General features: G+C 37.8%; 2 protein-coding genes across 4 annotated transcripts; both read left to right on the top strand.

The window, feature by feature from the left end:
- Positions 1 to 19,927: 19,927 nt before the first annotated feature.
- GJE1 (gap junction protein epsilon 1) lies at positions 19,928 to 21,751 on the top strand. The gene is made up of 3 exons (XM_027972723.1): positions 19,928 to 19,966; positions 20,628 to 20,810; positions 21,356 to 21,751. The coding sequence occupies exons 1-3, from the start codon at positions 19,928 to 19,930 to the stop codon at positions 21,749 to 21,751; spliced, it is 618 nt and encodes a 205-aa protein (XP_027828524.1).
- A 12,245-nt stretch (positions 21,752 to 33,996) lies between these two features.
- Positions 33,997 to 106,470, top strand: VTA1 (vesicle trafficking 1). Of its 3 annotated transcripts, none has more exons than XM_004011383.5 (8): positions 33,997 to 34,134; positions 55,361 to 55,455; positions 58,195 to 58,322; positions 58,994 to 59,069; positions 85,845 to 85,953; positions 90,723 to 90,899; positions 98,339 to 98,419; positions 105,379 to 106,470. In XM_004011383.5, the coding sequence occupies exons 1-8, from the start codon at positions 34,023 to 34,025 to the stop codon at positions 105,522 to 105,524; spliced, it is 924 nt and encodes a 307-aa protein (XP_004011432.1). In that variant the 5' UTR covers positions 33,997 to 34,022; the 3' UTR covers positions 105,525 to 106,470. The 3 variants fall into 3 exon arrangements, with proteins under 3 accessions (XP_004011432.1, XP_012038380.1, XP_042109468.1); XM_012182990.4 differs by having other exon boundaries at positions 90,726 to 90,899; XM_042253534.1 differs by lacking the exon at positions 90,723 to 90,899.
- The last annotated feature ends 37,709 nt before the right edge of the window (positions 106,471 to 144,179 follow it).

Consider the following 144,179-nt stretch of genomic DNA (forward strand, 5'->3'; position numbering starts at 1 on the left):
GATCCCCTGGAGAAGGAAATGGTGACCCACTCCAGTATTCTTGCCTGGAGAATCCCATGGACGGAGGAGCTTGGTGGGCTACAGTCCACGGGGTCGCAAAGAGTCGGACACGACTGACAACTTCACTTTCACTTTCATGTTTGTGCACACTCAGCCATTCAGTCGTGCCCAACTCTGCGACCCCATGGACTTGTACCCTGAACTTACGATGTATGTTCTTTGATTTACATCAATATATGCAACAAAATCTGCTACTTGGGAAGAGGTTATTTCTGTCGGAAAGGAGCAATAAATACAACTGTTACAATTTCTGATTTGTTGATTAAAAACAAAACAAAAAGTCATTTTCTTAACGAGCAAAAGTTTGTTTGGTTTTAAAATAATGTGATTTCTGTGAGTTTTCCAGTTAATAATGTTACTTGTAAAAAAATTAACTAGACTGCCACTTAGTCAAAGTGGTCCCTATAGTCTAAGCTATGGTTTTTCCGATAGTCATGTATGGATGTGAAAGTTGGACTATAAAGGAAGCTGAGAGTCCCTTGGACTGCAAGATCAAACCAGTCAATCCTAAAGGAAATCAACCCTGAATATTCATTGGAAGGACAGATGCTGAAGCTGAAGCTTCAATACTCTGGCCACCTGATGCGAAGAGCTGACTCACTGGAAAAGACTCTGAGGCTGGGAAAGATTGAAGGCAGGAGAAGGGGATGACAGAGGATGAGTTAGTTGGATGGCATCACCAACTCGATGGACATGGGTTTGAGTTGGTGGACAGAGAAGCCTGACATGCTACAGTCCATGGGGTCACAAAGAGTCAGACACTACTGAGAGACTGAACTTAACTGAGACTGCCATTTATCTAGCAGTGTCTTCACCTTATTCAGAAGAAACTTCAGTGAAATAGTTTTATCCACCTTCTGGTTTCAAATGGGATTCACAAAAATTTCATTTTATGCAAATTAGGACATAAAATTGGAATGGGATTGGATATGAAGGGAAAAAATGAAGACTGAAAAACCTAGGGTACCAGAAAATCTCAGGAACCTTTTAATCTGTGTAGAAATATGACTTCAAAGAATATGCATTAGTATGTTCCTAGTAAACTCTACTGAAAGATAAAGCTCTTTGTCTCTTGGTGGGATATCTCTGAAATAATTTGCTCAGAAATCACCAAGGCACTACCTAACATACAAGGAATTTGTGCAAAATTATTATTTTGACAGAGCAAATAAATATTTCAATTCCTGGTAGTTAAATAGCATTTCTTATTCTACAAAGATAATTGAATTACTAGAGTATATTAGGTTTTCATTCTAAATGTTTGGTAGAACCACAAAAGAAAACAAAATAATCCCAAATTGGAACGCTTGACCTGAATATGAAACTGATAAATAATCTGCCAGATATCTATCAAAAATAAGTAGGATTATAATTTCTTAGGAGTTAGTAGCTCCCAAGCATTTCACTTGAATTCATATTTTGTGCTTAAAGGAATAACCACAGTGTGATTTGATGTTTTCCTGCTTACGGCATATAAATGGGAAGTAGTTTATACAGGCAAACTATCTGGCTTAGTTTTCAGTAGAAGAAGGTGCTTTCTTTTTTTCAAATGTTATGAAGTAAACAAAAAAATATTATCTTCAAACTCAACATCAAGTAGGGATTGAATAAATCTCTAAAATCATTTGATGTGGCATCAGTTCAGTTCAATTCAGTTCAGTCGCTCAGTTGTGTCCGACTCTTTGCGACCCCATGAATTGCAGCATGCCAGGCCTCCCTGTCCATCACCAACTCCCGGAGTTCACTCTGACTCATGTCCATTGAGTCAGTGATGCCATCCCGCCATCTCATCCTCAGTCGTCCCCTTCTCCTCCTGCCTCCAATCCCTCCCAGCATCAGTCTTTTCCAATGAGTCAACTCTTCTCATGAGGTGGCCAAAGTACTGGAGTTTCAGCTTGAGCATCATTCCCTCCAAAGAAATCCCAGGGCTGACCTCCTTCAGAATGGACTGGTTGGATCTCCTTGCAGTCCAAGGCACTCTCAAGAGTCTTCTCCAACACCACAGTTCAAAAGCATCAATTCTTTGGCACTCAGCCTTCTTCACAGTCCAACTCTCACATCCATACATGACCACTGGAAAAACCATAGCCTTGACTAGACAGACCTTTGTTGGCAAAGTAATGTCTCTGCTTTTCAATATGCTATCTAGGTTGGTCATAATTTTTCTTCCAAGGAGTAAGCGTCTTTTAATTTCATGGCTGCAGTCACCATCTGCAGTGATTTTGGAGCCCAAAAAAATAAAGTCTGACACTGTTTCCACTGTTTCCCCATCTATTTCCCATAAAGTGATGGGACCGGATGCCACGATCTTCGTTTTCTGAATGTTGAGCTTTAAGCCAACTTTTTCACTCTCCTCTTTCACTTTTATCAAGAGGCTTTTTAGTTCCTCTTCACTTTCTGCCATAAGGGTGGTGTCTTCTGCGTATCTGAGGTTATTGATATTTCTCCAGGCAATCTTGACTCCAGCTTGTGCTTCTTCCAGCCCAGAGTTTCAGCACTCCTCAAATAAGACTCAAGACTACTAGCATGTCTTTATGCCCTAAATACTCATCACTAACCTACAATATCCCTTGTGGGGCAGCTGGTAAGGAATCTGCCCGCGATGCGTGAGACCTGGGCTGGATCCCTGGGTTGGGAAGATCCCCTGGAGAAGGGAATGGCTACCCACTCCAGTATTCTAGCCTGGAGAGTTCCACGGACTCTGTAGCCCATGGTGTCGCAAAGAGTCGGACACAACTGAGCGACTTTGGGATCTTCCATGTAGCTCAGATGGTAAAGAATCTGCCTGCAATGCAGGAGACCCGGGTTCAATCGCTGGGTGGGGAAGATCCCCTGGAGAAGGAAACGGCAACCCACTCCAGCATTCTTGCCTGGAGAATCCCAGGGACAGAGGAGCCAGGCGGGCCACAGTCCATGGGGTCTCAAATAGTCAGACATGACTGAGCAACTAACACAACAGAAAAAAAAAAAAAAAAAAAAAAAAAACCACTATAACCTACAATGTATCTTAACTGGCAATTCAGTCAGTTCGGTTCATCCCAGTCACTCAGTTATGTCTGACTGTTTGCGACCCCATTGACTGCAGCACACCAGGCTTCCCTTTCCATTACCAATTCATATCCGTCCAGCCGGTGATACCATCCAACCATCTCATGTCATCCCCTTCTCCTACTGCCTTCAATCTTTCCTAGCATCAGAGTCTTTTCCAGTGAGTCAGTTCTTCGCATCAGGTGGCCAAAGTATGGGAGTTTCAGCTTCGGGATCAGTCCTTCCAGTGAATATTCAGGACTGATTTCCTTTAGGATGGACTGGTTTGAGTTGACAATTCAATATTTTATGTCTCATTAGCGCCACCTACTGAGTTCTGGTCACATTTCAGAAATCTCAGCTACAAGCAAATGTAAACGAAACCAAAGTAACAAAAGGATGATAATAGAAGGATCACATCTCCAGCATTTTCTTTTTATTAACGCTATTAGAATAGAGGTGAGGTAACCAGAGCAGTGGATGTCAAGTTAAAAAAATAATTAGCTTTAGATTTCATTTATATAACTGTGATACTTGATTAAGATATTTCACAAAAGCAAATAAGCCATGCCTATCATTAGACTTATAGCAAAAATTATATAAAATAATGCATGTGAAAAATCCTCCCAAAGCACAAAACAGTAAAAAAAATTTTTAATTCTATACAAGTTAACCCATAATGGAATGCCATTTTCAGTTTAACTTTTTTCAAAAAATTTCAAAATGCCACAATTAAGCATATGATCTAAGCTAGTCTACTACTTTAACTTGATTAATCAAAGCATTTAGGAAAGCTCAAATATTTCATTTTACTGGAAAGATATTTCTATACTTGACATTTAAATCTTTTTATTGGTATTTTCTCGTTCCTAAAAATAAAGGGCCTAAAGTCACATTTTATTTTTCAGTTCTGAAAATGTTTTGAATCATATACACTGAACAAGGCGTATAGAGACGCAAATGAAAAAAAATGAGGGTAATTCAAACTTCTGACCTTGCTGAAATTACTGAAATGAAGAACTGAATGTGGTTAAGTATCAAGTTTATAGTATTCACTGTTAGTAAGCTTTATAAAAACAGAATGATTCTGTTTAGAAAAAGTTCTCCTCACAAACTTTAGCTCTTTCACTACCTTCCTGTAGAGCTTGTCTGAAGTAATAAAATAACAATAAATAATTTAAAAATAAAAATTAAGTTAAACAACTTCATAGATCTGATTAAGTACATTTATCACACTTATTTTTTTCTGCCATGTACAGAATGCAGGTACAACACCAGGATTGAGGAATCAAACAGTGCTCCTATTACAGGTTTTCTCATCCACAGTCACCAATCATATAATAAGCAGCTAACTAAATTTGGAAGCATCTAAATATCTGTAAACATTTCAATATTTGCCACTTTTTCCTGGACTTTCAGTTTTGTCTGAATGCTTCCTTTTCACATAGAGTCTTTGATGTTTTGAAAATATAAACATAGCCAAAATATTGAAGTCACTCATACTGTCCAAATGCAAACATGAATGTTTAGCAGAAATCTTCCTGTGGCCCAATTCCTTCCTATATTCACATTTTCCTGGCTGTAAATCTCTGGTGATGCCCCTGAGGTTTCTCAGCATGAAGAGCCCAATTATAAAATAAGAAAAGCTCCACCCAAAGCCAATGCATGCAGTTACAAAGTGCTCTGGAGAGGTTAAAAGAGTGACATGAATTCGGTCCACTGAATATAACCTGCAGCGATATTGCCAGAGAAGACAAGAATTTGAATGAGAGTAGGTTGGAAAATAAATTACCTTGTCGCCTTGAAGGCCATCTCCTTGGGTCAAGGCTAAGGGTCTTTTCTTTGGTGTTATGTGGAGATATCATCTCTATCATTATTTTTTTTCCCACACAACTAGTCTGTGGTCAGTAATCTGCTATTTTTTTGCACAAATTGTCTTTCAGAGAAGGGAAAGTGTTTTCATTCATTGAATGGGAATGATTAATCATGCTAACAACCATCTTTCTCAAAATCCATCATAACTTTAAATCAAGGTGAGGGTATTAATAAGACTTTGTATTTATTTTCTCTTTCTAGGTTTGTACATCAGTATGTGTCTAGCTAATGTCAACAGCAGAAGAAAATAACATCATGCTTCAAAAAATGCAGTCTTGTTAATATTTAGTTAAGATCTACTGACCTGATAAGGACCATCAGTAAACATTTCAGTCAAAACAAAACAAAATGCACTTACATCTACAAATACTTTTAATTTCCATAGCAGAAACTTTAATTCAAGGCTAAATAGACTAATCCTGAGACTAAGGATGGTGGCATAAAATATAATTATCATAAAGGTCAATACTTACTGATTAGGGTTTCTATGCCAAATATCCAGCTAGACGATTTACATTTATCATCTCATGTCATATTCTTACCAACGCTATGAACATACTATTATGACTGTTTCACAAGGAAGAAAACTAAATCTAGAGCGGTAAACTAATATATGTATATATATTAGTATAATATATATATCTATCTCCCAGGTCATTCAGCTAGACGGTGACAGAAAAGAGAACTGAAAACTAGTGCATCTCCAATCACTAGGAAAAATGTGTCCTGGCAAGGAGCTACATAGGCTAGGATTAAGAGGCACTCTTTTCTAACTCACTTAGAATCAGAGTTGGATCACCAGGCTGTGTGCCTGTGGGGCTGTCTACCCAAATTCAGTGTGTTCTTCCCATTCATACAAAGATGTCAAGTAATCTACTTGACTTGACATCCTGTGTATTGCCAAATGTTCTAAAAATTCAGGGAGAGAAGTCTGCTGTTAGCTCAGTTGACCAGAAATGGGATCATAACACATATATTAAAATTTAGCCAGAAGAAAGTACAGAATTTGAACTAGGAATATGAAAAGGAGAAGGGCAAACTAAGACATTCTTGGAAAATGCAAAGGATTCAGATGTAGGAAAAAATAAGGCATGGGCGAGGTACAGGAGCCAGTCTGAGTAACAAAAACATAGATTTTTTTCAGAAGGATGGGAGATCAGACTGGAAAAAAACCAACTTGTGGAATTCTCAAAATGTTAAAATAAGATGTGGGATCTGTGGTCATAAAAATCTGGGGAACAGTAGAGGATTTAGGGGAGACACAACAAAGACGTACAAAAATGATTTTTCTAGCATGGGGTATGGAGCAGTGGCTGTGTGGTGCTGGAACAACTGTGAGGATATACCCCACATCCAAAGGCAAAGAAGAAGCCCCAGCAAGACAATAGGAAGGGAGAAATCACATTTAGAATCAAACCCCATACCCACCAGAGACGCTCAGAGGGCTCAAACAAACCTTGTGTGCACCAGGACCTAGAGACCCCACAGAGACTGAGACAGAACTGTGTTTGGTGTCTCCTGAGGAGGTGCGGGCAGCAGTGGACTGCTGTGAGGACAGGGGCTCTGGGTGCAGTAGGCCTGGGTGCCAGGGTCCAGCCCCGGTGGATCCAGGGTGATTCGAAGGTGGAGACGGAGTTGGCGTCCTGGAAAAAACTTATTTAATTACAGATATAGAGGGAGATTAGAAACAGATAGTGTAGTAGGAGAATTAGTGGAGAAAAGAGGCTGAACAACTGGTTTACAAGAATACCAATCACCACCTCCATAGGCCACAGGCGTCTTTCCATTCTCCCAAAGGAGAGGAGGCACTGAGGCCTCCCCGGTCCGATCTCAGAAGCCCAGGCAGAATTAGCAGGCTTGGTGAGTACCCACATTTCAGATGGGAATTCAGCCAGGAAAGTGGATAGCGAGAACGAAACGACACGGGGGAATCAGTCTTTCCAGAAACTGATCCGATTTCTTTATTTTTCAGGTTTGTTTATATACTTTTTTGTTATACATAGGGATGAATACAGAGTCACGTAGGGGTCAGCAGACCTGACCCTTGTCACAATCAGGTGCTTCATATAAAATTATACAAAGGTCTTATGAGTTTCATCATCTTTTGGCCATGAGGTCTGCTAACATTTTATGGCCCTTTCTGATACCGGTCAGTTAACCAGAAAACTTATTTTTTCCAGGGGTGATTTTTTCTTAAATCAGGAGCCACCCTCCAAATAAAGTTGCATTCCTATAGGGTGAGGGTGTAGTGAGTTACAATCAAGAAAGGAATTTACTTAACCTAAGGTTTAACATGATTAATCTTAAAGGTTAATACTTATTTCTCCTATACGCTAGTTATATTCATTATAAGGACAGGAATATGGCGATTTAGCAAGTATTGGCTCAAAAAATGTAAACCCTTCATCAATGTTCCCCTTAAGATCTATTTTGTTTTAAGATAAAGATAAAGTTACATTTTTGCATAGCAAGGACACAGTGATTTATAGTGATTTATAACAAAGTACAGTGATCTATAACAAAAGAGAAGATTCATTAACTCAAAAAGTCTAGTGTTGCTAACATCAAAAACTACTATATTTCCTTTTCTATATTCCAAATACACTGATTAATATATTCCCAGGTGCCTAAGGATATGGAGGCCTGATGGCAATCATTGACTCATCAATGAAAAAAGCCCTATGCTAATACTCCAAACTCTCTGTGCTGTTTATGGCTGAGAGGCTGTCACACAAGCTAGTCTGTCAGCAGAGAGGTTTGACCTGAGACATCCTTGTCACACCCAGGGCAGGAAATCAGCAGTAATTATTAGCAGGATAAATGAAAAAACCCTTCACCAATATAATTCCTAATCATTTTACTAATACTATACTAATGATCTTCTAACTTCTCAAAAGAGTCTGTTTTTAGAAAGTTTTAAAACATCCCATGCCTCTCACAGTTGGGAGGCTGTAAACAATCACATGTGGCCAGATGAGCCTGATCAGGCAGGCCAGAGAACCTCCAGAGTTCGTAAGTTGAAACACTCTTATCACGCCCAGGAATTTTTATTAACTGGAGCTGCAAGTTAACTCCTTCTCTGAGAGAAATGGTTATGGGGAGAGCTCCCCATAAAGTACTCTGGTTTTGGGGGTAGATGCTCGGGAACAGGGGGTTTCCTGAGGCTTGATCATGCCTTTGCGTATGCCAAGCTTCCTTCCTCATGACCTTTGCCATGGGCGGAGTTCCTCCTGCTGGCTCCCAACACCTGGGTATGGCACAAGCCTTCGTGGAGGAGGCTGCCATTAACCCCCCATAGAGCCACCAGAGCTTACACAAGATGGGGAAACAGACTCTGCGAGGGCTCAAACAGAAACGTGAGCACACCAGGACACAGGGGAAAGGAGCAATGACCCCACGAGAGACTGACCCAGACTTGCCCGTGAGTGTCCAGGAGTCTCTGGCAGAGGCGTGGGTCAGGGGTGGCATACTGCAGAATTGGGGGCCCTGAGTGTAGCAGTGCGTGCATGTGACCTTTTGAAGGAGGTCGCCATTATCTTCATTGCCTCCACCATAGTTTGGCTTCAGGTCAAACACAGCCCCACCCTTCAACAGATAATTGGATTAAAGATTTACTGAGCATGGCCCCACTCATCAGAACAAGACCCAGTTTCCCCCTCAGTCAGTCTCCCCCATCAGGAAGCTTCCATAAGCCTCTTATCCTTCTCCATCAGAGGGCAGACAGACTGAAAACCACAATCACAAAAAACTAACCAATCTGATCACATGGACCACAGCCTTGTCTAACTCAATGAGACTTTGAGCCATGCCATGTAGGGACACCCAAGACAGGTCATGATGAAGAGTTCTAACAAAAAGTGGTCCACTGGAGAAGGGAATGGCAAACCACTTCAGTATTCTTGCCTTGAGAACCTACGAATAGTATGAAAAGGCAAAAGATAGGACACTGAAAGATGAACTCCCCAGGTCAGTAGGTGCCCAATATGCTACTTTCTGGAGAACTAACTCCAGAAAGAATGAAGAGATGGAGCCAAAGCAAAAACAGCACCCAGTTGTGTATGTGATAGATGATGGATGTTAAGTCCGATGCTGTAAAGAGTAATACTGCATAAGAACCTAGAATGCTGGGTCCATGAATCAAGGCAAATTGGAAGTGGTCAAACAGGAGATGGCAAGAATGAACATCGGCATTTTAGGAATCAGTGAACTAAAATGGACTGGAATAGGTGAATTTAACTCAGATGACCATTATATCTACTACTGTGGGCAAGAATCCCTTAGAAGAAATGGAGTAGCCATCATAGTCAACAAGAGTCCAAAATGCAGTACTTGGATGCAGTCTCAAAAACAGCACAATGATCTCTGTTCATTTCCAAGGCAAACCATTCAATATCACAGTAATCCAAGTCTATGCCCTGACCAATAATGCTGAAGAAGCTGAAGTTAAATGGTTCTATGAAGACCTACAAGACTTTTTAGGACTAACACCCAAAAAAGACATCCTTTTCATTATAGGGGACTGGAATGCAAAAGTAGGAAGTTAAGAAATACCTGGAGTAACAGGCAAATTTGGCCTTGGAGTACAGAATGAAGCAGGGCAAAGGCTAACAGAGTTTTGCCAGGAGAACACACTGGTCATAGCAAACATTCTCTTCCAACAACACAAGAGAAGACTCCACACATGGACGTCACCAGATGGTCAACACCGAAATCAGACTGATTATATTCTTTGCAGCCAAAGATGGAGCAGCTCTATACAGTCAGCAAAAACAGGACCAGGAGATGACTGTGGCTCAGATCATAAATTCCTTATCACCAAATTCAGACTTAGATTGAAGAAAGTGGGGAAAACCGCTAGACCATTCAGGTATGACCTAAATCAAATCCCTTATGACTATAAAGTGGAAGTGACAAATAGATTCAAGGGATTAGATCTGATAGAGTGCCTAAAGAACTACGGATGGAGGTTCATGACATTCTACAGGAGGCAGTGATCAAGACCATCTCCAAGAAAAAGTAATCCAAAAAGGCAAAATGATTGTCTGAGGAGTCCTTACAAATAGCTATGAAAGGAAGAGAAGCAAAAGGCAAAGGAGAAAAGGAAAGATATACCCATTTGAATGCAGAGTTCCAAAGAATAGCAAGGGGAGATAAGAAAGACTTCCTCAGTGATCAATGTAAAGAGAGGAAAACAATAGAATGGGAAAGACTAGAGATCTCTTTAAGAAAATTAAAGATACCAAGGGAACATTTCATGCAAAGATGGGCTCAATAAAGAACAGAAATGGTATGGACCTAACAGAAGCAGAAGATATTAAGAAGAGGTGGCAAGAATACACAGAACTATACAAAAAAGATCTTCATGACCCAGATAACCACGATGGTGTGATCACTCACCTAGACTAGACATCCTAGAATGCCAAGTCAAGTGGGCCTTACGAAGCATTACTACGAACAAAGCTAGTGAAGGTGACTGAATTCCAGTTGAATTATTTCAAATCCTAAATTCTAGATGATGCTGTGAAAGTGCTGAACTCAATATGCCAGCAAATTTGGAAAATTCAGCAGTGGAGAAGGAAATGGCAACCCACTCCAGTGTTTTTGCCTGGAGAATCCCAGGCACGGGGAGCCTGGTGGGCTACCATCTATGGGGTCGCACAGAGTCAGATACGACTGAAGTGACTTAGCAGCAGCAGTAGCAGTGGCCACAGCACTGGAAAAGGTCAGTTTTCATTGCAACCCCAAAGAAAGGCAATGCCAAATTATGCTCAAACTACCATACTATTGCACTCATCTCACATGCTAGTAAAGTAATGCTCAATATTCTCCAAGCCAGGCTTCAACAGTATATGAACCATGAACTTCCGGATGTTCAAGTTGGATTTAGAAAAGGCAGGGGAATCAGAAAACAAATCGCCAACATCTGTTGGATCATTGAAAAGGCAAGAGAGTTCCAGGAAAACATCTACTTCTACTTTATTGACTATGCCAAGCCTTTGACTGTGTGGATCACAACAAACTATGGAAAATTCTGAGAGAGATGGGAGTACCAGACCACCTTACCTGCCTCCTGAGAAATCTGTATGCAGGTCAGGAAGCAACAGCTAGAACTGGATATGGAAAGACAGACTGGGTCCAAATCAGGAAAGGAGTACCTTAAGGCTGTATATTGTCACCCTGCTTATTTAAGTTATATGCAGAGTACATCATGAGAAATGCTGGGCTAGATGAAGCACAAGCTGGAATTAATATTGCCTACAGAAATATCAATAACCTAAGATATGCAGATGACACCACCCTTATGGCAGAAAGTGAAGAACTAAAGAGCCTCTTAATGAAAGTGAAAGAAGAGAGTGAAAAAGTTGGCTTAAAACTCAACATTCAAAAAGCTAAGATCATGGCATCTTGTTTCATCACTTCATGGTGAATAGATAGGGAAACAGTAGAAACAGTGACAGACTTTATTTTGGGGGGCTCCCAAATCACTGCAGATGGTGACTGCAGCCATGAAATTCAAAGATGCTTGCTCCTTGGAAAAAAAGTTATGACCAACCTAGATAGCATATCCAAAAGCAGAGATATTACTTTGCCAACAAAGGTCCATCTAGTCAAAGCTATGGTTTTTCCAGTGGTCATGTATGGATGTGAGAGTTGAACTATAAAGAAAGCTGAGTGCCAAAGAATTGATGCTTTTGAACCTGTGGTGTTGGAGACAACTCTTGAGAGTCCCTTCAATGGCAAGGAAGTCCAACCAGTCCATCCTAATGGAAATCAGTCCTGAATATTCATTGGAAGGACTGATGCTGAAGCTGAAACTCCAATACTTTGGCCACCTGATGTGAAGAACTGACTCATAAGAAAAAACCGTGATGCTGGGAAACATTGAAGGCGGGAGGAGAAAGGGACGACAGAGGATAAGATGGTTGGATGGCATCACCGACTCAATGGAGTTGGTGATGGACAGGGAGGCCTGGCATGCTACAGTCCATGGGGTCACAAAGAATCAGACATGACTGAGCGACTGAACTGAACTAAATATGGCAACAAGAAGACAATTGAGAAACTATTAACATCAGAACTGAACTACAGTAGAAACAGAGAGGAGGGATAATCTGTCACTAGAAATGGCAACACTGATTCTTCCTCACTATGAATGGTAGTTTTAAAAAATTCCTAGATGTAATATTTGTCCATGTGGGCAAGTTAAAACACCAAGATCTTTTGGAATTGGACATAGGGATAATGGTCAAGAAAGACTGTACAGTTATTAAGATATCAAATAGTGATTTCATAGAAATACTAAATCAAAGAAAGAACTCCAACATTCATTGCTCTGCATATTCTTTAACTCACAAAAACTTACACCAACCCAAACACATACTCCCACACCTACACAAAAAGATATCTTCAGCCTGTAATTACCACAGGAAGTTGTGCATAGAATAGTTGGCTCGAAGGGAGTGTGTAGCATTATTAAAGTTCTGCTTGAACACAGATAAGGTCTCCCAGGGGATCTATTTTTAGAATCTTTTATGAAGGACTTGTGCTCAAACCGTACTTCCACTGTCTTGAAATCTGAGCAGCTTGCTCTTGTTTTGAGTTGTGACATACCCAGAATCGGGGAACAGTCTCTATATCATATGTGATATCACTCGATTCCAATTGCTCCACCAACTTTGAGGTTTTGTTTTTTCACAGATCTCATTGTGTCATTTGACAATAGATAAGCAATTTGCAGCCAGGTAGTACTTAGGCATTCTTCTATTTTCTTATCCATCAAATGTCTATTCATAACTGTTACATAATTTTAACAGATCTTTTGACATAAAGTCATCTTTTAGATTATCATTATTATAAATTTTATCCAGTTAGCCAAAGAACCCCATAATTATCTTTGCTATTAATATAATTGCTTCTAACAAATTGACTTCTGATATCATCATTAGAAACCTGCCATCTCACCCAAAGTAAGTCCTATATACATTTTAGAGATAAAAAGTGTTATTAGGAACTTGCAGCCCACAGACTCACCTTAAATTGTTTTATCTCAGTAACATAAATGCTGGGACTGGTTTCCATTTGCTGCCATGTACAAGCATGCTTGTGATGATAAGGACAGTAAAGGTCACTACACATTCAAAAACCTTTCACTGCATCTTGAAAAGTATGTACCCTGAACATATATAGGTGGAAGAATCATTCCTTCTAAAACTATCTGTGTGATGGTTTTAGTTCATCTGACTCATAAAACTTGAGTAATTATAGTCAGTAGCACATTTATATAATCATCTCACATATGGTTTCATATTTTACCAGCTCTGGTACATTTGCATCCTGAGATATATATTAACATTTTAAAGATAAATTAACATTTCCTAATACTTAATAAGTAGGAATTCATAGAAAAATGGATATTAAAATTTGTTTCTAAAGGGGAGCAAAAGTGGTTTATGTATCAGGTGTTCACAACAGGGAAAGACATTAATCAGCTTTCAAAAGCTAAATTTGTCTCAAGCTCATTATTATTCAAAGCAATGAATTTTCCCTGGTAACATGTCACAAAGGGAATAAAGAAAGGAAGTTCTAATGATAGCCCAGCAATTTAACACAGGATTTTAATTCAGTAATCTGGAGTTTATGCACATAAGACTGATTACATGCATAAAAGTTTGATTCTACAAGCACTTCATAAATTAAAGGAAAGCCATGTATTTCAATAATACAAAATATGTTTCAACATATACTGGAATTAAGAAGCATTTGGAATATACTGCTTCACCAAACATAAAACAATTGTTAATTTTCTTCACACTAAAGCATGCAACAAAAGCATTTACAATTTCTCATTATGTCCAACATTAAAAAATTACAAAGAACTGATCACTTGTAGAACCTATATTGATGAACATTAGGGTACAATAGGGATAAGCATTAACAAAGGAATATTAAGATTGGGCTCCTGAGTTTGACTTTGTAGCAAATAATTTCACAAAAATCATTGATTGTCAGATGCTTGCATGCATGCTCAGTCACTTCAGTCATCTCCAACTCTTTGCTACAGTATGGATTGTAGCCCACCAGACTCCTCTGTTCATGGGATTCTCCAGGCAAGAACACTGGAATGGGCTGCATGCCCTCCTCCAGGGGAATCTTCCCGACCCAGGGATCGAACTCGCCTCCACCTTCATCTTCTGCATTGCAGGCAGATTCTTTACCCACTAAGCCACCTGGAAAGCCTGTCAGCTGCTTAATTCCCTGCAGATACTTGGTACTCAGTTGACTTCTTAATTTTAAATATAAAGTTAGAACCACTGTGCTGCAAAGATTGCAAAATTGACATTATACTTATTCAAAGGTCATATGATCTTAACTCTTTGGAACATTGTCAGCCAAGAAACAGTGTGAAGGGGTTTTATGTTCAGAAAGAGTTGGATACGACTGAGCGATTGAACTGAACTGAGGCGTCCTTTTCTGCTTTCTGCTTAACAACAACTAGAAAATTGGATTAAAAAAAGTTAGCCATCATTGTAAAAGAAGAGACAGACAATGGAAAACAAGCAGCTCAAGACTGTAATCCCAGAGAGAGAAGTGATCCATTGGAAGCTCGATTGTTAGAACTCATTACCCTACAGGCAGTTTTCAGGCCACCGGTCAGAAAGTGAAAACCTTAACAGAGCAGTGAATTGAGGAACCAGAGTCAGTGTTTGAGGAGGCAAAGATGACTAGAATTTGGAGGACAGAGTATTATCAAGGCAGGAGCTAAATAGAGAGAACTCCAGAGATCTGCAGGGGGGCTCCCCTTAAGGCTTTGACCAAGTTGTTCAGTCGCTCAGTTGTGTCCAACTCTTTGTGACCTCATGGAATGCAGCACACCAGGCTTCCCTGTCCTTTATCATCTCCTGGAGTTTGTTCAAACTCATGTCCATTAAGCCAATGATGCCATCCAGCCATCTCATCCTCTGTAATCCCCTTCTCCTCCTGTCTTCAATCTTTCCCAACAACAGGTTCTTTTCCAATGAATTGGCTCTTCACATTAGGTGGCCAAAGTATTGGAGCTTCAAGTTTAGCATCTGTCCTTCCAATGAATATTCATGGTTGATTTCCTTTAGGATTGACTGATTTGATGTCTTTGCTGCCCAAGGGACTCTCAGGAGTCTTCTCCAGCACCACAATTCGAAGGCATCAATTCTTCGGCACTCAGCCTCTTTTATTGTCCAGCTCTCACATCAGTACATGACTACTGGAAAAACCATAGCTTTGTCTATACAGACCTTTACCTGCTCATACATAAGAATAAACTTCCCGTTGCCAGAGAAAAGAAATACAAACCAGGCTGAAAGTACCTTGTGTCTCCATAGCCAGACCCAAATTAAATTTCCTGAGCAGGGTTGGCTCCACAAAGATTGGCAATTTTCTTCTTAAAGGCCTGGATAGTAAATATTTTAGGCTTACAGGCCATATGATGTTTGTTGCAAACATTCAATTCTCACAAAAGCAACCACAGACAGTACATAAGTGAATAAGTATGACTATGCTGCAATAAAACCTTATTTCACAAAAGGAGTGGCTGATCCATGGACAATAAATAGTTCACTGACCACTGTCCTAGAGATAAAAAATATTGGAAATGAAAAGTGCTCTTAACAGGCTTAACTTCAGATGAGATTCTGTACAAGATCATTGTTAGCATAGTGACTATTCATGATGAAACACAATGAGAAAAAGGATTTATAGAGTGAATCAGGTATGTTTGGCAACCTTTCAAGCATAAAGCATAATAATATCAAACATATTCCACATAAATTAATATGTATTTATTCTTAGTCCCAGAACAAGAGGTGAAGGAGAAGCCAAAAATACTTGAAGAAATAATGGCTTAATTTTTTCCAAATGTGTTGAAAACAAATCCATAGATTCAAAGCATTCAACAAATTTCAAGGAAATGAGGAAACCAAGGTTTAGACTTGTTAGGTGAAACTCAGCGTTAACATGGAATGTTTAAACAGCCAGTAATGGAAGAAAAAGATAGGAACTCAGATCTTCTGGATTTACAGGCTGTGTTCTCCTACAGAGCTTGGTTATATGGATGGAGTAGCTGAAGAAGAAATAAGGGATGTGTATTATATAACTAGAAACCATGCAGTTTAGGAATATTTAAAATATAAACTTGTTGATAAACAAGGAGAGCAATACCTTTGATCTAACCATTAGGTCAAACAATTACTGGCATCACACAAATTATTGACAGTAAATCTCAGAGTTAGTACAATAACTCCGAGCGGTCATAAAACTTAAAATCAAAAAGTCATACATAGAAATTATTTCCAAATCATAGAATTCACTCTTTTCATTTTGTCGAAATGGGAACATACCCCAGAAAGTTAAATAACTTGCCTAAAATCACGCCATTGGTTATAGACCCTTTCTTTTAAGCTATCCCCAACATCATTCCAGAAAATATAAATTATTCATACAGAAAGACAAACCCAATTTTGGCAGGTCAGAGATTTCAGTGAGATGTGAATTGGTTAAGGATTGTGATTTATGAATTGAGGCATCTATCCAGATTGCCTTCTCTCAGCTGTCCTGTGAAGCACACTGTTGCAAGCACCTAAATTGACCTCTATTTCATCCCATTCAACAGTCATTCCATAGCTCCTGCGGAGGAGGGTAAATTACTGTAACAGTTCAAAACTTATATAGAGATCATTTCTCTTTGTTTGCCAGATATAAAATAAGCCAAGATAGATTGTGACTCTACTCTGAAGGATTTAACAACATAAGTCATGCCTCATTTTAAGCAAGTTCTCTGCAGTGTCCAGTATACGGTTTCCTAGGTGGCGCTAGTGGTAAAGAACCTGCCTGCCAAAGCAGCTTAGACGTAAGAAACGTGGGCTCAGTCCCAGGACCGGGAAGATCCCCTGGAGGAGGGCGTGGCAATACACTCCAGTATTTTTTCCAGGGGGGCTGCAACACACAGGGTCACACAGAGTCTGACACGATGCACACGTGCTGCAGTATACATGTCTACATACATATGTACAAATGTATACATATACATACAACACAAGCACACGTGCTCTTATCTAACCTTCATGAAGGCAGGGGTCACATCGTTCTCACACATTCCCAGTACCTTACCTTACACAGAAGTTGATACTGTAGGTGTTCAATATTTACTGAATGAATGAAAAAAGGGTAAATAAGCACAAACACATAGAAAAGCATACCTCTAGAGCAATACATATAATTTGATTTTTAAGTACTAATTTAGAACAGATTATTAAATAATAATAATAAATAATACCCAGGGATTAATTTCCATGCATAAGTTGCCATGAATAGTGCTTTTCAGCACTTTTATTTTAGCCAGTCTTGTCTTGAGATCTGCACAAAATTAGAGGTTTATCCCCTTTCTGAGTTAGACCACAAAGGTCTTAAATGTTTTTAGTATCAGAAATTTTTAGGACACCAAGAATATCTGTCAAAAGATTGTCCATGACTTCTAGGGCTTAGATTAGTACTGGAACATAGCAGTGATCGATTAATGCCAGAAATTTCTGTATATGTGTATGTGTGTGTAATAGCGACAGTAGTAGTGGTAGCAGCAGTGCTAAATCTGGGCTTGCCTTCCATCCGAAGTTGAAAGCTTTAAGCAAGATTGAGCAAGCAAGTTGATATAGTTGTCTCAAATTTTAGGCCATTTACTCAGGAAATCCATTGAGGTGCCCTAATCACTTGTAAAGTCTTTGAGGCTGGGAGACCAGAGAGAGATCTTAATAATTAAATTTACTCAAAGCCCACTGGGGTTCAATCCCACTAATCCTTGGTGAGCAAAAGTCCATGTCTCGGCATCTGCGTAACAGACTCTGATGGAAAAGACATTCCTCCCACATAGATTAAATGGACATGAACAGGAAGAGAGATGCTGAAAATAGACACGTATATATTTGGGCTTCCCAGGTGGGTCAGGTGGTAAAGAATCTGCCTGCAATGCAGGAGACTCAGGTTTGATCCCCAAGTCGGGAACATCCCCTGGAAAAGGGAATGGCAACCCACTCCAGTATTCTTGCCTGGGAAATCCCATGGACAGAGGAGCCTGGTGGGCCACAATCCACGGAGTCACAAAAGAGTCAGACATGACTTAGCAACTAAACAGTAACAAACAATAGCTATCATAACCTGCTTTACAATTGCTTAAATTTCCCAGAAGTCAGGTTTTTTTTCAGACTTTCAACTTTTTATTTTGTATTGAGGTATCAGTTCAGTTCAGTCACTCAGTCGTGTCCAACTCTTTGCAACCTCATGAATCACAGCACGCCAGGCCTCCATGTTCATCACCAACTCCCAGAGTTTACCCAAACTCATGTCCATTGAGTCGGTGATGCCATCCAGCCATCTCATCTTCTGTCATCCCCTTTTCCTCCTGTCCCCAATCCCTCCCAGCATCAGGATATTTTCCAATGAGTCAACTCTTCACATTAGGTGGCCAAAGTATTGGAGTTTCAGCTTCAGCATCAGTCCTTCCAGTGAACACCAAGGACTGGTCTCCTTTAGGATGGATTGGTGGGATCTCCTTGCAGTCCAAGGGACGTTCAAGAGTCTTCTCCAACATCACAGTTCAAAAGCATCAATTCTTCAGCTCTCAGCTTTTTCACAGTCCAACTCTCACATCCATACATGACCACTAGAAAATGTATTGAGGTATAACTGATTATTAAAAGACGCTTACTCCTTGGAAGGAAAGTTATGACCAACCTAGACAGCATATTAAAAAGCACACACATTACTTTGTCGACAAAGGTCTGTCTAGTCAAGGCTATGGTTTTTCCAGGAGTCATGTATGGTTGTGAGAGTTGGACTCTCAAGAAAGCTGAGCACAGAAGAACTGATGCTTTTGATCTGTGGAATTGGAAGGACTGATGTTGAAACTGAAACTCCAATACTTTGGCTACCTGATGCAAAGAACTGGCTCATTTGAAAAGACCCTGATGCTGGGAAAGATTGAAAGCAGGAGGAGAAGGGGATGACACAGGATGAGATGGTTGGATGACATCACAGACTCAATGGGCATGAGTTTGGGTAAACTCCGGTAGTTGGTGATGGACAGGGAGGCCTGGCGTGGTGCAGTTCATGGGATCTCAAAGAGTTGGACACGACTGAGCGACTAAACTGAACTGAACTGATAGCTGATTAACAATCTTGTGGCAGTTTCAGGTGAACAGTGAAGGAACTCAGCCATATATATATATACATTCTCCCCCAAACCCCTCTCCCAACCAGGCTGCCACATAACATTGAATAGAGTTCCATGTACTATACAGTAGGTCCTTGTTGGTTATCCATCATTTTGAATATAGCAGTATGTATATGACCTTCCCTAACTCCCTAACTATCCCTCCCAGAAATCAGTTTTATTCTGTACAAGTAAACAAGAAAACATGGAACTAAACAAGAAAGGATGAATACATGGGAAGTTTCCCATGTACTTACCTTTTCAGACTTACCTAACAGGAAGACCCCACCCCCCAAAAAAAGATCACTCAATATTTCAGAGAAAGCTCTAGACTGGAATCCACTGATTTACACACAGGCAATTCTTAGGTAACTGAGAGGCAGTGTGTGTCAGAGCCCTTACTGGGCTGGCCTCCTGCTTTGCTGGCATGCCTGGGTGAGTGTTGGCTGTGCTGACAGTGTAGGTCAGGGGATTATTAGGTCGACTACATACCCCAGGCTCTTTGTTTTTGTTTTGTTTTGTTTTGGGAGGGAGAGAGGAAAGTTGACTGGGGCCCCAGAGATCTATGAAAAAAAAAGAAAAGGAGGAGGGGAGAGAAATGTGCAGTGATAAGTGCTTTCTGTTGTAAAAGTCACGACAGGAAATAAGAGTTTGATTCTGGCAGAAGCAAACTGGCAATGTGAGTCAAGGATTAACCCTCAGAGATGCCAGGATAACATCTCCTGAGACATGTCTCTAAATTACATCAAAAACTTCTATGAAGGATGTGTGAGTATTAAACAGCAATGATTGTATGAGTCCTCTCTGTGTATTTTAACCTGATTCGCATGAGTGCTGATAAATAGGGTTCTCTACGTACATGGACAGTCATACAGATATCAACCATTTACTTCAAAATATTCTGAATCTAAATAACTGTAGCTAGAATAATTCAGGAAGTACTTCTAGCTGTTGGTGCTTTAAAGCAGCTTGCTCTCTCAATTTGATAGTTGAAGAAGTAGGAAAGAAGACGTAATGACAACCAGATAGACACTATTTGGTTGTTAAGAAAGTGCATATACTAATGAGTCTAATGTTGGATTTGTTACCCAATTATTTTAATAGGTACTAGATATACTAAGATTATCTTGATTGTATTGCAAAAGGGATATTGATTGAATTCAAAGCTTTCTGCAAATTTCCAAAATTAGTTATTTCATTAGCAACAAGGTCCCAGTTGACTGTTGCACTTCATATTTTCAGAGTGAAAAGCATTAAGAAATCTCATAACACATGATTTAAAGAGGACTTGATGATCTTTAAGGTTCTTTCTTCAAAATTTCATAAATCTTAAATTTTTAAAAAATGTGATGGTGAATACATACTTTAAAATGTCCTCCTTTAATTTTTGTTTTCAAAAGATTTTTTTTTTCTCCTAAAACTGTAACAGATGAAGCCTCCCACCGTGATTGGCCAATTTCACACCCTTTTCTTTGGATCGGTTCGAATGTTCTTCCTCGGGGTCTTAGGCTTTGCAGTCTATGGGAACGAGGCTCTGCACTTCAGTTGTGATCCGGACAAGAGAGAAATAAACCTCTTCTGTTATAATCAGTTCAGACCAATCACTCCACAAGTAAGTTTTCCTGTGTGTACGTACATAAACCTTACTCTACACCCGATAAAACTGTTTCCTTTTTAAATGTAAATAATATGTAGACTATGCTAATGAGTATTATTTCTAGAATAATGTTTTTAAAAATTAATCATATATTTCAGGTAAATCAATTTAAGTAGATCAAGAGTTTCTTCCAAGTCCAGCATTCTATTATCTATTGATGTTAGAATTATACTCCAGGCTTGTGATTAGAAAATGCAGATAGGGTAGCTACTAAAATAAAGTATATCATCATTGTTAGTAATTGGTAAGTGATGACAGTAAAATGCAACTACTTTTTCACAATTATTAAGACATCTAAAGTTTTAAACTTTAAACATCTTGAAAATTAAATGAGATATGTCCAGCATTGCTACTTTCATTATATTATTTTTTATTCCTCATAAGACTTACAAAACTTAGAATTTTTAAGTTAGCCTCTATTGAGGGTCAGTACCTTTTGAAAGTGTATATTTTCATAACATGCTGATGGATTTTACTAAGATATTTCTGACACACTTTAGGTGTTCTGGGCATTACAACTAGTGATTGTCCTGGTTCCTGGAGCTATTTTCCATCTATATGCTGCATGTAAAAGCATCAATCAAGAATGCATTCTTCAAAAACCCATCTACACTGTGATCTACATCCTCTCTGTTTTGTTAAGAATTAGCCTAGAAGTGGTAGCATTTTGGCTTCAGATTCACCTTTTTGGTTTCCAAGTAAAACCTCTCTACCTGTGTGATGCTGTGTCTCTCGGGAAAAAATTTACTATTATAAAATGCATGGTGCCAGAACACTTTGAGAAGACCATTTTTCTCATTGCAATGTATACATTTACTGTCATTACAATAGTATTATGTGTTGCTGAAATTTGTGAGATAATATTTAGAAGATTATGCTTTCTAATTAGTCAATGACCAAAAGGATGATTAACTACTGTCATGCCACTATTATTTATCAACCATTTTTACTTAGTTTTATCAGTGAGTACCTCAACTTCAAACATAAATATTTGTTTTTTAAACTTACCTCACTGTGTCTGAAATTTATGTCTAGTATAAAATATAAGACTAAGTTCTAAGGCAGGGATTATTGAACAAACCTTTCATTCCATTTTGGGGTTTTTTTCCCACACATTAAGAAATATACATGGAACTAATGATAACTCATTTTTTAAATAGTACTTTTACAGAGCTCTTTCATACACAACAACTTAATCAATCACAGTATTTTGGCCAGAGAAATTTTTATCAGCTCTTTTACACTGGTGGAAAAGGTAGGCTCACGGAAGTTAATGTATGCATCCAAAGTCACACAACCAGACCAGGATTCAGCTTTCTTAACTAGAAAGTCATTTCCCTCCCCGTTTAAGTAAGCAGCATACATTTTGAGGATGTAATTATTGTTGCACTCATATAAAATATGACTTACTGAAGTACAGCAGTTTTCAGTTAATTATTAAAAGAGTCATTTTATAATTTGATCACTAACTTGAAGAAACGGAGCACTTACATTTTTAATATTCTATTCATACAGTTTTCTTGAAATTTTTAATATTAAAGTATATGGTAATATGGCCACTAAATAAATAAAAAATGCTATGTAAAATAATGTGCATGGTCTCTTTGCTTCTTGTTGGAGGAAAAAAAAATCCCTCTGTGCTCATAGATATTCTATAACTGTAGTTTCTATATACAAGATTACTGAGACAGAAAATTATATTTATATTGTTAGACTTCCTAAATCACTATGAAATGATTTCTAAGGTATTTTCATATTAATTCAGTGCATTTCTTTTAACTGCCTGTTTTACCAATAATCATGTCCATATAATATCATTTAAAAACTTTATGTACGACTGCCTTATACTAGCAGTTTATTAAGGAAATAAGTAGAGTCAGTAAAAAACAGGTTTTCAATTTTTTTCTTAAGCATTATTCAACCCATAGTTGATATCATGAATTTTTGCATTTAAGGATTTTTAAATCATTGATGCTTTCTCCACATGACAGCTCAAGAGACATCTGACAAATAGCTGCTTAGTATCTATTATTAAACACATACCACATTAAAAGTTCAAACACAAAGATAAATAAGGCTTAGCACCTTTATAAGCCCAAGAATCCACCTGCTAATGCAGGAGACAGAAGTTCAATCCCTGGGTCACGAAGATCCCCTGGAGAAGGAAATGACAATCTATTCCAGTATTCTTGCCTAGAAAACCCCATGGGTAGAGGAGCCTGGTGGGCTACAGTCCATGGGATCACAAAGAGTCAGACACGACTGACTGACTAACACGCACGCGCGCACGCACACACACACACACACACACACACACACACACAAATTATTGGTGTGTTAGTTGCTCAGTCATGTCCAATTCTTCAAAACCCCACAGACTGTAGCCTAACAAGCTCCTCTTCCATGGGATTCTCCAGGCAAGAATACTAGAGTGGCTTGCCATTCCCTTCTCCAAAGGATCTTCCTGAGCTAGGGATCAAACCCTGATCTCCTGCATTACAGGCAGGTTCTTTATCATTTGAGCTACCGGGAAGTCCTTACATAAATAATTCTTAAGTTCTATTCTGGGGCACAGTGAAATGACTTGAAAACAGTTGTTCCTTGGTGCTTCCTTTTAAGCTCTGTGAGATGGGAGCAGGGTAACCCTCACCAAAGGCCCAATTTTGCTCCATTACTAAGGCAAAACCTTTCTGAGTACCCTATGAGATACCCTTTTGATGCTTTGAAAACATTATTTTTTCACCGTTCTCAAATTCTTGAATTCCCTTCTCAGGCTGGTTGACTCACTGTCTTAGTCCAATTGGACTACTATTACAAAATATCTCAGCTGGATAGGTTATAAACAAAGGAAATTTATTTCTCATAGTTCTGGAAGATGGAAGTCTCAGATCAGGATGCAGGCATGTTCAGGTTCTGATGAGAGTCCTCCTCTGCATTATAGTCTTGTCATCACAGCCTCACATGGCGGAAAGACCAGAGGCCTCCCTAGGGTTCCTTTTACAAGCACACTAACCCCATTCATGAGGGTTCAATTCCCAAGACCTACTTACTTGACAAAGGTCCCACCTGCTAAAATCATCACACTGGAGGTTAGGATTTCCAAAATATGAATTTTGGGGGGAACACCAACATCTGGCCCATTGCACTCACAGTTGCCACAGAAATTACTGTAGCTACATGAAGCAGGTCTCTGCTGTGCCCAAGGAAAGAAGGGAGAGGGGTAAAAAGACTTTCTTCTTGATGGCCTCTTACAAATTTTCTAAGGGAAGATCATTTTAAAAAAAAACAAAATAGAATTCCATTTAATATCATTGCCCATTCAAAGATGAACGCTTTGATTTATTCTTATTCTGATTCATCCTAGGACATTTTCAAAGTAATGCCCCTTTTAAAGAGAATTTCTACCCTAGCTGTTGGGAAAAGTAACTATTCTCACTTCTATGTGACTCTTGGATATCGTTCCTTTTAATCCTTTCAGGTAGTTCTTTTCCTGCAAAGATGTTACATTGATCAGGACTCAGTCAAAGACCCTTTACAGATCTCTGGGCTCTCATGCTTTGCAACTTCTCCCCCTGGGGCAGTCTGTCCTGTCAATCTAGCCTCCTCAGCCCTGGACTCTCTCTCCTCAACTGAAAAGGAAGAAAGATAGCATTTCTAAGCCACTAGAGGAACTCTGGTCACCTCTGCTTCATTTAAGTAAATAGTGCATATGTGTAAAGATGCAGATTCTGTGTGAGTTTGTTTGGACAGTCTTTTTAATTCCTTAATGATATATATTATTCTATGATTTCATTTTGTTAGTAAGTATATCAGGATTGTTAGCACACAGCTATATGTTCCTGGATAATAAATGCTACAAGAAATATAGCATTTATAACATATAAATATCAGATATTTAATTATATAAAATATAAAAACTGATTTTTCTAACAACAGCAAATGTCGCCAAAATGAATAAGAATGTCAAAGCTAAACAAATAACTAACTAACCACTTGAAAATATATTTAAAGATATATTTAAAGTTATTGCATAAAAAGTTATTGGGTCAAATAAGATAATTTAAATTGAAGTTTTTCAGTCTGTTTATAAATGAAAAATGTTCAGGATACTACATATTAAATCCTATAAGATGTTGCCAAAATTGTAGTGCATGGCAAACTGACAGCAGAAAATACACTTCATATTTTAAAAAGAAACAATAAATGTAATTCAAGCAGCAAATATAAGAACTTCAAAATAAAACTAAGGAAAACAAAAACAATTTAATAAGGATAAAGACAGAAAGTAACAAATTATAAAATGAACAATATACAATAGATAGATCCAAAATTTGTCTTGAAAATAACAATTAGAAAAATGTAGCATATCAAATCATGTGTGCAAGTATATCCTTGTAAGATTTTATAATATATATGGAGTTATACATTGTCACTTGAAATACACTGTGATAATTTAAAGATGTATACTATGAAATACAAGACAACTAGGAAAACAAAAACAACAAAATTTTGTCTACTAAGCCTAAAAAGGAAATCAAAACATTCAACGAATCCAAAAGATGGCCAAAAAGACAAAAAGGAACGAAAACAGAAGGGACAAATTGAGCACAATGACAAGGTAGTAGAATTAGACCTAAAAATATCAAATTATAATAAATATAAAGGTCTACGCATTCCAAAGCAAAATGGGGATTGCTAACTACATTTTTTAAAATATACAGATCAAATTATTAACAGGAAGCTCACTTTAAAGATTTAAAGATTTAATATTTTAAAAATATTTTAATGAATATTAAATAGACAATAAAAAGTAGAAAAAGATATATCATGCAAACAGTAAGGATCAGAAAGCTGAATTGGCTGTATTAATATATGAGAAAACACAAGCAGATTTCAGGGTAAGGAATAGTGACAAGGATAAAACAGACATTTCATAATGATTAAAGTATAATTTCATTAGGAAGCATAACAGTTATAAATGTGTATGCCTCCAATTAGAAAGTGCCAAAATATAAGAAGCAAAGCCTGCTAGAGCTTAAAAGAGAAACAAATCCAATTATAATTAGATATTTCAACATCAGTAATCAACTGACAAAGTAGAATATCAGGAAGGAAATAGAACACACCAATAAATAACTGGAACTAATTAATATTTAGAGAACACTCTGCCAAGCAAAGCACAGAGTATATATATTTTGTCAAGTGCATGTGTACCATTCTTCAAGAGAGTACATTTTCTGAGTCATGATAGAGTCTCAAGAATTGAAATCACAATGGAATTGAACTAGAAATAAATATAAATAAGATATCTGAAATATGCTCAAATATTTTAGAAATGAACAATACATTTTTATGAACCTATTGATCAAAGAAAAAATTACATGGAAAATTTTAAACATAATTTATCAAAATTTGTAGAAAGCAATTAAAACAGTTATTGGCAGCATATAAAAAGCTCTAAATATTATGTTAGGAAAAAAGGAAGTTCCACCTCAAGAAATTATTTTAAAAAACAGTTTAAATACTAATTAAATAGTAGGTAAATAAAAATAAGAGCACAAAACATTGAAATAGAAAACTGAAAGATAATAGAAAAATTAATGAAATGAAAAGATGGTCTTTGAAGAGACTAGTAAAATTGATCGATTTCTAGTTAGCCAAACTGAGATAAATTAGAGAAAGATATTCTTTCAGAATAAAAGAGAAAATGAAAATTACTCATATCATAAATGAAAAAAAAGGGACATCAAAACAGAACATTTAAATGATTATAAGGAAACGCCATGAACAATGTTACACCAGTGAGTTTGATACTTATGTGAAATGGAAAAATTCCTTGAAAGAAACATATTACTAAAAGCTGACTCAACAATAATCAGAATATATGAACATCTCTATACATATTAAAGAAATTAAATTTAAAAATCAAAAGCTTTCTCAGAAAGAAAATATCAGGCCCAGATAAAGCTTTCTCAGAAAGGAAATATCAGGCCCAGATATCTTCAGTGGTGAATTCCATCAAATGTTTAAGGAAAAAAAAAATACAATCTCTTTTAGGAAGGACTATTTGCCATGTCATTAAATGAAACCAGTATAACCTTGATATCAAAAATGCTTAGCAAAAACAGTCTAGCATATATAATCCAGCAAAATACATAAAAGATTAGACATCATGTTCAAATGGGATTTATCCCAGGAATGAAAGTTTGCTTTAACATTCGAAAACCAATTAATGCAATTCAACTAGATTAATGGAATAAAGGAAAAAACTCACCTAGTCATCTTAATAGATGCAGATAAAGCACTGGATTACATAACCATTTATTAACATAATGAAATAAATTAAAACCCATATCCCTCACTGTCAGAGAGTTAACTAAGCTTGATAAAAAGCATCTAAAAATACCTACAGGAAATATCCCACTTAATAATAATGGAAGAATAAATAATTTCCCCTTTAGTCAGGTAAAAAGATAAGGCTGTATACTTTTACCACTTTCGTCTAGCCCTGAACTGGAGGCCAATAAGACTAAACAAAACAAAAAATACATACTTAAATATATACTTACTCATTAATGTAGTAAGACAAAAAATAAAACATATACAGATTAGAAAAGAAGCAATATGGTCACAGACATAATCATGAAATAAAAAATTCTAAAGGACTTACTAAAAGTTACTAGAATTTGTAATTAAGTTATCAAGGTTAAATTTTCTGTAGAGTAATAAAAATGAAATTATAATTTTAAAATGTCATTTATGATAATATTCATAAACATGAAACAGATAAGAGATAAATTTTACAACAGACGTGCTAAAGCTGTACAATGAAAACTAAAAAATAATGTTGAAAGAAATTAAAACTGTTTTAAATAAGTGAGCTTTTGGTTTGGAAGCCTTAATCTTTTAAAACTCAGTCGCTCGAAACTGATATGTTGATCCAACACAATTTCAGTTAAAATCCCAGCAAGCTTCTGTAGAAATTAAGAAGCTGCTTTTAACATTTACATGGAATACAAAAGACCTAGAAGAGCCAACATAATTTTGAAAAAGTAAAATAAAAGTAGACAACTTACATTACGAACTCTTACGACTTGCTCTACAATACGGATGAATGCACGTGAATAATAGAAACAAACTCACAGGTACGGGGGGCTTCACTGCAGGCTCAGTGATGAAGAACCCACCTGCCAATGCAGGAGATGTGGGCTCAGTCCCTGGGTCAGGAAGACGCCCTGTAGAAGGAAATGGAAACTCACTCCAGTATTCTTGCCTGGAGTATGCCATGGACAGGGGAGACTGGTGGGTTATAGTCCACGGAGTCACAAAGAGTCAGACATGACTTAGTAACTAAACAGCAACAACACACCTTCCTACAAAGGTACAATAATCAAAAGAGTGTAGGGCTGGCATGCAGATAGGCATCGTGATTACAGGAATAATAGATCAAAAATAGTTCAACACATATATAGTTATGTATCTTTTAATTCTCCAATATAACTTAATGGTGCTAGAACAACCAGATATCCATGCTGCAAACATAAGTAGCCTTTTTGTTTAACCTTTATCCCTGTCTCAGCCATGGATGTGTAGATGGAACTGGCCAAGTCATTGGTCTTCTCTTTTAATCTTCTTTAGTAACTGTAAGAGGGAGGGAAAACAACTGAACTGAGGAGATGATAAACAATAAGAATGTGAGTCTCATATATTGGAAGCCAAATTTCTACCATAGAGAGTGTACCCTAAAGAAACAGCTATAGGTATATACCATCCTTATTACATTGGTGGCTGCTGCTGCTGCTGCTGCTAAGTCGCTTCAATCGTGTCCGACTCTGTGCGACCCCAGAGACGGCAGCCCACCAGGCTCCCCCATCCCTGGGATTCTCCAGGCAAGAACACTGGAGTGGGTTGCCATCTCCTTCTCCAGTGCATGAACGTGAAAAGTGAAAGTGAAGTCGCTCAGTCACGTCCAACTCCTCGCGACCACATGGACTGCAGCCCACCAGGCTCCTCCGTCCATGGGATTTTCCAGGCAAGAGTACTGGAGTGGGGTGCCATTGCCTTCTCCAATTACATTGGCTGAGCCCTGTCATTTTCCATAAAAATATGTGTGACCACAATCAGAACAGAAAGTTTTGCTGTGAGATGACCACCCTGGAGTAGTACACTGGAGTCCAGGGAATGGTGCAAAGCATTTAACTTTTTCCATCAAAACACCTGCAGGTCTAGTCTCTCTCCCTTTTCTTCTTTCTGTGGTTGCTCCTACCCCATATCTCTGCCTTCTCTAACTTGCAAAAATTCTACCCCAGCCTAGAAGGGGATATCAGATCCTTCAGCAGTTGATTAGGATTGGATGGAGAAGAGTTTAGGTCTTTCTTCATAGTAAAATATCAGTAAATTCTTAATAGAAAATCATCAACCACAAAATTCAACCTCATGTTTTTAGTATTTATTTCACAGCATAATTTCCATGTGCTGTTATGTTAACAATGTCTGTTCAGTTCAGTTCAGTTCAGTCGCTCAGTTGTGTCCAACTCTTTGTGACCCTATGGACTGCAGCACGCCAGTCCTCCCTGTCCATCACCAACTCCCAGAGCTTACTCAAACTCATGTCCATCGAGTCAGTGATGCCATTCAACCATCTCATCCTCTGTCATCCACTTCTCCTCCTGCCCTCAATCTTTCCCAGCATCAGAGTCTTTTCCAATGAGTCCATTCTTCACACCAGGTGGCCAAAGTATTGGAGCTTCAGCTTCGATATCAGTCCTTCCAATGAATATTCAGGACTGATTTTCTTTAGGATGGACTGGTTGGATCTCATTGCAGTTGAAGGGACTCTCAAGAGTCTTCTCCAACACCACAGTTCCAAAGCATCAATTCTTCAGCGCTCAGGTTTCTTTATAGTCCAACTCTCACATCCATACATGACTACGGGAAAAATCACAGCTTTGACTAGACAGACCTAAGTTCTCCAAAATATCAATTATCCTCTGGTGAAGGGAGTATAGTACTTAGAAAGAAGACAGCATATGTTGGCAGGTGGAGAAAAATCCCAGAACACTAATATTTAGGCTCCAAACCAGAACAATTATATCTGAAAGTCTGGGAGTCTGGGGGTAAGAAGGACACCTATATATGAGTTTTTTAAGAACTTCTACGGTGAACTTTAAGGAGAATCACAGATGAGATTCAAGAGGTAATAGAAAAAGAGTGCCTCAGAATTTATAAGGACAGAGAGACAATTCTGCTTTGCTTCATTAATTTATCTATGAATCTAGTAACTTCTGACTGGATAGTGTAAATAGAGGAGAAAGAAACCATACTATCGTTGCATGATCTGGCATGATTGCCAGACTGGGCAATTTATAAGCAACAGAAATCTATTTCCTACAGTTCTGAAAGTTGGATCGTCAAGATTAAGGTGCCAGCAGGATCAAGTTCAGGAAGGAGCCCTCTTTCAGGTTGTGGACTGCTGATCTCTTGTTGTATCTGCAAATAGTGAAAGAGCAAGCTAGCTCTTTAGGGTCTCTATTATAAGGGTATTAATCTCATTCACGAGGGCTCTGCCCACATGAGCTAATCATATGCCAAGGGCCCATCTCCTGATATCACCTCAAGCACTACCTTTAAACATAAAATTTGAAAAGTGAAAGTGAGAGTCACTGAGTCATGCCTGACTATTTGTGACCCCTTGGACTATACAGTCCATGGAATTCTCTAGGCCAGAATACTGGAGTGGGCAGCCTTTCTCTTCTCTAGGGGATCTTCCCAACCCAGGGATCGAACCCAGGTCTCCAGCATTGCAGGCGGATTCTTCACCAGCTGAACCACCAGGGAAGCCCAAGAACACTGGGGTGGGTAGCCTAGCCCTTCTCCAGGGGATCTTCCAGACCCAGGAATTGAACCAGGGTCTCCTGCATTGCAAGCGGATTCTTTACCAATTGAGCTATCAGGGAAGCCCATGAATTTGGGGGAGACACAAATATTCAGTATATAGTACATACATTCTTAAGAGGTAATAAATATGTTGCTCAAATTGGGGAGAACACAGAACTCAGTTCTTTGAAAAACAGGCAGCCCCCTGAGTAAGGTGATGTACTCTGCAAATAGCAGGGGAAAAAAGATAGATGTGCACTGGAGGTAATACAAGGACATTGAGCAGATTCTGCTGAGGTTTGGGTGAGGGTAGAGGGGAGTGTTGATTAGAAAATAGTAGGCAGAGGAAAATTTCAGAGTTTGAGATCTTGTTTCTTCAAGTGACATGATTTCAATGAAACCCAGCTTTAAGATGAACTCTCAAAACTGGGAACTGAGACAAAATGAAGATGAAGGTTACTGGAGGAAGTAAATAAAGTGTTACATCCTGACAGTATGCATGGAGAAAAAGAAAAAGGATTAATGGCACTGATGGTGGAAGGAAAAGTTGATGACTACCTACAATGGTATATACAATCGATATCACCAGTTGGTCAACACTGATATCAGACATTATATTCTTTGCAGCCAAAGATGGAGAAACTCTATACAGTCAGCAAAAACAAGACCAGGAGCTGACTGTGGCTCAGATCATGAATTCCTTATTGCCAAATTCAGACTGAAATTGAAGAGAGTGTAAAAAACCACCAGACCATTCAGGTGTGACCTAAATCAAATCTCTTATGATTATACAGTGGAAGTAGATTATACAGTGGACTAGATCTGATAGACAGACTGCCTGATGAACTATTCATGGAGGTTCATGACATTGTACAGGAGACAAGAATCAAAACCATCCCCAAGAAAAAGAAATGCAAAAAAGCAAAATGGCTGTCTGAGGAGGCCTTACAAATAGCTGTGAAAAGAAGAGAGGCAAAAGCAAAGGAGAAAAGGAAAGACACTCCCATTTGAATGCAGAGTTCCAAAGAATAGCAAAGAGAGATAAGAAAGCTTTCCTAAGTGGTCAATGCAAAGAAAGAGATGAAAACAATAGAATGGGGAAGACTAGAGATCTCTTCAAGAAAATTAGAGATACCAAGGGAACATTTCATGCAGACAGGCTCAATAAAGGACAGAAATGGTAGGGACCAAACAGAAGCAGAAGATATGCAGATGACACCACCCTTATGGCAGAAAGTGAAGAGGAGCTAAAGAGCCTCTTGATGAAAGTGAAAGAGGAGAGTGAAAAAGTTGGCTTAAAGCTCAATATTCAGAAAACTAAGGTCATGGCATCTGGTCCCATAGCTCCATGGGAAATAGATGGGGAAACAGTGGAAACAGTGGCTGACTTTATTTTGGGGGGGCTCCAAAATCACTGCAGATGGCAATTGCAGCCATGAAGCTAAAAGACGCTTACTCCCTGGAAGGAAAGCTATGACCAACCTAGACAGCATATTAAAAAGCAGAGACATTACCCTGCCAACAAAGGTCCATCTAGTCAAAGCTATGGTTTTTCCAGTAATCATGTATGGATGTGAGTTGCTGTTGCTGTTGCTAAGTCGCTTCAGTCGTGTCCGACTCTGTGCGGCCCCAGAGAGGGCAGCCCACCAAGCTCCCCCGTCCCTGGGATTCTCCAGGCAAGAACACTGGAGTGGGTTGCCATTTCCTTCTCCAGTGCATGAAAGTGAAAAGTGAAAGTGAAGTCGCTCAGTCGTGTCCGACTCTTCGAGACCCCGTGGACTGCAGCCCACCAGGCTCCTCTGTCCATGGGATTTCCCAGGCCAGAGTACTGGAGTGGGGTGCCACTGGATGTGAGAGTTGTACTATAAAGAAAGCTGAGCGCCGAAGAATTGACGCTTTTGAACTGTGGTGTTGGAGAAGACTCTTGAGAGTCCCTTGGACTGCAAGGAGATCCAACCAGTCCATCCTAAAGCAGATCAGTCCTGGGTGTTCATTGGAAGGGCTGATGTTGAAGCTGAAACTCCAATACTTTGGCCACCTGATGCGAAGAGCTGACTCATTTGGAAGGACCTTGATGCTGACAAATATTGAGGGCAGGAGGAGAAGGGGACAACAGAGGATAAGATGGTTGGGTGGCATCACCGACTCGATGGACATGGGTTTGAGTGGACTCAGGGAGTTGGTGATGGACAGGGAGGCCTGGTGTGCTGCGGTTCATGGTGCCGCAAAGAGTCGGACACGACTGAGCAACTGAACTGAACTGAATTGAAATATGGTATAAGTCGGCAGCGCTGAGCAAGAACTATTACGTGAATGCCTTATTTGTGCATTGACAAGATAGTAAGTATCAAAGAACTTTGCAAATTGTTCATTACTCTCCCAAAACAAGCTGTCTACAACCCAGCTTAGAACAAAGGCCAATTATCTTTAAGTTTAATGGTTCAGTATTCATGTTGAAAAACCATCTGGTTATTTTATCCAATGTGTCCATATAGAAGTGTAATTTAAAATTTTAAACACATCTCTCCTCTTATGCAAGAATTAAATTCAAAGTTTCTAAAGTCAGAGAGGCTTCTCTGGACGCTATTAATATAATGTGAGGAACTGGAAACGATAATTCCTGAAGGATGCCAAAGGCAATTCACCTCTTTACCTTTTCTCCCAATTAATAAATATCATTTTATTCCTGTTTTTCCCTTTCTACCAGTTCTTAACATCTTTCTGTTGCACCTGCGTCAGACATAGACTGGCGATTCAATTCTCTCCTCTGAGTCCAAAAGTCCGTTATACACATCTGTGTCTCTTTCCTGTCTTGCATATATGTGTTAGTATACTGTATTGGTGTTTTTCTTTCTGGCTTACTTCACTCTGTATAATCGGCTCCAGTTTCATCCATCTCATCAGAACTGATACAAATGAATTCTTTTTAACTGCTGAGTAATACTCCATTGTGTATATGTTTCTACCAGTTCTTAAGCCACAAAAGGGGGGTCGATGGCGAAACAAAGAGAAGTAAACCAAAATCTCTCGTCCCTCCTGCCAGGAGCCAGCAGAGGGCGCCGGTGCCATAGGCAGCGGGATGGCCGAGGCGCTCAGCCTCCTCTCGGCTGTAACCGCTACGTGCCAGGCGAACTGAGGTTGTCCCTGCTGCCAACCCGTAGTTGCCTCGCTGTCGCTGAGCAACGGGGAAATGGGTGGGATTTGCTGTGCGCGTTCGTGCGGGCACGCTCCCAGGCGGAAGCGGAAGTGTCGGCGGCAGGCGAGTAGGAAGTGGTGATTCCTGAAGAGGAGATGGCTGCTCTTGCTACACTCCCCCCGCTGCCCCCACAGTTTAAGAGCATACAGCATCATCTGAGGACGGCTCAGGAGCATGACAAGCGAGACCCTGTGGTGGCATATTACTGTGAGTCCTTCCGAGTCTCCGCGGTCCTCCTTGGCCTCCGCCCCCTGGTTCTTAAGGCCGTCCCCGCCTCTCTAGCTTTAGACCTGAGCTTTGGCCTCTGACCGGTCCCTTGGGGACAGAAGTCCCTGGGGGTCCCGCCCTCCTCAGGGATCCCCAAGTTCTCTGCCCCTCCAGGCCTCAGAAAGGCAAAACTTCGAAAGTACTTTAGCGTCCACCAACTAAATATTTTTAAACGGAATACATGGGCTCATGGACTCTGAAACACAGTGTTCTAAAGTTTTCTCCCTGTGTGTACACAAAGGAGCTTTCTGTCTCCACCAGGAAATCGTGAAATTAACCTGGGTAGTTAAGTAACTGAGTTGGAGCTAAAAGGAAGGTAAGTGTTCCAGAGACAGTAGCGATGTGGGCAAAAGGAAGAGACTAATTGAAAACATTGTCATGAGTGTGGGTTAATTATGACAACTTGCAGGCCTAATCATAAATAGAGAGTGGCTGCTGCAGATCAAACACTTGTATTTGCCCATTTCTCCTTTGGCATTTAAACTGCTGTCTTCTACCAATGAGAACTTTTAGCCTTGATTTTGAGTAATAAATTAGGTCGAGACATTTGGTGACATACTCTCACTTTGGTTGTGATACATACAATTACAGTTGATGAAAAACACAGATCACACTTGATCACACTTTTTCCTTTGTGCTAAGGAGAGTAGTTCCAGTATAGGTTATTTTATATTCCACATTCTAACTTTGCTGCAAATTAAACAAGTGACCAAGCAACTATAGTATGCTGAAAAGGATTTTTAACTTTGAGAAGCTCAGTATAATGTGTCCTCTCTAATAGACAATATAAGGTTAACCAAAATATGGTCCGCTGTCATCCTGGCCATAAACCAGGAGTACCCCATTTTCATTCCTCAGATGTGCAAGGCCCTTTCAAACCTCCGCATTCTTCCCTTTCTTGGAAATCTACCTTTTTCCCACTTGGCGAACTCCTTAATTCAGATTCTAACTCAAATTTCACCTCTCCTGTGGGCAGTAAAATGATTACTCTCAAGGCTTTACCTCCTCAGTTTGTTCAGATCATAACATTTTTGCGTTATACTTGTTTTTCAGGTTCCTCAAGCAGGGACCATTAGTCATTCATTCAGCTTGTATTTATTGAGATTTTACCTGTATGAGTATTACCAGGCACAGTGGCTACAGCATTCATGAAGCTTACATATTATGGGGTGGGGGGATTAAACAGTAAAATGCGTAAATCATATAGAATATTACAAGATTGTGAAGGAAATTAAAGCTGGGGAAGAACAGGGAGTACCAGGAGTAGGGTGGTAGGAAATGAGGGAGGGATTTCATTTTCAGAGTGGTCAGGGAAAGCCTCACTGAGTTCACATCTGAACAAACTTAACCGGAGTGAGAAGCAAGCTTTGCATCACCTGGGCAAGAGTGCTCTCCATAGAGGGGATAACAAGTGCAAAAGTCCTGAGGTAGGGGTTTGCTTAAAGGAGGATCAAAGTGACTTTTGTAACTAGAGTGAATAGAGCAAGCAGAAAAGCGATGTGATTAAAGTCAGAGAGATTATTTGTTGTAACAGTAAAGTGGGAACCCTTGATTCTGGCTAGAAGCAGTCCCTCCATGGGCGCTGTATTCTATACGTTTGTCACTGTCCTGGGACCCTTGATTTCCTGTGTCACTATCCTCCCTCTTTTGCTGTTTCTTCCTAAACTTGCCCGGTTTCCTTTATTTAAAAAATAAAAGGAGCTCTCACTGTGACATTCCCCTAGAGTTGCAGTCCTGTCTGCCCAACCTCAAAGCTAGGCTTGAAATAGTTGTCTGTAGTTGTCTTTAGATCCTTACCTCATAGATCTTTTTCAGCCCATTGCAGTCTGGTTTTCAATCCCATTATTTCACCGAAACTGCTCTCAGCAGGGTCAAGAACCAGGATTTTTATTGCTAAAACCAGGTGTCACTTAAAAAATATTTTTGTTATGAAGCACTGGAGAAGGAAATGGCAACCCACTCCAGTACTCTTGCCTGGAAAATTCCATGGACAGAGGAGCCAGGTAGGCTACAGTCCAAGGGGTCGCAAAGAGTCAGACATGACTGAGCCACTTCACTTTCTTTCTTTCTTTCTTATGTACATGTTAAAGAACATATATAATGTGTATATACAGTTCAAGGAACAGTAAAATGAATGCTAATATATCTACCATGGTTGCTGTTATTAGACTTTCAAATTTTTGCTGATCTGGTGAGTGTGAAATGATGTCTCACTGGAGTGAAATTTGCAATTCACTGAGTCTTAATAAGGTTGAGCATCTTTTCATATGGTAATTAACCATTTGTAATTTCCTATTGAAATACCTACTTATTGCCTTTGACCATTTTCTATTTCATTGTTTTAATCTAGCTACTGATCTTTTGGTATTGCAAATGTCTTCTCAAAGTTTATTTGAGAAGTTTGATTTTTGATTTTTCATTCTATTTATGAAATCCTTTGATGTGCAAAAGTTCTTAATTTTAAGATATGACCAATTGAGTAATTTCTTCCTTAGGATTTATGTTCCGATTTTCTAGGTCCTGATTTCTTTTTATGTACCTTATTTGAGATTTTGGCTTCCTGAGTTTGGGGTGTCATTCATCAAATCTAGAAAATTCTCTACTTTCAATGATTGTTTATCTGCTATCTCTGTTCATTTCTTCAATTTTAGTTAGACATGTGTTGCATTTTCCTCCTTTAGCTTCTTTGTCTCTTAATGCTTTGATAATTTGTGTCCATTTTCTTTCTATGCTGCGTTCTGTGTGATTTCTCTAGGTCAGTGTTCACCTTCATATATTCTATTGTATAACCCATCTGTTGCGTTTCTATTAATATTCTCATTTTTTATTTCTAGATGTTCTCTTACTTTGTTTTTAAATCAGCCTTGCCATTTCTGATAATCTTTTAACTGTTTTAAACGCACTCATTTCTTTAAGTGCTTTAAAAATATTTGCATTTATATTTGCTGTCTGATAATTACTGTATAGGTTATATTTTAGGTCTGATTCTGCTGTGTAACAAAAAATGGCTTATGACGGTTTTTTTCTTGTAACTTAGGCGCTAGAACTACTAAACTAGTACTCTTTAAACTTCAATATGCAAATAATTCTACAGGAATCATTTTCACATTTCGCAACTTCTGTGTTTCTTTCCTGACAAAGTTCCTTTGGTCAACGTGGCAAAGCAGTATGCTTCCCTTTATTTATTTATGTATTTATTACTTTATCTTGTTCTCAGTTGCCCTCTTCCTACTTTAAAGGGTAAAGGCAGACACTCCTGCATCATTAGAATTTTTATGGTGTATTGTTCTGGAGGAGAAGGTGGAAAATCCTCCAGGGTGTCCAGGAAAAAAAGGACAGTTCTAACAAATTACTGGTGTTAGTGAAACCTCCATTTATTAAGCTATTAGATAGAGCTTCCTGTCTTTATGTGTCTTATTTGGAAGAAAATCAGTCAGAGCACAGAATAAGCCTTTATTTAAAAATGCTGGGCATGGGAAAGAAAGGATGTCAAAGGAACATTCTAACATACAGCTTTTTATAAGGGGAGTCACCTGGAGTCATCTCCTTTCAGGAATAATTAGTCAAGAATAAATTTCAGAAGAAGGAGGAATTTTTCTTAGCTATTAGCAGCCATTGTTCAATCATTTTGGATTTTATCCAGAGGAGTGCAGAGGGGCAGTTTGCAGCCAAGGTCAAGTGCAAGATGGCATGGAGCATGCTGTCCTTGTTCTTGGGGAACATGGTAAGGCCATGTTCAAAACTAGCCTGTGTTGAAGTTTCGAAATGGTAAGAGTTTTCATTATATGATCCTAGCATTTCGTTCTCTGTTCCTTATTAAAGTGTCATTCCTGAAGTAAGTTCAGTTCAGTTCAGTCGTTCAGTCATGTCTGACTCTTTGCAACCCCATGAACCGCAGCACACCAGGCCTCCCTGTCCATCACCAACTCCCGGAGTCCACCCAGACCCATGTCCATCGAGTCGGTGATGCCGTCCAACCATCTCATCCTCTGTCGTCCCCTTCTCCTCCTGCTCTCAGTCTTTCCCAGCATCAGGGTCTTTTACAGTGAGTGAGCTCTTCGTGTCAGGAGGCCTCAGTATTGGAGCTTCAGCTTCAACATCAGTCCTTCCAATGAACACCCAGGACTGATCTCCTTTACGATGAACTGAGGTAAAAGCAAAAGGGAAATGCTGAAGTGGGAGTACCTTATTTCATTCAGGTGACAAGCTCATATCAAGGTCTGTAGGTTATCAAAATTTTAGTCTTAGAATCCAGAAATGAGAAAGAGTGTGTGGGAACATGTGTTAACATTTATTTGAATTAGAGAAGTCATATTTTTCTGAAAAAAGTAAGCCTCCAATGGCTGATTGGTTTGACTTTAGCAGTTAGTTTTGCCATTTATGTAGAATGGTGGACATTCTCCTCAAATGAGGTAAATCTTCAGCTCTGGAGTGTTTTGCCTTTTTCAGAAATACATTTAAAACAAGTGATAAGATGAAAATATTATAACTTTTTTTTTCCTGCCAGAGGATGTTGAAACAAACACTATTTCAGTTTTCCCAATCCTGTCTCACTCTTACAATAAAAAGAAGCCTTTGATTGAAAGCAAATGATGAGTCTTTGTAAGATCCTCTCTGTATCCTTCAGAGGAACTGAGATAACAAATACTCTGATGAGGGGGTGACACATTCTGTTCTAGTCTTAAAACAAATTTCGAGGCAAACCTAATTAGAATGTCAGCTGAGAAAGATTATTAAAAATGTTATTTGATGATAAGTGATGATGTGGTTTTTAGCCTATAACCCAGAAGGAATTTAAAGAATTTGGTGGTTTTGCTGTGACAAAGCTTCCATTCTCATCTGCTGCTTTATGTGAATGAATTTTCTCCCTTGTTAAATTCATAAAAATGAAAGCAGGAATAGAACCAATACTCTGGTTCATTATGAGAATAAATCACGTTAATTCATAGATAGGCAGTTTAACTCATGCATTTCCAAGAAAATTTTGCTTTTTATACTTAGTGATTATTAAAATAAATAAAATTCATATTGTTTTAAATGTTACATTGTTATATATAACAATTGCAAAAACTCAATCCCAGAAGAAACATTTTAACACATAGCACCTTCTCTCAGGAAATTTAATAAAAATTTAAATTTAATTTTTTATATACTTTTGTTGCAGAGCAGTGTGATAGGATAATCAAGTAACACCTTTGAGCATGCAGATACATTTTTATAATAAAATCCTATAAAGTAAGTACATAGAAATATGGGTTAAAAGAAAATAAGACTGTATTCTGACTCTTTAAAAAAATAATATTTTTTATCTGAAAAGATCGTAATAGATACCGAATTGCTATGGTGTTTGCAGTTGAAAGAGGGATAAAATTTTTAGATGTCAGTACTTGACATCTGTAGTACAGAAATTGCATTTTTTATCTGTTTAAACTTCAGATAAAAAGTAGTAAATGTCAACCTAAAAATGTGTGAAGGGATACATTTCTGTAAACTTAGAGCAAACAAAAATTTTCTAAATTCCTAGAGCAAGGAAGAATTTTTCGTGAGAAGAAAAACTAAAGGTTATTTTGCTACTTATTGATTTATAAAAGTTCCATATTCTCTTATATTTCCTCTCTGTATGTTGCTCTCTGCCTGGAATCCCCTATGACTCCTCTTAATCAAACTTTTATTGACTCAGTACTTTTTACTTTTTTTCCTTTTGAACTCTGTGTAGCTGGAGTAAGCTATGCATTGGAGGCATTATTCAGACACGTTGATAGACACTTCAATGAATAATCGGGGTTTTCCATCCTCTGGATCACTTTTCAGTATGCATTGTGTTTTAATTTTCAGATATTTGGTTGGTGTTTTTGTTTCTAGTATTTTGTTGATCTCTTAAGTTTGTGGGTTTTTTGTGGGTTTTTTTTGGTCATGCCTCATGGCTTACAGGATCTTAGTTCTCCAACCAGGAATTTAACCCAGGCCCTCAGCAGTGAGAGCTTGGATTCTTAACCACTGGACTACCAGGGAGTTCCCAACTCAGTATTTTTTGCAGATTGGTTTTCGTGAGCTCATATGATGTCTAGAAATGGTATCAAGTACATCCCTCCTCTTGATCCTCTTGACCTTTCAGTCTCCTGGATTCTCTTGGAAGACAGGGACTGATACCTTGTTTTCTCTCACCACCTGACACATAATTGGCATTCATAAATATTTAATGAATGTCATTGTTCTAAATATTATGAATATTCCAGCCTACTAAAATATTCACTCTGAGAGCAAGAAATAGGTCTTAAATTGATGATCATTGAATCTCTTAACTCCTAATACAGTACCTAAGCCATGGTAGATAATTGGAAATTATGTAGTTTACATGTAATATGTGTTGACTGAATAAATACAGGGTAATTCATAGTTTTTTCACATGCTCTTACTACAGTAAGGAAACGTAATGAAAAGAATCTCAAAGCACAGTATTTCATAGCTTGTGGCTATTAGATTGTCATAGATATGTCATAGGGTGTGCCCTTTGTGCTTCCTCATTTCCAGTATTTTGTGATTTCCAGAAATGATTTAGATCTGGCCTTAATGGGAATACTCTAGTGTTTTATCATTTTTTGTTACCTTAGTATTCCTATATTTCTAAGTTGTTTGAGCTTTTATTTTCTTTTTAAGTCAGGAATAAGTGTTAAAATATCATATATCAAATTACTTTTTGACTAATATGCTTAGAGTTTACTTCTTTGACCTTTTTAATTAGTAATAACAAATTATTGAATTTACTCTTACTTGGAACATCTCACTCCTGGAAAAAATTGTTACTTTTTTTTTTTTCATTAAATTATTTTGAAATAATTATAGATCCACAAACAGTTACAAGAAATAATACAAAGAGATCTGAGTGCCTTTTACTCATTGTGCCCAGTGGTAATATCTTGCAAAGTCATAGTACAGTATCACAGCCAGAATATTGATACTGACACAATCTGCCCATCTCTTTTAGACTTACCTAGTTTTCCGTGAATTCATTTGTGTATATGTCTGTATATAGCTCTAAATAGTTCTCTCAAGTGGAGGTTCTTGTATCCAACACCATAGTGAAGATAGAAGTTGTCTAAGAAGAATCCTTCATGTTAATCCTGTTACAGCCAGAAGTTTATACTTTGAGGACTTTCTTTTATATACTTATCAATTTCTCACATTTAAAAAATTTAACTTGAGCTAATGTCGATGCGTCAAAGTTTTCTAGAATATCTTTCATATCTGTCAGATTTTCAGATTTATTAGTTGAGAAATTACAGACTTAACCTTCCCTTCCTTTCTTCATACATGTCACAGTCAGCCCAGTTATCAAATGTTTGCATTTTTACTTAGCTTCGTAGTTTCTTTGCCATCATACCCTCACCTTACATCTAAGCTATTGAGATAGCTTCCTACCTTCTACTTCAAGCTAAATGAAAGTTGCTCAGTTGTGTTCAATTCTTTGTGATCTCACGAACTATAGCCTGCCAGGCTTCTCTGTCCATGGGGATTCTCCAGGCAAGAATACTGGAATGGGTAGCTGTTCTCTTCTCCAGGGGATCTTCCCAACCTAGGGATCAAACCCAGGCCTCGTGCATTGCAGGCAAATTCTTTATCGTCTGAGCCACCAGGGAAGCCCCTACTTCAAGCGGGTAGTACCTGTTGCTAATTGAAAGTTCTGCTTTAAATGTTTAGTGAAAACAACACAGAATAAAAGAAGGATAAAGTTAACTAAGCATTTAGAAACCCTGTGCTACACAAGCAGTACAATTAATTTATAAAAGCATTGCATTAGGAAAAGAATGTTTCCAATAGATGAAAGACAGAGGGCCAGTGTCCTTGATAGGGAAAACACTCATACAAATCCATTTTAAAAAATGAAAACTATGATCCCCATAAATGGACAGAAATGTGTATGTACTACTAGAAGTGAGCATACTAATTTTTAACATTCAGCTGAATTAGTAGCAAGTGTAAATTAAGATGGCATACCATTTTTTGACTAAAGTTATAACTTATACGAAATGAGTATGTGATGAAATTCTCCTTGACATGGCTGTGTGAATTGGTTCCAAGTTTTAGAAAGCATTTTATTGGAGTATATAGAATTGTAAAAGTATCTGATGTGCAGTAATTCCAGTTTTGAAAAGCTTCTGCCTAGGAAATAATCACTAATATATGAAAAACTTTAGGATTATGTGAACAATTATATACGTTTGTGGCAAGCTGCAAAACAGCCTAAACATATATCATAGTGGAAATGGTTAAGTTATGGTATATCCATTGCATAGAAGGTCATGTAATCATTTAGAAATTAGAAAGCATCTTTTGTAACGTGGGTAAAGATTGATATAAAAATTAAGGATATAAAATTATATATATATACTATGATTTGAACTTTTCACTGCAAATGGTGACTGCAGCCATGAAATTAAAAAATGCTTGCTCCCTGGAAGAAAAGCTATGAAAACCTAGACAGCATATTCAAAAGCAGAGATGTTACTTTGCAGACCAAGGTCCATCTAGTCAAAGCTATGGTTTTTCCAGTAGTCATGTATGGATGTGAGAGTTGGACCGTAAAGAAAGCTGAGCACCAAAGAATTGATGCTTTTGAACTGTGGTGTTGGAGAAGATTGTTGGGAGTCCCTTGGATAGCAAGGAGATCAAACCAGTTGATCCTAAAGGGAATCAGTCCTAAATATTCATTGGAAGGACTGATGCTGAAACTCTAGTACTTTGGCCACCTGATACTAAGAACTAACTCATTGAAAAAGACTCAGATGGTTGGAAAGACTGAAGGCAGGAGGAGAAGGGGACAACAGGATGAGATAGTTGGATGGCATCACTGACCAATGGACATGCATTTGAGCAAGCTCCCAGAGTTGGTGATGGACAGGGAAACCTGGTGTGCTGCAGTCCATGGGGTTGCAAAGAGTTGGACACGACTGAGCAACTGAACTGAACTTTTAAAAATGCATATATATATATGGAGAAGGCAGTGGCACCCCACTCCAGTACTCTTGCCTGGAAAATCCCATGGACCGAGGAGCCTGGAAGGCTGCAGTCCATGGGATCGCTGAGGTCAGACACGACTGAGCGACTTCACTTTCACTTTTCACTGTCATGCATTAGAGAAGGAAATGGCAACGCACTCCAGTGTTCTTGCCTGGAGAATCCCAGAGACGGGACCCTGGTGGGCTGCCGTCTCTGGGGTCGCACAGAATCGGACACGACTGAAGTGACTTAGTATATATATACATATATACATACATTCATACATAGACACACACACACATAATAAACTTGGAGGGAAAAATAGCAGCTTTAAGTTTCTGGATGGTTTTCTTTTGATTAGCTTTGATTGTCTTTTTAAAAATTTTCTCGTAAGTGGGCGTGTTTCATACCATCATTACTAAATAACAAAACCTTTACTTAAAGCAAAAATTTTTTTAAAACACCAATAGTAGCTCCATCTGACTATCAGAAAAAATATAAGTACCTTTAGTGATAAGGAGTACGTCAAGGCTGTATATTGTCACCCTGCTTATTTAACTTATATGCAGAGTACATCATGAGAAATGCTGGACTGGAAGAAACACAAGCTGGAATCAAGGTTGCCGGGAGAAATATCAATATGCAGATGACACCACCCTTATGGCAGAAAGTGAAGAGGAACTAAAAAGCCTCTTGGTGAAAGTGAAAGAGGAGAGCAAAAAAGTTGGCTTAAAGCTCAACATTCAGAAAACGAAGATCATGTCATCCGGTCCCATCACTTCATGGGAAATAGATGGGGAAACAGTAGAAACAGTGTCAGACTTTATTTTTCTGGGCTCCAAAATCACTGCAGATGGTGACTGCACCATGAAATTAAAAGACGCTTACTCTTTGGAAGAAAAGTTATGACCAACCTAGATAGTATATTCAAAAGCAGAGACATTATTTTGCCGACTAAGGTCCGTCCAGTCAAGGCTATGGTTTTTCCTATGATCATGTATGGATGTGAGAGTTGGGCTGTGAAGAAGGCTGAGCGCCGTAGAATTGATGCTTTTGAACTGTGGTGTTGGAGAAGACCCTTGAGAGTCCCTGGGACTGCAAGGAGATCCAACCAGTCCATTCTGAAGGAGATCAGTCCTGGGATTTCTTTGGAAGGAATGATGCTAAAGCTGAAACTCCAGTACTTTGGCCACCTCATGCGAAGAGTTGACTCATTGGAAAAGACTCTGATGCTGGGAGGGATTGGGGGCAGGAGGAGAAGGGGACGACAGAGGATGAGATGGCTGGATGGCATCACGGGCTCGATGGACGTGAGTCTGAGTGAACTCCGGGAGATGGTGATGGACAGGGAGGCCTGGTGTGCTGCGATTCATGGCGTCGCAAAGAGTCGGACATGACTGAGCAACTGAACTGAACTGAACTTAGTGATAACTCATGATTTGAACATGGCATCATCTTCTGTAATTTTAATCAAGCTGAATTTCACTCCATTTCTAGAACCTGACTGACTTTCTGTTGTCTCCAGACCTTCCAACATTGTTCTCTAGCCCTTGACACCTCTTGCCCTCCTTACCAAACCCACTCCATTTTTATCCTTAAGGTTCTAGCTCAAATGCCACTTTCTCTGGGAGGCCTTGTCTTAAACTCCCTCGTTTTAAGATGCATCGTCTCTCGGTCCTCATTGTACCTTGTATGGCTTTATCTGAATTGCTTTCCATATGCCTGTAGTCCCTTCTAGAGTGTAAACTTAAGGAGGCTGTACCCTGCTAGGGCCTCTTGATTCATTCACTGTACGAGGTAGTGCTCGGCCACTAAAGATACTTACCCAATAAGGAATAGGTACTCCAAAAATGGTGAATTGACCTGACTTTTGAGGCAGCCGTGGTCCCTATAGCTACACCTTATAGTTGTCATGGAATAAAGAGGCCAGATAACTAACATTCATGTAGCTTTTGGCATTCCTAACAATCCTTTTCTTCAGGGTATCTGATTTGAACCTTATAGTCATCCTGGTCCTTCTGTTAGTAAGTGATGGAACCAGGACCTGAATGACAGATGCTAGATGAGAAGTGGGTACATGAAAAATTGTTGAGAGTAGGTAGTAATTAGAATAGCAGTTACAGAGTGAAGGTAAAGGCACTTGTTAAATCAGTGGGAAAACAAAGGGAACCAGTGCAATAATCTGGAAGATTCCTGATAAGTGGAGAGTAAAAATGAGGACAGGCTTGATGTTACTGACATAACTTTCTGAGCTTTGTATCTCTCTCTCTCTCTCTTTTTTTTTTTTTCACCTTAATGAAGCCAGAAAATATTAGAGTTCCTACTAAACATAGGCACCATATGATAAATATTTTTATTCTGTGACATTTGATGTTGTAGATAAAGTGAAAACTAGAAAGATTCTTTCCCTTTAAACTATGTGTTGATATTTAGTATCGATATCAAATATCAACACATAAAGCTGGTATTAAATATCAACATACAAAGTTTCAGATTTGGTTTTTAAAAGTTTCCTCTAGGGGGTGGTATTGTACAATTAATGGACATTCAGTGAACATGTATAAATGTTCTTTGGGAGTCATTTCTTTATATGACCATAGGAAAATTAGATGTAGTTCAGGAAGTTGAAAATACATATGGTATGTTTCATATACAAGATGTCATAGGACACGAGTGTAAATGCTTAAAGGCTAAATAATAATGAATTTTTATTGATGGTGGTAAGCTACTTGGATATTAGGATTAATAATCAATTGCCTGTTATTTGCTGTTAATCACACAGAAATTGATTTAATGACTAATAAATTTAACTAAGCTTATTATCTTTAACCAATTAAACATAAGCAGTTTTTTTGTGCTGATTTCTGAATCTGTAGCAACTAATTTGAGCTCATAGTCCTTTTGTCTAAGTAGGTATCATTTCTTTATTGTAAGCTGACTCCGGATACTTTACTGTACCCATGACAGGTTAATAATAAAAACCTCAGAAAGTTGGACTGCTGACTTATCCATTAATATTCCATTTCTTTTTTTATTTTGCAGACATGAATTTTATATTGTACAATAGTTATTTTAATAATTACTCCTGTTTTCATAGGATTCTGTCAGCAAGATACTAGGGTGGGTTCCCATGCCCTCCTCCAAGGGATCTTCCTGACCCAGGGATCGAACATGCATCTCCTGCATTGGAGGCAAATTCTTTACCAACTGAGCCATCAGGGAACCCCTATCACAGTCAACTACTATATAAAATTGCATTTCACATATTAGTTTAGAACTTACTTTTCCCTTTTCCTGTCCTTTGGCTGTAGTTGTCATATATTTCAGTTATAAACCTGTAAACCCTAGAATGTTGTTATTTTTTAATTGTCCTTCTTACGATATGATGATATGTCCTTCTTATGATACGGGGAGGGTGGTGGGAGGGGGGTTCAGGGTTGGGAACTCATGTACACCTGTGGTGGATTCATGTCAATGTATGGCAAAACCAATGCAGTATTATAAAGTAAAAAAGAAAAGAAATTTATAAAATGAGGAAATAAAATTTTTAGTGTATTCCCGCATAATTACCATTTTCGGCATTCTTCATTCCTTTGTAGTTGGTTTTAAATGTGTCATTTTCTTGCCTGTTGAAAAGTTTATCATTCCCTTTATAGGATTGTCACCAATTCTATCAGCTTCTATGGTGTGAAACAAGCTTTTATTTTCATCCTTATTTTTGAAAGATATTTTTGCTGGGTAAAGAATTCATCAATCATTTTTGCCACTCCTCCCCACCTTTGAAGGGGTGGACTCCAGTTACATATATGTTAGCGCATTTGATGGTTCCCCATACCTCACTGAAACTCTGGTTTTGTGTTTTCCTTTTCAGTCTTTTTACTCCCTGCTTTATTTTAGGTATTTCTACTGCTATGTTCTGAAGTTCATTCATTTTTTCTTTTATGATATTTAAACTGTTAATCCTGTCCAGTAAAACTTTTCATTTCAGATACTCTTATATTTCATTTCTGGATGGCCCTTTTGTGTTCCTTTGTGTATGTTCTATCTCCTCATTTTATTCATGGCTTCCATAAAATACTTCAAAATGATTTCCCAGTATTTTAATGTCATCATCTGCTATTTCCATTATTTTGTCATTGTTTTATTGTTTCATGTTCACATTCTTCTACTATTGCCATCATTAGTGATTTTTGATTGATTGTGGGACAGAGTGAATTTTAAGTTCTTGAATGTCTATTCTTTGAAGGGATTAAATGCAGCCAGCAATTAATTGCTGTTCAGTTTAATTCTTTGGTGCCTTGTTTTGTTTTTAGCTTTAGAGGGCAGTTCTAAAGTACTCCTTGCTGTAGGGACAGGTTAACCCTATTACTTAGTTGGGGCCTGTCTACAGAATATCCTGGGTAAACCTCTGGGGCTCTCTGCTCCTTTTGGTTGGAACTGTAATGCATCCCAGCCCTATGTGTGCACTGGGGATAGTCCAGCTCACAGCGTCTGTTCATTCTCTGGCCTTGTAGAGTTTTCTCCTTCACATGCACATGGCAGTGTTCACCTGAGCCTCCAGATAAACTCCTATACAGATTTTGGGGTTTCTTTTCTGTGTAGTTTCATACTCTTCAGAATTCTGCCCCTCAATTTACAGCTGCCTCAGTCTCCCTGAACTCCAGTCCATTTTCTCAACTCAGAGGACTGTGTTCTGTTTAGGATTCCCTTCCTACTCCTTAGACTGGAATGTTCCTCCAGGCAGAATGCTAGATTGATATTGGTGTCATCTCATATGTTTCCTTTCTTCAGATGTCTTCATCTTCCCGTGTCTGTTTCCATTGTCCAAAAACCTCTTTTATATATTTTGTCTAGTTTTCTTTGATTGTTCACAGTAGGATGGCAAATATTACTCCTTGTGGCCAGAGTTAGAATCTGTGTTCTTATTTTAGTAATCAAATCATCACTATTATTTACTAAGTACCAGCACAGTCTTTTAGTAGGAATTCAGAAGGAGCTAACTTTTCTTAAAGCTATCACATTATGACAGAAGCTCTAAAAATACTTCATGAAGGAATGAGTGTAGTATATGCCCTTTATTAGGATATTTTCATTCATACTTTGTTTTTAGTTTATTTTTCTCCCTTCACAAAGACAATACTAACCATAGAGCAGGTATTTATAATATACTTATGAGTAGAGTAATAGATTTGGTTCTATTTACTGGAATAAAATGTGGCTTTATACATCAGTGTATGTCATAATGATACCTACTTGAGTGCTATATTCATTTAACCCACTAGTACATCACTCTTAACAATTACTTTTATGTGCCTTTTGTGTCTTTATATCATGCATTTCATATTTTTAGATTTCTCATGTATAAATGAGGATGTGATAGAATGTTAATGTTTAGATTTAATGAAACTTTGAAGTATACATGCCTTGAGGATTAGTAAATATTTGTCTTCTAAATGCTTCACATTAAAGTTAGGTTGGAAAGTATTTAATCCTTTTCCAAATATGCCTCATTACTCATCTTTAAAAAATATTTATTCATAAAAATGAACACATTTTCTTGATGAAATAAATATATTTCCCTATAGGTGATTCTAGCTACATGTTTATTCTGTTTTACTAGGTAATTTTCCATGTTGTACATCAATTTTTCTTCATACTGCTGCTTCTACAATGAATTACTTGTCCTGAACAGAGTTTTATATGAAAGTAGTCCTTTTTCCCATCCGTATGACTAGAAGATCTTTTGGTGTATAAATTTTCATAAGATTTAACATCTTTTCACTGTATTAATATTAGAAAATGTGTCTTGTTGTACAAGTTACGAATTGTAAACCATGTAAGATACTCAGAAATATAGAAGCTAGGCAAATTTGTACTTAAATCTTTTCAATTTTGAGATGATTCTTTCCAGTCCTTCAATTAAAGGTGTTACTTTGTAATAATGTCCTTGTAATTGCAAAGATTGAATATGCATGTAAGCCAAGAAGAAAATGGGTATAAGTGAAACCATTAAACTGTGTTGTCACTGCACTGTATTTCAAGTATCAGCCACTTGTATTAAGGTTAGCTTTTAGAGGGTAAGAAGCTTATATTATATTTGTGTTGAGAGGAAAATTGATGATGGTTGTGGTGGTAGTGAATTGGGAATAAATCTGATTCTCACTTCAAAGGAGATACCGATAATCTTGATTTTTATTATGAGCAATGTTGGAAGTAGTTAAAAGTAACAAATCAGAAACAAAATTGTACTTTTTACATAGGAATAAATAACTTTCTCTTGATAACAAGAAAATACTGATTAGTTTTCTGTGTGTTTGCTTAATGGACTTTTACCGTTGCTGGATAGCCATTTATTTCCACGGTTGCTCTATTAAGTAGTTCACTACACTCCATAGATGGTATAATTCATATACTGTCCACTTGATAATAAAATAAGAAGAAAGACCTCCCACGGAAATGAAGCTCACTCCTCTATTTCCTTACATTGTGTTACTGTGTTGACTAATAGTATATATAGACAGTAAATAATTAACTGATGTCTGTTTAATTTTCTGTGTGTGTGTTTGGGTGAGGGTTTGCTTGAAATATGCTTGAAATAGTCATTTGAGAAGTTGAGAAGATAAGGAAATCAGTCTTTACACAATTAATATAAAATGTCTTCAGAGAATGCCAAAACAGGAAAGAAGATGGGAAACAAAACAGAGAGCTTTAAGATTAGTTTCAAACCAGATGTTTCACACAGGACATAAAATGTTGGCATGTCATAAAAATATGTATGTTTAAAGAACTGTAGCTTTCTCAGTTTGTAGTGATGGAAAGTGTATTTTACCTGCTCAAATAAATAATACTGGAATATTCAATATGAAGAAGTATTAAGCTCTTTTGAGGTTGATAATTCTAATATTTATAGTGATGCTGATCTGTCTGTGGTCTGTGTTGCTGGTATGTAGATGCAGGGAGAGAGGATTGTTGAGCTTATATATATATGAGTGTACATTTGCCAGAGGAGTATAATAAAAAGATTCAGGGTTTAGACATAGGGCAATAAAATCCTAGAAAAATCTATCATAAAATCAAAGCTAGTTACAGAAGGAAGTTAAAGGAGAAAAGACTGATTGTAATGAAGAAGTAAGGAGACACCAATGAACTGGAAGCCTATTGTAACACACAGAGTTTAAAGTTGGAAGAAAAGCAGTTATGTTTAGATTGAGTACATGATATACTGATATTAACAGTACAGCAGTTTGAAATGGTAATTTAGTTATGAGGTTACTGGCATATAAGGGAGAGTCTGTACAGTTATGGAGATCAGAACTGATAAGAATTGAGAGCACAGCACTAGGTATGCATTAGAAATAGATTTGCTTTCTTATTGCAGAAAATTCAGAATTACAATGCATAAGTAAAATAAGGATTTATTTCCTCATTTAAAAGAAAGTCTGATATCGGCAGTACCCAGTACCAATTCCATGAAGCCATCAGGGACCCAGGCTTTTTCTGATTTCAAATGTATAAACCAGCACATGATTACCAAAGTCGCCTTGTGGTCCAAGCTACCTACTAGAGTTTCAGTCATCCCATTTCTGTTCTAGGCAGCAGGGAGGAGAAAAGGGAATGAGTCATTTCCTTTCCCCAGCTGTCATTCCCGTTTTACAGTCCTTCCATAAGTCTCAGCCACTTCTGGTTATATAATATTTGTCTTAGGTAATAGCATGGCCATATTTTGCTTTGAGGAATACAGGGAAATGTACTGTTTTGGCTAGCTATATTACAACTCCCTAATAATATAGGAATCTTGTTAGTAAAGAAGACAGGGAGAAAGGATGCAGGTAATCCATGTGAACAGCGAAATTTTTAAGATAGTGGAAAGATAAGGAAAGACCCTAAGGTACGTGAGCAATTACAAGCATAACAGTCCAGTGGAAGAGAATGGATGAGCGCTAGACCCGTGTATTTAGAACGCCTTGAGAGAATATTGTAACAGTGGGATGCAAAAAGAAAACCAGTCATACTTACCAACTCTTCTCTTAAATGCTAGAAAGAATGTAAGAGAATTAAAACTTATTACTTGAGAGAACTGCAAAGAAAATGATTTCTTAAGTGACATTTAGGTTTTGATTAAGACAAAGAGGAAGAAGGCATCTGAGGAGAGGTAAGACAGTTTGCTGATTCTTCAGAACTGTTTCAATAGTAGTTCCAGGGAGTATGGTGGAAGGAGTAGGGCTGTGTGGAGAAACATGGACTTGGTTGGGGCAAAAAGTATAGTTTACAGTTGAGAGGAGTAAGGATGCAATGAGCAGTGATGCTCAGCCTTTTGCTTATCTACTCTCAAGTTTAAAATGATTAAACATGAATATTATGTAACTTAATAAATAATTTTTCTGTATTGATATATTTAATATATTTAAATATATATTTATTGTAAAAATACTACATGTGCCTGACTCTTTGTGGCCCCATGAACTGTGGTCTGCCAGGCTGTTCTGTTGATGGGATTTTTGAAGCAAAAATACTGGAGTGATTTGCCATTTCCATCTCTAGGGGATCTTCCCAACCCAGGGATCAAACCCTGGACTCCTGCACTGCAGGCAGATTCTTTATCTGCTGAGCTACCAGGGAAGCATATAAAAGAAAAGTATAAAGGATGAGATAAACATATCAATAAAAGGCTAATATTTTCTTCCCACACTCCAGCCATTCCCTGGACTCTTATGGATTTCAAAGTCTGCAGCCTCAGTATAGCTTAGGGTGAAAACTGTTAGGGGAAATAGAAGCAGCCTGGCACAGAACTGATCCCTATGCTCAGCCAAAAGCCTTGCCCTTGAAAATAAGAGCAAGAACACTTAAAAGTCTTCAGAAAAAAATTGGTAATACATTAAGAAATACAAAGATTAAATTTCAAGGAAGAAGAAGCATATTATCAGTTACAGGTATTATCATATGAGGAGATGACATTTGATCTGTAATCGCAGTAAAATCAAATAGCCAAGACATATAAAAAGTAAAAACATACTAAAGATGAACCACAAATGATTAGAGAAGGAAAGGATTTTTTACCACTTGCATTTGGGACAGATACCAGTAACTGAGGTAGATGCAAGTTATCAAAGAGTTAAATTTGAAAAACCAGAGGAAAAACTGAAAAAATCATGTAGCTGAATATCCAGTTTCTTGGCGATAAAGAGCTTGCCAAGCGTAGAATTGATAGAAAAATCACTCTGGGTACATAAATATTTTAAGTTTCTGTATTTTAAAACAACATTCAAAAATTGAAAGATGGCCTAATTTCCATCCAAAATGTTTATTTTCCAAAGAGCTCATGTGATGTACTTTTAATAAAAGAAATACAGCAAGAGTGCTAGAAGAAAAGACCTGGACAGCTCACTAAGAGGATGTGTTGGGGAGTTCTGTCACAGTTATGACAAAAGAAGAGCTGACTGAGATAGATATGAAGCTTGAACAACTCAGGAGATGACTGCTTTAAAAAGGGGAGGGTGATCAGCCATGCTTTTAAATGGGGAGAGGTGATTCAAGCCTAGTTCTCAAACGACCTGGGCATGTTATTAAATATGACTGGTTAGAAAAAGAGAAAAAGGAAATTTTGTCACATTGTGATCAAAGCAGTGAATATAATAAGTGGGTTTTATTTTTGCTTCCAAATTAGATTTTTTTTGTCAGATTAGTATCCAGTGCTGGATATTGTACAGTAAAAATGAAAGTATCATGCTTTTTACATTGTGAGTCAGTATAAATCAGTACAGGTCTTTAAGAAACTCCATTTTTGTTTCTCATTGATAACTGGATGAATCAAACCCCTGCATTTGATACAGAAATAAATATATTAATAAATTAAACTTCAAGCTCTGTGAGATAACCCTAAAAGCCTAAGCCTTTAAAAGTAGTTCCTTCAGATACAGATATTGAATTTAAACACACGCAGAATACACGATTGTATTAGTATATTAACATGTCTTTAAAGAAGGTGTGAATTGGAAATCGGAAGTGTAACTAACAGCTTGCCATGTTCTAAAGCTGTAGTAAATAAAGCTACGATAGATAGTAGACTAACAAGTAACAAAGCAGGATAGACAATATACAAAGTTGGGGCCTTTTGTCCCATGAAAACTTAATATATGATAATGAATGACAAAAGTGGCATTTAAAGCCATCAGGCAGAATGAACTGTTCTTTCATTCATGTATTTTATCTATTCAGAAAATGTTTATCGAAGGCCAAGGACTGTTGCAGATGCCAGGGATCCATCAGCAAACCAAGTAGACTACAATTGCCATTATCATGGAGTTTAAGTTGGAGTTGCAGAATCTGGGAAGAAATAGGTTGAATGATTCCCTGCTGAGGAGAAAAGACTAGAGCAGGAAAGGCGATAGTGTTCACAAGATTCCACTTGGGGGTGAGAGGGCCCTCTTTCCTACTGTATAAAGAACAGTTTGTTAAAAAGCAAGCAACCAAACAGAAAATTTGATGAAATTTTTGTTTTGATAGCTATTCTGCATTCATAAAAGAGGATATAAAGGTCTTCAGTACATTTCTAAGATCTTTTGAGTAATGAAAATGCAAAATCAAAAGTGAGATAACACAGTCCTGAGATTGATAGGAAGTTTAATACCAGTTTTTAATTTAATGTCAGCTTTTTGTGAGTTTGGGAGAAATGACTGCTTGCATGTGGTGTTGTAGCTATAACTGCATAGTGGTCATTTGTTTTGAAGGACAGTTGAAGAGTAGCTCTTCAGGTGAAAAAGGTACACATACTACAAGCCAGCAGTTCTCCTTGGTGTCTCCCACCGGACACTCATGCATGTGCACTCAAGAAGGCCTGGTAGTGCAGCATGGCTTGTAATGATGAAAATCTGGGAATACCTCATTGTGCTTTAGTTCAAATGTCGTGTCCATACTGTGGAGCCCTGTAGGGCTACGCAAATCTTCAGAGCATGTTATTGAAACTAAGAGGAAAATTACAGGCAATATGTGTACACACCAGTGGTAATAATTGCCACCAAACTTCACAGCTCTCATCACTGAGAAAGCTGTTTAGGGTTGTGGTTTCAGAGAATTTTTTAGCTTCAGCCTTATCTGTATTATTTTTATTATTTTTTTCAAGAGATGGTATTATTGTAGCCACACGTTCCAAGAGATAGTATTATTGTAGCCAAACAAACTCACTCAGAAGGACGATGCAGATAGTGGAGTGCAGTTTATTACACCGGTGGGCCCAAGGCAGTCTCCTCTTAGCCAAGGAACCCAACCAGTTTTTGTGAAAACCTTATATACCCTAAGTGTACATGCTCAAACCCACCTCCCCAAATTCTCTGAAACTAGTCTGAACAAAGGAAAAGAAGGATACAATCAAAGTTAACCCGTGAGTGATTCGTATGCCTTAAACCCATGATTCATATGCCTTAAGCCTAGGTAGTTAACAGTGGACAATTATCAATAGACCTGTGGCCTTACCTCAATAAGCATAATAAAATTTATGATTCTATTCAGTTACACAGATAATTAGGGTATTCTTTTAGGCGATGGAGACTCTAGGTACGAGCCCTGGGGCTCTTCCATCCGGGGGTCTGGTTTTCCAGTTGGTATGTCGTTTCCATAGATACTGGGCATAGAGCTCAGAGTCCACAATCTGGCCCAAGATGGAGTCTTGCTTTCAAGATAGAGCCTGTTTTGTCTGTTTCCTCCTTCAGTATGTTTGTTTTTACATGTATACATAAAAATGACCAAAACAATTCTCCCCATTAACCTCAGCTCAAGTGGCATTTCCTCTCTCCCAACACATATTGTGTATTTTATCAGTTATCACATATCTGGCCCTTGGCAAGTGCTCCTATACACAAGGGTTTTTTTTCTGAATGCCCTCATTTACCTACTAAATTTAAACTGCAGGTTCTTTTGACAGCCTCAAACTGGTCCTTTTATTTTAAATATAATGTCAAAAGAGAAGGCCTTCCTTCATAGAAATTTGTTATCATCATCATGAATCTTGTATTCTTTGGATAGTGTTTTGCGTTTTTTATATTTGTGAATAAGATCCACAGTAAATCAAAGTTTTATTTCTAAATTCACTAAATTTTAAATTATTTATTAGAGACAACATATTTTAAACATTCAGTCCTGGAAATTATTCACATCATTGTATTTTTCTTTATAGGTCGATTGTATGCAATGCAAACTGGAATGAAGATTGATAGTAAAACTCCTGAATGTCGTAAATTTCTATCAAGGCTAATGGATCAGTTAGAAGCTGTAAGTTGAACACGGAACATTTTTCTGATTAATGTTTATAATGCCATTTTATTTCATTTGTGTGTGTTTGTTATTGTAGCTCTAACTGTTGGTGGCAATCAGCAGTGTCATTATAGCTGAGGAAAAATTAGACAGTTTTTTTTTACATTTACATTATAGTGCTTAGGGAGTTGTAAGTAAAAGTTGGTTTCAGTATCTTTGCCTATACATTATTTCTTGTTCCAGGTTATTGTAGACTTTTGAATCATTATTTCATAAGTAACAAATCATTTCTAACCTTCCTTCATGCACTCACATGGATGATTGATTTAGAAATTCTTAAATAGCTCTTATAATAATAAAATGGGGGACCTCCCTGGCAGTCAAGTGGTTAAGACTTTGCTCTTCTACTGCATGAGGATGGGTTTGATCCCTGGTAAGGGAACTGAGATCCCACATGCCACAAGGCACATCAAAAAAGAAAGAAAAGAAATGGGCTGTTTATTTAGTGAAAAAGACAAGTGAAAAAAGTGAAAAAAGGCAAGTTTCCTATTGTCTCTCCTCCCACTTTTAGTCCTGTGACAGGATACTCTTACGGTCCAGGCATTCTCCTCTGCTAACAGAAATGTGGTAGGTGACTAATGAATCATCTTGAACTATGATATAACATCACAGATTGTGTAGAAGCACCAATCCAGGGAAAACTGAATGGATTTGACTGGGTATCAATATATCAGGAAGGCAATGCTAAACTACAGTAACCTCACTTAGTAATAGGGGCTCCACCCTGTGCCCCAGACTCTTTTCTAACAATGTCAAGGTCTACTCATTACTTAATCTCCTCCCTGGGTTGGGAAGATCCCCTGGGGGAGAGCATGGCAACCCACTCCAGTATTCTTGCCTGGAGAGTACCTTGGACAGGGGAGCCTGGTGGGCTACAATCCATGGGGTCACAAAGATTCAGACATGACTGAGTGCCTAACAAGAGAATTAGAAACCTAAATATTTATTTGACCAGTTGCATTATTTCGTTTAGAGAAACAAAACTTAAACATTAAAAATCAAAACACTTACACCAGTCAATCCAGAACCTTTTATAAATGTTGAAAGTTATTCAGATCAAAGTGTTAGTTGTATGAAGCAGCCATGGATAAGAGTGTTCTCTTTAACCTTGTATGGGTGTCTGACCTTCAGAGCCAGAACCCTGTCATCTTCTGCTATTATCCACCCAAGGTAGGCCTGGTGGCACTACTGATGACCACTCAGCTGCCCTTGGAACCTGTCTGGCCTTCTGCTTCTAACACTGCTTCTGTGAATGCAAGAAAGGTTTGAGTACTCTTTTTGAGAGTGAGGTTAGGAGGTGGATGAAACAGTATTGCTGATAGGTAGCAATACTTTGTAAAATACCATCTCTTACAGACATTAATATAGAATAAACCTCTATTAATTTTACAGCTTAACAATAATAGGTGAAATAACAATAGCTTATGGATAAGGCAAAACTTAAATGGTTCTTTATAATACAGAAAATGCAAAATCACATTTATAAAGGGACTTACCAGGAATTTTTTATTATCTACATTAAATAACAAGGAAGTTTATTCCATGGCGAGAACATATCTGCTTGTATTATAATGTTTATATTTATATTTGGTTCACTTCAGGTATGCTATGTTTTTGCTGAGAGATATTTTATGTTAAGGATGAGATTAAATGGCTTACTCCCACTAAATTTTTCTAGAAATAAATTGCCTCTCCAATTAAATTATTTCACAATGGGGTACAGTAAACTAGTGTTACATGTGGGACTTTTTTTTTCTACTTTTGTTGGGGGTAAGGATGCCCAGATGTCTTTAAATTCCAATATTCAGTCTCTTCTGGGCCTTAATTATGAGAGTACTTACTTTGCTGATTTATGAAAAATTCTGTGGCTTTTTCTAAATTTAATTCTTTACTTTATAATGTTCTTTACAATTGTGTGATAATTCAGATCTAATATTCTAGAAGGTCATGTAAGTCCAATATGACAGTCTCAGTAAAATATAGTAATTTAATTTGTTGTTTTTAAAATACTTTTTCTGTGTGTAGGGAAGGGATATACTGACTGGAAATTTACATCGGTGTAAATTGTGTTGATTTGAGGTGTATATTTGGCTAAATTTAACAGTGTGCTCTGAGAAATACTTTTTAGGATATAATGATCCTTCTCATTGTATTTTTCTATATTTGAGATATTGAAATAGGAGTAAATTAAAAATTTAAATTATATGGCTAAGAAATAATTTCTTAACTCCATTTTTTTTGTACATTTGAAATTTTTGTCTGATGCTATACATAGATAGTTGGGCATGTTATCTCTTTTTTTGCTCTTTATTATTTTGATATTTTGGCTTCAGAGGTGGCTCAATGGTAAAGAATTCACCTCCCAATGCAGGAGACACAGGAGATGGAATTTTGATCCCTCGGTCAGGAAGATCCCCTGGAGAAGGAAATAGCAACCCACTCTAGTATTCTTGCCTGGAGAATCCCACGGGTGGAGGAGCCTGGTGGGCTGTAGTCCATAAGATGGCAAAGAGGCGAACACAACTAAGCATGCTCATACATGTTTTGCTATTTAGGACTAAATTATACTTTCAGGTTATCATGAGTAACTTTCTTCAAATTTTTGTAAACTTTGGATTTGATTATTAGGATTTCTTATACTTGGTATACGCTTCTCTGAGTCCAGAATCATAAGTTCTATATCTCATTTCATTTTAGCTTAAGAAACAGTTGGGTGATAATGAAGCTATTACTCAAGAAATAGTTGGTTCTGCACATTTGGAGAATTACGCTTTGAAAATGTTTTTGTATGCAGATAATGAAGATCGTGCTGGGAGATTTCACAAGTAAGTAAAGAGAGATCAAATAAAAGTGACAAGTTTTATTACTGTATAACCAGAATTTATCCAGTTTTTTTCTTAAAAAGTACCAGGATTCCTGATTAATTATTTAGGTGTTTGTTTTATTCTGTTTTTTTTTGAATCTTAGAATAGGTCTGGGTTATAAGAGTGATCCTGGCTTTTTAGATAACATGGCTGAAAGACAAGTACCCAGAGCAGATTCATTTCCTCAGTAAATACACTCTAACTAGCCATTCTTTAGCAGTTAAGTAAAATCTGAGTTACTATTAGCCAAAACATCCTGGTTCAGTGATACTGATTTTAAAAATTTCCAACCCCACAGATTCAAATGATTTGTCGTTATAGTAAAACTTAAATACTAAGAAATACACATAGCATAATATCAACTCAGATAATATTGTCACTACACTTTCTAAAGAGAAAAGCATACTGTGAAAACCTTATTGTACCATATTCACCTGTAATATGTGTTGTCACTTCCTCCTAATACAGATTACAGAAGGAGCTCCATTGTGTTCCTAAAATCTGATTTTATTGAAAACGTGAACTTCAGAGTGTTTTTTAAAACATTGGAAGTTTTTTTCTCGTAGCTACAAGACTAATTCTGCATCTTACATTTTTCATTTCAATTAGACAAACTCTCTTTTCTCTTCCAGAAACATGATCAAGTCCTTCTATACTGCAAGTCTTTTAATAGATGTCATAACAGTGTTTGGAGAACTCACTGATGAAGTGAGTGTATATTCTTTATTGCCTTATTAGCTAGAAATCAGTATTGTTGCTTTTTATTAGTTTTGTTATTGCATTGTTTATTTAGAGCACTTGTCCATCAGAAATGTAGTAAAAGCAAAACGTGTAATTTTAAATTATCTACTAGCTACATTTTAAAAAGTTAAAGACAAAAGGTGAAATTATTTTTTAACAATAAATGTTCTCTTTTTGTAGTAGGTTCTTTAAATGCAGCATGTATTTAACACTTCAGTGAGTGCATGGCTACTATATTGGTCTCTGAACCCCAGGTTCATAGTTTTATTTTATTGAGTTTTTGAATAGTACCGATCCTTGATGCTGTTAAATTTATTTATTGTTATTTGGTAAACATTACTGGAGAGAGAAACTTTTTAGGACTGGGTTTTGGTGTTTTTTTTTCCTATTTTATTTCTTGCCAGAAATACTGTTGTTAGAGATTTGTTTCTATTGTAAAATGCATATACAACTTGATATTTTATGAGGTGCTTCCTATCCATTTTATCAGTTTGTTTCTCAAAACCACTCTGAAATAAGTTGAGCACATATTCATTTTATGTATGAGCAAATTGCGGCTAAGTGATGAACTTATTGCCATTAGTTCCAGTGTTGTTTTTTTTACTATAGTGGGCTTTACCATTCACCTGGAAAAATTGTTTTCTGAGAGGAGAGAGATTAATTTAGAAAAAGAAGAAAAGGGAGTTACAAATGAGACTGATAGAGGAATGTCTTATTAGTGATATGAAATCTCTGGAGAGATTGCTTTTCATGAAAAATGATTTTTTTCAAAATGGTTAGCTGTTCAGAGTAAAATTCCAAACAAAACAGTCTATGAGATAGTTTACATTTTCATAAAACAGTGTATCAAAACTGCGCAAAATATTCTTTGTTTATATCTAAAATGAAGTGAAGCTGTAGGGTTGATGATCATAAGCTGTTTTTGAGTTGGCAGAAATGTGCAGTACAGTTCAAAACTGCTAAATGAAGGACACCTTTTTACTGAGTGTGACTGTCCCCTTTATTTCAAAGCATCCCTGACCCTTGCCCACAGAGCATTCCTCCATCAGTCAGATGACTGGAAAACACCAGCAGATATTTCCAAACACCCTCTAGGATATGGGGCAGTGCCCATTGAGGACCACTTCTGTCAGATTTTCTTGAAATAGAGAAGTACTGAATATAAGAGAAAACTGAGACCTGGAGTGTGAAAATCAGAGATGCTTCTCACTCACTTATATTTTAAAGGTTCTATAAATCTAATATTTGGCTCTGTTTCTGCTCCCATCTCCTGTTACTATTTATCTAGATTTTTTTTCCTGTTTTACCAGTATGCGTTGTTGTTGTCTAGTTGCTCAATCATGTCTGACTCTTTTGTGACCCCCATGGACTGTAGACCACCAGGCTCCTCTGTCCATGGGATTTTTTTGGAGAGTACCAGGTGGGTGAAGGAGAAAAAGAGACCTGATTAGAAAAGTAAGTCATAAGCGAGATTCAGTTCAGTTCAGTTCAGTCATTCAATCGTGTCCGACTCTTTGCGACCCCATGAATCGCAGCACGCCAGGCCTCCCTGTCCATCACCATCTCCCAGAGTTCACTCAGACTCACGTCCATCGAGTCCGTGATGCCATCCAGCCATCTCATCCTCTGTCGTCCCCTTCTCCTGCCCCCAATCCCTCCCAGCATCAAAGTCTTTTCCAATGAATCAACTCTTAACATGAGGTGGCCAAAGTACTGGAGTTTCAGCTTTTGCATCATTCCTTCCAAAGAAATCCCAGGGCTGATCTCCTTCAGAATGAACTGGTTGGATCTCCTTGCAGTCCAAGGGACTCTCAAGGGTCTTCTCCAACACCACAGTTCAAAAGCATCAGTTCTTTGGCACTCTGCCTTCTTCACAGTCCGACTCTCACATCCATACATGACCACTGGAAAACCATAGCCTTGACTAGACGGACCTTTGTTGGCAAAGTAATGTCTCTGCTTTTGAACATACTATCTAGGTTGGTCATAACTTTTCTTCCAAGGAGTAAGCGTCTTTTAATTTCATGGCTGCAATCACCATCTGCAGTGATTTTGGAGCCCAAAAAAATAAAGTCAGATTAGACAGATGATAAAAAGACTGGCATCTTCAGTAAGGGGACTTTTTTGAATAAAGAGCTATACTTTGAGCAAAAGAACTAGCTAATGATTACTGTGGAACTTCATACAAAGTGGGTTGTCTTTGACCTGAGAAATAATAATATGTTTAAACTTAGATTTAAAATTTTAAGTGCAGGTATATCAACCAAAAATAAATTGCCACAAGACTCTTGAAAGTCAAAAGACAAGAAATATGCAAAAGAGAGGGGAAAATTCGAGTTAGGAGAGTAGACAAACTCTCAGGTTAAGAAGATAGTTTTAAAAGAGAATATAGTTAGATAAACATCCTGATAAACACCTGCATGTAAAAGGCTAGAGGAAGAAGTGAATAAAGAAACACAATTAGAGAAGAGGATGGAAATGTCAGATGTCAGAAGAGAACGTCATAATGAGGCAAAGTAGCAGATCGGTTTGCCATATCGTTCTGAGTGTCTCTTCCTTCTGAGAGGCGTCTCCTACTTCTTACTTGGAGGAACTGCTTTTGCTCACATATCTCAGAAGCACGCACACAGTTCCATGAAGTTATAACTGCCAACAGTGGGGAACCCAGACAATAGGTAAAGTGACAGATACAGGAAAGAGAACAAAATGTTCACAAATCTTAAGTGAGTAATGGAGATTTTGTTTTGTTTTTGTTTTAATTAATGGACATATAAATTCTCTATTTAGCATGTAATTCATCTGTATTTCAAAAGAAAAAAGAATCTAAGTTTACATTTAGGTACTAGAGCCAGACATCCTGGAATGCAAGGTCAAGTGGGCCTTAGAAAGCTCACTATGAACAAAGCTAGTGAAGGTTATGGAATTACGGTTAAGCTCTTTCAGATCCTAAAAGATGATGCTGTGAAAGTGCTGCAGTCAATATGCCAGCAAATTTGGAAAACTCAGCAGTGGCCATAGACTGGAAAAGGTCAGTTTTCATACCAGTCTCAAAGAAAGGCAATGCCAGAGAATGCTGCACTCATTTCACACGCTAGCAAGGTAATGCTCAAAATTCTCCATGCCAGGCTTCAAAAGTACATGAACCGTGAACTTCCAGATGTTCAGGCTGGATTTAGAAAAGGCAGAGGATGAGAGATCAAATTGCCAACATCCATTGGATCATTGAAAAAGCAAGGGAGTTTCAGAAAAACATCTACTTCTGCTTTATTGACTATGCCAAAGCCTTTGACTGTGTGGATCACAACAGACTGTGGAAATTTTTTTAAGATAAGGGAATACCAGACCACCTTACCTGCCTCCTAAGGTGTATGAAGGTCAAGAAGCAACATTTAGAACCGGACATGAAACAACGAACTGGTTCCAAATCAGGAAAAAGTACGTCAAGGCTGTATATTGTCACCCTGCTTATTTAACTTATATGCAGAGTACATCATGAGAAACGCTGGGCTGGATGAAGCATAAGCTGGAATCAAGATTGCTGGGAGAAATATCATTAACCTCAGATACGCAGATGACACGACCCTAAGGGCAGAAAGTGAAGAAAAACTAAAGAGCGTCTTGATGAAAGTGAAAGAGGAGAGTGAAAAAGTTGGCTTAAAACTCAACATTTAGGAAACTAAGATCATGGCATCAGTCCCATCACTTCATGGCAAATAGATGGGGAAACAATGGAAACAGTAACAGACTTTTTTTGGAGGGGGCTCCAAAATCACTGCAGATGGTGACTGCAGCCGTGAAATTAAAAGACACTTCCTCCTTGGAAGAAAAGTTACGACCAACCTAGACAGCATATTAAAAAAGCAGAGACATTACTTTGCCAACAAAGGTCCATCTAGTCAAAGCTATGGTTTTTCCAGTAGTCATGTATCGGTGTGAGAGTTGAACTCTAAAGAAGCTGAGCACTAAAGAACTGATGCTTTTGAACTGTGATTTTGGAGAAGACTCTTAAGAGTCCCATAGACAGCAAGGAGATCCAACCATTCCATCCTAAAGGAAATCAGTCCTGAATATTCTTTGGAAGGACTGATACTGAAGCTGAAACTCCAATACTTTGGCCACCTGATATGAAGAACTGACTTACTTGAAAAGACCCTGATGCTGGGAATGATTGAAGGCAAGAGGAAAAGGGGACAAAAGAGGATGAGATGGTTGGATCACATCACTGACTCAATAGACATGAATTTAAACAAGCTCTAGGAGTTGGTGATGGACAGGGAAACCTGGCGTATTGGAGTCCATGGGGTCACAAAGAGTCGGATACGACTGAGTGACTAAACTGTAGAACCCTTAACAAGGAACTGCTTCCTTAGTTATTTGAACATAGTAGCTAAAGCCAGAGAAGGCAGTGGCAACCCACTCCAGTACTCTTGCCTGGAAAATCCCATGGGTGGAGGAGCCTGGTAGGCTGCAGTCCATGGAGTTGGGAAGAATCGGACATGACTGAGAAACTTCACTTTCACTTTTCACTTTCATCCATTGGAGAAGGAAATGGCAACCCACTCCAGTGTTCTTGCCTAGAGAATCCCAGAGACGGGGGAGCCTGGTGGGCTGCCCTCTATGGGGTCGCACAGAGTTGGACGTGACTGAAGTGACTTAGCAGCAGCAGCAGTAGCAGCTAAAGCCAGGACTACCTAATAGGACAAACGATAGGACTTCAAGAGGAGTTGGGGGAGATTTGTTTAGATACTGAGGATACTAAAGAATGTATGTAGTATAAGCATGAAAGCGACATTTTCCCAAAGTGTTTATACTATTTTCTTTCCCTATCTCATCACCTAACCTGCTACATAATTTTTTTGCCTTGCATATGCACTAAAGTAGGAAATCAGCATCTGTTTTGGTGGTTAAAGGATCAAGAAATCAGGAGTGGTCTGAAGTAGTATAGAGAAAATTAGGCATTGTAGGGACGGCGTGGAAAGGAAGTCCCTGAAGTTATTTTATTGGGCTGAGATTTATTCTTTGGGTCTTCATGTAAATCCTGCATTTTAAATTAGAAAAGGAATGTACACACAATTAATGTGTCAGTGTAAGTAGGTAGTTTTCACTGCCTTACATATGTTTGTTACAGCATGCAAAATTTGTATATCCAGTGAAAGTTGTATATATCAAAAATTTCTTTGGCATACAGTACTGACATTTCTCATATCCATTATTACACAGCGATCTTATCCTTGCATGACTAGTGAATGGGTTTTTGGCCATGATTGAAGATTGACTAAATAAAGGCAACTGACAAGGAAAGTAAAATACTGGCAAGATTGTCCATGCATCAGTAACATAATCCCCCAGCCAACTGGTTTGATCACCCTAGTTTCAAATTCTACTTTCTCTTACTTTTAATGTTGTTTTGTTCAATCATTTTCCATTTCTAGAAATGGCATCTCCATCATTATCACTGAGGTAATAGCTTTTTCAAAACAATTATTTAAAGTGTTAAACAGTTTTAAACAGTGCTCCACTTTAGCAGCTGCTACCAAAACAGATAAATAAGGTGATCATCGGCATTAACTCTCTGTTGTAGGTTCTCACTGTTGTCTGAGGAAATCTAAGCCTTGTATTTATTAACTTATGATTTAAGTACTCAATGCCCAAATCAAGATGCAAACTGTTGGAACATTTCTTATTTCAGAATAACTATTAATCCCATGAGATGTTTTAAAAACTGGGTATATAACTGGTTACTTATAACAGTTGTAACTCATTCCCTTCTTTCAACTTTCACTTCAGTTCATTCTGTACTTTAAAAACACTAGCAGAGACAAAGACAGGAAACAGATGGGGAAAGAATGAGTTTAAGGATTTCAGGTAGGCAGATTTTTTTTTTCTTAATATATACTCCTGTAGGTAGATTTCAGGACTTGATATATTTTATTTGTTCATTTATAAAGGAAATGTAGTGGTTATTAACTGCATAGTATCCCATAGTTTTTTGATAAAACTGAAACTCTTCAAAAAGATTTGTTTCTCTTGCTTCTCAAAGAATGCTAGTTGAGAAACATTAAAGCCTACAATAACAAAAAATAGGGAAGGGAAAGTCATGATTATCTTATAATTTTTATTTGTATATTTAAAAATAATCTTTTAATTTTGTCATCTTTATAATCAAGATAATGATTTAATTAGCATTAAATTTTTAATGCTGTCTTTAAACATTTTAATTATATTTTCTAAAGTTTAAAAAATAGTATTTCTTTTTTCCTATCAACAGAAAGGTAGTTATCAGAGCCAAGCCTTACTGAACTCCCAACCAAGAGGTCATTTTACCTCTCTGGAATTGGTTTTTCCTCTGTAAATAAAATGGGAAGCATGGTTGAGCAGATCTCTGAGGTCCTTTGCAGCTATCCAAATCTATGATTATATGTGCCAAGCATACAAGAAGAGACGGGAGAGGGCAAATAAAAAACAGAAATGAGAAAGGAAACAAAAAGGGAGAGGAGAGAAGCAAATATCGTTTTTGATTAAAAGCTCCAAAAGGAGGGATGAGAAATTACCCATATAAGTTGTATAAATGATAATGAAAAGTAAAGCCACCAGAAATGATGACAGCAAAGAACTAATCTCTAGTAATAAAAAAGGAGAAGAAACCTGACATGGCATTGTGGGGGTTATCAGTATAGGAGATAATAGGGTGAACATCTGGGGCATCTGTATGGCATTTGTACATAAAGATGTGAAATCTTCTAATTAAATTTATTTAACATTTCAGCCTTTTTTTTAAAGGTCAGTCGTTCACAAGCTATGTTACTACAGAAAACCTAATGAATTTTCCTATTTTAGGCTCTTTTTCCATGCTCTCCCCAATCGTTGTTTTAGTGAAGAACCTAAAAGAGACTTTTCCTCTCCTGGTATTGCAAGTCCAGGCTCCTTCTTGGTAATTCTTACCAGTCCCTTTTTACGTTTGTCAGACCAATCTGCTTACCGCCATCTCTGCTTTCACTGTTGTAAACTGGGGTTTTTTTAGCCTGCTTTGTCTAGGTCTTGCCTTCTCTACAAGTCTTAGCTACATTATTCTAGCACTTATGTGCATTTTTCCATTCTCTCAAATTTTCCATGATTGAGATTATATGATTGTTAAACTATAAGTGCATTAACTTAAGGTTTATATATTGTATTTTGGAATAAATGATACTGCACATCCTCAAAGGAGGGACTTTTTCTCATTCTACTCTTACATCTTTTTTGGCAGTAACTATAAATTTGCACATTGGTTAAAATCTCAGAGTGCAAACAGTAGCTATTCAGTAGCTGTTTAGCTATAGCTGTTTCAAAAGTTGCTATAGTTTCGCTTTTCATTTTTTTATCTATAGATGAAGATAAGGTTCAGACTTGTTTACACAGAACTTCTTTCATAGTTCTTATAAAATGCAACAGATATAATTTTTCTTGATCTATTTTCTGACTTTTTTTCCTTTTAATTTCATGTCAATATTCATAGTTGCCCAAAATTTTAAAAGTCTACATTTTCTTTAGTCTTTAGCTTTAAAAAAATAAAATGGTTTATCTGTTGCTATTCTGTTTCTGAACTCTCCTATCTGTTTGGTAGACCCGGGTTCAGTTACAGGGTCAGGAAGATCCCCTGGAAAAGGGAAAGGCTGCCCACTCCAGTATTCTGGCCTGGAGAATTCCATGAACTGTATAGTCCATGGAGTCCCAAAGAGTCAGACATGACTGAGCAACTTTCATTTAACTCTTTTAACTGTGCTTTATATAATTCCATCTCAGAATTTGATTAAATTTATACTCATGTAAACTTTTACCATTCCTATAGCTGTCTTGGAATCAGTGTCCCAGTTTTAGGTGTAGAGTCACCAGAGTATATGTTAAATTTTTTACTTTTCTCTTTTGAAGCAAGAAATGTTCAAACCATAAACAGGTTATATTCCTACTGGAACATCTTGTGTTAACTACTTATGGCCAGTGTTGATAAACTTCCTTTTATTGTATTTTAGGTTTATTTCACTTCTAGCAATGTTTGAGGAGCAGATACCATTTTGCCTTTATCTGTTGAGTTTCTGCTAATTTGAGGGAATCAAATGGTATGTTTTCCTGCCCTCATGGGGTTTGTGTTCCAACTTGGAAAGAGAAGCAGAATAACTGATTGTGATGATATATGGTGTAGTAAGAGCAAAATACAGTAAAGGGATATACTCCTACCGTTGATCTGGCACTGTACTTAGACACTTTTTTCACTTTTACAACCCTGAATTACAGTTCGAAAACAGACTCAGAAAATATAAGTTCCTTAAGCCCAGATGCTATGCCCCAGTACAGTATTCACAAACTCTCTGTGATAAAGGTCCAGCCTCTTTTTTTGTTTCCCTCTTAATAGCCATTCTGTTGCAGACTGATTGTTTTGTAAAATACAAGTTATGATTATCTAGAAAAATAACACTTAAAGAAGACATATAAGATACAAGCCAGATTTGTTTTGTCTGCTAAATGCTCTCAATTTTTATACTATCTTGTCACAAAACTGGTAAACAGTTTGCCAGCCAGCTCTGGTTCTCAGACCATATTTTGATTGGCGCTAATCTACATTTCCTCTATTGGAGCTCCTAGAGAATCCTGTTTATATTTTAATCTGGAACTCTTCCTACTTAAAAAACAGAGCTGCAACATAACTGGAATGATCATGTACATGAATAGCTGGCTTCAAAGGAGATGGTCTGTTTAAGGTATTCATTTGCACTGGAAAGTTCGGAATTAAGTAAAATCTTATTGCTAGCCTGGAAAACCATGGTAGATCAGGAGAAATGCATCTCCTTACAAAATCATGAGTTTTTCTTTTTTTGTTTTTATTGGCTATGTTGGGTCTTCATTGCTGCATGCAGGCTTTCTCTACTTGAGGAGAGGTAGGGTTACTCTTCATTGCCATGCTGGGCTTCTCATGGCAGAGCCTTCTTGCCTTGTTGCATAGCACGGGCTCTAAGCACTTGGGCTCAGTAGTTGTGGTACACGGGCTTGGTTGACCTGTGGCATATAGATCTTCATATGACGGATCTTTGTGGCACATGACAGACTTTATTTTCTGGGCTCCAGAATCACTGCAGATGGTGACTGCGGCCATGAAATTAAAAGACGCTTACTCCTCGGAGGAAAAGTTATGACCAGCCTAGACAGAATATTAAAAAGCAGAGACGTCCCTTTGCCAACAAAGGTCCGTCTAGTCAAAACTATGGTTCTTCCGGTAGTCATGTATGGATCTGAGAGTTGGACTCTAAAGAAAGCTGAGCGCTGAAGAACTGATGCTTTTGAACTATGGTGTTGGAGAAGACTCTTGAGAGTCCCTTCAACTGCAAGGAGATCCAACCAGTCCATCCTAAAGGAGATCAGTCCTGAGTGTACATTAGAAGGACTGATGCTGAAGCTGAAGCTCCAATACTTTGGCTACCTAATGTGAAGAACTAACTCATTTGAAAAAACCCTGATGCTGGGAAAGATTGAAGGCAGGAAGAGAAGGGGACCACAGGGGATGAGATGGTTGGATGGTATAACCAACTCAGTGGACATGAGTTTGAGTAAACTACTGGAGTTGGTGATGGACAGAGAGGTCTAGCGTGCTGCAGACCATGGGGTCTCAAAGAATTGGACATGACGGAGCAACTGAACTGACAGTGAACTAATATGGATCTTCCCAGGCCAAGGATCAAACCTGTGTCCCCTGCATTAACAGGCAGATTCTTAATCACTGGACCACCAGGGAAGTCCCCAAATCATGTGTTTTGTACATATACCATACCATATGTTTTCATGCTCTCACTATATACTGAAAGTCTCATTCTTAGTAATTATAATAATAAATAGATCTATGAGGGTAGTATTGTCTCTCTTGCTAGAGTAGAAATTTCTCTTTTATTCACCTCTGCATAATAATTGCCAAGAACAGTGGCAGATACAAGCCACTGTTCTTCAATTAACTCTAAGTGAATGGAGTAGCTTTGCATGCAGTATTAGTATAATGTGGTTAAGAGTACTGCAGGCATTGACCTCAAAATTCCATATGCCATTTTGTAACTGAGTGACTTTGGGTAATTTATTTGAGTTAGGTAAACCTGTTCCCGCATCTGTAAGAGGAAGAAAAGTATAAAGCCTGCTTCATGAAGTTGTCCTGGATTTTAAATGAGAAAATTCATGTAAAGCCTTTAACAAAGTACCTAGCGTATAGTAAATGCTCAACAAACATTAGTTTTTTTCTTTTCTTAGTTGGTGGATAATCTTCTAGTGCCCTGTATTTAGAAAGGATATCCTTATCTACTCAATCTTATATATTAAGGTATATTTATTCAGAAATAAGCATTATGTATTATTACTTTATATTTGGATGTCCAACATATACAGTTGGAATTACAAAACAGACTAGAAAGAAAGTGCTGAAGAAATAATGGCCATAGACTTTCTAAACTGGGTGAAAAAATACTTACGGATCCAAGAAGCTCAGTGAATCTCTACTAAAATAAACACAAAGAAACCATACCCAAGAGCATCATGGTCCAACCTGTAAATATCAGTGATGGAATTCGAAAGAAATCTTGAAGGAGCAGTCTTGGGAAATAACAGATTACACACAAGGTAATAGTGCTTTGAAAGATGGTTGATTTCTCTTTTTCTTTTAAACATTCTGGCAAGAAGATAATGAAATTGGCATATTTAAAGTACTAAATATACTTTGGCCACCTGATGCAAAGAACTAACTCAGTGGAAAAGACCTTGATGCTGGGAAAGATTGAAGGCAGGAGGAGAAGGGGACAACAGAGGATGAGATGGTTGGATGGCATCACCAACTCAATGGACATGAGTTTGAGTAAGCTCCAGGAGTTGGTGATAGACAGGGAAGCCTGGCATGCTGCAGTCTGTGGGGTCACAGTCGGACATGACTGAGTGACTGAACTGAAAGTACTGAAAGAAAAAACAAATGAGCAAAAAACCGTGACAACTCAGAATTCTGTGTAGAGCAAAGCAAATAATGAAGGTACTACTCCAAATAGGAAAAGGAGTATGTCAAGGCTGTATATTGTCACCCTGCTTATTTAACTTATATGCAGAGTACATCATGAGAAACACTGGGCTGGAAGAAGCACAAGCTGGAATCAAGATTAAAGTGAAGTGAAGTCGCTCAGTCATGTCCGACTCTTGGCGACCCCATGGACTGTAGCCTACCAGGCTCCTCTGTCCATGGGATTTTCCAGGCAATAGTCCTGGAGTGGATTGCCATTTCCTTCTCCAGGGGATCTTCCCAACCCAGGGATCGAACCCAGGTCTCCCGCATTGTAGACAGACACTTTACCGTCTGAGCCACCAAGATTGCTGGGAGAAATATCAATAACCTCAGATATGTACCACCATTATGGCAGAAAGTGAAGAGGAACTAAAGAGCCTCTTGATGAAACTGAAAGAGGAGAGTGAAAAAGTTGGCTTAAAGCTCAACATTCAGAAACGAAGATCATGGCATCTGGTCCCATCACTTCATGGGAAATAGATGGGGAAACAGTGTCAGACTTTATTTTGGGGGGCTCCAAAATCACTGCAGATGGTGACTGCAGCCATGAAATTCAAAGTCGCTTACTCCTTGGAAGGAAAGTTATGACCGTCCCAGATAGCATATTCAAAAGCAGAGACATTACTTTGCCAACAAAGGTCCATCTAGTTAAGGCTATGGTTTTTCCAGTGGTCATGTATGGATGTGAGAGTTGGCCTGTGAAGAAAGCTGAGTGCCGAAGAATTGATGCTTTTGAACTGTGGTGTTGGAGAAGACTCTTGAGAGTCCCTTGGACTGCAAGGAGATCCAACCAGTCCATCCTAAAGGAGATCAGTCCTGGGTGTTCATTGGAAGGACTGATGCTGAAGCTGAAACTCCAATACTTTGGCCACCTCATGCAAAGAGTTGATTCATTGGAAAAGACCCTGTTGCTAGGAGAGATTGAGGGCAGGAGGAGAAGGGGACGACCAAGGATGAGATGGCTGGATGGCATCACCAACTTGATGGACATGAGTTTGAGTAAACTACTGGAGTTGGTGATGGACAGGGAGGCCTGACGTGCTGCGATTCATGGGGTCGCAAAGAGTCGGACACAACTGAGCGACTGAACTGAACTGAATACTTTCAAATAATGAAGGTAAAATAAAAGGCATTTTTAAATCAATTAATTCATGACTAGATGTTCTGCAATAAAGAACTAAAGAACAGCAGAAAGGAAGCTTTTCAGGATGAAAGAAAATGATTCCAGATAACAACTTGAATTTATAGGAAGGAGTAAAGTATAATGATATGGTGTATAATATTGATACATTTAAAACTATATATTTTTTGTTCATTTCTTTAAATAAATATATGCCTGTTTAAGTAAAAATTATTATAACTATACATATATATTGGTAAACCCAGAAGAGAGCAGAGAAAGGGAATAGAGAGAAACAGGAATAGATAGAACTAATATAAAACAAATGGCAAATTTTAAGCCTACATACAGGTGTATGAGTACATACTAGAAACATAAATAAAATAACACTCCAAATTAAAAGTAGAGATTTATAAAAGAGCAAGCCTTAACTTTATACTATTTATAAGAGTCACCCTTATTTTGAAAATGAAATGATAAAATAATAATCAATGTAAATACACTAAGTTAGATTGGAAGTGGTCATATTATGTTAGATAAGGTAAATTTTAAGGTGTTTTACCAAAGGTAAAATGGGACATTTTGTTCATCAGTTGTTATAGTTCATTAAGAAGATACCAGTTATAAATGCCTATATATCTAGTAAGACTTTAAAACTTTATGGGAAAAAAAAGGTGATAGACATAAAGAAGATATATAAAAAATCCAAATTATAGTTGGAGATTTTAACATGCTCCTCTCAGTCATTGGTGGATAAATAATTTTAAAACAGATTAACTAAAATGAATAAAGACTGGCCACATCTCAAATATTGACTAGAAAGTGCAAACAAGAGCTTTCATACATTGCTTGGTGAAAATGTTAGATGTAATAACCACTTTGGGAAAAGATTTGGCTGATTTTTATAAAGTTAAACATCCACCTACCTTTTATCCAGCCATTCCTCGGTGTTTATCCAAGAGAAATGAAAACATGTCCAGAAAAGACTTGTTCAAGAGTGCTCATAGGAACTTTATTCAAAATAGCCCAAAGCTGGAGACAGCCCAAACGTCCACCAACAGAGGAACTGATAAATAAATTGTGCTGTTATTAAGGTATAAAAAGGTGCTACTGATATACCCTAAAACATGCTTCAATTTTGTAGATGTTATGCTGAGCAAAAAAAAAGACAGAATACAAACTATATGATTCCCTTCATATAAAGTATTACAATAGATAATTTTATTCTAGTGAAGAAAATTAGTATTTTGGTGTGTGGCAAGGGGAAGTTGGACAGGGAGGACTGGCATGCTGTGATTCATGGGGTCACAAAGAGTCGGACACAACTGAGCAACTGAACGGAACTGAACTGAACTGAAGGGGAAGTTGAAAGTTGATCTGGAAAGGGATATAAAAGAACTTTCTAGAAAAGTAGAAATGTTGTGTTTTGATAAGAATGCATTTTACACTTATGAATCTTTTTGGGAAAACTCAGCAAACTATATACACTTAAGATTTGTACATATCAAGGTATATCAATTTTACTATACAAAAAAAATGCTGAATATTGAACTATTATTAGTAGGTTTGGTTTTTCTTGATGGTATTTGGTTAGCAGTTCTAAAACTGCTTACTCTGTATTCAAGAATTGTGCAATTGAGTAAATATATTGAGGGAGCCAGGTTTCTTACTTCTGGGAAAGGAAGGTACATTGGGGGATGGGAGAAGACTAGATTGTGTTATAGTGTTGGGTTCAAACTGGCTATGTCCATATTAACTCATGCTTTTAAATATACAAATAAGGCAAACTAGATATATGTATATAAATAGTTATATATGTATAAATATGTGTATAGACAATAAATGCATGTATTTATGTACATGCAGTGTATATACATAGATTTGTGTACACATGCACATAAAACATAATACCCATATCTCTGTACTGAAAGGACCTAGAAGCAATGATGCATCAATAACAGTGAGCACCTGTAGTGCCTGAGTTTGGGTTCTAAATACCCTTCGGGTCTCACAGGACTGAATTTCTTGGGCTGGGTCAGGGAAAGTCCTAGATGAAGCTGGGCCTTCTTATTCTGCCAGAAAATAAAGAAGTGGTTCACATAATCACAAGCACATATCAGAAAGATCCAGAAGCCAACTTGAAAGTGTTCCTACTGTCTGTATCAGGGACAATTTGACTATCAAAATATGGCATTAATAGGTAACCCATTGAAAAGAATTCATGGCTCCCTACTGAAGGATACAATGAAATAAATAAATAATGGAAGGATAGAGAAAGCTTCTTACAGTAGAGTTCTGACTAATAAGTAAGAAGTAGAGAAATGACAATTAAGTTAGAAATCATTCATGGGGTTTAAAACTAGTGGGTAGAAAATTTGGTGAAGAGCGAGATATTTACATTAGTATCTAAATATCTCCCCTCAAATTATTTATTAAGTTTAAAAGGAAAAATATTAAGCTAGCAATGAAGAAACCTGTCTGATACCACTTTAACCAAGTCGTCAGACTTAATACAACCAGTAATGGGACCAGCTAATACTATGCGTCTCTTAATGAGTTGAAATAAGAAAGACAAACATCTCACAACCTGAACCTAATCATAAGGAAACATCAGACAAATCCAAACTGAAATGTCAATGTCCAGAAACACTAATAACAAAGGCTGTCTAGATTAAAGGCTGAAGAGACCTGACAACTAAATAATGTTTGCTTTTTAAGTTATTATAAATAGACCCAAGGGAGGAACTACCAAGGACATCATTGGGCCATTTATAAAATTTATTGGGACTGTGTATCAAATAGTACTCTTGTGTAAGTGTTAGATTTCCTGATTTTAATAACCGTTGTCTATGAGATTGTCCTTCATCTTGGAAAATGCTTAATGAAAGGGTAAGAGGACAGAGTGACTTAAATTAGTACTGATAAAAATGCAGTTAATATTTTGCATACTAAGAAGTCAGGCATATGTAAGTAGATTGATAAAATGTAAGCAATTGGGTGATCTGAGTGAAAGATTCTATACTAGTCTTAAAAACTTTTCTCCCAGCTTAATGAAATTATATAAAATAAATTACTTCCAAAAACATATATATCTGTATATATATAGAGACAGGTGTTTTCTTTTTCCCCCCAAAAAAATAATATTAGCTTCTTTTCTTGCCTTGGTGGACTAGGTTTTATATGGTTAATGCTGATACCTTCTTTGGATGAAAGTAAAAAGTGAAAGTGAAAGTCATGTCAGATTATTTGCGACCCCATGGTCTATACAGTCCTTGGAAGTCTCCAGGGCAGAAAGAATACTGGTGTGGGTAGCTTTTCCCTTCCCCAAGGGATCTTCCCAACCCAGGGATCGAACCCAGGTCTCCCTCATTGCAGGCAGATTCCTCTGTCCCTGGGGATTCTCCAGGCAAGAATACTGGAGTGAGTTGCCATGCCCTCCTCCAGGGGATCTTCCCAACCCAGGGATCGAACCCAGCTCTCCCTCATTGCAGACAGATTCTTTATCAGCTGAGCCACCAGGGAAGCCCAAGAATACTGGAATGAGTAGTGTATCCCTTCTCCAGGGGATATTCTTGACCCAGGAATCGAACCGGGATCTCCTGTATTGCAGGTAGATTCTTTACCACCAGAGCTACCAGGAAAGCCGACTTTGGATATCTTTTGGCTAATTGGAGTATACATTTCACATATCATAAAAATAGAGTAAATTTAAATGTATATTTCAGTTAAGATTTTTTGCTAGTTTTACTCTTTTTTGTTTTGTTTTTTTTATAAAATTTTAGTGCTTTGAAAAATATAAAGGCATAAAATTTTGAATAAATCTATGAAATATATGTAATTTGTGATTATAAACTTCAATATTTGAATCATTGTGATAGTAAATTTGTTGAATATGTACTTTCAAAGTGATTCTCATTGTGCTATGTCCAATGTTAATGGGAGTTATATATAGCCCTTATTTTTTGTGTATAATATACTTGGGAGATCATGGCATCCGGTCCCATCACTTCATGGCAGATAGATGGGGAAACTGGAAAACAGTGGCTGACTTTATTTTGGGGGGCTCCAAAATCACTGCATATGGTGACTGTAGCCATGAAATTAAAAGACACTTACTCCTTGGAAGGAAAGTTCTGACCGATCTAGACAGAATAGACATTACTTTGCCAACAAAGTTCTGTGTAGTCAAAGCTATGGCTTTTCCAGTGGTCATGTATGGATGTGAGAATTGGGCTATAAAGTAAGCTGAACGCCAAAGAATTGAGGCTTTTGAACTGTGGTGTTGGAGAAGACCCTTGAGAGTCCCTTCAACTGCAAGGAGATCCAACCAATCCATCCTAAAGGAGATCAGTCCTGGGTGTTCATTGGAAGGACTGATGTTGAAAATGAAACTCTAATACTTTGGCCACCTCAGGCCAAAGTTTGGCCACCTGACTCATTTGAAAAAACCCTGATGCTGGGAAAGATTGAAGGCAGGAGGAGAAGGGGATGACAGAGGATGAGATGGTTGGATGGCATCACCGACTCAGTGGACATGAGTTTGGGTAAACTCTGGGAGCTGATTATGGACAGGGAGGCCTGGCATGCTGCCGTCCATGGGGTCACAAAGAGTCGGACATGACTGAGCGACTGAACTGACTGATACTTGGGACAGTTGTGGGCCTAAGGGTACAAATGTATTATCTGTGATGATATCACCAAGTTAAGAGATTTTTTCTTTCTTTCATGTCGCTAACTACTTTGAAATGTTATGAAAACTGTGACTTATCTTCCATCCATACGTGTATTGCTTTTTTTTGCATATAACTTAGGGAGTTTCAGGGATACCCTTCACCCTATCCCCTGACTTTTCCTTGGAAGCCCAAGTCAAACTGTGCACTCAAGTTTAATGTTCACATGTATTCATTAGCAAAATGCCATTCTAGGACAAACAGCTTCAGAATCATTTGCGGTACTTGATTTTAAAAAAACATGGATTCCAGAATCTGCTCTCCATTCATTCATTCACCAAATATTTGTTAATCTCTACTGTATTCCAGACACCATTCTAGGCACTAGTAATACAGCAGTGGATTAAATCCCTGACATCATAGGAATCACATTTCTCTAGTAAGGATAGACATTAAGCAAATAAATAAAATGTATAGTGTTGTCAGATGATAACACCATGGGAGGTCTCTCATGGTGGGGATAGGAAGTTCAATTTAAATAAGGTATTTGGGAAAGGTCTTACTAAGAAGCCCTGAAGAAGATAATGAGGTAAATCATACAGATGTTCCAGGAAGAGACAAGAAAAAGTGCCAAGATTTGTGAACAGCAGAGTTACCCATTAAAGTTCAAGACGTAACAAGAAAGACAATGTAGCTGAATTGAGAGTGAGAGGAATGGAGGGGGGTTGGGGTGGTGGGGCAGGGAGTTCAAATATAATTGATTGAATTTGACTGCTTTGTTTAAAGTATTATTACATTATAATGGACAAAGGTGAAAATAGGGAGACCTATCAGTATATTATTAATAAAGTGAGGGCAGTGGTGGCTCAGACCAGAATTTGCAATAGAAAACATTGTGAGTAGTGGTTAGACTCAAGATATATTTTGAGTGTAGAGCTGACAGAATTTAAAAGATTCATTGGTAGAATATGAGAAATCGGGGGCTTAAAAATAACTTCAAAGTTTGGGGCCTAAACAATAACAAGGCATTTATTGACTTGTGGAGGAACAAATTTGGTAGAGGAAGATGTAAAATCAGTTTTGAACTTTGGGTATTTTGAGCTCTCAGATATACAAATGAAGTGCTGAGCTGAATTATAGATCCTGACGTTCAGAAGAGAGGTCTGAGCAGAGGATATGAATTTGAGAGTTGTCACATGGTATTTAAAGCCGTTAGACAGGAAGAGATAGTCAAGATCAAAGTTTTGAAAATTTGTCCAAGAACTGAATGCTGTGCCACTCCCCACCTGAAGATGAGAAAGAATCAAATCCATATGAAGGACTAAAAAGGAACACCTAGCAAGGCAAAGAAAACCGAAAGACCTTGATAACCAGGAAACCAAGTGTAAAGGAATTGCGAAGAGGTCGGAGTACTCCGCTTTCCATGCTGGTGGGAACAAGTAAGATGACATTTAAGCTTTGAATTTAGCAAGAGAGGAGTAATCCTCAACGTTGACAAAAGCAATTCCAGTGCATACTGGAGATAAAACATGCATAGGATGGGTTCAAGAGGAACAATTGTAGACAGATAATATAAAGCATTTTCTTTCAAAGTGGCTTTTTGGTTTCCTAATGGAGAATGATTTGTATCAGATTTTCTATAGTTTTAGACCAGGAGTTTATTTTTTGTTATACCCTAATATGATTTTTGTATGCACCAGATTTGAGAACCCCTCTTGTAACATATGATTGGTGTTTGCTACCAATCATTCTTCAGTATAGCAAGTACAAGTGATTTAAAAATACATGAAAATTCTTATTACACTGCTGACTCCAGTGGCCAAAATTTGCAGATGTCAGCGACTCATCAACCTAGTCACAAAACAGGTACTTAAAGGCCAGGGACAAAAGTTGAAAAAAAAAAATTTTTTTTTTTTTTCCGGTAATTCCTATTTCCCTGAAAGGATGTCTGTAATCAGCCAAAAAGAATTAAAAGATTTCGAAAATATTGACATCTTGAAGTTCTCCTCTTCAAATATTGTTTTATATTTAGCATCCTTTATTTTAAAACAATTGAAAGTGTTAGCTTTGCGTTACAACTGCCAAAATCTGCTCAAACTGTAACCACCAGTTTCTAGAGGCATCTTGGAAATAGTGGGGATTAAAAATTAAACTATTGTATTTATTCATCTGCTTTGGAGGAATTTGTTTTACTGTATTTATTAAAATTAACCCATTCCAGGTGAATATTTTTTAAATCTCACATACTAATGAAGGAACCCAAGATGGTTTAAATATCTCTATACTGTTCATACTATGAAATTAGGAATGAAGTAACCTTCTAAAATCATTACAATATGACTTACTTAACTAAGTCTTTAGACAATTTTAAATTATTTCAAGCCAAAGAAAATATGTCTCATTTTTAAAAGATTCCAAAAGAAAGTAACTTAACTTTCCTAAGCAATTTATTCATTTACAGTGATTCTCTATATTTACCAAAATATGTCCCATATAAATACACATTAAGTATCTGACCCTTGACTATTTAAAAGCCCATTTTCCTGTATTTTATATATTCCTGTCTAAATTGCAAATTGCATTTTGCTAATTGTAGCTAACCAGAGCACCTTGAAACGGGATAGCTGAGTTGACTGCTAGTGTGGCCTTAGGTGAGTCATTTTACGTTTGTAATGCCACTTCCTCATTTCTATGATGATGGGATTGTAGATTCCTAAGAGAAAATCATGAAGGAAATATTATGGACTTTAGATAATTCAGGCGTCACAGTTAATGATGGGAGTTATTGCCTGAGTTTCACATTGGACCCCAAAGCACATGGCTCACAGTTCATCCCATTACCTCTAGCACTTAGCATGGTAAATGACTTGAGTAAATGCCAGATACCTGTGGACTTCCTGGGAACAGGGTGTCATATGGGAATATGAGCCTAAGAGAAGAGGAGACTTTTGACATAAGAGGAAACCTCTCATTAGAGGAAGAATAGAATGAGAAAGACTGAAAATGAGACAGAATCCCAATTGGAGTGAGGGTAAGGGTAGGAAATGAGACTTAAGCCATGTCCATAAAGTGGAAGGCCTTGAATGCTGGGTTAATCTGTATTTTACATTGGGTCAGGCTTTAATGTCTCAGAGCCTTAGTGTGAGTAAAACGTAACCTGCTTAAATTTCATGGTTATGGTAAGGACCAATTAAAGGGACAATATGTGAAAGCGCTTTATAACCCACAGTTAGTTAGTTCAGTAGCTCAGTCGTGTCAGACTCTTTGTGACCCCATGGACTGCAGCACGCCAACTCCTGGAGCTTTTCAAACTCAGGTCCGTTGAGTCGGTGATGCCATCCAGCCACCTCATCCTCTGTCATCCCCTTCTCCTCCTGCCTTCAATCTTTCCCAGCATCAGGGTCTTTTCATATGAGTCAACTCTTCACATCAGATGGCCAAAGTACTGGAGTTTCAGCTTCAACATCAGTCCTTCCAATGAATAATTAGGACTGATGTCCTTGAGGATTGACTGCTTGGATCTTCTTCCAGTCCAAGGGACTTTCAAGAGTTTTCTCCAACACCACAGTTCAAAAACATCAGTTCTTCAACACTCAGCTTTCTTTATAGTTCAACTCTCACATCCATACATGACTACTGGAAAAACCATAGCCTTGACTAGATGGACCTTTGTTGGCAAAGTAATGTCTCTGCATTTTAATATGCTGTCTAGGTTGATCATAGCTTTTCTTTCAAGGAGCAAGCATCTTTTAATTTCATGACTGCAGTCACCATGTGCAGTGAGTTTGGAGCCCCCCAAAATAAAGTCTGTCACTGATTCCATTGTTTCCCCATCTAATTGCCATGAAGTGATGGGACCAGATGCCATGTTTTTTGAATGTTGAGTTTTAAGCCATCTTTTTCACTCTCCTCTTTCACTTTCATCAAGAGGCTCTTTAGTTCTTCTTTGATTTCTGCCGTAAGGATGGAGTTACCTGCATATCAGATTATTGGTACTTCTCCCTGCAGTCTTGATTCCAGCTTGTGTTTCTTCCAGCCCAGCATTTTGCATGATGTATTCTGCATATAAGTTAAATAAGCAGGGTGACAATATACAGCCTTGACGTATTCCTTTCCCAATTTGGAACCAGTCCGTTGTTCCATGTCTGGTCCTAATTGTTGCTTTCCTGACCTGCATACAGATTTCTCACGAGGCAGGTAAGGTGGTCTGATATTCCCTTCTCTCTAATTTTCCACAGTTTGTTGTGATCCACACAGTCAGAGGCTTTGTCGTAGTCAATAAAGCAGAAGTAGATGTTTTTCTGGTATTCTCTTGCTTTTTCTGTCATCCAACGGATGTTAGCAGTTTGATTTCTGGTTCCTCTGCCTTACTAAATGCAGCTTGAACATCTGGAAGTTCACGGTTCACATACTGTTGAAGCCTGGCTTGGAAAATTTTGAGCTTCACTTTGCTAGTGTGTGAAATGAGTGTAATTGCATGGTGGTTTGAACATTCTTTGGCATTGCCTTTCTTTGGGATTGGAATGAAAGCTGACCTTTTCCAGTCCCACGGTCACTGCTGAGTTTTCCAAATTTGCTGGCATATTGAGTGCAATACTTTCACAGCATCATCTTTTAGGATTTGAAATAGCTCAGCTGGAATTCCATCACATCCACTAGCTTTGTTCGTAGTGATGCTTCCTCAGGCACAGTTCACTTCGCATTCCAAGATGGCTAGCTGTAGGTGAGTCCCATCGTGGTTATCTGGGTCATGAAGATCTTTTTTGTACAGTTCTTCTGTGTATTCTTGCCACCTGTTCTTAATACCTTCTGCTTCTGTTAGGTGCATACCATTTCTTTCCTTTGTTGTGCCCATCTTTGACTGAAATGTTCCCTTGGTATCTCTAATTTTCTTGAAGACATCTCTAGTCTTTCCCATTCTGTTGTTTTCCTCTATTTCTTTGCATTGATCACTGAGGAAGCCTTTCTTATTTCTTCTTGCTATTCTTTGGAAATCTGCATTCAAATGGGTATATCTTTTCTTTTCTCCTTTTCTTTTAGCTTCTCTTCTTTCCTCACCTATTTATAAGACCTCCTCAGACAACCATTTTGCCTTTTTGCATTTGTTCTTCTTGGGGATGGTCTTGATCACTTCCTCCTTTACAGTGTCATGAACCTCTGCCCATAGTTCTTCAGACACTCTATCAGATCTAATTGCTTGAATCTCTGTCACTTCCACTGTATAACTGTAAGGGATTTGATTTAGGTCATACCTGAATGGTCTAGTGGATTTCCCTACTTATAACCTACAGACTAAACACTTTTGCCCAAGATTTTAATCTTATCTTGAATTTAGCTTACTTACTCCAGTAGTCTCTAATATATATCTTATACCCATGGCAAAATTTATTTCTTCTCCCTCATTCCCTGTCCACCTTGTATGTTTCTGCGTTTCTGACCTTGCTCATACTTCTCCATAGAATAGTCTTATTGCTTTCTACCTTTTTTTCACATCTTATCCATTCTGCAAGACCAAACTGAAGTACTTTTTGCTTTACCAGTTATCCTTTATTCCATTTTTTTTCCTTCATTCAGGGAACTCTTTGCTTTACTTACTCCAAGAAAATCTGTAGTACTTCCTCACTACTCTATTTTTTATAGTAATTCTCATTTATATTTTAATTCTGTATCCATAACAAGAACAGAAATAATATATTGACTTTTTTGCTGGAGTATAGGTTAATAGTAATAGTTTTAAAATAATGTTATTTTACAGATACTTAATTCAAGTAAACATGCAAACCTAGAGACTTGTTTAAGTGTGGGAAGAATTCACTCTTTGCAGAGCTTCAGTCTCTATTGTTTAGGATTTTGAAACAGTGAAACTAATGAGGAAACCCAGGGTTTTATTTAACACACATTGCTTATTCTGAAGGGCTTCCCTGGTGGCTCAGAGGTTAAAGCATCTGCCTGGAATGTGGGAGACCCAGGTTTGATCCCTGGGTCAGGAAGATCCCCTGGAGAAGGAAATGGCTACCCACTCCAGTACTCTTGCCTGGAGAATATTCTGAAAGAATGGGAGTGGAGGGGGAAAAAAGTTGAACCAGATGATCGTGCTGTTTCTGTATGCCAAAAATAGTCAAACACTCAATATTTCAAATCATTCTACCTAAGTGTATAATAAATTTAACTGAACATCCTAAACCTAATAGTCACTGAAAGTGAAAGTGAAGTCGCTCAGTCGTGTCCGACTCTTTGTCAACCCCATGGACTTTAGCCTAGCAGGATTCTCTGTCCATGGGATTTTCCAGGCAAGAGTGCTGGAGTGGATTGCCATTTCCTTCTCCAGGGGATCTTCCCGACCCAGGAATTGAACCCAGGTCTCCCGCATTACAGGCAGACGCTTTACCGTCTGAGCCACCAGGGAAGCCACTATGCCACCACAAATAATAAATCTATATATTAAACAGAATAACTGCCATCCTAATCATTTAAGCTATCATGTGTCTGAGATGCGTATACTTGTTGGGTAGCGACTGTATGCTAGTCACCAAACTAAGTGCTTAATGTATCATTAACAACAGACAGACATAGACCCTACCTTTGAAGAGCTTATATTTTAGAGTATGCCTGTTGTGGTGTGGGGGGCTTCATAAGCATACGTATTAAATGTAACTAAATTGTGGTAAATAATATTTTCTAAAATGTGAGAAAATTTTGGGGAAATCAGGAGAAGATTTCAGAGGAAATGATGTTCAGTCTGATCTGTAAAGAATGAGCTTAAGAGTTAGCTAGGTGAGAAAAGAGGAAAAGGCAGAGGGAACACAGTGAGTGGGACCCATGTGTTTAGGAACAGAAAAGCTGCCAGGGTAGCTTGGTGGTGGCAAGTGAATAGATAAGAACATTAGAGGAAATTGAACAGTCAAGTACCAAGTAAAGTAGGATCTGTAGCTAGAGTTACAGTTTGTTTTGTATTTTAAGTACACTGGAAGCCATTAAAAAAACTAACATGGATCGATTTATATCTTGAAAGATCATTCTTCTCTGAAGACTGAATGATAGAGGTGTAGTGGGGATAAGGCAAGAATACAAGAAAGGAAACAGATTAAGGGGCTGTTACAGAGAAAATGGGGAGATAAGACCAGTTCTAGAATAGTTATCAGAAGCATAATCAACTGGGGTCCTGATAAATTAGATGAGGGAGTCAGTAGAGAGACACAGGGTAAGAGAAAGGTGCAAAACTTAATTCCCAAAGACTTCTGACTTGGGAGAATGAAATTCTGTGGAGGAAGGAGTTGAGGGTGGGGGAGCGGGTCAAGAGAACAGTTGGGGACAAGTTAATTTGAGTTGTACATAAGACATCCAGGTGTAGTCACTGGATATTTGTCAGAAGGAAATTCTAGCTAGATACATAAATTTAGGAACAAAGATAAAGGTAGTATTTAAAACCGTGAGAATAAATATGGACAGGTAAGAAAATAAGCTGTAAGACAGGAGTCCTGAGGCCTGCAGAAATCCAGCAGGAAATGCAATGGATGAAGACAGCCCACTGTGAGATAATAAATGACAAGGGTAAGGGTATGTGAACTAGAGAGGGAGGTCAGGGAGGGGGTGGTGGTATAGAGAGAATAGATAAATCTGAACATATGTGCATCATCTGAAAGGGGTTGCCTCTACTGACTCATACAATTTTAAATATTTGGTACTCTACTAGAATAATTAGTACCAAATAAACTCTACTAGGATAATTTGGACACGATTGAGCGACTGAACTGAACTGAGGATAATTAGTACCAAATAAACTCTACTAGGATAATTAGTACCAAATAAATATGGCCCTAATGTTATTCGATCTTCCTTTTTTAAAACAAGAAGTTAAGAATTTGGATTTTCTGTGCCTTTTCTAGTATTGAATTATGTGGAAAATATAATTCATATTTAAAATTGTATGAGTCAGCATTGATTTAGCCCACCAAATTACAGTCTCTGCTTGGACAGGGTACTTAGGATTATTTGGAGATCAGATAAAGGATTAGCAGCCAGAGGAGATGTTAGGGAAACCAGAATATAGTGTCATAAAAACCAAAAATAGAATGTTTCACAAAGGTCTCATGTTTAATACGGTCTCATGTTTGGATGGTCTCATGTTTAATGTGCTGCTGACAAGTTTGGTAAGATGATGCCTGAAAGTGTTGGTTGGATTTACTAGCGTGTGGAATAGGCTTTTGGTGACATTAGCAAGAACAATTCCTCAGTCGAACTGACTACTTAAAATTAAGTAATGTAGAATTAAGTAATGTGAATTAAGTAATTCACTATGGGGAGTGAATTGAATGATAAAGAACTGAAGATTTTAAATATGGATGTTTCTGAAAAGCTTCTTTGTGAAAGTGGAGCAAAATATAATTGCACCTGGAAGAAAATGAGAATCAAAGTATGGAACTTTTTAAAGAATTAAATATATGAGAGAATTACTGAGAGAAGAAAAATTAAATACACAAATTCAGTTATTTGGAGGGTTACCTTTTAGTAGGTTTTTATATACTACTTACCTAGGACTTCCCAAGTGGTACAGTGGTAAAGAATTTGCCTGCCAATACAGGAGACGCCAGACAGGTTCGATCCCTGGCCAGGAAGATCCCCTGTAGTAGGAAATACCAACCCACTTCAGTATTCCTGCCGGGAAATCCCATGGACAGAGGGGCCTGGCGCACTACAGGCCACAGGGTCACGAAGAGTCTCTTCTGACTGAGCGACCGAGTACACAGACACAAATACTACTAGTCTATAGTGTAGTGTAGTGTTAGTCACCCAGTCATGTTCGACCCTTCGCGACCCTGCAGACTATAGCCACCAGGCTCCTCTGTCCACGGAGTTCTCCAGGCAAGAATACTGGAGTGGGTTGCCATTCCCTTCTCCAGGGGATCTTTCTGACCTGGGGATCGAACCTGGGTCTCCTGCACCGCAGGCAGATTCTTTACCGTTTTAGCTACAGAGACGCACTTACCTATAGCAGTATGTAAAGAATCTCACATTACAGAAACTCAACTGAGCATCTGGACTGTATGCAGTACTTGTAGTTATTGATGACTTAATGGATCTTTACAACAGACTAATTACATTTGTTTTCAACATGACAAAGTCATGTGTCCTCTCCAGCTTTCCTGTACATACAAATCACCTGAGGGGTATGGGGAGGGTGTCTTGTTAGAGTACAGATTTTTGTTCAGTGGGTCTCAGTTGGACTTGAAGAGTGCATTTCTAACAGGCTCCCAGGTGATAGCAATACCACTGATCCATGAATATAGAAAAAGTGTTAAGAAAGAAGAGGTAACTAGCAGCTTTTTCACCGATTTTCCAGTTCTCTTTCTAGCTACCCTATGATGTATTATTTCCCCCTTTTTAGAACTGAGGTAAATGATAATTAAAGCTGTTAAAAAACCCAAGTTGAAAGGTAAAGTTTGCCTAGCTGTCAGTCAGTTGTTCATGTGTTTGCTTTGGCCACTATAGCATCTTAGTTTTTGTTTTTGTAGATTTGTACAGATCAGTTTTTCTTCAGTGAAAATTGTTGTTTTCTTTTATATTTAGTTTTAAATTCCATTTGACCTCTCTACTAGGCATTAAGAGTTGCAAGTTTCACTGGAGGGACACTCCCATAGTTCCATTGTAGTCCTTTTCTGAAACATGAAACCTTAAAAAGTTACATGTCTTGAGGAAGATGGCTTTTCATGAAGTTTGTCATGCCCTGGGCAGTTGGTAGAATCCAGTGATGAGGTGGGGAGATTGCCAGAATATTCCAGAGCTGTACCATGCAAAAATAGGTTTTATCTAGAAGTGTGATATAGGTCATCATAATGTATAGTTTTATTTGACTTCTTTATTGCAGTCTAATATTGACATAAAAATATTTCTTTTAGAATGTGAAACACAGAAAGTATGCAAGGTGGAAGGCAACATATATTCATAATTGTTTAAAGAATGGAGAGACCCCTCAAGCAGGGCCTGTTGGGATTGAAGAAGATAATGGTATGTATTTATATAAGTAAAATGATTTAGTGGAATCATAACTGTTCAATATATTATTATTCAGAATTTTTGGAAACCATTTTATTTCCTTCATCAGGTCCAAAATCAGGTGTAAAAGTATAAACTTAGGGACAAGTGAAAAATTAAGGCAAAACTACTCTAATATCTGTTTGTGTCAACAACAGAATGGCTTGGTTTTCTCCTGCATCTGATCAGATTTCATTGCTACATGGGACAGGCAGTCCTTTCGTAATCTATAAAATGTTTCCAAACCATAGAGAAAACTGAAAACTTACTTTTTAATAAGGTGAGTTTTGGAGGGGAAAGAGGGGTAGGTAATACTTTTACAAAATTTGTAATAGAGTATGTAAAAAATATTAAGTGGATTTCTCATTTCCACCATAGTCTTTATCATCCCAGATTCTACTGAAAGCAAAAGAAGTGAATATTTTTTAGTATTTTGTATATCTTTATAGAAATTATTTTTTATAAATTACTAGTAAATAGGAATATATATCCTCACTTTCTTAACCCAGTTGGTAAAATACACACTGTTCTATTGATGCATCTGGGTGGTTGGCTTATTTACACATTCACGTAAGATGTTTATTTAGAATTTTATAATACCATTCAGTTAAAAAAAGAAACACTATAGTTGTACATGTAGCTACTACATGTAAACTCTTGCAGCTCTTCTAGAGATGCAGGCTTTCATACAGCATTTCAAGTGAATTTTTGCTATTTCTGAAGAACACTTGTTTATCTTTAGATAGCCTTTTATATATAGCACACCCTTAGAAATCTTTGACACTTGATGTTATTCTTGTTTGCAGAAGAGGAAACTGAGGTTTCAGGTTTTAGCTGTCCTAATTATTAGACCCACAGAGAGGGGAACCAGAACTGGAGTTCTTACTCTAAGTCCTGTGCTCTTTTCACTAACACTACAGTGTGAATGCTGTAATACTAAGTTGTTATTAACTGTTTAAAGTGGACTGTTCTAAAGTATGATTAAGTTTTGGGCTTACATCACAACAGTGAAATTGGATTTTTTAAAGTTTATTGCACAACTTTATGTCTCACTTTTTCATTTAATATTTTGGAATGTTTTGCATACTTTTCTCCCTGCTTTAATGCTTTCCGTAGTCAGGATGGTATATGTCAGTACTGCTGTGTACAGAACGACTAGTCATTTCCAGTTGTCCAAGAGAAAAGATCTGAGATCCTTAGCCTGACAAGCAAGACTCACCATGATGTGGCACCAGCCTACCTTACCGGCTTTATTTCCTCCTTCTGTCTCACGTTGGCTTAGTCTGGTAGGACTGCTGCAGCAAAGTACCATAGACTGGACAGCTTGAACAAAAGGTATTTATTTTCTCACAGTTATGGAGGCTGGAAAATCCAAGATCAAGGTCCAGCAGTTTGGTTTCCAGTGAGATTTTAATGTGATTACTCCTTGAAGAAGTTCAAGGGCAATTAGATATTCTACCCAAGATTTCAGAAGAAAAGTCTAGGCTAAAAGTGATATTTTGGAGTTGTCGGTTTAAAAGGAAGAAGTGAAGCTAAAGTAAAATATTGAATAACCCAGGGAGAATGGATTGCATAAGAATTAAAAGCAAAGATGGAACCAGCCTTTCTTCACCTTTACTAATCGTGTTAGATTAGAAACTGAAGCAGAGGCAGTTCTATTATTTTAAGTAAGGTACTTACACATACATGTAGTAAATGTAAAAAGACATTTAATATTCATAATTTCAGACATTTATGTCTCAATTCTTAAATACACATTGAAAATGAAAATATCTTTGCTGTTTTAAACATATCATTATACTTTTCAGTAGTATTTCAGAGGTATCATTCTAGGCACATTGAAATACCTAATGATCAGTTTTGTTTTTCAGGTACTCTGAGTATCAATGACTTCTCTCATCTTAAACATTTTAACCTTTTCTCTTGAAAGTAGGAAGTATTACATTTTGATCATTATCATGGTCTCATTTGTTCTGAAATGGTTATTTTAGGTCTTCTGTAATATTGTAGATTGTTAAATATATACTGTATAATTTTTGTTTTAATTTCCCAAAATTAGCTTAAATTGAGCTTATAGTTTTTATTCATTATTTTCGTTCCATTTTATAGAGCTTCTGGATAGTAGAAAATTGTTAGCTATAGAACACTAATAATCCTTTAAAATATAAAAAAGAATATTTTCACTATATACTTTCAACCTATTAAATAATTTAAAATGTAGCCTGGTATCATAATTAGGTGTTAATGTTATAACATCTAACAGTGTCTGCTTAGAAATGGCTTATGGGTCTAAAAGAGGATGTCATGAAATCTGAATATGTATCCAAAACCTTTTCTTTAAAACTGACTTTTCTTTTTCCCAATGTAGCATTGTATTCCTTGTATTATTAAATTTTACAAGATATTCTAGGTATAAAAGATACTATGTTTAATAAAAGTCTAATTTCTGTTGTTCTGTAAGTCTAGTAAAGCTAGTAAAAAATAATAGATACTAGGAACTTCCCTGGTGGTCCAGTAGAAGGTTCCACTGAGCTTCCAATGCAGGGGACATGTGTTCAATCCCTGGTTGGGAAACTAAGATTGTACATGCTGTGCAATGCAGCCAAAAAATAAATACTATATCTTTATTAGTTTAGAGGAAGAGAAAAAAAAGTATTCTTATTTTTGAAAGCAGTACTGTATTACCATATTGTCTAAAAGTACAGAAGGAAGTCATACAATTGATACAAAAAAGCATTCTAGGAAAAATTTAGGTGTAGCTGAAGGGGAATCTGTTAACATTCAAACTCTTGAGTTTCCACATCCACTTGGTTTCAGTATATGCAAAATGGTATTCTTTTTAAATGGTCAACATTAACCTATACTTCAGCAATAAAAACTAATGAAGGTAATTTTGAGGGTTTTTTTCTTTTATTCATTATGACTACAATTTTCTCCATGGCCTTGAACTTATTTATAGTGTTTGCTTTAGAGTTATTTTCCACTAATTTCAATATCTGGGTCACATCAGGGTCTTTTCCTATGTCTCTTTTTCACCTGCCTCTGGTCACATTTTCATCCCTCCCCCCATATCTTTAATTTTTGTTATCAATAACCTTTGTAGCTCCTCTGCATTCACTTAACTTCCTTTGCAAAGTCTTGATTCTTGTTCTAGCAAACAGTTGACTTGCCTAAACTGCCCCTCTTTTCTTTCAGCTTTAAGGCTGTTGCTTTCTTCAGGGCTCCTTAGACCCTTCCCTGAGTCTGCCTGCATAATTCAAGGGCCACATAGGTATTCAGTTGAGGTTCATACAAGCATTTCAAGGCTCAGTTCTCTGCAACTCCTTTTTTTGCATAGACTTTTGGGTACCTTCAGGTGAAAAGCGACATGAAAGCAAACCTTCCCTGGTGAGATTTCTTCTGTCAAGGCTCATCTTCATTCTAATTTCTACCAACTTTTTTTTTTTGGTAACATTTTATTTTGTCTTGGGGTGGAGCTGATTAACAATGTTGTGGTAGTTTCATGTGAACAAGGAAGAGGCTCAGCCATACATATACATGTGTCCCTTCTCCCCCATACTCCCCTCCCATCTTGGCTGCCACATAACATTGAGCCTTGTTAGTTATTCATTTTAAACATAGCAGAGTGTGCATGTCTATCCCAAACACTCTAACTGTCCTTTGTTCACTCTCCAGTGTCTTTAAAAAGTGTTTTGATTTTTTTTTCCTTCCCAGGATGTTTGTGTTAGAGTTCTCTAATATGGGAAAAAATGTTAGTATGTAGAACATCTACAAGTTCACTTAGTAAAATTCCCCAAAGTGGCTAACTCTTATTACTCCTTTCTGCATAGACAGCTCAATGTGAAATTCCATTCCTTTGTTTTTATTGATTAATTTGTTGAGTGACAAACACATTTAATAGCTAGTAAACAATAAATCTTGAGTAAAAGGCAGCTGTCAGAAAATGGCGCTCTTACGGAAAGCATAAATGTGGTATGTTTGCTGAGAAATCCTCCTTTTTTTTTTTCATAAATTTTAAGAATGAGTTTAAAGAATTTACTTTTAAGAAAAATATATGCATAGATTTTATAGAGTTGGAAAATATTCATTTAAAGAAATGTTATTCATGCCAGGGACAGCTAAGTATTGTAAGAAAAGGAAAAAATTAGAACAATTATTTTAAGAGAAGCTGCTTATCAACTGCATTAAATAGAATTGCACTTGAAGGTTTGTCATGTTCATATATCAAAGGAATATTTGGCATTTTTATTTCAAAATACAGATTTCCTCGACTTATAATGGGGTTATATCCTGATAAACCGATCATAAATTTGAAATAACTATGATTTGAAAATGCACTTGATAACCTACCTTACTAAACATCATAGCTTAGCCCAGCCCACCTTAACCTACAGCTGGGCAGAATCATCTAGCACAAAGTCTATTTTGTCATACAGTGTTGAGTATCTCATGTAATTTATTGACTAGTATACTGAAAGTGAAAAAGAGAATGGTTGTGAGTATATCAGTTGTTTACCTTTGTGAGCTCGTGGCTGACTAGGAGCTGTGGCTCCCACTGCCCAGCATCAGAGAGAATACTATACCACTTATCGCTGCCTGGGAAAAGATCAAAATTTAAAGTATAGTTTCTACCAAAGCCATATCACTTTTACACTACCATTTTTTTAAAAAAAAAAAAAAAGATAAAACCATAAATCAAGAACTGTCTGGACCTCATTTAACATTTCATGTATATCATATAGTAGATGTTGAGGAAAATGAAGATGCTGGAGCCACCTCTCTGCCCACTCAGCCACTTCAGCCGTCATCTTCCACATATGACCCAAGCAACATGCCATCGAGCGGCTATACTGGAATCCAGATTCCCCCTGGTGCCCATGCTCCAGCTAATACCCCAGCAGAAGTGCCTCACAGCACAGGTAGGAAGTTGAAGCTTAACAGATTTGAATTCTTCCTTTCATAAATAACAACTGCTCCTCTTATCTTATTTTTGCCTCATAATGATGGTCCTAAAGCACGAAGTGGTCTTTAAATTCCACGTGAACCCACAAAAAAAATTAAATCCTTTTCACTGAAGTTTTTTTTGATTTATATATTCTTTAAATTGAAAGATATTTGCTTTACAATATTGTGTTCATTGAAATTTTAATACTAGTTGTATTTTAATTTTTTTAAAAATGACAGAATATTTATGTGTAATTGATTACCATTTACTTTATATTTTATTAATAAGTATAGTATCTATGGGCTTCCCCAGTGGCTCAGTGGTAAAGAATCTGCCCACCAAACTGGAGACCCAGGTTCCATTCCTGGCTTGGGAATATCCTGTGAAGAAGTAAATGGCAACCCACTCCAGTATAGGAAATCCCATGGACAGAGGAGCCTGGTGAGCTAAGTCCATGGGGTTGCAAAAGAGTCAGATGCAACTTGTGCCACCACCACCGGGCCGCATAGTGCCTGTACTTCTCATGTGTGTTTCCCTTTTCTTTTTCTTCCCCTCCCTTTCTTTCCTTTTCACTGCTGTTCAAGAATAGCACTGAAGTGAGTGGGTCTTATTTATAGGAGTGTCAGTCAGACTCCTACTGTGATCACAAGATCCATTTTTCTCTTGACTCATTTCCCTAAGACCCTGCCTCTACTTTCAATATGGGTATTATTGATGAAGGAGCCAGCTTTGAGGCACAGAACCTCAGTAGCAGTGGATTTACAGACAAGTGAAAGGAGGGGTTTCAGGTTTGTTTGTCGTTTTAAATATTACAAACATGTCTAAAAATAAACCACAGAAGTGATATCTACTGTCTTTGAATAAATTAGTACTATATACCTTGTTTTCATAGAAAAAAAAATCTGACAAAACTAGTCTCCAAGAATAAGTCAGTGTCGGTAGATAAACTGTTTAAAGTTGCAGACAGCTACTCTTTTGTTTTCTTGTATTGTGGACAGAATCACCTTTACTTCCAAATAGAAGGGCGTTTAAAACCGTAATTTAAATAAAGCTTAACTTTAATAAAATTTTTTTCCAAAAATTGTTTTTAAACTTTTACTTTTATCTCAGCCTATGAGTAATCTATGGTAGTAAACTATGTATTTCAAAATGTTTAATAGAATAAAAGTTGCCTTTGAGCCTGGTTTTCTACTATTTCTGTTATTCACCATTACTTCATTGACTTCCAGATTTTCAGCTTCTGTTTACCCAAACCATTTAGGTTATTTTGCATGAGTTGAACAACATTTAAGTTTTCTATTTTGACCACTGTAGGTGTGTGATTAGTCTCTTCCCTCCTATTTTTCTCTTCCCTTCTATTTTAAAACTTTCAACTTCCTTTCATCTGTAAATACCACAAACATTTCTGTCTTAAGCATATTGATGAACGTGGTTGTTTTAATGCTGATCTCTTTTGTATCACCATTCTCTAAATTTTACCCTGCCTGACTTTTCACTGCGTTATGGTCTATGTAATGGCATTAGTAGATCAATTTGCATTAGTTTTGTAAGTAAAATTTCATGGAACATTGTTTTAAATATTTTATTATCTTTTAGGAATGTTCAGTATTTCCATTGTAGCACAAACTAAGCAAAACCAGCTACATACTTAGATGTATTTGCCTTCAGTAAGTACTGCTCGAATATACTAGTAAGTTTAAACACTGACCTAGAGCCTCCAACACTGTCATCCTTACAGAAGGACAAAGTGAGAATAAAATGCACTTGGGAATCACGTAGTATTTGTTACTAGCTTCTGCTCCTTGTTAAACCACAAACTCTGCTGTTACTCATCTTTTCTCTCTCTAGGTTTTTCTTCTTTCAAAATGAAATTAATCATACTTCTTATAGTTGTTCCAATTATTAAAGAGGAAAAACTATGAAAATTGATTACTGTGCCTAACACAAAATCAGTGTTCAGCAAATTAGCTTCCTTTTTTTTTTAACCTTCCTTCCTATTTGTGTGCCAAAGAAAGGATATTTAATAGCAAGTTAATGAACACTTAAAATTATTTTGTGAATCAGGAAAAGTATCACAGTTGTGGATAAGGTATTGACCTTACAAAAAGATTGACTAAAGGGTATTATTGCTCAGTGTATCTTAGGGCAGAGTTATGGTATAGGCATATATGCATATATTTACAGTGTGTGTTCAGTTGCTAAGTCTTGTCCGACTCTTTGTGGCCCCATGGACTATCACCCACCAGGCTCAGACTTTGTAGGGCTTTCCCTAGGCAAGAATACTGGAGTGGGTTGGCATTTTTACGTATTTACAGGATGTCTATATATCAAACATATGAGATGGAAAGTATACTTCCAGTAGGAGGGTTGTAACAGGTTGAACCACATGACAGTGGTTCATAGGACAGAATAGACACAAACCACGTGTCTGTTTTTGTACAACGGAGGTGGTAGAACATTAATTTCATATATTCAAACTAACAGACTCCTGCTTAGAATATCCAGACATAAAGATAGATATCAAGAAGTAGTCTTCTATTTATTTTAGGAAGTTTTCTGGCATAAATAGTTCATTTGGATCCATTTAAATGTGGCATTAGCCTTATTTTTTTTCCCACTTATGTTCTTTAGCATGAGGCATAAAATTGAAAATCTTAGAATTGCTTTAAGGCATCAGGTATATGTTCTTACAGACTTAGCATTTAAATAATTATTGTGTCTATTTCATAAACTTAGGCTAACAGAACTGTATTAGATAGTGCTATCCCTAATTTTCAAACTAAAGAAAAGCCATTTTCCTGAAAAAATATACATACTAGCATAGCTAATAAGTGACAGTCCTAGAATTTGAACCCAAATCTTTCAGATTTTGTGTTTTTGGCACCTCCCTTCTATTTCCCTTCCTCTGAAAAACTAAAGTTCTATCAGATTAAAACCTACATTTCTCATAGTATTTTTCTCCTTAAGAGCTTAGATATGGAAATCACCTGTTTGCTGGCAAATTTTTCTATTACATTTAAAACAGTTTTTAAAAATTAGTTCATAGTTACCCAATAGAAAATGAAATAACATTTTCAGTTTATAAATATAGCAGATGTTTCCCCTCTTACTCACTTCAAGAATGATTTACTTTCTCTCATATAAAGGTCCAGGATGTACTTTTATCAAAGGGAAATCCTTAAGATAGCTGAAAAGAATAGTATGTACTAATATACAGTGTTTAGTTCTTCCACAGAAAAGCAAAGAGGGTGCAAGGAGGGCGGGTTTAGTGATTAAACAGCCAAGTGTTTGGCTCTTTGTGCTTTTACCGCTGTGTACTACCAGATAGAGGTCATACAGCCTACCGTTTTTCCTTCTCTTGAAATATGCTTTCTACAGTCTGTAAATATTGAGGAAGAACATCTCAGTAGTAAATCTAAATAGATGAAAAATTAGTTTAGAATTAATGCAAACCTTTTCATTATAAAGGCAGCTCACCTCATATCTAGATCAAAAACTTAGCTCTTTTATTGTTTTTTTAAGTGACAGAAGAACTGCATTTGAGCTCTGCTGTCCAGCCTTCGAACTGTTTTGTATTCTGGCTGACTGCTTCTGTCAGCACTATTTTCCATGATTATTCTGAAGTTTACTCAACCCAGTGATCCTACATTTGCTTACAATGTTCCTCGTAGTTATCACGTCTTTCTCTTTCACTGCCTCTTCAAATGTTACTGCCATTCAGGATTCTGTTTAATTATACTTCTTGCATCATCTTCTCAAGTTTTCTTACCAACACTCATTTCTCTTTTTCTAGAGTTCTGTCAGGAGAACAATTTAGTACTTAATTAGAAGTCATAAAGTATTTAATTTTTGAATGTATATAATCTCATCAAATAGGCTATGTAAAAACCATCTGCTAAAAATAATTAGCCAGAAGTTACTTGTTAACATTTCTTTTTTGTTAAGTGATAGAAATTTCCAACACACTTCTGCCTTCCCCAGGATTGTTTTTATGGTGACATCACTCCAATATATTGTAGTATAACAGGCTACAACCAGTTGGCAAAATAACAAATGAAACCTTTACAAATTGAGGTAAGAAGGAAAAATAAGTAGCTTAGGGCATTTTTAAAAGATAAATTAACATAAACTAAAAACCGTTCTTACTGATTTAACTGGTATTTATACACTTAGTTCAGCCTCTGTGCTAGGCCCCCACAGGAACATGTCATGGTAACTGCCAAGAACATAGGCGTTGGTCCCTGTACATGGAGACAGACGAGAAGCCATGTCTTCTCACTGCTGCATAAGACTTGTTGAGCAGCCTATACTGTCAATTCAAGGTTTGGTTGAATGACTCTGATCAGAGTTCTTAATAAATGCTGACTATTTGTGGGTTTTTCTTTTTTTAGTATCACTCAAATAAAATTTTATTATAATGCATAATGGTCTTCCCAGGTGACACTAGTGGTATAAAACCCACATGCCAATGCAGGAGACATAAGAGACGCATGTTCGATCCCAGTGTCGGGAACATCCCCTGGAGGAGGAAATGGCAATCCACTCCAGTATTCTTACCTGGAGAATCCCATGGACAGACGAGCCTGGCAGTCCATGGAGTCACAAAAAGTCGGATATGACTGAAGTGACTTAACACACACATACACATAATACATAATAGATTATCTCTGTAAATTCTCTTTTGTTCTTGTTCAGTAATATTGCCTATTTAATCATCTGGAGATGTGCAAGGAAGCATTTAAAAATTAATGCAGGATACTGACCAAGGAAACCTTGCCTTCTCCACAGAGAAAGGGGTTTGTTAGGAGGATTTTAATGTACTCAGAAACACAAATTACTTAGTAAGAAATGACATTGACATCCAGATTATCTGTGAAGAGTTGTCAACTTACCCTTTTTTTCCTAAAGATCTGTGTGGAAAATATATGTAGTCACCTACCTGTGTTTTTATGCTCAGCTGCTTCAACTGCCTGGACTTCACTAGGTAGTTTCTAAAGAGCCCTGTTGAATCTTGCATTCTAAGTTTAAAAAAAAAAAACACACACATTATATTGTGTAATTATTTGCCTTTGAAAGTTCAAGTTTCATGGGAGAATTATGTCATATGTTTATAACTTAATAAACTAAATTTTGTTAGGGCCTTCCCAGGTGGCACAGTGGCAAAGAATCACCCTGCCAGTGCAGGAGACCCAGAAGACATGGATTTGATCCCTGGGTCAGGAAGATCCCATGGAGGAGGAAATGGCAACCCACTCCAGTATTCTTGCCTGGAAAAGTCCATGGACGGAGGAACTTGGTGGGCTATAGTCCCTGGGGCAGAAAAGAGTTGGACAGGACTGAGCTACTAAGCACACACATATATGCCTATTTTGTTAGCATTTTTTTAAATCAAGCAAAACGTAGTCGTTGAATTGGTCAGTTTAAATTTGTATGTCTCTTGACTTTGCAGTTATATAATTTTTCTTATAAATAAATTTATACATATATATGTATATACTATATAAGATTGTTTGTTAGTATTAGCTATAGCAGAAGATTGGAAACAACCTAAATGTCCTCAGTGAGGGATAGCATTATAAAATGTGTGTTCATGTATGTAATGGAACACTACTATATTTACCCATTAAAAAGAACAAGGCAGGTTTATATATTTTAATCTGGAATTATCGCTAAGGCATATTATGTGAAAAATGCACAGAATAGTACAGTATGCAGACATATTACCATTAGCAAAATATTAATATATTAATAACACATGCTGAAGTATGCCTTCTTCACAGAGTGAGGAGTTTGACCAGAAGATTTTGATTTAGGCAAGAACACAGATTTCTTAGCAAAGTACATTTCTTTATTATACATGCATACACTGGTCTGAAAATACACATATTGTTATGTAAATAGAAGGGTGCCCTAAAAATGGTGATATCCCTCAAGTGGAATAGAATGAGAGGAAAGCTTTTCACTTTTTTCCACCCTTTTTGGGGTTTTGTTTGTTTGTTCTTTGGCTATTTAAAATTTGTACTTTTCATCCATACCCCTTCATACTTTGGAAATTTTTGTTCCGTTTTTAGTTAAAAAGCAAGATTTGTATGACTTAGTAAAAATAGCACCAAGGCTGTGAAAGTGAAACTAGTTTGCCAAAACAAAACTGAATGATATAAAATAGTATATATTTAAACTGTTTTTCCTTTGGATGGGAAATAATAAGGTCCTTCAAAGTCAAGAAATCTTTCAAGTAAAATTCGTGCCTGCAGAATATATTTGAGAACTTAAGTCAAACCATAGCTCTAGAACTCTCATTGCCCCTAAAAACTTCCCAGTTTGTTTTCTCTCTCTCTCCTGCTCCTTTCTTTTGTCCTAGTGTCTTTCCTACTTTACGCTACTGCTGTTTAGTTGCTAAGTTATAGTCTGACTGTTTGCAACCCCATGGACTATAGCAAGCCAGGCTCCTCTGTCCATGGAATTTTCTAGGCAAGAATACTGGAATGTGTTGTCCTTTCCTTCTCCAGGGGATCTTCCCAACCCAGGGATCGAACTCTCATCTGCTGCTTGGCAGTCAGATTCTTTACTACTGAGCCACCTGGGAAGCCCCCTACTACACATTGCCTATTCAGATTGAACCTCTTAGCTTGGGGCAGCAGAATCCTGGTTTCCATTTGAGTCTGTTGATTGAGAGTAATCAGCTTTTCTTCTTCATTTGCTTTCTTGTTGATTGAATCATCTTGTTAATTGAATAATTTTTGTTAATTGAAACTCTTTGGAAGTCTCCACAGTTTATGTTAATTTTTTAGATGATTTAATAGTCTTTAGTGTATTACTTAGCATTAATCAAGAATGCTAGTTATTCACTGAATATGATATTCATGACAAGTTCTAATAGGAAGTCATAACTAATTGCTCCTTGGGTATGTAAAATATTATCTTAAAAACATAAACTGGAAAATTGGAATATATAATTTGTAAATTTCATTGACAGAGGTGAAATGGGACTCATTCCATAAGTTAAACTAAATCATAATTATATCCTACCTTGTCCTCAAAATTATTCAGTTATTTAAGAAATTAAAAGATGGGAAGGGAATCTGTTACTTCTACAGATACATGGTAAGCTTTATTGAGAAGCACCTTGAAGAAGTAGATGTGATAGAAAATGAGAAATATATAATAAGAATATATATTACCTCATAACACATCTATGTAAATGCTCAAAATATATTTTTCTGCATATTTCCTATACCAGCCTCCAACATCAAATAAGATGTATATCAAATTACAGTCCATTGAGATTTCAGGAAAGTAATCAAGTGAAGTAATGAGATTCTTCCATGATCCTCTGAGTGCTTTCCTAATATATAATTAAGAGGATTGAGGGTGTAACACTTCTGTACTCATCTGTGGTTTTCTGATTTGCAGGTGTAACAAGTAACACTATCCAGCCTACTCCACAGACTATTCCGGCCATTGATCCTGCACTCTTCAGTACAGTTTCCCAGGGTAAGTCAGCTATTTTATGAGGTATAGTGTATCTCCTATTTGGGGTCATTGTTTTGTGCTTTTATCTTCGGATGACTGTATCTGAATGTCTAGGTAATTTGAAATACAGTTCTTTAAATGCCTTTATTCACCAAATTCTCCAATAAACCAAGATTATTTCTTAGATCAAAAATATTTAAATCCAAAGGCATTTCCCCCCTCCCCTCCCTTTTTTTAACAATTCCTTTTTTTATGTACTGCGGGGTATAGTGGTACAAACATGTAACCAAAGCTATCGTGGAAGCTTCTGTTAGTTTAGTTCAAGATTACCTCGTGATTTGATTACAATCTTCTTTACCTGCACTGAGTTAGTAGATTATCTAAGAAGAGAGAAACTAACCACAGTTGAAGATAGAAGTCTCTGAGGATTGTTATTTTGATTGATTGGTTCATAGGCTAAGTGATTATTTTATTAATTCCAATCTTTCTAGCTTTTCTGGAAAGAGAACAACTTGGGTGTTCTGTTTGTTTAATTTAGTCTTTTTCAGAATTTTCTTCATATGTCTGATGAGATTAGTCCTTTTATATGTAAGATGAAGACCTTGATTGGTTACTTTCAGTAGCTGTCATTGAATTTCCCCTGATGTTATGTCTGCAGGTCTGTTTTCCCACTTGATTTTTCTGTTCTCTCTTGTGAAAACAGGCTATTCAGCTTCCTCCTGCATCTCAGCCATGGATAAAGAGATTTTTTTCTTGGAGGGGAATGGCAAGGGGTGTACCACACATACCTTGTCAGTCCTAGCTCTATCTAGGAGGTTAATTCCATGATTTTAGAGAGACATTCTCTATCTTTTTAACCTAAGGTGCCATGTGAGAGATGGGAATGCAGTAGGGCAAAGGATGTGCACGTATGCAGAGGGTGATAGAGTGAGGAAGGTTAGACTGATGGTGTAAAGACCCCTAACCCCACTCCTCATATAGCTAGACCATCTCTGAAGTTTCTCTAGGTAAGCTCCACATAAAGGCCTCCTATAAACATGTTTTGAATTGGAATGTTTTTCCACTCTTATCTAACAGCATGTGTGTTAGCCACTCAGTCGTGTATGACTCTTTGCAACTCCATGGACTGTAGCCCACCAGTCTCCTCTGTCCATGGAATTCTCCAGGCGAGCATACTAGAATGGGTTGTCATTCCCTTCTCCAGGAGATCGTCCTGACATAAGGATCAAACCCAAGTCTTCTGCACTGCAGGCAGATTCTTTACTGTCTGAACCATCAGGGAAGCCCATCTAACGGCATACCTCCATTTAATTTCTAGTTTTCTAGAAATTTCTTTAAATCTCTTGTCAGTTACCTGTTCCAGTTTTTTACAGTGTTTGACTTCACTGCTTTTCCTTCAATTTTAGGATTTATTTCCTTGTGTTTTGCCTTATCATTTTAATATGGTTTCAAAAGAAAAAATTACATATGCTAAGTCTGCCGTCTTACCCAACCAAACCGTCAGGTATGAATGCAGAATGCTGCTGCTGCTGCTAAGTCACTTCAGTCATGTCCGACTCTGTGTGACCCTATAGATGGCAGCTCACCAGGCTCCCCCGTCCCTGGGATTCTCCAGGCAAGAACACTGGAGTGGGTTGCCATTTCCTTCTCCAGTGCGTGAAAGTGAAGTCACTCAGTCGTGTCCAACCCTCAGCGACCCCATGGACTGCAGCCTTCCAGGCTCCTCCGTCCATGGGATTTTCCAGGCAGGAGTACTGGAGTGGGGTCCCATTGCCTTCTCCGTGAATGCAGAATAAATATTGTTAAATATGTAAGGATTCTGAAGTTTCACCTACCACATACTGTTTCTAAAGAAGTTACCAGAGGATATGCTCCATCAAGAGAACAATGATAACCAAAAAAAGAAATATGAGATATAAGAAATGGTGAAATTAATCGTATGTCACCTAACAGAAAAAATTCCATTGACAACTTTTCCATAGGCTTGAAAAGCAGTTGCTCTAAAATTAGAAAACCAGTTTCTTAAACCTCCTTTAAGAAAACTGAAGTGGATTCCACGCAGTATATACAATAAAAAGCTGTAGAATGTGAAAGAAATGGATAAGAAACCATAGAATTTGTCTGCCAAGAAGAATGAAAATATCCAAGAAAACATTTTAAATTGTACAAGAAATTTCAAGTAAGAAGCAAACTGAAATATGCCATGATTTTGAACAATAATAGAATTATGAAATATAAGAAAAGGGATTTTGTTTGACTTGGACACAAAGAACATTCTCCTTGAAATGGCATAGGCTTATCACAAACAGTATTTTATTCAAGACAGAATATAAATCAACACTGACAAGTTGAAGGTAGAGAGAGGTATTTCAAGAGGTTGAAAGGTGGAATAAAAGAAGGCTCTATTTAGGGGGAGTATCCAAAAGTGAAATGTTGACATTTTTGCTAGAGTTGATGAAATAAGACAGAAGTAAGCAGCTAAGCAACTTGAAAAAAAAATAATAAATTTAGGAGGAGACAGGGTAAGAAAGAAGGAAAGAGTGTACATGGCTAAATCCTTTACCTTCTATAGCAGAGAGGAGGCCTTACAAGTAGCTGAGAAGAGAAGCGAAGCAAAAGGCAAAGGAGAAAAGGAAAGATACACATCTGAATCCAGAGTTCCAAAGAATAGCAAGGAGAGATAAGAAAACCTTCCTAAGTGATCAATGAAAAAAAAACAGTAGAATGGGAAAGACTAGAGATCTCTTCAAGAAAAGTAAATATACCAAGGGAACATTTCATGCAAAGTTGGGCACAATAAAGGACAGAAACGGTGTGGCCCTAACAGAAGCAGAAGATATTAAGAAGAGGTGGCAAGAATACATGAAAGAACTATGCAAAAAAAGATCTTCATGACCCAGATAACCACAATGGTGTGATCACTCACCTAGAGCTAGACATCCTGGAATGTGAAGTCAAGTGGGCCTGAGCAAGCATCACTATGAACAAAGCTAGTGGAGGTGATGGAATTCCAGCTGAGCTATTTCAAATCCTAAAGGATGATGCTGTGAAAGTCCTGCACTCAGTATGCCACCAAATTTGGAAAACTCAGCAGTGGCCACAGGACTGGAAAAGGTCAGTTTTCATTCCAGTCCCAAAGAAAGGCAATGCCAAAGAATGCTCAAACTACCGCACAATTGCACTCATGTCACACGCTAGCAAGGTAATGCTCTAAATTCTCCAAGCTAGGTTTCAACAGTTCATGAACCAAGAACTTCCAGATGTTCAAGCTGGATTTAGAAAAGGCAGAGGAACCAGAAATCAAATTGCCAACATCCACTAGATCAAAGAAGAAGCAAGAGAATTCCAGAAAAACATCTATTTCTGCTTTATTGACTATACCAAAGCCTTTGACTGTGTGGATCACAACAAACTGTGGGAAATTCTTCAAGAGATGGGAATAGCAGACCACTTTACCTGCCTCCTGAGAAATCTGTATGCAGATCAAGAAGCAATAGGAAAAACTGGACATGGAACAACAGACTGGTTCCAAATTGGGAAAGGAATACATCAAGGCTGTATGTTGTCACTCTGTTTATATAACTTATATACAGAGTACATCATAGGATATGCTGGGATGGATGAAGCTCAGACTGGAATCAAGATTGCTGGGAGGAATATCAATAACCTCAGATATGAAGATGACACCAACCTTGTGGCAGAAAGTGAAGAGGAACTAAAGAGCCTCTTGATGAAAGTGAAAGAGGAGAGTGAAAAAACTGGCTCAGTACTCAACATTCAAAAAACTAAGATCATGGCATCTGGTCCCATCACTTCACTGCAAATAAATAGGGAAACAGTGGAAGCAGTGAGAGACTTTATTTTCTTGGGCTCCAAAAAATCACTGCAGATGGTGACTGCAGCCATGAAATTAAAAGACGCTTGCCTCTTGGAAGAAAAGCTGTGACCAACCTAGACAGCTTATTAAAAAGCAGAGACATTACTTCCCAACAAAGGTCCATCTAGTTAAAGCTGTGATTTTTTTCCAGTAGTCATGTGTGGATGTGAGAGTTGGACTGTAAAGAAAGGTGAGCACCAAAGAATTGGTCCTTTTGAACTGTGGTTTTGGAGAAGACTTGAGAGTCCCTTGGACTGCAAGGAGATCAAACCAGTCAATCCTAAAGGAACTCAGTCCTGAATATTCATTGGAAGAACTGATGCTGAAGTTCCAATACTTCGGCCACCTGATGCAAAGAACTGACTCATTGGAAAAGACCCTGATGCTGGGAAAGATAGAAGGCTGGAGGAGAAAGGGAGGACAGAGGATGAGATGGTTGGATGGCATCACCGACTCAGTGGACATGAGTTTGAGTCAACTCTCAGGAGTTGGTAATAGACAGGGAAGCCTGGTGTGCTGCAGTCCATATGCTTGCAAAGAGTCAGACACAACTGAGTGACTGAATTGAACTGAAAAACTTATAAATCAAGAAACAGTGGTATAAGATTATCATTTGGAGTTAGGGAAATAACCTAGAGAAAACAAAATCATTATTTGGTTTAAAGAGAAATCCCTGTATACCCAGTTGATAAAACTATGCCTTTCCAAGGTTGATATATCTGATCTTGACAGAGGGCTATTCAGTTGTTAAGTCATGTTTGACTCTTCAACCCCATGGACTGCAGTACACCAGGTTTCCCTGTCCTTCACTGTCTCCTGGAGTTTGCTCAAAATCATGTCTATTCTTCGGTGATGATATCTAACCATCTCTTCCTCTGCCAACCCCTTCTCCTTTGCCTTCAATCTTTCCCAGCATCAACATCCTTTCCAGTGAGTCAGCTCTTCTCATCCAGTGGCCAAAGGATTGGAGCATCACCTATAGCGTCTGTCCTTCCAGTGAATATTCAGGGTTGATTTCCTTTATAATTGACTGGTTTGATCTCCCTACAGTCCAAGGGACACTCAAGAGTCTTCTCCAGCACCACAGTTTGAAAGCATCGATTCTTCAGCACTCAACCTTTATGGACCGACTCTCACATCCATACATAACTACTGGAAAAACCATAGTTTTGACTATATGGACCTTTGTTCACAAAGTGATGGCTCTGCTTTTTTTTTTTTTTTTTTTGTCTCTGCTTTTTTAATACACTGTCTAGGTTGGTCATAGCTTTCCTTCCAAGGAGCAAGCAGTTTTTAGTTTTATGGCTGCAGTCCCTATCCACAGTGATTTTGAGATACAGATGTGAGAGTTGGATTATAAAAGAGGCTGATCTCCAAAGAATTAACGCTTTCCATATATTGTGCTGGAGAAGACTCCTGAGAGTCCACTGGACTGCAAGATTAAACCAGTCAGTCCTAAAGGAAATCAATCCTGAATATTCATTGGAAGGACTGAAGTTGAAGCTCCAGTATTTTGGCCACATGATGCGAAGAGCTGACTCATTGAAAAAGACCCTAATGCTGGGAACGATTGAGGGAAGGAAGAGAAGCAGGGGACAGAGATGAGATGGACGGCATCATTGACTCAATGGACAGGAGTTTGAGCAAACTCCCAAAGGTATTGAAGGACAGGAAGCCTGGCATGTTGCAGTTCATGGAGTTGCAAAGAGTCAGACACGACTTAGCGACTGAACAACAACAACAGTCTGTGATTCACAACAGTGAGGACCAACTATGATTGTAATCTTTAATACTCAACAGGTATTTGGAGGCTGTGTATATGTAACACACTGGTCTAGTTACTGTATGTAGATGTATAAGTACATTATTTTAAAATCTTAAATTTAATGTTTAATTCTGTATGAACTTAATATTTTTTTTAAGTGGGAAATAAAGTAAATATGGCTTTTTTATAGTCATTCATTGAAGTTATTCAATACTTACAAGTGCCTGAAAACTGGGTTAGAAACTCTAGGATATATTACTTCAGCATTCTTTTTTGAAAATTTTAGAAAATATTAATTTGGATACGAATTTAGTATCAGAGTACCTAGAACTGCTGCATAACTTTGAAGTAGGACTTCATATGTCAAAATTTTCATTTTATGCTTTATTTTCTGGCAAAATTAAAAGCAACTAAAAGAAAAGCAATTATATTTATATATGTTCATTTAGAAAGGGAATCAAAATATATTATCTTTTCTTTGTATTCTGTACCCCCAACCTTCTGATCAGTTCTTAAGAGTCCTCATAAAAATTTCTAAAGAAAATGGTATTTATTTCCAAAGATAAGACACAAAGTTTTTAATTTCACTTTTAGGAATATATATTCAAATCTAAATCTTAGATTAAATATTTTCAGTATGATTTTTTTTTTTTACCCAAATTGTTTGGCTGGGTCTATCCATGTTAAATATATGTGTATCTAGATAGAAAGCTTGATGAAAATCAATTTTAAACAAAGAACTAATAAGGATTGTTTAGGTTTGATTGTGTAGTTTAATGATATGTTTTAGTTAATCCTTAACCCTTTACATGCTTAAAAAAATTTAGATAATGTATGTGATATTTGTATAAAGTTTGTTACTTAATTTTCTATTTATATGTATATTCTAGTTCAAATGAGGTTTGAATGTCTTAGACTGTGTATATTGTTCCATAAAAAGAGATTCTCAGCAGTTCTGACATAAATACCAAAGCTGCTTTCCTTGTTTTATACAGAATATGAATATATAATTTTTTGCAGTTAATTTGCCAATATATAAAGGCTTCCAGTTTATGACTTCTGGAAAGAAAATCTTGCTCATATAAGTCATTATGCATTGGCATACATATATATTAATATTAATTTAATTAATTATTAAATTAATTAGTTTATATTAATAATTAAATTTAAAAGCATAAAGAAAATTTATTCAAATACAACTAAGGGTTGGGGAAAGACCTTCATATTTTTATATAAACTTAAACATTTTCTGTAATCTTGAGTATAAGCATTTACCTAACCTAAATAACACTTTTTATATTCTTTATAAATGTTTTCATTACTCTGTTTTTCTCTTAGGAGATATCCGACTAACACCAGAGGACTTTGCTAGGGCTCAGAAATACTGCAAGTATGCTGGCAGTGCTTTGCAGTATGAAGATGTCAGCACTGCAGTGCAGAATCTGCAGAAGGCCCTCAAGTTACTGACTACAGGCAGAGAATGAAGCCTTTGTACAACATCCGTGCATTTTTGGCTTAAAGAACTAACAGTCCACTACTCTATCTTCAGCCTATCAGGAGCACAGTTTTAAGGAAGACTTCAGTTCCATTGACTTTAACAATGAAATCTGTGTCTGTGTATCAGATTCCTATTGAAGTATTCATCAGCAGCCTCAACCAGTTTTCATTGTCCATTTAGTGGATCCAGTAGTCTCTGAGTGTATAGCTCTCTAATGTGAGCAAGGTCCTATAAATGCCCACTGAACCCTGCTTGTTCAAAACATGAAAACACTTCTATAAAATGTATTGGGAATTAGCTTTGAATCTTTATTTAAATAAATGAAGGAATCTTATAATCTCTAATTTGAACAAACAGACCATAATCACTTTGCTATAAAATTCTGAACTTAACTTTTAATAGACTGCCAGAATATTCCAGATTAGAGATCATATTTTGGTTTTCCTCAAGATTAAACAGATATGAATGTTCTAAACTGGTAGATGAATCTGAAAGAGACTATATTCAAAATTTCAGTTTATACTCAAATGGAGCTATGCTAAAAAATAAAATGTTCATGAAAGGAAAAAATAATGACGTAAAGAGGTAGCATCAATTCTAGACATAAGAATAATGTTGGTTGCTCAGCTGTTTTCCCTTAGCCATTGACACTTAAGGTGAATTGGTATTTGCTTCCTAGGCAGTTTGACTGCATGTATTAGAGAATGAAAACAAGATGTTTGTAGTAATGCCTGGAAACTTGGTGCTTTTGAGTTAAGGTTCTCTGCTGCTATGGAATGGATTCCATAGAGTATATAGCTACGAATGATGCAGATTGTAAGAACATGATTCTCAGTTGTTGAGTTTATAAGTTTTTTGTGGGGAATTATGAACTTACTGTGTCACCTGCATTTGTGCTGTGTAAAAAATAAATACAAGGTTTCTTTTAACTAGTTTGACTTGTTGCAGAGCCAGATATCATTTTTGCATGCTGAAATTGTCACATTTTTAAAGTCAGACAGTTTTTAAAATGAGAGAAATTTGGCAGATTTACCTGAAATTTATCTGATATATTTCATTCATTACACTAATATTTGGAATCTTTTAACATAGGGGTCAGCAAACTGTGGTCTGTGGGCTGACCACTTGTATAAATAAAGTTTTATTGAAACTGAATTATTTATTTTTTGTGCTTGGTTGCTTTCCATGACTGCAGAATTATACGGCCTGCCAGTCCAAAATACGTACTACTTACTCCTTTATGGAAAAGTTTGCTGACCCCTGTTCTAACAGGCTATTTGGAAGAAAATGAATCATTAACTCATAATGTCTTTCTGTTTTCCTTTGCATAAGTATAGTGCTATTGTATAGAGTTTGATAGAATGAATATGCAGAATAAACAGTTTTAAATTATTATAAAAACAAGCCCCACATAAACAAGCCTCCTGAAAAATATTTTCGTGTCTTTCACAGCTAAATTCTTAGAACAGTTGTAGAGTACAACATTTGCATGTGCAATTCCAGGGTTCTGATACAGCTCTTTGGAACTTTATTGAAATAGAAAAATGACTTGGATGATCTTTTATGTTATAAAAGGTAAATATAAAGTATAGCTCAGCTAATTTTTGTTCAGATCCTAACATGTCTGGCCACTGGGAATAAAACTGTCTCCTCCCATTTCACACACTACCTGTTGCTCCCAGTTGGGAGAGCGCATGGAGAGGAGAAGATGGTATGAAAACCATAGAGAAGTGGGCTTTATCTTAGCAACTCCTATCTGTAAAATGGAGGTGACACCACTAGCCACCTTAGAGTTCAATATGAAAAGTGAAATACTACACATGAAATACTCAGCAAATAGTAGCATTCCATAAATGTTTATTGTTACTAACATTAATGTTGCAATGATAATGAAATTGATAATTAATTTCCTGAATATCAGGAAATCCCAGTTGTCTCTGCAGCCCATTACTCTAAAATGCTTTTTTGCAGGAAGAGATTGATCTATAAAGGTTTTTTAACTTTGTGATTCTGCATATAAAATCTGACAGGAGAAAGAAATTTTCTGATATATCACTAGGGTTAGGTAGTTTTCATTTGGTCAATCAGCATGTATTTATTGAGCAGCTGCTATGTGCCTGGTATTGTTCTTTGCATGAGGAAACAGCAGAAAACAAGAAAGAAAAAAAAAAAAATCCCTGTCTCAGAATTGTATTCTAATAGGGAGGAAATAGATAAAAAAAGAATATCATATATTATATTCAACCAGTCGCATTTGAAAGAAGCACTTTAGGTAATCTGGTAGCCCCTCAAGTTTGAGTAGTCTACCCCTACTCCTATCAGAAAGATTGAATCTAGGAGGAAGATTCCCCTAAAGTGTGGTCACTGGACCCCATCAGCATCACAACAGGAATTTGAAAGTTCTGGAATCACATTTTAGGAACTTCCATATTAGACAGTGATAAATCCTCTAGAGAACACCAGAGTATGTAATGGGAAATGCTTGGGTGTGTGTGTGGGCCTGTGCACAATTAAGTAAGATAGGCTAGGCCTCACTGAGGTGACTGTTGAGTGAAAAAGGAAAGGAAGAGCATTCATGGCACAGGGAGGTCACAAGAGAAGAGGTAAGAGGAGAAAAGTGAAGAAGGCTAGTGAAGGAGTGAGAAGCTCAGGATCACACAGGATTTTTGTGAAAGACTTGGCTTTTCCTCTGAGCAAGATACAGAGCCAAAGGATTTGGACAAAAGAGTAACCTGGTAAGACTTTTTAAAAGGATTATATTGCCAACTGTGTTGAGACAAAGACCATAATGTGGACAAGGGTGGAAACTGCAAGATGAGTTAAAAGTATTATGGGACTTCCTGGAGATCCACTAGTTAAGAATCTGCCCACTAATGCTGGAGACACGGGTTCAATCCCTGGTCTGGGAAGATTCCACATGCCATGGGCAGCTAAGGCTATTGAGCCCATGCTCCAGAGCCCTTGCTCCACAACATCAAAAGCCAGCACAGAGAGAAGCCCATGCAGCACAACCAAGAGTAGCCCCGACTCATCACAACTAAGACCCAGCACAACCATAGGTAAGCGAGTATTGTAATAATTAAGGTGAGATGTCACAATGGCTTAGATCAAGGATAGAAGTGGAGGTTATAGGATGTAATAGGTTTCTGGCTTTTTTTTTTTTAAAAAAGAGAGCCACAGTATTTCTGGTAAAGTGGATCTGACACATAGGCATAGAAGGAATGAAGGTTGATCGCAAGATTTTAACAAGTGCTTGGAAGGAGTGAGTAGTCTTTAATAGCAGTGGGGAAAGTGGCCGAATTCTGCTGACATTTAAGGCTGAAATGCAATGTTCCCAAGTTCTTGTGACCATCCCAAGTAAAACTACTTGATAACATTGTTTTGTCGATACAGACAGAGGAAGGAAAAATAAGATAAGTTCTGTCTACATTGATTGTCAACAGACATCTCACCAAATCACTGCTGAACTGGAGCTAGAAGCCAAGAATGGTTCCCAAGCCTATGGTCAAGGAAATTTACAGGCTTCAAGATTACACCAAGCAAAAGACCCTGGTTGCAGGTCTAGTGTTCATATAATTTATTTATATATGACTTCTAGAAATCTGATGTTACTGTGTGTTGGTTCAGAAAAGGTTATGTACTATCCTTTCTAAAGAAATTTAAATCCTAATAGCAGTGTTAACATCTGCAACTCTGAAAGAACAATAACTGGGTGTTGAACAATGACTTGGGGTTGAATAGTTATCTGCAGAGCTTTCTCTCTACCCCATTCCCATTTTTTTTTTAACTGGACTCATTTTATGTTCCAAAGCAATTGGATCAGATACCTAGTTTGGATCATACGTAAACCTCCCGCAGTAGAGAAGTTTTCTCTTAGATCATAAAATGTTAAGGCACCCTTCATAAGGAGGGTAAGCATACCTGGTTGGTTGTAATCTTTGATATCTGTGTGGGATTCTGAGACTAACAGCTCATTTAATGGAGTATTCTTATGAAGGACATTTCAACCAAGTGACACTTCTACAATAGTGAGTATAATAACTAACATTTGAGTGTTTACTAAATACCAGGCACTGATTTGAGTATTTTACATGTATTCATTTAATCTTGCCAGTGATCCTAAGAGGTGAGTCCTGTTTTACAAATAAGAAAACAACCACAGGATAGTAAATTTGCCTCCCAGGTGGCACTAGTGGTAAAGAACCCACCTGCCAATGCAGGAGACATTAAGAGTCGCAGGTTCAGCCCCTGATTTGGGAAGATACCCTGGAGTAGGAAATAACAACCCACTCCAATATTCTTCCCTGGAAAATCCCATAGACAGGGGAGCCTGGCAGTCTACAGTCTATGGGGCTGCAAAGAGACATGACTAAGCTCACACACACACACACACACACACACACACACACACACACACACACACACACACACACACACACACACACACACAGCTTAGTACTGAAATTTTCTAAGCTCACACTGCCTATTTCAGACAATAATATTATCACCCATGTAGGTACAGGATCAGTTAAATTATTATGAGAAAAGCGAAATGTTATCAAGTTCACTGGACAATTCCTTTTATTAGTGAGAAGCATAGCAACTAGACTTTCCTGGACGATATGTTCCAATCATTAGTAACTGTGGGTGAGCCTGTGGCCTGAAAGCAAATGGACTTTGAGGCCAGGGAGAAAACAGGCAGATTTGATGACTGGTGTGATGAATTTATGTGTCATCCTGGAGAGAGTCCCACATCACTTAGGAAGTCCTGGGTTTCCCAGGCATGCCAGTTTTTCTTATTTTAAACAAAATATTTTTCCTAACTATGTAGCCATCACTTACACAGATTTCAAATATATGGACTTCAAAATAAAATTAATGTTTATTATCAGTTCAAATTAAATTTCTGCCTGAAAGTCAGACAGGAACACCTATCCCTTACTTTAGGTAATCCCTTTAAGTTGGGAGGAAAGACTCGATTGCATAACAATCCATGAATACAACTTTCTAGAGAACTATCTTCATACTGATGCTGAAAGCTCAACCTCTCTGCACTGGAGCTGAACTGAATCTCAGAGACAGAACTTTGGGTGAAGTAGAAAAGGATAGCTTTATTGCTTTATTGCCAGGTGAAGGGGGAAAGCAGGTTCTTGCCTTGATAATTTATGTGTCTCAACCAGGGAGGATGTGATGAGAAATTTTATAACAATGGTTCAAAGATGGGGTTGCTGACAAGAGTTGGTTGTGTGCAGGGCTGGGATGATCAGTCTCCTAATCTTGATGCACCTCAGGTGGTTTCTTGTGTACTCCTCATTTTATTACCAACTGTTTGAATCCACCCTTTGGAACACACAGAAGGTCATGGAGGCTGGAGTCTTGAGTCTTGCCTACTAGAGTAGTAGCTGTAGAATAAAGAAATCCACCCCAGAACCTCCCCCTACCCCCTCCAGGTTTCAATAGCTCAGCAATATTGAGAGATGTTATAAAAATGTTAGTATCATTCATTGTTCAAAAATATTAATATGTATTGAGCATCTCCCATCAATTAAAGTTTAATGTTATAATGCTATACTGGAGGTTATGTATGAGACTATACTCATTCTTCCTGAAGAAAGAAAAGTCCTCGGAAAAGAGATTGACCTGCAGGTTTGCCCGATAGAGAAGCAGGAAGAACTTAGCAAAACTAAAACATGAGTGTCTGCATGAAGGAAAAAAAATGTTAGAAATTCAGGGAATTTGAGTAATTTAGTGTTGCCATGGCAGATGGCCTGTCAACACCAAAAATAACAAATGTGAGATTGCACATGTGGGAAGATGTTCATTCAGTTCAGTTCAGTCGCTCAGTCGTGTCCAACTCTTTGCCCCATGGGCTGCAGCACGCCAGGCTTCCCTGTCCATCACCAACTCCCAGAGCTTACTCAAATTCAATGTCCATCGAGTCAGTGATGCCATTTAACCATCGCATCCTCTGTCGTCCCCTTCTCCTCTTGCCTTCAATCTTTCCCAGCAGCAGGATCTTTTCTAGTGAGTCAGTTCTTCGGATCAGGTAGCCAAAGTATTGGAGTTTCAGCTTCCACATCAGTCCTTCCAATGAAGGACTGATTTCCTTTAGGATAGACTAGTTGGATCTCCTTGCAATCCAAGGGACTCTCAAGAGTCTTCTCCAACACCGTAGTTCAAAGGCATCAATTCTTCGGTGCTGAGATGTCTTTATAGTCCAACTTTCACATCTATTCATGACTACTGGGAAAAACCGTAGCTTTGCCTAGACGGACCTTTGCTGGCAATGGACTGAACAGTCCTCCCCTACCCCAACTAAAACTTCACAGGATGAAGCCCTGCCTCCTAATGTGTCTATATTTGAAGCTATGACCTTTGGGGAGGTAATTAAGGTTAAATGAAGCCCTGAGAGTAGGGCCCTAGGTCCACAGGGTTGGTGTTCTTAGAGAAAAGAGACACCAGAATTCTCTCCATGCAACCCCTGTGGCTCAGCTGATAAAGAATCTGCCTCCAATGCAGGAGACCTGCATTCGATCCCTGGGTTGGGAAGATCCCCTGGAGAACGGAAAGGCTACCCACTCCAGTATTATGGCCTGGAGAATTCCTTGGACTGTATAGTCCGTAGGGTCAGAAAGAGTCGGACATGACTGAGCAACTTTCACTTTCACACATAGAGAAGCTATGTGAGGGCACAATAAAAAGGCAGCTATCTATAAACCGGGAGCGGGGGGTGGGGGTGGAGGGGAAGATTACTGGAATATTGCTGTTCCTCTGGGCAGGGAATTTTCTGCTGCCATTGCAAAGACTGCCAGTGAGCAAAAATCTGATGGAGAATATTAACAGGGACAATGAAAAGGTGCTCAATCAAGAGGACATAACAGATCTTCAAAATAATGAAGCAAAAACTAACATAATTTCAAGGAGAAATAGACAAATTTAAAATTATAATTGGAGATTTTAATTCCCATCTTGTTAATTGATGGAATAATAAGAAAATATGGCCCTTAAAATTGGTCTATGACCCTGAATAAAATCAATATATCTTTTTTCTTCCTGCAGTGGGTTCTGTTTGCTTTTCTTCTTTTGGAGTGACTCTTACATAGGATGATATGAAAATGAATTTCTGACCCTTTTTCTCATAACTGGAGATATTATTTCTACAAGTGTGAAGATTGCAAGCAATGTGTCTGCCTTCTTTGATGCTGAATTTAAAGGGAAATATATGGTGTGTCATGTTATTTACAAATGGGTATGCATACATACATATATATATATATATTATTATTTTAGTATTTTCTTGAGACACTGAAGACTGGCTTCCCTGGTTGCTTAGTGGTAAAGAATCCACCTGCCAATGCTAGAGACTCAGGTTTGATCCCTGGGTCAAGAAGATCCCCTAGAGAAGGAAATGACAACCCACTCCAGTATTCTCTCCTGGGAAATTCCATGGACAAAGGAGCCCCAGTCCATGGGGTCGCAAAGAGTCATTCGCAACTTAGTGATGAAACAACAATTTATGTAATATGTAGTTATATTTATATAAATTACATATATAATTACATATATTACATATGTATACAAAATCTGAGAGTTTCTACTATAGTGATTCAGAATACATTTTTTTCCAAATTATTTAGTTGACAGACTTGAAAACAGAAAGTCAAGGGATCTTTATAAAGAGTGTTTCAAGACAATGTTAGAAAAGAAATGAGATTGTTTATTGAATGACAGTAATCCTTTTGAAGATTATTTTTGGAATTATTTGGATCTAGAAAGCAAAGAAAATCATTATAATTTTTCTATTAGAATTATCCTCATCTGCTAAGACTGGAGATGAGTTTTTGTTCCTACCCTAGAGAGTAGTTATTTCACCTCAAAATGGACTGAGAAAGACAATCCAAACATTTCTGATGAATGATGTTTGAGCTGATGAACAGATATTGCAGGTTTCCAGTCTACTTCAGTTCAACAAGCTCTTTTTCAGTTCAATTCAGTCACTCAGTCATGTCCGACTCTTTGCAAACTCATGGACTGCAGCACACCAGGCTTCCCTGTCTATCAGCAACTCCAGAGCCTGCTCAAACTCAGGTCCATCGAGTCAGTGATGGCATCCAACCACATCATCCTTTGTCATCTGCTTCTCCTCCTGCCTTCAATCTTTCCATCATCAGGGTCTTTTCCAATGAGTCAGTTCTCCACATCAGGTGGCCAAAGTATTGGAGCTTCTTCGGCTTTGCTTAAGAAGTTGCAGGGTACTGAGTTGTGTAATCAGAAGGCACAAAGTTTCTTTAGAAGTCTCAGAATCCCAGAACCCTAGAAGCTCAGAATCTACTTAGTGATGCAGATGTGCCCAAATAAAGAAAATTGGAAGCATAAAGTGCCAGAAAGAAAACACTCATGAATTGCTATTGAACCTAATTTTTTTTCTCCAGACTGAGGGAACTGGAGCTGACATTTCATTGCATGGTGACCTTATTCCAATAGAGAAATAAGGTGAGTAATTAAGATAAAAGGGAAGCATCCGAGGGGAGAAATAATCGTAGGAAAGCACATGATAACTTTTTTCAATTACAGCAAAATATTAATAGCCATGTATAAGTCCTAAGGAGAAACTGCTTAATAGAGTAAATATAGTCACTTGATCCCTGTGAGATAGATAACAATTTCTTAAAGATGGAAAAGTAATTTCCAATAGAAATCTTTGTATTCTTTCTGAAGCTGAATATGTACCTACTTGTAAATCCCAGCATTGTAAACTCTAGCTCTCCTTATGATCCTCACACACCCTGCCCTAATCCAGACATTGTCTCTCAGACACTTAGAGATCAAAGTGAGAGAAAGTTTTGCCAAGTAGAGCAGAAAGGGCCAGACAGGGATAGAAAGAGAATAAAGCGGAGGAAGAAAATGGGAAACAGCTTAAGGAGTGGACTATTCTACCCAGAACTTTAAAAGGCAAAAGTAAGGGTGTAGCTCTTATAAGTCTCAACAATTGACATGAAATGTTGCTAAAGTCCTGCTCAGAGGATCACTGGCCATTCTGTTGCCATGTCTGTCTGTTTGACAAATGCTTAAGTCATTAGGACGCTACAGTTTTCTTAAGAAAATTGTTGAAAAGTTCACAAAAATGCTTTCATAAAAAAGTTTCCAAGGACCTCACCAACGAGTCCCTCTTTCATCTACATGTGAAAGAATTTGACTAGACTGGGAAATAGTGTGTCAATCCAAATGAGTCTTTTGACAAGAAGGAACTAATCTTATTAGGCAAGTGTTTGATACTGTTCAATTTCTTTTTAAATGATATTTATTTTTGGCTGCTCTGAGTGTTTGTTGCTACATGCGGGCTTTCTCTAATTGCAGAGATTGGGGTCTACCCTCTAGTTGTGGTGCATGGGCTGGTGGCTTCTCCTACAGGCTCTAGGTGCCCAGGCTTCAGTAGTTGCTGCTGGTCCAGAGCACAGGCTCTGTAGTTGTGGTACAGGCTTAGTTGCCTCACAGCATGTGGGATCTTCCCAAGCAGAGATCCAACTGGTGTCCCATGCATTGGCAGGCAGATTCTTTAATCACTGGAACACCAGTGAAGCCCATATTTTTTAGCACAACATCTCAGTATTAGGCATTTCAATTCTTACGCTGCTTGAGGAAGCGTAATAATCCTAGGAACTTGAATTCAGTCCTAATGAAGTGTACAAAACTTTAGGAATGCTAATGAAGGTGATGTAAACTTTTGATTTAAAAACTATTAAAGATGGTGCAGTGCCAAGGAGCAGCAGCTCCGCAGGTGCAGGAGGGCCGAGAGGAGCTACTCCATATTCAAGGTCAGGAGAGGTGGGTGTGAGAAGACATCTCTCATCCAAGGTAAGAGAAACCCAAGTAAGATGGTAGGTTTTGCAAGAGGGCATCAGAGGGCAAACACACTGGAACCATAATCACAGAAAACTAGCCAGTCTGATCACACGGACCACAAACTTGTCTAACTCAATGAAACTAAGCCACGGCATGTGGGGCCACCCAAGACGGATGGGTCATGGTGGAGAGGTCTGACAGAATGTGGTCCACTGGAGAAGGGAATGGCAGTATTCAGTATTCTTGCCTTGAGAACCCCATGAACAATATGAAAAGGCAAAATGACAGGTTACTGAAAGAGGAACTCCACAGGTCGGTACTTGCCCAATATGCTACTGGAGATTAGTGGAGAAATAACTCCAGAAAGAATGAAGGGATGGATCCAAAGCAAAAACAATACCCAGCTGTGGACATGACTGGTGATAGAAGCAAGCTCCGATGCTTTAAAGAGCAATATTGCATAGGAACCTGGAATGTTAGGCCCATGAATCAACGCAAATTGGAAGTGGTCAAACAGGAGATGGCAAGAGTGAACGTCAACATTCTAGGAATCAGCGAACTAAAATGGACTGGAATGGGTGAATTTAACTCAGATGCTATTATATCTACTGCTATAGGTAAGAATCCCTTAGAAGAAATGGAGTAGCCATCATGCTCACCAAAAGAGTCCGAAATGCAGTTCAGTTCAGTTCAGTCGCTCAGTCATGTCCAACTCCCTGCGACCCCATGAATCGCAGCATGCCAGGTCTCCCTGTCCATCACCATCTCCCAGAGTTCACCCAAACTCACATCCATCAAGTTGGGGATGCTATCCAGCCATCTCATTCTCTGTCATCCCCTTCTCCTCTTGCCCCCAACCCCTCCCAGCATCAGAGTCTTTTCCAATGAGTCAACTCTTCACATGAGGTGGACAAGTACTAGAGTTTCAGCTTTAGCATCATTACTTCCAAAGAACACCTAGGGCTAATCTCCTTCAGAATGGACTGGTTGGATCTCCTTGCAGTCCAAGGGACTCTCAAGAGTCTTCTCCAACACCATAGTTCAAAAGCATCAATTCTTCGGCACTCAGCTTTCTTCACAATCCAACTCTCACATCCATACATGACCACAGGAAAAACCATAGCCTTGACTAGACAGACCTTTGTTGGCAAACTAATGTCTCTGCTTTTGAATATGCTATCTAGGTTAGTCATAACTTTCCTTCCAAGGAGTAAACGTCTTTTAATTTCATGGCTGCAGTCACCATCTGCAGTAATTTTGGAGCCCCCCCCCAAAAAAAAAAATCTGACATTGTTTCCACTGTTTCCCCATCTATTTCCCTTGAAGTGATGGGACCAGATGCCATGATCTTCATTTTCTGAATGTTGAGCTTTAAGCCAGCTTCCTCACTCTCCTCTTTCAATTTCATCAATAGGCTTTTTAGTTCCTCTTCACTTTCTGCCATAAGGGTGGTGTCATCTGCATATCTGAGGTTATTGATGTTTCTCCCGGCAATCTTGATTCCACCTTATGCTTCTTCCTGCCCAGTGTTTCTCATGATGTGCTCTGCATATAAGTTAAATAAGCAGGGTGACAATATACAGCATAATGCAGTACTTGTATGCAATCTCAAAAACGACAGAATGATTGATCTCTGTTCATTTCCAAGGCAAACCATTCAATATCACAGTAATCCAAGCCTATGTCCCAACCAGTAAAGCTGAAGAAGCTGAAGTTGAAGTTGAACGGTTCCATGAAGACCTATAAGACCTTTTAGAACTAATACCCAAAAAAGATGTCCTTTTCATTATAGGGGACTGGAATGCAAAAGTAGGAAGTCAAGAAACACCTGGAGTAACAAGGAAATTTGGCCTTGGAGTATGGAATGAAGCAGGGCAAAGGCTAATAGAGTTTTGCCAAGAGAACACACTGGTCATAGCAAACACCCTCTTCCAACAACACAAGAGAAGACTCTACACATGGATATCACCAGATGGTCAACACCAAAATCAGACTGATTATATTCTTTGCAACCAAAGATGGAGAAGCTCTATAAGCAAAAACAAGACCAGGAGCTGACTGTGGCTCAGATCATGAACTCCTTATTGCCAAATTCAGACTTAAATTGAAGAAAGTAGGGAAAACCACTAGACCATTCCTGTATGACCTAAATCAAATCCCTTATGATTATACAGCGGAAGTGAGAAATAGATTTAAGGGACTAGATCTGATAGAAAGAGTTCCTGATGAACTATGGATGGAGATTTGTGACATTGTACAGGAGACAGGGATCAAGACCATCCCCATAGGAAAGAAATGCAAAAAAGCAAAATGGCTGTCTGGGGAGGCCTTACAAATAACTGTGAAAAGAAGAGAAGTGAAAAGCAAAGGAGAAAAGGAAAGATAAAAGCATCTGAATGCAGAGTTCCAAAGAATAGCAAGGAGAGATAAGAAAGCCTTCCTCAGTGATCAATGCAAAGAAATAGAGGAAAAGAACAGACTGGGAAAGACTAGAGATCTCTTCAAGAAAATTAGAGATACCAAGGGAACATTTCATGCAAAGATGGGCTCGATAAAGGACAGAAATGGTAGGGACCTAACAGAAGCAGAAAATATTAAGAAGAGGTGGCAAGAATACCCAGAAGAACTATACAAAAAAGATTTTCATGACCCAGATAACCACAATGATGTGATCACTCACCTAGAGCCAGATATCCTGGAATGTGAAGTCAAGTGGCCTTAGAAAGAATCACTATGAACAAAGCTAGTGGAGGTGATGGAATTCCAGTGGAGCTATTTCAAATCCTGAAATTGATGCTGTGAAAGTGCTGTACTCAATATGTCAGCAAATTTGGAAAACTCAGCAGTGGCCACAGGACTGGAAAAGGTCACTTTTCATTCCAATCCCAAAGAAAGGCAATGCCAAAAAATGCTCAAACTACCATACAATTGCACTCATCTCACACACCAGTAAAGTAATGCTCAAAATTCTCCAAGCCAGGCTTCAGCAATATGTGAACCATGAACTTCCAGATGTTCCAGTGGGTTTTAGAAAAGGCAGAGGAATCAGAGATCAAATGACCAACATCCTCTGGATCACTGAAAAAGCAAGAGACTTCCAGAAAAACATCTATTTCTGCTTGATTGACTATGCCAAAGCCTTTGACTGTGTGTATCACAATAAACTGGAAAATTCTGAAAGAGATGGGAATACCAGAACATCTGACCTGCCTCTTGAGAAATCTGTATGCAGGTCAGGAAGCAACAGTTAGAACTGGACATGGAACAACAGACTGGTTCCAAATAGGAAAAGGAGTATGTCAAGGCTGTATATTGTCACCCTGCTGATTTAACTTATATGCACAATACATCATGAGAAACACTGGGCTGGAGGAAGCCCAAGCTGGAATAAAGATTGCCATGAGAAATATAAATAACCTCAGATATGCAGATGACACCACCCTTATGGCAGAAAGTGAAGAGGAACTAAAAAGCCTCTTGTTGAAAGTGAAAGAGGAGAGTGAAAAAATTGGCCTTAATCTTAACATTCAGAAAACGAAGATCATGGCATCCGGTCCCATCACTTCATGGGAAATAGATGGGGAAACAGTGGAAACATCGCTGACTTTATTTTTGAGGGCTCCAAAATCACTGCAGATATTGACTGCTGCCATGAAATTAAAAGATGCTTACTTCTTGGAAGGAAAGTTATGACCAACCTAGATAGCATATTCAAAAGCAGAGACATTACTTTGCCAACTAAGGTCCGTCTAGTCAAGGCTATGGTTTTTCCAGTGGTCATGTATGGATGTGAGAGTTGGACTGTGAAGAAAGCTGAGCGCTGAAGAACTGATGCTTTTGAACTATGGTGTTGGAGAAGACTCTTGAGAATCCCTTGGACTGCAAGGAGATCCAACCAGTCCATCCTAAAGGAGATCAGTCCTGGGTGTTCATTGGAAGGTCTGATGCTAAAGCTGAAACTCCAGTACTTTGGCCACCTCATTGACTCATTGGAAAAGACCCTGATGCTGGGAGGGATTGAGCACAGGAGGAGAAGGGGATGACAGAGGATGAGATGGCTGGATGTCATCACCATCTTGATGGACATGAGTTTGAGTAAACTCTGGGAGTTGGTGATGGACAAGGAGGCCTGGAGTGCTGTAATTCATGGGGTCACAAAGAGTCAGACACGACTGAGGGACTGAACTGAACTGAACTTAGCTGAAAGATGGTAGGTCCCCCAGAGGTGATCTAATCCAATCCTCCCATTTTACTAAGGATGGAATTGAGGCCCCAGGAGGGATGTGTTTTCTTGCTCAGGATCACAAACCTGGTTAAAGAGGAAACAAGAAAAAACTCTAGCTCACAGACAAGAATCTTTTCATATAATGTATCAAGTTCTGAGGATTAGTTAAAACAAAAAATTCAACGACCAAGCACATTCTTTGTCATTTTCACCAAAATATGTTGTAAATTCAGTGTGAATTATTAATTGATTAATTAGTCAATCACTGTTTGGCAAATGCTTAAGTCATTAGGACGCTACAGTTTTCTTAAGAAAATTGTTGAAAAGTTCACAAAAATGCTTTCATAAAAAAGTTTCCAAGGGCCTCACCAACAAGCCCCTCTTTTATCTACATGTGAAATAATTTGACTAGATTGGGAAATAGCGTGTCAATCCAAATGAGTCTTTTGACAAGAAGAAGTGAATCTTATTAGGCATGTGTTTGATACTATTCACTTTCTTTTAAAAAAATATTTATTTTTGGCTGCTCTGAGTGTTTCTTGCTGCATGCAGGACTACTTTTAAAGTTCCCAAAATTCCTCTAAGAGGGAAAAAAAGTGTATTACTTCTATTTCCAGAGATTCAAGGCTTCCCAGGTGGCTCACATGGTAAAGAATCTGCCTGCAATGCAGGAGATCCTGGTTTGATCCCTAGGAACTCCAGGAAGTTCCCCTGGAGAAGGGAATGGTTTCCACTCCAGTATTCTTGCCTGGAGAATTCCATGGACAGAGGGGAGATCAAACCAGTCAATCCTAAAGGAAATCAACCCTGAATATTCATTGGAAGGATGATGCTGAAGCTCCAATACTTTGACCACCTGATGTAAAGAGCAGACTCACTGGAAAAAAAAAAAACCCTAATGCTGGGAAAGACTGGGGTCAGGAGGAGAAGGGAGCAACAAAGGGTGAGATGGTTAGATAGCATCACTGACTCAGTGAACACGAGTTTGAGCAAACTCTAGGAGATAGTAAAGGATAGGGAAGCCTGGCATGCTGCAGTCCATGGGTAAGTCCAACATGACTTAGTGAGTGAACAGTTACAGCAGAGATCCAAGTTCATCAGGATGGTAAGAAACATACACAAGAAAGATAGCTAGAATCTCAAGGCAACGTATGATAAAATGTCAGATTAATGAGAAAGGAAAGGGTCTCTTGGATGAGGAAAAAAATACCTTGTTTACTGTTTAACCTCTAGGTGAAATTTACTATTCCCTATAATTATAAATTTTAACAACAAAAAACAGTAATATGAGTATTTTCAGTGACTCTGTTACTGATAAAAATTAGATATTTTCATACCTAATCACAGTCATTGCAGTTGTTACTGACATACTAAAAAGTCATTTATGTTCACCAGTATTTTAAATTTATGGACATTGTTAGACCTGCTCTAAATCTCATTATTAAATATACATCATTATAGCACATTTGGCTTTTTAATATATTTAATATATTTATATTACTGATTTCCACACAATTATCTTATCCATAATCTTAATTAGGTAGAATAATTGTTTCCAAAGATACCCAGGCCCTAATCCCCAGAACTGGTGAACATGTTACCTTACAGGGCCAAAGTGACTTTGCAGATGTGATTAAGTTTAAGGACCTTGAGGTAGGGGGAGGATCCTGGGTTTTCTTCGTGGGCTCATTCTACTCACATGCATTCTCTAAAAGCAGAGAACGTTTCCCAGTTGTGATGAGAAAGGGTGATGTGAAAGAACTTGACTTGCCTTGCAGACTTTGAAGATGAGAAAAGGGAGCCATGAGCCAAGGAATGTGAGTGGCCTCTAGAAACTGGAAAAGACACGTGAAACAGATTCTCCCCTAGATCCTCCACAAAGGGAACTCAGTCCTGTCAACGACTTAATTTTAGCCCAGTGACACTTCTATCAGACTCTGATCTTCAGACCTGTTGCATAATAAACATGTGCTTTTGTGCTGCGTAAGACACTAAGTTTGTGGTAAGTTGCTATGGCAACAATAGAAAACTAGTATATTGTTTATATTATTCATTTAAAATATTATTCTGAGAACTTCACCAAAGATGGGCATGTGCAAATATAGGTTAAAATTCTTGCCGAGTAGTAGTGTCTGTTGCTATAGTTAAAAGGAAAATCTTAGATAGTTAACGCTGACACCAGTCAGTGTCTACAGGACCCCAAAGGTGAATCTGTGTTATATATGTTTTTTGATAATTGTTCAAATTTTCCAATAAAAATGTTTGTAGCAAAATCACAAGTCCAGATGTTCAAAGTTGGCTTTTTTTTTTTTTTTTTTCACAATTTTCTCTCTCAGCAACTCTTATTTTTCCTGGATTCCACCATTTCCGTATCTGGATTCCATTCATATACCAAACTCGTCCCTGAAAGCCAGGGGAAGAGTGATCTTTATCCATTTAATTGACATTGTTGCTTTACGAGCTTCCAAATGAACCCAACAGCTACTAAAATATCATGCTAGGGGAATGCTGTAAAAAAAATACAAACCCAGTAAAGAGGATATATGCCAGAATGTGATATATGAGATGTGTTTCCCATTCCCAGTTGATCGGGTCTCTGGTAATTCCTTTGTTGGAATTCTTGGGGTCAGTTTCTAACCTTGGCATAAAGTGTTGATGCGAGAATGACTTTTAAAAGTTTCCATTTTTCCTACTGGTTAAGTGTAAATACCTTTTGAGATATCTTGTTAATTAAAATTGATAATGATATTTGTTCTAGGGAAATGCCTGACACAATTTTACTGTTGCATTCTTACTTGTTTTGGAATTGAAAAAAAGAAAGAATAATCCTTCTTTATAATTTCAAAAGAGATGTTTCTGTTATGGAAAACCACACCTTGAAAAAACCAACAAGCCGACCTTTGTCCACAGCAGCCTCGTTTGTCTGCTGTTGGCTATGACTTACAAGGAAGGGAGGGACAGTGCAGGTTTGATACCTGTTCAGAAGCTAAAATGCCACAAGCCTCAAGGCCACATAAATAAATATAAAGAAACAAAGAACAAAAAATCTTAAAACACACTTATCAACACAACCTCCACATGGCTCTTGTAACAGTCTTTTTAAATGTGTATGTTTGGGTATTTAAGAAAATCTTAAAAAATTAAAACTGCCAATGCAAACATTATAAAATTATAAATCATTGATCAATTTACCTTTAAAAATCACTATTTCCCAGGACTCCCTTCTAGGGGTAATGAAGAACAGACATGCTAGTATTGTTGAGATCAAGAAAATACAGTATATAGTAAAGCATGATATCTGTACCTTGGACAAAATGGAATACCAAAACTATCAAGCTGCCAGCTTTCCACTGTGCAAGGTCTAAGTTAAGTGATACATCTGCTTTCCATGCTTTATGAACCCCAATACATTTTCAGGAATTCAAAACTAATATTTCTCGTTATTAGAGATGCACAGTTACTCTGCCTCAGGTACAGCAAGTTGTATTGCTGCTGCTGCTAAGTCGCTTCAGTCGTGTCCGACTCTGTGCGACCCCATAGACGGCAGCCCACCAGGCTCCTCTGACCACGGGATTCTCTAGGCGAGAATACTGGAGTGGATTACCATGCCCTTCTCCACAGAAAGTTGTATTAAATGACATCTATTATCACATAAGAGATTTTCAGAATGCCTTGCAGGGATTGTTCTAAAATGTAGAAAAAGGAGAGTGATGATAAAATGCAGCTGAAAAATCAATAAACATTTCAGTGGTGCTTCCTAGAGTTTTTACTTACTTTTTCACTGAAACAACTGTATACCCTCTCACCTGAAAAATATCTCGCATCTTTAACAGCAACCATCAACTGAGACCAGCATTTTAGTGCTATTTTCATAAAACTAAAAAATCCCTAAACACTGTGCAGTGTCTGGTTGTTGTTCCGTCACTGAATCATGTCCGACTCTTTATGACCCCATGGACTGCAGCATGCCAGACTCCTCTGTCTGGCACTATCTCCAGGAGTTTTCTCAAATTCATACCCATTGAGTCAGTGATGCTATCTTACCACTCATTCTCTGCTGCCTTCTTCTCCTTTTGCCTTCAATCTTTCCCATCAGGGGTTTTTTCTTAATGAGTTTGCCCTTTGCATCAGGTGACCAAAGTAGTAAAGCTTCAGCTTCAGGATCAGTCCTTCCGATGGATTTTCAGGGCTTATTTCCTTTAGGATTGATGGGTTTGATCTCCTTGTAGTCCAAGGGACTCTCAAGAGTCTTATTCAGCCCACAATTTAAAAGCATCAATTCTTTGATGCTCTACCTTCTTTCTGGTCCATCTCTCACATCCATATATAACTGCTGGAAAAACCATAGTTTTGACTAGATGGACCCTTGTTGGCAAAGTAATGCCTCTGTTTTTTAATATGCTGTCTAGGTTGTTCATAGCTTTTTTTCCAAAGAGCATAGTGTCTTTAATTTCATGGCTGCAGTCACCATCTGCGTGATTTTGGAAACCAAGAAAATAAAATCTGTCACTGCTTCCACTTTTTCTCCTTCTATATGCCATGAAGTGATGGGATCAGATGCCATGATCTTAGTGTTTTGATTGTTGAATTTTAAGCCAGCTTCTTCATTCTTTTTTTTCACCTTCATCAAGAGGCTCTTCCATTCCTCTTCACTTTCTGCCATTAGAGTGGTATCATCTGCATATCTGATATTGCTGCTATTTCTCCTGGCAGTCTTGATTCCAGCTTGTAATTCATCCAGTCTGACATTTCACATAATGTATTCTAAACATTTAAGTTAAATAAACAGAGTAACAATATACAGCCTTATTATACTCCTTTGCTAATTTTGAATCAATCAGTTGTTCCATGGAAGGTTCTAACTCTTGCTTTTTGACCTCCATACAGGTTTCTCAAGAGACAGGTAAGATGGTCTGGTGTTCCCATCTCTTTAAGAATGTTCCACAGTTTTTTGTGATACACACAGTCACAAGCTTTCAGGCAGTCAATGAAGCAGAAGTAGATGCTTTTCTAGAATTCCCTTGCTTTCTCTATGATCCAACCACACCTTTGTATGGTAAATCATGACAAAAGGGAAAAAATACCTATTGGTGGTGCAAATGGTTTGCATTTGACTGTTCTGATTTTCAAATTAATTTTAATATAATAGAAAATAGTGTATGACCAAAACCAGACAAGGAAGCCATAAGAAAAAAAAAAAATTATAGGCAGAATCACTGGGGAATGTAGATGCAAAAATTCTCAATGAAATGTTAATGAGCTGAATTCAATTAAAAAGATAAGTCATACACCTTGATCAAGTGGGGTTTATTCCAGGGATACATTGTGTTGTAAGGGTATGATAAGCCCTTGAGTGAATTTTTTAAATGTTTCATTTCTTAATTTAAATATATTTTTATTTTGAAAAAATTTAAAAATGCAGAAGAATGTATAGATAATAAAGATCATCATTCATCCCATCACACTGAGAAATTCCCGAGTAGCATCAGCATCCACTCTTCTCAGACCCAGAGGAAGAAGAAGGGTTTGATATGTTCAGCTCTCAGGCTCCTCATGGCAGGCCAGACTGCAGTCCTCAAAGGGATGACGGGAGGAGCACCCTGGGACATCAATCACAGCTTCAGTGCAGACTGTGTGTTTGAAAAAGAAAAGCCCTATCACTAGGAAATTCTGATAGCTGCCCTCCCATGACACCCATGTACTCTTTCTAGTGTCCTTGTATATGGAGAGATGTTAATTCCTGTTGAGTTTTAAGCTACATCTGAGTAAAAACAAAGTGTCAAAATCTTCTAAATCTGCTTCTCAATGAGCAGAAAAACACAGCAGTGATCAATAGTGGAAGAGATACACCTAGAATCCTCCTCCTCCCTATTCAATGTATTGCATTGACATCTAAAACGGTAGCATTTTAAGAAAAAGATGTTAAAATAGGAAGGAATATTTAAAGTGGGAGATGTAATTAGTAAAAGACAGACAATTATGTGTTTGAAAATAGAGTATTAATACATGGATACTTCTCAAATGTTCTTCTCCAGAAGTCAAAGGAAAATGAATGGGAACCTGCTAAGCATTCTGGAGTAGACCAGAAACACAGGACAAGGCTCTGAAATCATGAGGTGTAATTTATGGTTCAATGAAATGTTACAATCTATGTCTTGTAGGCAGATTCTTTGCCATCTGAGCCACCAAGGAAATCCAAGAATACTGGAATGTGTAGCCCATCCCTTCTCCAGGGGATCTTCCCAACCCAGGAATTGAACCGGGGTCTCCTGAATTACAGGTAGATTCTTTATCAGCTGAGCTACCAGGGAAGCCAAAATCTCAAGAAGAAGCACAGGTTAACAGAGGTTGATTTGTGACCTTGTAGATCTGTTGAGGGAATTATCTCTAAGAAATAAATTAATTTAGGAGGAAAAGAACCTGTCATATTGAACAACATTCAGTTAGTTACAATGATATTTTCACCCTTCAAGCCTTGTGAAGTTAAAGTGATATTGGAGAATTCCTATTTAAATAATTTTTGAGTGGTAAGTGTTTTGCAATATATGTATATCATGTCAATTCTTTGTACACCTTAAACTTACACAATGTCATATGTCAACTATATCTCACTGTATCTGGGGAACGATCGTAAACACAAGTATGAAGGCTGGAAAGCATAGAGCAGCAAGTAAGCAGTAGATGGAAGCAGGGAGACATGAGCTGGGGACATGAGTTATTAAAATCTTAAGGATGACCTTAATTTTTAAGACTAAAAATTTGTATTTTACTTCGTAAAGATTGGATATGTTTTTACTTTATGTATGTTCTCAGTTGCTCAGTCATGTCCAACTTTTTGTGGTCCATGAACTGGAATTCTCCAGGCTCCTCTGTCCTTGGAATTCTCCAGGCAAGAATACTGGAATGGCTTGCTATTTCCTACTCCAGGGGATCTTCCCAACCCAGAGACTGAACCCTCATCTCCTGCACTGGCATGCAGAGGTAAGTGTGCAAAATCTAAAAATCAACAAATAAAAATAAATGTTCAAAAGATAGCATAAACTGATGGATCTGCCTTTTTGAAAGAAACATGCTTTACATTTTTTTAATATCTGCTTTAGATTTTTTAAGATACAAATTCTTACAGATGAAGTTTAAGGATTGTAACCTTACCCATTCTTTTTTTTTTTTTAAATAGAGTTGATTTATGATATTACATCGGTTTCAGGTGGTACAACATAGTGGTTCAATGTCTTTATAGATTATACTCTATTTAAAGTTATAAATTAATGGCTACATTTCCTTGTATAAATACATCCTGATTGCTTAACTACTTTATATATAGTAGTTTGTTTATCTTAATCCTATACCCCCATATTACTGCCTCCCCAGATCCCAAATACACACACTGGTAACCACTAATTTGTTCTCTGTATCTGTGAGTCTGTTTCCCTACTAATTCTATTAGCCAAATATATTACTGGGTTTGTATGTAGTATCTGTTAAATGTTTTAAACATTTTAAACCTGGTTTTAGCTTTGAAGTAATGTCCTTCTACTTATGTTTATTTGTTAATAAATAAATCTTATTTATGCTTAGCAAAAAGAAAGGGGGAGACAAATGTGTCAGGACCAGAGAAAAAGAGAGAAGGAAATACATAAATGACTTGAAAAAGCACAAGGATAAAATCTAATGATGAGGCCCTGAGGCTCAGGAGAAACAAAATTGCTTAAGCTAAATGGCAACACATGAATTCATAAACATCCGGTAACCACATCCCTTGAAAATTAACCCAAATAAAAGAATGTTGTTCAGTTATTTCTGACTATTTGCAACTCCATGGGCTGTAGCACGCTTCCCTGTCCTTCACCATCTCCTGGAACTTGCTCAGACTCATGTCCATTGAGTTGGTGATGCCATCCAATCATCTCATCCTCTGTCATCTGCTTCTCCTCCTGCCTTCAATCTTTTCTAGCATCAGGGTGTTTTCCAATGAGTCAGTTCTTCACCTCAGGTAGCTAACATATTGGAGTTTCAACTTCAGTATCATTCCCTCCAATGAATAGTCAGGGTTGATTTCCTTTAGGATTGACAGGTTTGATCTCCTTGCAGTCCAAGAAACTCTCAAGTCTTCTCCAATACCACAGTTCAAAAGCATCAATTATTCAGTGCTCAGCTTTCTTAGAGCCCAACTCTCACATCCATACATGACCACTGTAAAAACCATAGCTTTGACTATGCAAACCTTTGTCAACAAAGTAATGTCTCTGCTTTTAATATGCTGTCTAGGTTGGTCATAGCTTTTCTTCCAAGGAATAAGTGTCTTTTAATTTCATGGCTGCAGTCACCATCTGCAGTGATTTTGAAGCCCAAGAAAACGAAGTCTGTCACTGTTTCCATTTTTTCCCCTTCTATATGCCATGAAGTGATGGGACCTGATGCCATGATCTTCGTTTTCTGAATGTTGAGTTTTAAGCCAGCATTTTCACTCTTCTCTTTCACCTTCATCAAGAGGCTCTTTAGTTCCTCTTCACCTCTGCCGTAATGGTGCTGTCATCTGCATATCTGAGGTTACTGATATTTCTCCCGGCAATCTTGATTCCAGCTGTGTGTGTTTCATCCAGTCTGGCATTTCGAATGATACACTCTAGATAAAAGTAAAATAAGCAGGGTGACAATATACAACCTTGATGTACTCCTTTCCGAATTTTGGCTGCATACAGGTCAAGAAGGCACATAAGGTGATCTGGTATTCCCGTCTCTTTAAGAGCTTTCCCCAGTTTGTTGTGTTCCACATAGTCAAAGGCTTTCAAGTAGTCAATGAAGCAAAGTAGATGTTTTTCTGGAATTCCCTTGCTTTTTCTGTGATCCAACTGATGTTGGATCATAAAAATTCAGTTTCTTATCTGTCTAATTATAAGACCTACAATTAGGGAGATAAGAAATTGAATCTGCTTTATCTTCAGAAGAAAAGGCTCCAAGTGAACCCAACTGCATTGACAGTCATATTGGTAAGATTTTATGATTCAGTTCCTCAGGTAACCAATCGCCAAGCTCTTAGCAGGAAGAAACTGTGTCTTGTTAATTGTATTAGCTCTCATCACGAACATGTCAGTGGCCTTTGGTAAATCTATTAAACTGAAGTGAATTCCCAAAGAGTTGGAAAATACAAACTCCGGCCATGGAGTTTGGTTGACCATCCCCCTCTTTCACAAGGAGTTTTGTATTATTTTCCCTTGGGTGATATGTGGCTTGTAGAAGTGGTTGAGTCAAGTCTTGCTTAATTTTACATTCTGACTGAGGATTATTTTTTCTCTTATTGGCCTTACAGTTTAAAGAGAATTTCTTTATTGTGACTATAATTAAACTCAAGGAACCAGGGGACTTCCCTGGTAGTTCAGTGGTTAAGAATCTACCTTCTAAGGCGGGAGAGTCAGGTTCTATTTCTGGTCAGGGAACTAAAATCCCACATGCCATGGGCAGGGCCAAAAAAAAATCAAGGATCCAATTGTTTCCTTGTATCCAGATTCCCAGGAACTGCACAGAATGGGCCAGTACTTGAACTACCCTTTGTCCCAGAGGATGATATTCAAAGCATGATCCTTATTAACTCTATTCTCGTTCCATTAGATCCTTCCTAAAAGACCATGGGATGTTCTGCCAGCACTTCCTAATTGCTAGTGATAACTAAGGGAGAGGAGAAAGGTTAAAATGCTAGGATCAGGGGATTAATAAAAAATAGAAATGAAATAATGTTCTGTATCTGTTACCCCATATCCTTCTGGCTCTGATGTACTTTCTTCAGTATACAGGAAAAACAGGACCTTAACTCTTGGTGGATAAGAATTCTTTGAACCTTTATGGTGCACTTGAACTACAACCATCAATAGTGATATCATGGAAAAATGAGTAAGACATTCTTGCTCATGAGAGGTCTCCCAAATGATACATTCAAAATTTTAAGTCCCTTAAGTGACTGTAACTTTCCATTAATAATGAAGAAAGTTTCCTTGTTTTAAAATTTCTAGGAAATGAGACCTTGAAATACATCCACCTTTAAAAGATCCATTCATTTTTTTAATGAACTATTTTTCCTTTCCTTTTCTTCTCTCTTTCTTGTTACTGAGGTACAAAGAGTGGGAGCAGAATCCTGTTCTTTATTTCGAGGCTGCTCCAAGAGGTTACATGTGGTTTGGTGAAGACTATAAGGATTCAATAAATCTGAAGATGTGAAAAATATGAATATTATTATTATTGACATTTTTCTTATTACTTCTCTGCTAACTTCCATTTCATCTTTAACTTTCCAGTGCAGTCAGTGGTTTTATCCTACTGAAAAGAAGCTTTAATCTTTATCAATGTTTTTTTTTTAATTTCAGATAAATAACAAATTTGCCCCTTAATTTTAGAAATAAAATAGTAAGCTAAAAGTGGAGGGAGGTTGCTCCTTGAAGAGTTATCTAACACATATTTGGGACATCTGTGTTACAAGACAAGTTGATTACCTAAATCTTTCAAAAAACAAAATTTTCTTTCTTTTTCTGTCTTGTGATGAGAACCTTTAATATCTACTCTCTTCAGTTCAGTTCAGTCGCTCAGCCGTGTCTGACTCTTTGCGACCCCATGAATCGCAGCACGCCAGGCCTCCCTGTCCATCAACTCCCGGAGTTCACTCAGACTCACGTCCATCGAGTCAGTGATGCCATCCAACCATCTCATCCTCTGTTGTCCCCTTCTCCTCCTGCCCCCAATCCCTCCCAGCATCAGAGTCTTTTCCAATGAGTCAACTCTTCGCATGAGGTGGCCAAAGTACTGGAGTTTCAGCTTTAGCATCATTCTTTCCAAAGAACACCCAGGGCTGATCTCCTTCAGAATGGACTGTTTGGATCTCGTTGCAGTCCAAGGGACTCTCAAGAGTCTTCTCCAACACCACAGTTCAAAAGCATCAATTCTTTGGCGCTTATCAGCTTTCAAATATACAGTACAGTCACCATGATGTGCATCGCATCCCCACAGCTTATTTATTTTGTAACTGAAGTTTGTACTTTTTGACCACCTTCACTCGTTTCCCCAGTCCTCCACAACCTGCCTGTAGCCATAGTCTGTTCTTTGTACAGTTATCCCTCTGCATCTGTGAAAACTTGATTCTAGGATTCCCTCCAACAAATAGCAAACTCTGTGAATGCCCTAGTTCCTTGTATAAAATGGTATAGTGTTTACAGCTAAGCTTATGCACGTGTGTGCATGCATGCTAAGTCTCTTTTTGTTGTGCCTGACTCTGCAATGCTATGGACAGTAGCCTGCCAAGCTCCTCTGTCCATCCTCCTCTATATTTTAAATCATTTCTATCTGACTTATAATACCTAATGCAATGTAAATGTCATGCACGTATTTGTGAATACAATGTAAATGCTGTGCAAGTAGTTGACAACACAGCAAATTTAAGTTTTGCTTTTTGGAGCACTCTGGAAATTTTTTCTGAATATTTCCAAGCTGTAGTTAGTTGAATCCAAAGGTGAGGAACCCAAATATAGAGAGGGCAGATGGCGTCTATGAGTTTGGGGTTTTTGTTTGGTTTGGGGATTTTTGTTTGTTTGTTTGTTTCACCTATATACAGATTCCATATATAATTGAGATACATATTTGTCTTTCTTAGTCTGACTCATTTTACTTAGCATAATGTCCTCAAAGGCTATCCATGTTGTCATAAATTTTCTTAGTTTGAAAAGCAGTTGCAAATTTCTATTATTATTGTAAAAATTATTAAACAGAAACCTCAGTTAAACAGAGTTGAGAGACCAGAAGGGCAAACTCTCACGCCCTGAGAATTCAGCAGAGCCCAACAGGAAGAGGAAGGACTCCTTTTCTTTCCTGGCAATGATTCAGCCAATGAAAAGCCATGAACTCTTTATTTACTCTATTCCTTCCAACTACCTTTTCCTCTCTATAAAAGAGTTCTCCTTGCCTGTCCATTGGGACCTGCACGTGGCTTGCCAGGGTTGCATATCCTGAATTGCAAAACTCTGCACATCCAGAATAAGCTCCCCCCGCCTTTTTTTTTTTTTTTTTTTTTGCTGGAGAAATAACTGGTAGTACATTTGTTTCATGTCAACATTATTCAATCTGAAAATTTTCAAGAATTTTCTCAAAAGGGTTAAAGTGTGTGAGTGTTTTTTGTTTGTTTGTTTGTTTTTTTAAAGATAATGAAAATTCACAGCTTAAAAAATTTCTCATCTGCTCAGGTCTTAAAATAGACCCAGTTCAATTGCCTTTTCCCCAAGCAGTTGAGGTGCTTCAGAGTTGCTATGGGAGTAAGATTGAAATGAACTGAGAATGTTGATGGTAAAGGAGAACTTTCCAGTTTTACTTTTCCTCAAATTCCTGATGGATGAGGCTGCAGCACAGATGACTAAAAGATGAAGGGGGTGAGGTTGGCCACTGTGTAGACTGGAAGACTTCTGCAGGGGAACAGAGGGAAAAAATCAGAAACCCAGCCAAATCTATGTTTTCTATGCACTATTCCCCAGAAGGCTTACAAATATAAAACATGTGAAGAAAGTAATTAAGTAGCTATAAATTCCATCATAAAATTTTCCCAGTGGGACTAGGCAATAAGCCCATTAAAAATAAACCACAACAGGCATTCTCGATGATGGAAAACATTACAAGTAACTCACAGGCTGGCAAGAAATTACAGCCAATAAGTGTGTTCTAAGAATAGAATTCTGGAGAAGGGAAACTACCTACAATAAATGATTTCCAAAGGAAATTCCAATTATTAGAAAAAGGCCAACAAATGAGGCAGAGATAGCCTAAGTTCTAGCATGCAGACCTCTCTCTCTCCATCGGCTTTAGTTAAAAGGAAGATTTAAAGATTTTTTTTTTCATTATATGTAGTGCCTATGCTCTAATATAGTCAGAAGTTTTATGTGTTTTCCCCACAGTGTAAATGGATACCTCACTCTTTAAAGAAATAATGCGAATTGCAAGCAATTCTCACTATGATTCTGTCTAGGGAGATTTGTTTCTATGTCTTGAAGAACCACCTACAGAGTTCACAAATGAAGCTAGATGATGTCCATATATTCTACTACTTTAAGAGTCAAACAAGTTGATTTTGTAGTCAAACAAGACTTTGACCTTCCCATCAATGATTATCCTTGACACAGAGCCTAACATTAGCAAAGATAACATAAACTCCTAATCTAATGTTCAGTCCATCATGCTAGCTGCTCAGTCATCTCTGACTCTGCAACACTGTGGACTGTAGCTTGCCAGGCTCCTCTGTCCATGGGTTTCTCCAGACAAGAATTCTGGATTGGATAGCCATTCCCTTCTCAAGGGAATCTTCCCAACCCAGGGATCAAACTCAAGTCTCCGGCAATGGAGGCAGATTCTTTGCCATCTGAACCATAGGGAAGCCCCTAATATAAGTGACATCATCCATAACAAACTGGTTAATGATGTTGGCAATTTAATGAGCATTTAAAATAAGTCACTAAATAGTTCAGTCAGTTCAGTTCAGTAGTATCCCACTGTGACCCCATGGACTGAAGCACACTGGGCTTCCCCTGTCCATCACCAATTCCTGGAGCTTGCTCAGACTCAATCCATCAAGTTAGTGATGCCATCCAACCATCTCATTCTCTGTTGAACACTTTAAAGGTCAGAAATCCCACAGCTTGTATATGAAAAAGGAAACTAGATAAAGTTTCCCCAGACTTGATAAGAACCCTAAAAATGTACATGATATTATCATTTCAGTTTTGAAACTGAAAGTGTTCTAAAACATCAACAACTATAATTATTGTCAATTTTACTCTCTCATAATCATGGAACCTATGAATTTCTTATCGTTCTCACTAAAAGAATAATATTATAACAATTGTTATATATACCAAAAAACATACAGTAAAAAAGTACTGGAGTCAAGCAAGACCTTGGCCTTCCCATCAATGATTATATCCTTGACACAGAGCCTGACATTAGCAAAGATAACATCAGTTCAGTTCAGTTCAGTTCAGTCACTCAGTCGTGTCCGACTCTTTGCAATCCCATGAATCGCAGCACGCCAGGCCTCCCTGTCCATCATCAACTCCCAGAGTTCACTCAGACTCACGTCCATCGAGTCATAAACTCCTAATAAAACTTTCAGTCCATTTGCTTAGCATAATGCCCTCAAAATCTTTCCATATTGTCAAGAGTTAATTAACAGTGTATCAGTAGTTAACTAGTAAAATATTTTCCTGTATTTTCTGGTTTGTGCTGCCAGGTTTTAGAAACTGTAGTTATGCTTAAATAATAATAACTTAAAAACTAATATATACTAATAAATATTTGTTTTAACATCTAATGCATTCTTCTCACTAAAGAGCATTCCAAGAATTGTATAACATTAGGGACCCATGAAATTTGGATTTGTTCCCATTTCCAGCACATTGTTTTCAAAGCCATTCACCTTTGGATGAAAGCATTGCCTTTGTTATATGGATTTCAAGTTGTTTGATGTTGCTTTTTATGAATGTTTATTTGAAGAAACAGCAGCGTATCCCGGACGGAGCTCTAACTGGGAGAGACCAGAGCTGTGTGCCCACCTGGTCTTGCCTCTAGACAGGAGTATCCAAACTCTCCTCCTCTCAATGCCTCTTTTTATTTTTAAGTTTTCTTTTTCAGCTGTGTTGGGTCTTTGATGCTGCACACAGGCTTTCTCTAGTTGTGACGAGTGAAGGCTACTCTCTTGCTGTGCATGGGCTTCTCATTGCAGTGGCTTCTCTTATTGAGGAGCTCATGAACTTCAGTTGCTGCAGATCCCAGTCTCTAGGCTCAGTAGCTGTGGGTGCTCAGGCTTTGCTGCTCCATTTCATGTGGGATCTTCCTGGACCAAAAAATCGAACCAGTGTTCGATTATTAACCAGTGTGGTTAATAGTCCAACTTGTCTGCATTGCAAGTTGGACTATTAACTACAGGACCACCGGGGAAGCCCTCACGTGCTTCTTTATGCTAGTGATGGTGGTGGTTCAGTTGCTAAGTCATGTCTGACTCTTGTGACCCCATGAGCTGTAGCCAGCCAGGATCGTCTATCCACGGGATTCTTTCAGCAAGAATACTGGAGCAGGCTGCCATGTCCTCCTCCAGGGGATCTTCCCAACCCAGGGACTGAACCCACATGTCTTGCATTGGCAGGAAGGTTCTTTACCACCTGAGAAGCCCTTGTGCTGGTGGTACCTTCCAGTAAGTGTCCACAATGATCTTTCTGTGGTTCTGGGATTCTCTGCCAAGTAAATGAAAAATATTATCTCTCTCCACTTTATTCTTTTTTTTTTTTTTCCTCCTTTTTTGGCCATGCCACATGGGTTGTGGGATTTTAGTTCCCTGACTAGGTATTGAATCTGAAACCTTGGCATTGAAGCAGAGTTATAAGCACTGGAGGGCCAAGGATTTCTCTCCACTTTTTTCTTAACTTTAGTTTAGCTAGTAGAAAAGGAATGGTTTATAAACAGTGGAAACCAAATACTATAATCAATGACTGCTTAGATAGATAGATACATAGATACACTCTTGTTTTTTATCTTACTGCATCCTGATCTTTGCTTTTGCCTCAGTAATCTGCTTTTTCTCTTTACCTTACGTAACTAATTGCTTAATTGACATACATTGATACAGATTGTATATAAAGCATTCATATAAGGCTGAAATGAGATGGAAAATCTAGAAAGGTCAGGTGACACACTGGTAAAGAATCCACCTGATAGTGCAGGAGACGCAGGAGATGCAGGTTCTATCCCTGGGTCAGGAAGATCACCTGGAGTAAGAAATGGCAACTCACTCCACTAAGCTTGCCTAGAAAATCCCAAGAACAGAGGAACGTGGGGTACTGCACTCCATGGGGTCGCAAAGAGTTGAATACGACTGAGTGACTAACAGGCTGATGCGCAGTGTTAAATCCTAAGGCCGGAAGAGTAAATCCTCCAGACCTGAGACTGGAGGCCTGGCAGGTGGCCACAGCAATGAGGGACAGTGAAGGGGGCAGCTGCAAGATCACACACCAGGCGATGTCAAGCAACCACCTAGGTCTGTGCTTCTCAACACCAGCTGATATGAGAATCACATGGAAAGCTTTAAGACTGATAGAGTCACCCCCTCCCCATATCATCACTTACGTTTACCAGGTGAGAACCACTGACCCATATTGTGCTTTCTGGGGCAGCCTGGAAGTTGTATGCTTATAAGCCCCCTTTTAAACAAAGACTAGCGTCAGAACTGGATCCATTCAGTAGAAGAATCCAGTTAAATATAGATCTCCCCAAAGGAAAACTATTTTAAGATGTCATTAGTCACCTACACGTTAGTGCAATCCTGTCCAATAAATGGAACTTTCTGTGATGACAGAAATGTTCTATATATAGTGTGCTGTTCTGCTGTGGACCAGTAGCTACATGTGGCTGTGGAGCCCTTGAAATGGGGCTAGAAAAGGTGAGCAACTGAATTTTTAATGTTATTTTAACTAATTTAAATAGCAACATGTGATCAATGGCTCCTCTATTGACAGGTCAGTACAGTACTAGTGTGAATGACTGATGAATGAAAGGTTAGATAATAAAAGTAAGGAGTACCTGGGGAAAGGAGGAGAGACAGCCCTGTAGATGTAAAGACAGGACAAAATGTGGTTAGGGCTCACCGTGAAATCTCATTCTCTCCGAAAGGTAGTAGTGAAGTATCAGCTGCTTAGTTGTGTCCAGCAATTTGGGACCCCATGGACCATAGCATGCCAGACTCCTCTGTAGCAGAAGAGGTCATGCCAAAATGCAACTTTGGAATGCCTGTCGTTCTTTGTGTCACTGTCAGATAACGTTTAAGAGGAATTTCTCGGGAGGTGATTCTGGATATCATCTGTCCTGCTTCTCATCTACAGCCTGGTGTCCATACAATTAGATAAAGTTCATAGAAGTTCTTGTATCTCTTATTAGTAAGGTAGCAAAGAGCAGTGGAAAGAGTCCAACAGCTGGAGTCAGGAGACCTGGCTTTGCATCTTGGCTCTGTATCTAAAACTAAAAACATGTCATCTCGTATCTCTGAGTCACCGGTTTTTGTTTGTGTGTATGCGTGCTTGTTTTTTGTTCATTCATAAAGCACAAGTGGTAATTTACAAGGAAACACAATCTACTTGGCATCATTTGATATATCTGATAGAGTAAGAACAAGTAAACCATAATAAATGCAAGCCTCCTAGACCCTAAAACAGCCATTAAAATATGGATTATTCCTATGGATATACAGGGAGTTGTGGAGTACTTGAGGAACCCCACACCACCCTCCTAGCTGCAGAGAGAAGTACAAGAAGGCCATCTCTCCCCATGGGTAACCCTGTGGGGGTTGGTGGAGGACTGCCCTTGGAGGAGTGCTGAAGGAAGGCACCTTCCCTTCTATTAATCTTGAGAACTATTCTTTGCGCCCAGTTGTTAACTTATTCCAGAATGGGAGTGACAGGGGTGGTGACCACATCAGTCTCTGAACAGTAATATTTTTAAAGTTAACAATATGCATTGAAAATGAGTTCATCTAATTAAATGTTCCTTAAATAGCTAGTAAGCCATGTTGAGGTCTTACATCAATCCTCAAATCAGTCTTATATTTTTAATGATACATACTGTGGGTCAACTGTTTTAAAAACAGACAAATAACTATCTTTCTGTTTTGTTCTGATAATGGTCCCAGAGAGTCTTGGCATACATTTTGACAGGAGAGTGAAAGAGTTTAAGGAGAAACAAAATGATAGAAAACAGAGGGAAAGGTGAAAGTAACAACAAGATGAATAGAAGTGACAATGCTACCATTTGTAACAGCAAAGAATGCATCTGGCTACCCTTCCCAACACACAGCAGAGCTGGTAACGAAACTTCTAGCACTGTGGCTTGACCTCTGGATGTTGCTGTTTTAGTGGCTAAGCCTTGTCCAACTCTTTTGCAACCCCATGGACTATAGCCCACAAGTGACCTCTGCTAGTATACTTCAGATATTGACAAGTAAATTTAATATAACTAAAACCAAAATATTTAGGATCAAGAAAACCAAAAATTCTCCACTAAAAATTAATGAACCTCTGATAACAGTGATCAGTGTGAAAGACTGGAGGAGTAAAAGTAATAGAGACTTTTTAAATAGTTTTTTTTAATTAAAGAAATTACATTAATAACTTGATGTTTGGTAAATTTGAACATAGATGAAATGAACAATTTCTTGGAAAAATGCAACATTACTATTGAGAAGTTTACATTTAAAGGTTGAAAAAAAAAAGAGTTCCTAAAAAACACCAGGCCACAGTGTTTTACTTGGAAAATTATGTGTAATCTTCTAGCAACGTACTATATCTATCTGAAAAATATTGTTTCAGAGGATAAAAGTACGGCAAAATTCCCCAAGGAATTAAGAGTGGAATGGGAAATGGGTGGGAGAAGTGAAACATTCCAGAGTGCTCAGGGGGGTAGAATGTACAGTTAAAGGAAAGGGATAATGAAAGTTTTCTAATATTCCTCTGATATTAAGATGGCAGAGAAACAGGGGGAAAACCAAGCATTGTGAAGGGTATACTGAAATTCACTGGGCACATGTTTGTGCTGTTTGTGACATCACATGGACAAAGGAAAGCTGACCATTGATAAAATGTAAAGACAGAAGAAATTCCACAACAAGATAGTGAACAATGGAATGAATAAAAATTTGGTCACACTGTAAAAATAAGCAAGAATGAGATTAAATAAGATTCTAAAGTAGGTGACACATTTAGAGTATGATGGAAGGAATAAATAGAAGTAAATGGAGTTGGCATGTCAAGTTATATTCTACAAGGTTTCCAAAAAGCTGGGAAACATAGGATAAACTTCTTGTTAAGCAGATTCTAATTTGAAAATTATCTTCAATATTCTTTAAAACAAAAATCCTTCAGACATGTTTTCAAGTGAGATATCTCTAGATTTCAAGCGTTAAGTTCAATATTGAATACTGCATAGACTGTCCAAAAAGTGTGGAAACACAAGAAAAACTGTGGGCTTATTTTGCTTTTCCAGATTAACAGTTGAGACGCAGACTTCCCTGACAGTCCAGGGGCTAAGACTCCACACTCACAATCCAGGGGGCCTGAGTTTGATCTCTGATCAGGAAACTAGATCCGACATGCCTCTGCTAAGAGTTTGCATGCTGCAACTGAAGATTCCGCCTGCCGCAACCAAGACCTGGTGCAGCTAAATAAATAAATATTTTTAAAAATTGAGATGTAGAGGTGAAATATAAACTGAGAATAGATTTGTAGAAAAATCCAGTAAAGTCCATATAAAACATAAGGGTAGAGAAAATCTTAATATTGAAAATTCCAAATTGTGTAACAATTTCAAAACTAAAAGTTGTTAGATGGCAAAAATGTTACAAATAAAGTCAGGAGGTAACAACAATAATGTGAAAATATTTGTAATGTAGATGCCATCTACCTCGATGCCCACTAACCCAGTGAAATATAAGTACAAACATGTAGGGACATATATATGAAACTCTTTGTTGCACCCATGTTTCAGTGGGGAAAAAAAAGGCAAAATGTTAACACCCACTAATAGGGGAGTAGATGAAGAAATTATAGAACTCTTTTTCAGTGTTTATGAACACTTGCTCTTATTCATGAATCCTTGTTCTTAAAATATTATTCAATCATTAAAAATTATTGCAGTATTAGTTTACTTAGAGATACACCCATAAGTAATGTGAATTAGAAAAAATAAGATACATAAATATATTTACTGTGATATCATTTTGTGAAATAATGATTTTTAAAAATCCTTCTACCTGTGTATTTATATTATGTACATAAATGAAAGAAAGGTCAGTTTCTCAGCTCCTCCTTCTAGTCCTAGGTTCCAGTATAAATGGGAACTTGATGAATTATAGATCAGAAGGCCATTACAGTAAGCATTACAGATAAGTATGGAAACAAGGAACATTTAATAAATGATTCTGGGACAATTCATTATGGAAGAAAAAGATATAATTAGATCTATAGTGCGCATTAATTATTAATAGAAATTCTGGAAATTTTTGAGAAAAAAATCTTTGAATGAACACAGGAAAATTGTTATGCTATTGGGGAAAAGATTTCTTTAAAGAAAACAACAAAATACACAATCCATAAAGGAAAAATATTAATAAAAATGGCTATTTTTAATCTAACACTTCTATACATCAGGAGATAATTAAGACTGGAGGAAAGCAGGCCACGAATTTGGAGGAGATACTTGAAATTTTATATATCCATCAAATATAAGAAAATAATTAAATATTAATACAAAAAGACAACCCAAAAAACATGTAAAAGATTTTTATTACCAAAGGCAATGCTGCTCTTCTAGTGTCTCTAAAAATAGAACACCAAATTTCATTAGATTAACACAAAAGTTCATTTTCCATTCATATAATTGTCCAAAGGAAGTATTCCTGGTTAAAGGCCAGCTTTCTTCCACGTGGTCCTCAGGGACTTAGACTCCTTCCATCTCGAGTGCTCTCCATTTCCTAAGGCTTCCTAGGTCTCTGCAAACAGAAGAGAAAAAAGAGTAGAAAAGTCACACTCGCTTCTTTTATTTCCCTCTGGCTGTGCAGGACCTTCGTTGCAGAGCGTGGGCTTCTCATTGTGGTGGCATCTCTCATTGCAAAGCACAGGCTCTAGCTGTACAGGCCTCAGTAGTTGCAGCACATGGACTCAGAAGCTGTGGCTCCTGGGCTTAGTTGCTTTGAGGCATGTGGGATCTTCCTGGACCAGGGATCAAATCCATGTCCCCTGCACTGGCAGATGGATTCATGTCCACTATACCACCAGGGAATTCCAGCACACTCACTTCTTATCCACTTTATTAAGTGGATAACGCATCACTTCTGCTCCTATTCCACTGGTAAGAGCGGGTCATCTGGTCTAATCAAGATGCCAGGGGTACCTGGAAATATCATTTCTGGTTGATACCATCCATGGGCAACAGGTCCACGTAATTATAGAGGAGCATGAATCTGGCAGTGCTTTTTGCCACAGGTCATGAACTGGCTAGTGACAGAAGAAAATGGAAAGGACTAGAAGCAGAAGAAAGAAGCTTATTAACCTAGAAATTATCAAATAAACAGCAATGAGACACACTGACTTTTATGCTAAATATGGTGTTTTTTTTTTTTTAAATAAAAAGATCTGAGAATATAAAGTTAGGAAGGTTGTGGGGAACCATTTTTAAGCCCTGTGGTTGACAGCTTAAACTGATAGAACCACTTTGGAAAGTAATTTAACCATCAAGCAAAAATGAAGATTGCATTTCCTGTGGCACAGCAATTCATCTAAATGACTCTCACATTTGCAAAAGAGGAAGTCAGAGGATATTTATTTGAAGCACAGTTTATAAATGTCTAAAATGTGGGAAAACTTGGTAGGAAAATGAGTATATAGGAATCGTGTTTTCTTCATTCAATATACTTTTTACTGCATTAAATTAAATAAATGTCTATGTGGATCGACACGGACAAACAAATATAAAGTTGAGAAACAGATGAAGTCGCAAAACAGTATGTTTGGCATGTCAACATTTAGCCAGCATTTTTAAATATAAATAACAATAGTACATACTGCTTGTGGAGACATACAAATGGATGCCATGTATAAAAACGTGATTAGACATAAAACTCCCAAATTTAAGATTGTGGTTACTTCAGGCAAGTGGGAAAATGAATGGGGGTGAGGAAAATTTTAGTTTACAAATCTGAAACAAGTATAACAAAATATTAATGTTTACTGCCAGTATTGGGTACATGTATATTATATTACTTTCTGTGCTTTTCAGCTTTTTTTCAAACAAAAATTTATTTCATTAACAAAAAGTATATTTTCAATTTTGAAAAATTTTAAATTTCAGTCATCAGTGTTGGGGGCAGGATTTTTGGAAAGAGTTGGTAGGCAAAATTCTTGCTGTCCAAAATTAGATTACAAAATATGAGACATCGTTAGACACTTTTACAGATAATCGAAGAAAGTCAACATTATTTTCTAATGGAAAGTATTCCATATACATTATTTTTAAATATAATACTCTGCTACTCTATGTGTGTGTGTGTGTGTGTTCAATTTTGTCCAACTCTTTACAACCCCTTGGACCGTAGCCCACCAGGTCCTTCTGTCCTTGGAATTTCCCAGGCAAGAATATTGGAGTGGGTTGCCATTTCTTACTCCAGGAGATCTTCCTGACCCAGGGATTGAACCTGAGTTTCTTGTGTCTCTCGCATTGGCAGGTGAATTCCCATACTTAAAGGTTTATGTTCAATAATCTCTGATTATTGCCACAGAAAATATTGAGGACAAAAATTTGTTCTTTAAAGTACAGGACCATGAGTAAAAATAAATGAAATAACTATTACCATGCATTAGCAAGATATCTACACTTACATTTTAATCTCAAATATGTTTGACAAAATCTCTGTAGTTTTGGCAAAAATATGAGGTAGAAGTTTTCATTCTTACAACTAAATATTTACAAAGCTAACTGGAGGATTCAAGCAACAACTGATAGGTGGTGAAACTTTCCTTGGAATTCAGGTTTATCTTGTTTATATTCTTACTAATATACACTAAGTTACATACTCTTACTTTCCTTATTCCTAATGTAGAAGAGGATTAAATGAGAAAATCATTGAAAAGACACATGACAGAAATTCTAAATTTAGTAAAACAATTTGATCAATAAAATATGAATGAGCAGTCAGAAAATTGTCTTGAAAAAGTTGAAAATATCAGTGTAAGTGTGACCTCATGCCAGAAATTGTCGTATTCAAAGAAAGACCACCTTCAGGAATTCCTGGGTAGTCCAGTGGTTAGGACTTGGCACAAGTCCTGTAGCACAGTTAAAAATTTCAAAACAAAACAAAACAAAACCTCCTTCAGAGCCTGGCTAAACAGTAATGTGGTAGATTTTGCAAAATTACAAATTTAAATATTTCTTTATTACAAGACTTCTTGGAGACTTTGTTTATCTGTTTAATTATTTTTCAAGAGAGGAATTTGCTATACTTGACTGTGTGATCCTCCATTTTATTCAGTCTCCATTTTACTCTAACTCAATAAATGTTTCCAGTAACACACACTGAGGGCTGCCGTCCCTGAAACCTACGTCTTTCAATGTCCTATCTTGTCTTTCATTCAGGGCACATTTGTTTATTGGATTCCTGCTCTGGACCTTGTACTGTGGTAGAGGCTAGGGACCTCATGAAGTTCAAAGGCTAGTTGGAAAAGTAAATACTCAACAAATGGTTATAAATAGACTCAATTTGAGGTTTACTTTGGGTTAGAAAGATACTGTAAGATAGGGAAAAGCAAGCTTTTGCATTAGTAGTGCAGTGGAGAATAAAAGTTCCAGCTACTCAGAAAAGTAAAATTTAGGACTCTCCCACACCACAGTGAGAAGTAGCCAGTTTCTCTTTAGTATCCACAAGGACACGGAAACCCCAGGAGGAAGGAACATTGATTTCTTTCATTTTCAGCAATATATTAAAAAGATCTAGTGTATAAAAAAGAAAATGAAAGTGTTAGTCCCTCAGTCATGTCCATCTCTTTGTGACCCCATGAACTGTAGCCTGCCAGGCTCCTCTGGCATGGGATTCTCCAGGCAAGAATCCTGGAATGGGTAGCCATTCCCTTCTCCAGGGGATCTTCCTGACCCAGGGAAGCAGAGGGTGAAGGAAGCAGGACCAGGGAGGAGGTCTCAGACTACAGCAGTTCTCAAATTTCAGCCAGGCCAATGAAGAGTCCTTGAGACAAAGTTATTCATTGCAGGAAACTAAAGTCAGGTAGGAATGGCTGGCTCTCCACCCAGTGCTGTTTAGCCATTGGCCGGGAGGAGGAAGAGTGACCTTAAGAGAAACAGCAGATGTATACAGTAGGAGATCAGCAGTTGCAGCTGTCTCTGCAGAGCATCAGAGTGGAGTTTTGTGGGGTGTTTTTTTAAAATTTATTTTTAATTGGAGACTAATTGCTTTACAGTGTTGTGTTGATTTCTGCCATACATCAACATGAATCAGCCATAGATATACACAGAGTGGTGTGTTTTTATCATGACTACCATAGGAAAAGAATTTGGAAGTGCCCCTTTAGTGTTTCTCTTCCTGCCCTGGTAACAGTTGGACATTTTCTAGTGCTCTCTGAAAACAAGGCTCTGTTCTTAGTCCCCCTTGCGCTTCCCAGGCTTTTTCTTAATCGGGGCACACACAGACAATGCTAATATACTGACAACACATTGTAGTAAATAGAGGTTCAGGAGCTCCAGCCATACAGAGGATGGATGGAATCAGTATCTTAAACTCTCTTAACCCATTTGAAGCATGGTGTAGAGAAGTTGTGATCTAATCCATTGCTAATTAATTAACTTCTACCTGCTCTAGGTCTTTGTTGCTACACATAGGCTTTCTCTGGTTGCGGCAAGTGAGGCTGCTTATTGCAGAGGCGTCTCTTGCTGGGAAGCACCGGTTCTAGGTGCGGGGATGCGATAGTCGTAGCACACCGGCTTAGTTGCTCTGCGGCATGTGGGATCTTC

Source organism: Ovis aries, chromosome 8 (assembly GCF_016772045.2).
Source record: "Ovis aries strain OAR_USU_Benz2616 breed Rambouillet chromosome 8, ARS-UI_Ramb_v3.0, whole genome shotgun sequence".
NCBI classification, from domain to species: domain Eukaryota; kingdom Metazoa; phylum Chordata; class Mammalia; order Artiodactyla; family Bovidae; genus Ovis; species Ovis aries.

Bases quoted from the DNA above. Each gene is read 5' to 3' on its own strand.
- VTA1 (XM_004011383.5), top strand. From the start codon at position 34,023: ATGGCTGCTCTTGCTACACTCCCCCCGCTGCCCCCACAGTTTAAGAGC. The intron at 90,900-98,338 runs GTAGGAAGTTGA...TCTGATTTGCAG, and splicing joins AGAAGTGCCTCACAGCACAG to GTGTAACAAGTAACACTATC. The intron at 98,420-105,378 runs GTAAGTCAGCTA...TTTTTCTCTTAG, and splicing joins CTTCAGTACAGTTTCCCAGG to GAGATATCCGACTAACACCA.
- GJE1 (XM_027972723.1), top strand. From the start codon at position 19,928: ATGTCTCTAAATTACATCAAAAACTTCTATGAAGGATGT. The intron at 19,967-20,627 runs GTGAGTATTAAA...AAACTGTAACAG, and splicing joins AAAACTTCTATGAAGGATGT to ATGAAGCCTCCCACCGTGAT. The intron at 20,811-21,355 runs GTAAGTTTTCCT...GACACACTTTAG, and splicing joins TCAGACCAATCACTCCACAA to GTGTTCTGGGCATTACAACT.